At 40.3% G+C, this 144,179-nt stretch overlaps 1 protein-coding gene across 1 annotated transcript; it reads left to right on the top strand.

The window, feature by feature from the left end:
- The first annotated feature begins 34,743 nt into the window (after nucleotides 1–34,743).
- nrg3b (neuregulin 3b) lies at nucleotides 34,744–136,793 on the top strand. The gene is made up of 8 exons (XM_080478915.1): nucleotides 34,744–34,873; nucleotides 103,804–103,877; nucleotides 111,462–111,488; nucleotides 115,164–115,266; nucleotides 118,410–118,536; nucleotides 124,426–124,535; nucleotides 132,073–132,255; nucleotides 135,597–136,793. The coding sequence occupies exons 3-8, from the start codon at nucleotides 111,485–111,487 to the stop codon at nucleotides 136,312–136,314; spliced, it is 1,245 nt and encodes a 414-aa protein (XP_080335041.1). The 5' UTR covers nucleotides 34,744–34,873; nucleotides 103,804–103,877; nucleotides 111,462–111,484; the 3' UTR covers nucleotides 136,315–136,793.
- The last annotated feature ends 7,386 nt before the right edge of the window (nucleotides 136,794–144,179 follow it).

Raw genomic sequence — 144,179 nt, 5'->3', positions numbered from 1 at the left:
CAATGGGCTTTGGCTCATGAGGGATCCACTCCATGTATTCTGGAAATCGTTGACCAATTCAGCACGACAATGCAGAATATGCATAATTTGCATTTTGGCACATGAAGAGAGGTAAAGAGACATCTTCTTTCCATATTTAATGTCACCCTATATATATAGTTTATATGACTAATGTCTTCTCTTTTCCAGAAGCCTGCTTCTTGTGTCTTTAAGATGGTTATCTTGCCCATTTGTTACAGGTAAAGCTCTCAGCATGTATGCGCACTCTCAGCAATAATGCACCCATTTCACACTGTCACAGTGTAAATAGATGCACATAATGGTATTGGACTCGTAATATGAAGCCCCATAACATAACTGTCAAGTCATATAGAGCAACTAATAATCATCTATCATCAAGGATTAGTTTCATGAAAGGTAAAAGACCAAAGGGAGCAGCATGGAATAAATCCATCGGTGAGATTCCTGCAGTTTTATTGTCTTATTTATATACAAATATATGTATTTCATTTTGTGGAGCAGCTTCGAAAGTTGCTGCGCTCCCTCAGTGATCTTTTCATCTCACTCGATATGTAGGAGTCGGCGCTCTTGAAGAGGGCACACGAGATGATGCAAAAAAAAATAAACCGAGGTGTCGCGAACAGTGGGCAGGCGGTCGTGATGAAGAGAAAAGGATGTGTAGACTTCTCGAGTGCAGTTTCTGGATAGAGGAGGAGAGTGTCAAGTGCAACAGGGGCGATACTATAAGAGGGACCCAGAGCGTGTGTCTGTTTCTTTTAGATGCATTCAGGTGTTGAATATTCTGGACATTTGCTGAGACACAGGCCAGCATAGAGTAGAGTCTGCCTTTTGCAAATTTAGCTTGGAATTGTAATGGGAGCTATTTGCATAGTTTTCTTTGCTTATTTTTTTTACAAGTGAATGTAATTTACATGCATACTTGTTTTGAAAAGAAACTCTAACTTTATAATTCCATGTAAACAGTGGTCCAGTTTACAGGATGATCGTTTGGCATTTTTGTTTCAGAAAGGATCCACATTTAAATGGCAGCGTTTTGAAAACGACGTCTGTTTACAGGGAAATGGCAGAAACACTGAAAACTATGTAGTGACCCTCAACTATAAAACTATGAAAACTGGTGTTCACGTGCAGTAGCAGCTTTTCCGTCGTCTACATGGAGACAAAATCAGAACTGGAGCATTTTCGAAAAGTTCCACCTTATCATCCGTTTTCAAGAACTTGCATTTTCACACTGGTGTCATGTAAACAGTTTTCCGTTTTCATTTGAAAACCTTGTTGTGTAATTCATACAGCATAGCACTGGTAACTATTTCTGTATGAAATCATTGTATTTCATGGTACACATTGCAACAGACTGAACCTGCTGCTCCCATAGATTCACCACAAATCCAACTTCTATTTGACATGTGAATTTCATGTAGAATTTGAACACATTGCAGAGCAAACCTCTTGTTCACATCCCCAAAGTAAAGTTTCCTGCATTTGTTACGTGCTCAGTGAATTTGTTTGCTGCTGAGCCGCAGAATTGCATCCTATGAAAGGCAGATAATGAGAACACAGGGGAACACAAAGGAAATGTAAGCACCAAATTATGTGTTACCGATAGTTACGAAAGAGATAGTAATGGTCAAATAAGGTTGTGGAGATAGTGCACTAATTTGACTCGCGTGTGTTCCAAACTTTGAGCTGTTTCCATAAAAAATAAAAAATAAAAAGTGCAGCAAAAGCAAATCAGATGAAGAGAGAGAAAAAAAAAGAAAAACTAAAAACTTGACAATAGATGCTCAAAGCAGTCAAGTGACACTTCACCCTTCCAACAGCAAAGTCTGAAGAGGCTATTGGTAAGAGCGTGCTGGCTTGCTGGCTGGTGTGCTGTCAAATGTCTCCATGATGGTGCCAATAGATTTGTAGAATGAATAATGGAGATGACCGGAAAAGTCGAGATCTGACCGTTTTGCTGAAATAAGCAGACGCAGTGCTTCAGTGCATGTCCACGCTCGGCGCGGTGTTGTGTAGCAGTGGTCGTAGTGTCGGGTTTCCAAAAGTAATCTCTGCTTTGGTGTTGTGTTGGGGAGGTGTGGGCTCACTGTGGAGTGTGAATGATAGACGGGCTGCCAGAGTGGATGGATGAAGTGTGCTGGCAGTACTGACACTCCTCAGTGCCAGAAGCTCTGCACACATTGTTCATTCTTGGCCTCTAATCCATGTGATCTGTAGCAGAGGTGCTGACTCCAGTCAAAAAATCCGAGCACCGTCAGAAAAGAAAAAAGCTACCCCCTGCCCGCCGTCAGACGTCACGGTTTAAAAATAGCGCCGCCGTGAAAGAACACACTCCTTTCTCGTCTGTCCAAACGCATTTCGATTCCGGTCTGTGCTCTTCAAATTTGCCCCCCTTTTATTAGCTCACAGGATTATGATTACCCCTCCAATTTCCAACTCTAAGTTCCAACAGCTCCGATTGTTTTCCATCTGATCTTTGAGGCAGACACAAGTTTCTCCACAGTCCGTTGCTAAGACCAACAGAAATCCTATTCATAGTGTCTCGGTCTTTCTTCGAGACACATTTTCTTTTGAGTTTGGGTTTTTCCACCACAGTGAAATAAAACACAGCTGGAAAAAAAAATAAAAAAAACTGAGGCCCTGTGACAGCCATTATTTGAGCTACACCAGTGAGTACAATTCTCTCAGTTTAAATGGCCTTTCTTTGAATCGACATTATCAATCAGCCAATGAAGCCAACATAATAAAGTGTTGCACCTTTCATGCAAGGCTCAGGTGATTGACAAGGTCATAATAGGACACAGAAGTGCAGGCAAGAAAAAAAAACAAAAACCAGTGTTTTAATATTGAATTTAAGCGAGATAAAAATGGATTATAAGTACTGGGGAATAAAAGGTAATTCAGATGACAAATTCAAGTAACATTAAAGAACTAGGGGGAAACAACTGTAAACAAATTGAAAATAAAAAGACTAAAACAGGATCAAACAAATGTTTTAAAAAATATGACTAAAAATGAATGTGTATACGTTTTTTAACTTAAGACCTAACCTGAGCAGCTTTCCTATAAAAACTAGATTGAGCATTAACAAGATGACTGTATAGCCAATTCCAAGCCTCATGAAATGTCTTTTTTTAATCAGTGAAAAAAGGTTTTCTCTCATATTCTAAACTATTCTGAAGCTTAGTTTTGTTTTATCTCAAGGATATTCCTATTGTGCCTGCAGGTATCAACCTAGCCTTTGTTCTATCTCAGCCCTATTAGTTTAGATTAAATTTGAAATCTATTACTTTGGCCCATATAGATAAAATTAATTGAAATATGATGAGGAATGTATAATTTATTTGGTTCCCTCTCTTCTGGAGTGAGTTATCAACGGAGCATTTAATTTTATGTGTGCAAGTGCAAATGTGGAAATTAAAAATGCATTCCAACTAAGAGTCAATTTACTTTCTGTTAAATGCTGGCAAGTGGGAAGTATAAACAAGTACAGTTTCAATGACTATCGCCATGCAAACAATGGATATTCATGATAAACACAGCAGAGCTCTCTGTCGCCAAGGGATATGAATTCAGGTCATGACTCTGCATGTTCTGTCCACATGGCCCGGGGGAGGCGTCACATCGCATCATGCGGCCCGTAAGTGGACATGTTTGTTCTGACTAGTCCAGAGGATCATCAACCTTTCGCCCTCAGCCCCCACCTCCAGCCACGGATAGCCGACGCTTCATCTCCGTTTAAACAAATTCCAGTGACTGGCTGCTGCCGTCAATGTCATCACCTACCCGAGTGAGATCATGTCTCATCCACCCACCCTGCGAGCGGCCGTCTCACTTGAGACGAAGTGTGGGAGCGCCGGGGAGAAGGCGCGGCGATTTGAAGGGACAGAGACGGCGGCTCGCCTGCTGACCCAAGTGATGAGACGAGCTGCTGCAGATGCCGTCACACGGGAGAAATCAGACAAAACGCTGACGCCGATATGGAACCAGAGGAGGCGCCGTGTCTTCGTGACGTTTGGAGTCACAACGGAAGATTCACACCCTCTCCCAACGCCTTAGCCCAAACTCATTTCTATGCTCAATTACAGTTTATGTCAAATGAAAGATGCCACAATTAAGGTTTTATGACTGATTAGGTATTGAAGTGTGGATTATTGCTTCATGGGGCATTGAGCGTGATGTTTGTTTAAGGGCTGTAAAGACGAAGCATCGCCTTGCTTTTGTCATGCACTTTAATTGCCACTTGATTGTTTGATTGTGTTGTGAAGGACATTGTTGCACAGATTAAGGAGGAGTCGTGTGACCTGTGAGAAAATGTCAGAGTATGTGGCTGTTTGCGTAAGGCAGCCTGACCGTGAGTCCGTTGAAATTGTTATTTACACTTTGGCTGATGGATTTGAGGGTATTGGTGCCAAATTAATTAGCGAAATTCATCACCTGCCGATATACGTGTCATGCCTGAGCGTCAACGATAATGTTCTTTGTCCTTTGCGATACTCCAAAACGAACACCTCGTCTTGGAGACAGTTTTAACGTATGTCATATGCCGTTCACTTCAGCAAACCAATTAAGCCATTCTTGTCATTAATGCGGGTCCCGGGGGTGGCTGAAAAATTTATTTAACCCCTGTGTGTACCATGTCACAGTAGATTATCTGGCTCTCATCTCTCCTCCAAGCCCTGTCACTGGGTTTCTCTGTTCGTTCAAGGCAAATCACTCACAGTCACAATTTTTTATTTTATTATTTTTTTTTTTCTGAACTTCACTTTTTTTTTCTCTTGTAAATATTATTTCACATTTCAAGCATTCAATCAAACAACAAATTGAACCCAACACTCTAAGTACTGTAGTGACCTCGCCTTCCTGCGGACAATGGCACAGCTATGCTTTATAGAGTTTAGAAAAATATCTGCCATTAACGTGGCTCCTTTGATAGGTGCCGAAGCAAGGACGTGGGAAATATGTTCTCTCTTCTTCGGTCTGCCTTTTATGCTGCAGCTCAGTACTGGCGGTGCTGGCAGTCGTCTGGTGCTATGGAATAACTTTTCCAATCTTTTCTGCCACTTCACACTTAATCAAATCACCTTCATAGCTTATTTGCCTGCTCCTACTGAGACAGAGCCAGATCTCAGGAGGGGTTAATTGAGTGCACATAACTCCACGACCCAGAAGTCCACTCCTGACTCCCTAACTCGACCGGACACACACTATACCTTTTGTGTGGACTGTTGTGATGTTTGTGGAAGCTTGTGAATAGCTTCTATGTACACACACACACACACACACACACACACAAAATATTAAAGGAAAATACACCAAGCGTGAAAGAAAAAGATAATTTTGGGTTTGCTCGCTGTCCAGGTGTTTTATAGTGTGGATGGTATGAACAAACAGCAACCGCCAGTTTTCATTGAGAGAATGATATCCAAACCCATCTTAGGTTTATTGAATCTGTTACCAAAATAAACACTGTGTATTAAGTGACTGCACAACCTTAAGCGAAGCTCTCGAAATGCAATCTCCCGTCTTGGCAAGTTTGCCGTCCCTAAGCCTCACAATATCTTCTGCAAATATGTGCATCATCATGTGTTTATTCGCGTGAATCTGCTAATCATCATGTGTACATAAGATAGCTCGTCTCGACAGGTGCTCGTAAACCTCTCCCTTTCATTCACTTTTAAAAAATTATATTGTATTCATGCTTTTCATAAGTAAATATTTTATTCCGATCATAAAGTCTGTTAGTCGTTGTTTCAGTTCATTTTAGTCTTCAGTAGACTTTAATTTTTGCTGGTTAAAAATGACTTGGCTCGTGAAATACATCTCTTAGAAAATTGGCAGCTGGGAGTAAGGAAGCAATGTCACCGTAATGTTAACCTAATGTCAGGAATGAAATATGAGGAAATTAGACGGCAGTCTTTGCATATCCAAGACACATTTGTCTGTCTCTCCATTCAAAATAAAACCCATTTCCAAATCATTACCCGTATAGGATCTACAGTACATTCATTTCCATTATTTTTAGATATTCCTGCTTTGCATACAGCATGTTTATTCAGCACAGGAGGGACTAGATGTTCATTTACCTTCCTTCACAATCAGGTGTCTTGCTTACGAACCCTTATCTTTCATTTTCCCCACACAGCATTGGAAATAATGGGCTCAAGGGCAAGCAATCGTGGCAAAAGCTTCTGAAAATAGATTAAGAGTACCCAGAAGACCCCCCTCCCCATTACCTACACTCCCCACTTCATGGCGACTCATCTCCCCTTTCATTTCCCTGGCCACATCCCCACTACGTCAAATCTCAGTGTGTTCTGTCTCATCCATTCAGCAGGTCCAGCACTCTCCCTTAAGGGAATGCTCCAATCTACTCTATATAATTTTGCCAAGCAGTTACTAATGGGAGCATATGTGTAGTATTTTATGTATGCGCTACTGCTACTACTACATATTTCATTGCAAAAACAGCAGTGTCTGTTATTATTTATGTTTGTGGCATGTTTAGTATGAGACTATTAGGCGGCTGCGAACGCTCTTGTTGATATGGTAATTCTCGCAGTTATCATGGTGAAAGCAAAGAATGTTTCAGTACATCAGGTTCCACATTTCAAGCCACTGCAGAGTCTCTTAATCTGCCCCTCTCTCAGAAATACAACAAAGCAAGCGGTGTGCCTGTTCACCGTGCAGTTAAAACAAACTGGTTATTCAGGAAACCTGTTGACGACTCAATTCCTTGTTCAAGGAGCAGCAGTGCGTCCTACCAGCTGCCTTTACAAATACATCGTGGAGACTGTGGCTTCACCCTTTGAACTCTTCAAGTGGAAATGCAGTCGCTACACTTTGTGGACAATAAACGGCCGTTGGTTAAAAAGTACTCAGACCCACCTGGATTTGATGTAGGATAACGTGTTCGATGAATAGATTAAATGAAATTATTAGTAAACGTTTTCTTTTAGCATTTCTATGACATCCTCTTCCGTATTTGATGTCTGCTTCATTCAGACGCTCATTGCGGTGGGCTCAATTCCCCAGTCAATACAGGGCGAAATGGAAGACACAGTTTGGACATGCATCTGCATTAGAGACCTTTCAAGAGTAATCGGAGAAAACACAGAAAGAATATGAAACAGATTTTCTGATCGCGCTAATGTGAGGCAACCGTGTTACCTCCTTGACTATTTATTAGACACGTGACCATTTTTTTTAACTCTCACATTTCTTCTCTCTCTCTTTTTTTATTTTTTTTCATGAAATAGACATACAATTTCAGAATACGTGAGGAAACAGGCATGTTTAGACGTTTTACATGATGTTCCATTGCATTGTGGTTGTTCATTTACATAGCAATTTCTTAGCGAGTTTCTGAAAAAGACACTTTTTGAAAATGGCTTCATGAAAACGAGGACATGTGGAGTATTGCACCTCTACACTACAGTCTCAGTCGGGAGGTTTTTTTTTTTTTTTTTTTTTTTCTTTCCTGCAATATCAATGGCCTGTTCTAGAGCATATGTGCTTCTTACTCTTTTGAATTTACCAGCACTGCTCCAACAGTGTTCATTGGATCAGAGGAGGCGTATTTCTGACTTAGAGACATTGAGCCGGCTTAAATAATGAAGTGATCAACTAAAAGCATGTGAATGTTTACACCGTACTCCTCTGCGCACATGTATGTGTGCCAGAGTCTTGCATGGGTCCAGTTTTTGCAAACCCGCAACCATAACGCTCAACAGGACACCCAACCTATTACCCACAATTACCCTCACGTGAATCTGCATCCGCTCAAACCATAAATATTTTATATTTATCCACTTGTATTTTTTCACTTAACATTTCTAGAATAGATTCGGTATACCTTGTTGATGATGTGATGCAGTTGCACTTTAATTAGAAGACTTTGCTATAGGTTTGAGATAAAAAAAACAACCAACAACAACAAAAACACAAGTGAAGTTGTATGTAGTTACTTGATGTGCTTTGGGGTAAATGAATGGATGAATGGATGTACTCTGAGTTGGATAAAGCTGGTTTGATGGGTAGAATCACTTTCAATGTAATTGTGGTGTTGTGGTCAATGTATTGTGGTTAACACCTGATCAACTATACAATACAGACTTTTTCACCTCAATTTACTGATGATTTATTTCATTGATACCAGCAACAATAAATAATAATAAAAAAAAATTATTATAAGATATACATGTAACCTTAAAGCAGCCTATATAAACCCTCAGTGTTAGCACACAATCTCAAAGTTCTGGGATTTTCCACACATTTCTCTCAGAAACATTTGAAAGGAATTTCATAAATAAGAGAGTTTTTCAGGGGACATTTGTTGTTACGTCAGTGACATGCACATTCCAAGTAAAACACACTCGAGACTTATGCCTGTTCTCTCATTATGAAGATGTGAATTTTAAATATGCCAAGAACAGAGTTAACACACACAAGATGAAAGGGGGAACAATAGTATCCCTCGCAGAGTTTTCCCACGGTTTCCTCAAGCTAAATGCTGAGTTGGTGACACACACTCTGCGCTCATGTATTATTCAACAGCCTAGTTTCAGTTTTCCCAAAAAACTTTGGCTGGGGGTGATTATTATATCTACTGTCTTCGGGGTATATAAACACTTTTGCTGGTTCTTCTCTGCACCCATTGTATATTCCTTGGCATGAAGATGATGAATATATCAGCTGCAATATGAAGTAGCTGCAAGCTATGTTTACATACTGGGTGTGTGTGTTATTGGAGTAGTGTGAGGCTGGGGAAATGACCATGCAGCTTTGGGTGTTTTTTTCCTTGTTTGTTTTTTGGGAGGGGGGGGGGGGTCTTTCTGCTTGATCTTGGTGTGCTCAGTGTTTATCAGACTGGAACATATAGGGCCAGTTTACTATATTGAATAATTAGTGTTATCTTATTTGATATTATCCCAAGCATTATCTTTTTTTCTTCCCTCTGGCAAAACTTAAATCCTGCATTAAAGGCTTTAAGTAGCATCTTACAGTTCAAACCTTTACGACAGTATTTGACAGAGATGCTTTAGTTGAATTATTTACATATTCCACTCAAGTATTAGTTATTGTTTTCTTTTGTAATTATTGCCTTGAACCTAATAAATACAGGTAATGTGCTTTTTAATGTGTTGTAATTAATGGCTTCAAAGGACTTTCATGTTTTATTTGTTGCTTAGCATGTATGTGCATAAGTCAAGCCTCTAATTGGCATTTGATTGGTGGAAAATAAACACCGTGCCCTTGTATTTGCATTTTGCACAACTCTGAATCACACTCTTAAATTACAAAAGGGCGATAATTTTGGGATTCCAAATGTGCTGACAAGCCGACAGGGAAACACATTGCTGGTGAATAAGGCACTAGCGCATACAGTTGTAATTGGCATCCACTGCATAATGAGGTGGAGGTGCCGGTTTGGTAATGAGGCTTATGAAATATGAAGTTTTCAAAAGACTGGATGAATGCTTTTTAGAATGAAACGCAAACAAACCCAGGTTTAATTTTGCACATTTGTGTATTGTTTAATAAGCTGACAGCTAGTGAGATTTATAAGACTTACGCACAGAAAGTAACATGTAATTTAGCCAAATGACAATGGATTTAGATTCTATGCTTTAAGTTTGCTTCCCCATGCAGGCTGATAGTAAACCATTTATGCTAATATGCTTGGTCGGTTCATGAGTGGCCAGCTCTGATAAAGCACTGTGTCTAATTAACACGCTGACAGCAGCACTGTCTGGGCAATCACACTCTTCCAGTTTATTAAAGTGGTTAAGGAAGTCACTCTGGCCCTTGGGGGACTGGTACAGTAATTTTCCCCCTGAAAGCCAGATGATACGCCCAGAGATGAGGCAAACCAAGTGTGACTGTCTCTCCCTCATCCCCTCTCTTTTCTCTCCATTTTCTCGGCCTCCCTCCCCGTGTGTCTCTTGCACGTCAACGTCTCTTCTTCCCCTCCCTTTTTCATCCATCTCCTCCTTCACTCTTCATGCAAGTCAGAAATGTAATATCACATGCATTCCCCCCAACCCCACCCCCCCACCCCGCAATCGAGTCTAAAAATAACTCTCACAGCAGGAATTGCTGACTTTTCGCTTCCTACGCCACTTTAGTGTAAACAACAGGACACTTTGATTGGTCAAGACAGGCTTCTGATAGCAGCACGGGAGAGTTGAGCTTGATTGGTGTCTAGTCAGCAGCAGTAAACAGCAAAAAAGAGCACAACGCGAAACACTTTGAAGCCGCAAGCAGTAATTAGCATGAGAGATGAAGGGGATCTGGTTATTGTTTTAACAACTTGGCATGCTGAACTGGTAAATCTTCATATAAAGTCTTTCAAATGTGATTGAACTGATGCTTTGCGCCCGATAATTACTCTTGACCCTTTTGTTCTCTGCCTAAGTAACAGAGATCATAACGTCTCTTGTCATTTACCAATAGAACAAGCTATCCGGATCAAGAAAGCTTTTTCCAAAAAAACAAGTCACTGTTGATGACGGTGTAAAATAAATAAATAAAACTTTATTTCTTTGCTGTTATGTTATATTGCTTCCCAGCTTGCTGTTGCTATGCCTGCTTAAAGGAAAGCTGATATCCTTTGTAGATGCCCAGTTATTTATCACATTTCTACAAATGGTCGAGTGTGTGATAGTCTGACCTTCTCCTGAATGTGTGATTTGTGATCACTGAAGGCATCTGCTCCACGCAAGATGTTTCCAGTGCTTTGTTCAGCAGACGGTACAAGTCAGGTTTGTCCTATAACCACCACCACGATGACTGGCTGAATGCTCAGTGGCACCTGCCCACAAGATGCTTGGGACAGATTGTAAACACAATATAAATAGACATTTCACTAACGGCTGGATTACATTCAATATCGCCGCCATATTGGATGAGGACCCGCTTCGCCACGTGTGCGTTCAGCTCTATTGATGCATCTCTGCTGTGAAGAAAAATGTCTGCTAATGATCTGTGTTGTAACCTGTGTAGTTGCTATAATTACTGCTAGTATCTTAGTAAAGTATTTTAGCATGAAAGGTCACATTTTAATTTGATAAAAGCGGCATACATATCAGATACCTGTCTTTTGGAACAAAACAAACTGCATGGAACGGCATAGGCCTGTGTTTTGGTCATGACATATGACTAACGCCACTACTATGGGTAATAATACACATGTAATCGATTACTATTAACTTCGTCACACAGTTACAAATGCTGAGGTTTTATTAAGATTGTTATTTTCCAGTTGTGTCATTTTTGTACTTTCAGTTTAAGCTAAAGAGAAGTGGCTCATTGATATTCACATGAACTTAAAAATGTCAAACTTTGATTGTATTGAGTGTATTTAGATTTTTTTTCTGGAATGTAAGAAGCCCTATATAAACATTAGGTTACTGTTTTAAGATTTATGTTACTGTGTTGGTAGTTTACCGTGGCTGTTGTGAAGGTGCTGCTTCCTGTTGTCACCACCTCATTATTCTCTTCCCACCACCATCAGGATTAAAGGTTAGGGCATTTCCCTGAAACAAGTTGTAACATAAGCTGAACTAATGAACACCTGACCCACGCAGGGCTGACAGCTCCAGATCCAGAAATATATCTATGTGCACGTCATAACGACAGGCCGCATTAAAAGAGACTGTCATTCTCTTTTGAAACGATCTTGTCGTGTTTTCTTTCTGTAACTAAAATAGGCACTCCATTTACGCAAGGTATGACTAATAATGGCAAGGAATTATTCGTTTTTCGTTCATTTATTCTATTGATTCGACAGAAAAATAAAAATAAATCTCCGCTGTTGTCACCAGTTGCGACAAGGTGGTTTATTTTGTCATTCAAAAATTCACAGCAGCTCAAAGGCATAAAGAGGAACATTTTCGGTTGAGATTACAGCGGTTCCCTCAGTCGGTTTTCGGCACTACCTCTGAAGATTTGGCATTAGGCTCATGTTCTGCTTCGCGTCAGAGCACTACTGTATGTTGACAAAGCTTGTTAATGTTTTTACAGGCGAGGGGACGTCTTGCTGGGATAGTTAAAGGCTGTTGTCGTCGTCTTTTTCCTCCCCTGGCTTTGAGATATACCCCTGAGAGACCTCTGGGCAGTTTTTAGCACTCCTCTAACTGATCAAAGGTCAACACTTGGCACTGAAGTGACACTGACCTTAGGCCTGTGTGTTGTGTGAGGTGGCGAAGTCTAAGGCCTTCTGACATGAGCCATAGTGACTCAGTCAGGCTTTAACCCTCAGCACACGCTGACTAAACAGTGTCGCAGACCTTCTCCTTACCTAGCATTCGAAATATTCACATCACTGCGCCGCTGATGGGCCCTTCTTTTTTTTTTTTCCTTTTTTTTTTTTTTAAATAACCTTCACTTGTGAAATCAGTGGGATGAGGTTCAGAGAAAATAATTATTTCAAACAACCTAAAGATGAAAATCTCTGGAAGCTATTGGCAGTATGAAGTCACCGGGAGGATGTATTCACTGTGCTTCTATTGCCCCTTTAAACTGGGATTGTAGATGCAGTTGAATAAAAATGCCAATTATATAATAAAAGGTTGTTTATAAATATAAAATAATAAAAAAAAAAGACTCAATAAATGTTACTTTATGTGTTACTGTTGGCAGTAAGTTTTATCACTCCTCACAAATGTGAAGAAAAAACTAAATGCTTTAGCTTGAAAGTTAATGGAGGAGCGTGACGAAATACATACTCAATACTTCTAACTAATAAATATGTTATATTTACTTGTTTCAAAGCAATTTAGCTTTTTTAGCGTACGTATTTCAGCAAATTTGAGGGAAATTTAAAAGGAGTGACAAAGAACCACGCCATCACCATAGTAAATCACCAGCAACCAAACAGGAATGAAATGAAGCTCAGCAGATCAGTAATATTTCCACACTACATCTCAAGACTTTTTTAGTACTGACATTGTTCATGGTTAATCTTTAACGCTGCTAAAGTTGGTATGAGCTGGCTACTAGCCAGCAACAACTGATTCACTATTTTCACCAAAACTGCAGGTGTGTCACTGTAACCTTTAGATAACATCATTCTGAAATACATGTCATGAATATACACAAATTTGTCTGTTTAAAGTAAAATTTGAGAAAATTATCAAAAAGGCTTTGGAATTTTTGAGTTTGACTATTATTATATTGACTTGAGTGAAAACGCACATCAGAAAAGTTTCACGTTTACACAGTAACGTTTTGAACACAATGTCAGTTTACACGGAAATGACAGAAATGCTGAAAATATTGTGGTTTTCATGTGGGACCACTAGTGGGTGCTGTTGGTTGTTTTTGTGTTAAAACCACACACACATATGCACATAAAACAATGTCCTATAAATATCAACAATAGCAAGTATGTGAACATTTGTTGTTATTGTCTGTCTACTCCTGTACTCATACTCGAGGTTACATTCATGGAATTTAACAATTCAAGAACAATCGTTGATTTTATAGTCGGCCTACCATTTAATTTATTTTTCATCAGTTTCATTTCAGTTTTTTTAAACTAATTTAGCTGCTGCTTTTGTTATTTTGGCTGTTTGACGTTGTTTTTAACTATTTTAGCCCTTTCAGTGGTTTCTTATGTCATTCTCATCATTTCAGTCATTTTAACATCTTTGAAGGCGCAGCCCACTAATGTGGAATGGCGGGTTGCAGACATTATGGGGGGACCCCATGCTGTCCATACTGAAACTGCACACTGTATGGATTTGGTCCACCTCAGAGATGGAGCAACTACAATATAATGAATAACAGTAAACATATAATTCTAGGTAATCCTAGACTTTGTAGCTCTTAACCTTGATTCTTCATATCCACCTGTACCGTCCATATTTCCTAATGCGTCACACAAATCAACCCACACAGTGACGGCCAAAAATAAACACTCCGTTTTGAAATAATTTACTTTTTAAAAGTGGCGTTGCAATATTGCCCTGCTGTGCCAGGAGATATATAATTAAGCTCGTCTTTTCCCACCTGCCTCTAAAGGTTAGACTTATCAAAACAGTAATGATAATTAGAAGGAGGCTAAATTACCATCATGTTTTCATATACTTGGGGATGTGCCCCCCCTCCCCTTTTCCCCACTGCGCCTCCAAAATCAGGAGCTCAGCCTGAGACAGTTCATAAAGGAAGCAACAACCAGTAAACTCCCCATTGAGCTTGTTATGCTTATATGTTTGTGCATTTCCCTGGAGCAATACTAAGTCCTCACCTGTATGATATGGATAATGTCCCTGGTGTTAGAAGTTTAGTGTTGAACTTTAGACTTCCCCCAAGGAACCACACTTAATTAAAAAAAAAAGAAGGAAGAATTATAAAGTGGGGCATCATCTTATGTTGCGCGTTTGACTACAATGCATTTGGAATTATGTTCTTTCTTATTTGCTCATATTTCTGCTGGTAATCTTTGATTGAGCGCTGTTTGGCTTTCAAGACGAAGGTGTCGGATTTCTTTCTCCTTGAAACGGATATGCCTTGGTGTCTTTTGTCCGCTCAGGATCACACTGCTATTATCGTGCACTGCTACAAGTAAATATGTGTAAGAATGGGATTCGGGCTGATTCAACCTATTTCCCTCTCACCCAGTGGTAATCAGTCAATGCACAAAGCAAGTCATTGTGAATATAACGGCGCTCAAACCTTGGTATCGCGGCGTTGTGTACAACGTGCCCTCTTGACACCTTATCCCAGAAGTCTCTTTCAATCCGGGGAGATCCAATTTGACTGCAGGAGATGCAAATGCATTCTTATGAGTTAACATGCGGGCTAAGGATGGGAGGCCCACGCTGTCAAGTGTCGCTTCAGTCAACAGCCATAACCAGACCGAGCAGAGCACAAAAAAACGTAGAATGATGTTACAGCCTGCTATATTTTTTTATTAAATTTTTTTTCTACACCGGATCCCTTTTCCACTCACCCTTGAGGCTGCAGCTTTCTCTCTTTTTTTCCCTGGAGTGGTGGTAACAGTGAACGAAGAGGCATGACTACCTCGACAAAACACAGGAGAGGGAAGCCTCCTTCATGCCTCATTGACTTTGTTTTCTCTGGCTAATTTTTCCCCTTTCTCCTCGCTGCCCGCCCCTTGTTTCCCGCTAAACACACACACACACACACACACACACACACACACACACACACACACACACACACATGCACATACAAGCATACATCTCCCCACCCGCCGTTTTCCACGCCTCACCGTTTTGATGGTGATTTTGACACACAGGCTGTCATGCAGCAGTTCTCTTGGAGGTGGCGATTAGTTGTCAACAGAGTTGTCGCCATATGGAGTGAGATCAGCCGTCAAAACCCACCATAATTGGCCCAGAGAGGAAAAATACTTACGTAATCGGGCTGAGGAAAAGGGAGTGGGGGAGGGGAGTTTTGAGGGTGGACACTTTGCGTCCCTGCAAACAACCAATATTAAACGCCCATTAAAACACTTGCAAGTGATTCATTAGTCATGAGAAAACTAAATGCATCATAAAACCCAAAGGAAGTCAGGACACATCCAGCATGCTGCATCGCGGGGGAAGCGAATAATTCCCCTGTCGCCCCCAAAAGAGGAACTAGTGTAACAGAACCGAAACATTAGCCAGTTGGGCGTTGCGATAAGCCACATAGCGGGATAAGAAAGACACATTTATCAAATGAACACAGGAAAAATTCACATTTGATAAAGCCATTGTCATGTCTGCACCTAATATTGAAATGGACTTGAAGTCTGAGCCAGGGGTTTACATTGCTGACGGCCTAATTATATGGATTGGCTGCAGTAGAGCGTAGCCTATCAGCTCTAGGGAGAAATTAATTCTGGTACAGGGGAAGAGAGAGCGAGGCGCAGGCTGCAGTCTGCCTCGGTGCTGTGAATTGATGGCTGCAGAGGGCTGGGCTGCTCTGTGTGTGTGTGTGTGTGTGTGTGTGTGTGTGTGTGTGTGTGTGTGTGTGTGTGTGTGTGTGTGTGTGTGTGTGTGTGTGTGTGTGTGTGTGTGTGTGTGTGTGTGTGTGTGTGTGTGTGTGTGTGTGTGTGTGTGTGTGTGTGTGTGTGTGTGCAAAGGGTTGTGGTTCTTTTAAAGCTACACACAGCTTTACTGTAGGGTGTAGTCTTTGTGATTTAGAAACTATGTCTAGCCCTGACAGATATGTCTTGAATTACAACAACAGCCATAAGCAAGATGTAAATGACATTGTGTTGATTCACCGCCGCGTCCCTGCACATTTCTGTGGGCAGCGTGATTTTTCGAGCTGAACAGTGTACATACATTAGCCCTGTTTATTTTGAAACCAGCTGGTGGTCAAAGTAATGCATATCATCTGAAAGCTTGCTGTGAATGTCGCCTCACAAAGGCGCTTTCAGGCAGAATGAACAGACTTTAAGCTTGTTAATCTTGAATTTCGTTTCTGTAGCAACTAACTTGGTGCATAAAAGACTGATTAACAAAACAAACAAACAAAATACTGGGTTAAAATCAAATAAGTCTAACGGTGCCATTTTATTCGTTATCACAGCAACAATCTGAACAGTGCAGGAAGTATTTGCGTACCATTTCTGTTTTTCTCTGAAATATATTTATGAGCAGCACAAGCAGATAATACAGTTTTGCCTGCAGAACCTTTCCTGCTGAAACTGCAGACATGTCCTGCTGTTATGTCCTGCTTTTACTTTAGATTTTTCTGTGAATCAGCCTCACTGAGACCACAACACATGTCTACTAAAGGTTATTTATGTCTGCGTAATTGCTTAATTCTACTGTGAGAATAATGCAGGGACGTCAACGCACAGTGGCATCTTTGTTGTCAGTGATTGCCCTGTTTTCTAAGTCTAATATGACATGTCAGTGGCAGAATCTGCTGCAGGGCTTGTCATGTTGTTGTTGTTTTTTTTAGTGCACACTAACATGGACCAAACAGTATGAGTTGCAGCTGCTCAGTGCAAATACCTTCAACTATAAGCAAGAAGTGATGGCTGCATGTTTTGGATCTTTTTTAATCATGTGATGAATAGCAAAACGATGCATACGGAATCTTTATGCATGCTTTTCCACAACAATTGCCATGCAGGCCGAGGGTAACAATCCTGAATAGTTCCCCAGTCAAAGCGTCCTGCATGCCCTGTTAATTGCCTTTGTTTGGGTTGGAACTACACAGTCTGATTGCTGTCAACAATGAACACCTCCTCATATGCTTTGTATCTTAAGAGGAATCGTTTCCATCCTGTTGACACATACAGTAGCTTGATTTTCTCCTAAAAAAAAGAAAAAAGCTTGTTTATGCACAACCCGTCTTTTCCGGTTCAGTTATCCAACCTGAGAGATGTTCGACCCACTTTTTCCAGTTTGGCAAACATTCCCTTGGCCTCTAATTTCATGCAGCATCCCAACTACATGACTTGGAGGGCATAGGCTGCCGGTGATTGACAGACTCGAGCGTTGTGTACACACTGGAAGTTCCCCGAGCCTCCCGAGCAGAACCTTCTTCTCTGCCCTCTGTCTCATAACGCTCCAGTGTTATCAGTCCCGGTCAGACCAACCACTTTGTTATTTGTGTGTACTATCAACTCTTTTCCCATGCTCTGTGTTGATATGTGTCAGTGGCTTTGTTAGAAATCCTCCACCGACTCCTCTGTCTTTCTTATGCTTCGCTGTGGATGACTGTCATAGTTGGCAGCATTTGTTGGCAGTGTGTCTTTCAGAGTGACACTGACGCTTTCCAAAATCTTTTTTTTACGTATTTCTAAAGCTAACGATGTCACGGTAGAATGTATGTTAAATATCCTAAATAGCCCGTGTGTGTTTTGGCATTCTATATCTAAAATTAAAATATGGAAAGTGACTGAGTTTTCAATCTGTCAATGTGCATTCAATACAAGATATTTGGATGTCTCACAATTTTAATTATAACACAGTTATGATATAACACAATCTTAGTAATTTGATTAGAATACTTTGATTAATTTCATTCTGTGTAAAAAAAATTAAAATAAAATCATTGTGTCTTGTGGTTCTCAACTGAATTCCTCAAGATTGCATGCCGAAGCAGTGAAACAGCAGACAATTGTGTTCTCAAAATCAGACACTAATTCCTTGCCTGCCCACTAAATAGTCACTCTGCTACAAATGCAAACTTTTTCTGATGCAGCTCAGAACCGCCCAATCAAGACTTGATGCGTGAAGTGTGAGAATGTGAGAAAAGACTACAATCAGCACTTGTTTGTTCGCTCATGGAGAAGCCATAGTGTTTAAATGTGTCGGTGGTGCTTCGTGTTTACTTTGCCTCGAAATAAATCTCTATATTTTCACAAATTAGAGGATTGCCCCACTATGTTTTTTTCCCACTCCTACAGTATGATGCATCTCTAATTGTGTGGGTGATGCCAACTACAGTCAGGTTGTGTTTTATGGTTGTTTTTATATTCTATCCTCCGTCGCCAGTAGTGATCTAGTAAATAAAACATCAGTGGCATATTTGAAAGCTATTGCAGATTGCTGGTTCCAGACGGGGCATAACCATACCCATTATGTGAACACGGCACAATCGTACTTGACCTTTCCTTTGACTGGAATGAAAATAGTCAACATGGCAAGCGGAGGTTTCTGGCAGAAGTTCCCAATTTTGTTGCGAGAACACCCACCCGTCTGACAAGGATAAAGACTGCAGGCTGGTCGGGGTGTCGCAGCCGAGCAGCCATACTGTCTGAAAGGCCACACTAACTATTAACTAAAATCAGTATCACATTTGACATTTATTTATTTATTTATTTTGAACGGGCCTTTTTGCAGTGAACGTGGTTGTATTTGGTTTGGAGGCACAGCGGAGGGCTCATTGAGCCGTTACTTTACATGGCAGGGAGGGCGGTAATGTCAGCTGCTGTTGTGGTGTAACTGGATTAAGGTATGCTGCACAATTTGTCATCTCTTAAGCTGCGTTGCCCTCCTATTTGTCACCGGCGACACTGAGAGATTCGACAGCAGCATTCACTTCAGCTTTGACAACATGATCGTCAGGTATTACATTAAAAACAACGATTGACCCTTTATAGGGAAAGCGATGCTATTTAATAACTCCCCGCCTCTTCTGCGATACACTCATTCTGTAGTATTGCTTGAATCTGTTAAAAACAATGACCATCTATTACACTTCCGCTTCTTACGACTCACAATAACAGCCTCTCTTCCTTACCTAATTTATGTCTCTATCTGAGGAAGAGGGGACGAAATATGGCGAGCATATGTGATCATATGCACCATAAACATAATCACACGAGTAGAGTGTCAGTTTCCAAATGTTCATAGAGTGCATTTAATAAATTAGATTAGGTTAGATAATCCTTTATTGGTCCCACAGCGGGGAGTTTCCAGATGTTGAGGCAGTAAAAAAGGGATGACACCACACAAAGAGCAAAGAGGAAAAGAAGTTTGAAGAAATATATGCATATGAGATAAGTAGGCTACACAATAAAGAATATATATTTTGTAGTATAAGACGATAGTGTACATAGCCATTATGAGACATACGTACTCATTGAAGATAGAACAGTATTATGTAAATATACAAAGAATATCAATCTAAATAACATATTCACAGTATGAGATAGCAGTTATCTGAAGTATGTAAGACACAGATGTTGTATAAGCAGTATAAACAAAGAATGATAATGGATATTGTAGAATTGTCGCACTCAAATATTTATATAAATTACGAGAGACGCTTTGACGTATGGACAGGCCGAGATGGGGGCGGGAGCCAGCGCGCTTTCAATTCAAAGATGAGCCACTCTGGAAAGAGTGACTAATATACATATCCTACGAGTAGAAAGCTCCCATTTCTCATTATTTCAATGACATTAAACGACAATCATCAAACAATTTTATCATATCATAATTTTTGGCGGTTTTGCGGGCCAGATTGGAGCGTCTTGTGGGCCTGTTTTGGCCCACGGGCCTTATGTTAGAGGCTCCCAGTGTAAACTGTGAATTCGTGGACGCGACAGGAAGTGCAGCTTGAGTTTACCCGTTTCTACATTAATGTAACATTCCTTGATTTTTCTATCCTAACTCTGTCTTCATTACAATAATAGAAAAATCTGCACATTCATCCAGTTACTCCAATCTACTGAATCTCATATTGTAACTATAAAACAGTTGCTGCAGCATAATTATGATTGTGTAGTCGTGCACTTAAATCATGCTGTGCAGTGTCACTTCTGTTAATGGCATCTTCCCCTTTTTTTCTTGTGTGAATGCAAATGCTGTGCAATAGTATAAGAAACATAAATTATAGCAGTATATTAGAGCATTAATTGGAGGATTTTCGTTCACATGGTCTAAGTTTAAGGTGACTGTGAATGTCACGAGCAATTGCTGACATAACTGTCAGTCGTGTTCTACAGTGATTCATCCCAAGCCACTCTCTCCACTAAAGCTCTGTTTGTTTGCTGTTCAAAGTATTTTTATCTTGCGCTTCAGCCTGGGAGTTTTCTGTCCTCAGCTTTCAGCAACCTGCACTGTGTCCCACTCCTAATGTGCCAGATTTAACGGTGACACAAAAACAAAACAAAAAAAAAAAATTAAAAGCTGAAAAGTGACTGAAATTTTACACGTCGTCCATGAAGCCAGAACTCTCCGCCTTTCCTCAAGAGAAAGTCATTCCTAGTAATTTGACGACAAACATCCGAGTTGTTAAATATATATTTGCCTGTGGCCTTCATTGAGTGTGACACATCAAGCGGAGGGAACATTGTTGTGCGGAGGAGCGGTGGGGCTGTTTGTATTTATCCCCAAATGGCTCCAAGCGAAACTTCTTTGATTAATATGTCTGTTAGGGAATGCTATGCACCGAAGAGAACCACTTCCCGAAAACACCACCATCATTCACACACAACATTTTTGTCCGTCAGGTTTAATGTTTTCACACGTCCTTTGATGGAGGCCATACAGGAGAGCGGGGGAGAATATTTTTTTGGGAGGGGAAGCAATATGTTTTACAAGGGGCTTTAACAGCTCCTATGCCACAGGTGAAGTCATCACCATTCATCACTGCGTACAGTCATTGCTGCATGACTTCAATTAAAATCAAATGAATAAATCCCTGCGTCGGCCGTGTTGAAGGCAGCCAATTAAGAGCCTATATTGTCTTTACATGTGTGTGTTTGTATGTCTCCCGCGGGCGTGTGCTGCCTCACCGAATGAGGTCACCCCTGTGGTTAGACTATATAATAAAAAAAAATTTCTTGCACTGAAAACGTACACAGACACGCCGTTACTGCCCTGCCCTCAAACACAGTCACACACACATATAAAAACGTAGCAGGTGGCGACGTGTTAAACAGGCCATGAGTTGGCTTGAATTAGATGGCAGACACTCCCAAAAGGCCAGGGGAGGGGGGGACTAAACAGGATTTCTAACGCCAGGGCCACTGCTGCCAGTCCCAGTGCATACCCAGTTCAGTCTCAGTGCCAGTCTGGCATCTCTATGCAACTGGAGATGCCACACAGTATGTGTTTGGCAGTTTCGCTCCAGGGTAATGCCTGTAGCTACATATGAGCTAATGAAACTTGAAACTTTACTTTCAATCCCGCAGTCACGCCGCCTGTCCAACAAAAGCTTCTTTTTGCTTTCTTTTTTGGCTGAATATATGGTTTTGTTACCAGCGCTTATGCCGTGTCGCCTTGTAAGTGTCATCATGATTAGATCTCGTAGCATCTTTTTGGTGCGAGTAAGGTTTGTGCATGTGAAGGAGTTTCTGTGTTAAAACTAAAAATTTTAATTTTTTTATTTTTATTTAATTCAAATAGTTGATATGGAATGTGGTTTTTTTCTGTGCTGATGAGAACATCAATCTGATTGTACTATGGAAACATCTGCAGACTGACATCGTAACTCGAAATTCTGGAAAATCTAAGTCGTAGCATTCCAGTTTCAAGTTGTAAAACAATTTGGGCCAGGATAGTGGTTTTTCTGCTTTTTGATTATACAACATATTGCATTTTGTTGATATGAACATTGTAAATTCAGAATCAAAGACATCATTGTTGTAAAACCGTCAGGACAGACCATTGAATAATTATTTAAAAAAAAAAAACATAAGTGCTTTAAAAAAAAGAAAAAAGAACAGTTTTTGCTTGCATGTCAAATGGCAAAGAACTGGGTTGAAATCTAAACTTGGAATTTTGAACCCTCTCAAATATTTTTCATGACTTTTTTCTAATTCCAACTGGAATGCACCAAAAGGTCGGATTAAGGTTACAATAAGACAATGGGAAGTGAAAATCAGTAATGTAAGTCAGTGCAGTGTACCCACAAGGCATGGATCCACAGCGTCTGTGTACCTGTGAGAGAAAAGTGCGAAAGGCTTCCTCTTCAATGATTTGAATAGACAAGAGACAGGGGTGACAGGGGAAAACTCCCTCGTTTAAAAGGAGGCAGAACTCACCAGGGCGTTGCTTTGTCCACGAGACGCACAGTTTGAGGGATTTATAATTGGGATTAACTGTTGTTTCCTGGTGAGGTTGTCATGCGAGTTATCATTAACGTAATCCAATTAGTAGACTACATTCATTGTGTTTACAGATTTGTCTCTGAATGACTCATTGCAGGTATACTTTAAAGTACACTCAATTATCAACCTGAACAGATTCACTTGATAAATTTAATTCCACGCGCAAGACGGATTAGTGTGCTAATCATTTATTTAAGTTTTTTTTCCTTCGTCTTCTTTTTCCAACCTGCAATAAACTGTACATCGTCAAAAACGCTTTTCATTTTTCTTTGAATGTATTGCCATTTAAACTGTTATCACAAGTTTAAAGTATGTTATTTGTCCTTGGCCTCCAAAGTGATAAAAAAGTATTTTCTGATTTATTTCTGCCCTTTAAGAGGATGGTATTGTTTGTACATCTTTATCTTAAAGAAAACAATATTTTGAGCACTGCAACACCTTAGTTATTGCATGATTATTATAATGTTAGTCTTGCACTTCCACACCTACATAAATACCTGAACCCATCATTTAAAAGCCTTTGAATAAAAAAAAATATACATATGTTTAGGGGTATTTTCTGTAACTCCTGTCATTTGTCTTGAGAGACATTTTAAGTAATACAAGAGTTTACAGGGTTATTTTGCAAGCTTACTAAGCACATTAACTTTAGTGGATAGGGCAGGATTAATCCTGCTTTTACGAAGTACATCACTCATATTAGGATTTGCAGATGGAAAAAAAAAACTTTTTTCTTTTAAAACATGAATAAAAAAGGTGTTTTGTCAGCTCAAAGAAAGACTTTTCGCTCGGCTGGCGAGCTGCTATTGAACAGACGGGGTTTGAGTCGGGGCTCTCCACTGTAATAAAGCCTTTCCTAGATTAGAATATATATTTACACGACATTCTGCATTCTGAACTTAATTACACCTTTAACTTTGAGGTTATACTCAAAGCTGTCAGACATCATCATTTTTAAAAATGTAATTCATGCTAAATGTAAGTTGAGTCAAAAAAAAAGGCTCAAAAAATGAACACCCACGAGTTTACAAAATATTCAAAACTGAATAGGTAGAAGACTCATTATATATCACAACCCCTTTCTTTTTTCTTTTTAAAGAAATGATAAGACTAATTATAATTATATAATGAATTCTTGCCACTGAATTTTGTACAATGAGCAGCAGAAATCAAAGAAATCTCAACAATACAGATAATTTAACTTCCAATCAGTGTCTATATGAGGACATTGCTGGTGATGTAATAAAAAATGCAGCAGGACATGGGTGTGCCGGTCCTCGTGTCCAGCCGACCTGCAGGCAGGCGGCAGTTGGCACAAATGTGAGCAAACTTGACATCGAAATTACAGCGCAGTGCTGGATTGCCAGCGACGCGGCCCCCCACTGCACCTCTCCTCCCACTGGAGTGCACATCAAATCACCAAAATAACAAACATGCCCCTGGAAAGAGGAAAATATACTTGCTGAAAAATACCACTTTTGCAGTGTGCCTACACAAACATAGAACCCTGTGAATCTGATTTTATACAGCTGCCTGAAATACTTACACAGCTAAACCTTCTCAATTCGCAGTTTATGTGTCAAATACAGAGCAAGGCAGCTGTGTCTGAGCTTATATTTCTCTTCTTGAATATCCACAGCAGGACTGCGCCTGCTTTTTTTCATATCAATGGAATCACCAGTTGAGATGGCACGGGGGCTAATCACATCTCCCTTCAAGTAAGCCTAAGTCCCAAACCGCATCTCAGTCAATTTTTACACCGGCTTCCCTAATCCTCCTCCCTTTTGATCTTTCCTGCTGTTTGTATAAAATCGATGCAAAACACTGAGGAAATATGCCCTCCTCTACCTTCATCTCGGCTACTTTGAACACACCAAAGCCACCCAAAAAAAAAAAAAAAAAAAGGACCTAGTGGCCATGCTGCTGATCTCCCGAGGCACAAAAAGAGAAACTTGTATCAATGGGTGCTAAGACCAGCCTCCACTGTTATGCTCATGTATGCCCTCAGTAGCTCCATATGCCAAGAGAGCTGCCAAAGCAGTGGACAGGCAAGCTCAGTGACTGCCAGTCTGCAGATGCAGGAGCTATCCGCTCATGCATATTAAACCCACACCACCTGCTAGTCGTACATCACACCCAGCGTTCTTAGTCCCAGGAATTTTAATCAACCGCACTGACAGGAAGCCACTCTCTGGTCTACGTAGGTGAATCATTCAGCACCCCTCGTACTCTCCCCTTCCTGCTGAGATGAGGATGCATGTTTATGTTGCGTTTCTTCAACACCGGAGGCTTCCCTCGAGGGGGTTGAGTGGCAGGGAAAGAGTGTAATGTGGCAACGAGAGCAAGGAGCCATTGGGAAGGGGAAAAAAAAGAAAGGAAGAAAAGACAGCTGTGCCTCTGAAATACTGAGGTTTCCAATCGTTGTTGTTCTTAGATTTTCATGCTTCTGCACACAGCCCCTCCTTGTCCGTTGTCCACACAGGTGCAAATAATCGCTTGCATGTTGTTGGATTATCCAGAGAGAAAGAAAGTGAGAGAAGCTGCGTTTATAGCTTGAGATGTAAATTACTGCAAAATCTGTATCAGTTAGCATAGTCGGAGAAAATCAGGATTCAAGCTTGCTTTTTTTATAATCTCCCTCCTCCCTGTCATTGCTGTTTGATCTGTTTGCATGTTGAAACCCACATCTAGAGACGTGTGCTACATAAAACAGTATTTTGAATCATTTCCAATTCAAATATGTTTGTTGGGTGTAAATAGGGAGCACAGTCACAAGTTTTTTTTCTTAGAGAGAGGTATTTTAAATACAACTCTGTGGTGATTATAACAGCGATAACAAGGCATCCCAACTCATCAACATGAAATACATCTGCATGTATTTGTTTCGGTGGCCATGTCACTAAAGATGTTGAAGAAAGCAGATGAAGACACAATTAGGTACTCGTCCTACTGCACCTCTCAGTCTCTCCGCCAGTTTCTGCTGGCAAGGCATAAACCCCCAGGATTAAATTTTTATGCTATCTTTTTTTAAATATAGTCTTTAAAAGAAAAGGCAGATGGAGACAGGCACTGCCAAGACAGGACGGAGTGTGGTATCAGCAGTGTGGTAACGGTGAGCCGCACATTAGCATTCAAGCCAAATATACTCCATTTGATAGATGGTTTGTTCGCTTTGTTAATAAATTGTAATAAAGAGTTTTCATGGAGATGGAAAAAAAAGCGTGTTGATGGACACAGTGTCACATTGCGTATCAGTTGTGTTTTGACATACTTGAGTGAGGTTTACGTTTTCAGAAGAAAGTAGGCTTTATCCTGGACATGTTACCAGAACAACATTCACAACCATTTACATCCGCAGGCATTGAAGAGTCATCAAATAATAAAGTATTTGAACTGTGGAATCCATGCACACACACAGAACATGCAAAACAGAATCGAACCTGTGTCAACTGATCTTGCTAACCACTACACCGCCATTTGCCCTCCTGTGAACAGCATATATATAGTTTCAGACTTTATTCTTTTGTTTCTGAGTTGTTTTTTTTTTCTAATTATTTATTTTTTGGGTCATCCACACTGCCTTATTGTGTGAAAATGTTCTGCCGTCCCCTCTGTGAATAAAAATAAATGATTAACTGCTTAGTTCTTCCTCAAGCAGCACCACAGGTTTGGGTTTTTCAGCAGAACGACAGCAAGCTTTACATTTTTTGGTCTTGTGACTCATCCCGGAACCCCAATCTGGTTATATTGTCATTGCTGTCTCCCAAAAACAAAAACAAAAAAAACAACGAAGTGACCCTTCTTATTAAATATACATTTGATAGACTCAGATTTATTTCTCTAGTCAGGTTATATTCCAATATTTGTGCTGTAAGTAATCCAGATAATGGCATTCAGGTTCGTTGCCTATCATTAATTATAAGGTAAAGGCACTCATCCCATCCTTAACGTCTTTTATGAGTTTCCCCCGGAGTGACTGGATGAACTTTCATGGCCGTGCTGGCGTCGACATTCGAGAAGTTGTACTTAAGCGATGTGAGGGACTTTTTCATTTCTAATGAGAGCCACCCCAAAAACATACATGTCTCTTTCTCAGTTATGCCAAAAAGAAGACAACTCATCAACAAACACTGCATCAGAAACATGACAACAAATTGAGTGTTTGTATTATCTTGCAATATCATAAGCGGTAACATCATTCTGTCCCTCCTGGTGGTACATTATGATAATTACGCCACAAATTACAATCAATGAATCAGGATAAATTATCTGTCTACCTCAATGTTAGTGTCTATTGGTTGTGAAGACAAATTGGCGCAGGAGAAATTGCTTCTAATGATATTGTTCTGTGTTTGAGCGTTCTTATAAACATCATTAGTAGCTTTGGTCTTTACGGGGAGTCAGTAACATTTGGCAGATCGCATTTCACAAACTGCTACAGGAGGATCTTCAGGCCAAAAACACTGGAGTCATCGCTGTCTGTGTTGTGGCTTCTTACCCAGCACTGAGTCAGGGAAGTGTGCAACTGAGCTGGCAAATTATCTTTGAAACCCATTAAAGCCAAGGACAAGAGGCGAGACCGAGCTGTTTCTATGATAACCTGTTGGTTTCAGAGAATTTTGAAAAATGTTCCTCGCATTGTAGTCCCCTCTATTTCCCCCCCCATACTTATGAAATACTTTGTTTGTGAAGTGTACAGCTGTAGGTCCAAGGTCTTCGCACAATAAGATGAGCAATAAATCATGTTCACAAATACATTGTGTTCCTGTGTAACTTGAATGTTTGAAAAGCTCTCTGATCTTTTCTCTCTCCTGAAAAAATCTGGCAGACTCAATTTATGTGCTGTTCTTGAGGGAAAAAAAAAAAAGAGTCTACCTCCTTCAAATATATCCTCCCTCCTCTAATGTTTGCATAACCTTTCCAGCAGTGCAGCTCCAGCACAGCCATTGTGCGCCTGAGAAAACAAGCGAGCCGGGCTTTCTGATGGAGCCCAGGACAGGCAATTTGGACTTACGGTGCAGTCTCCTGGCTGCAAAGCACTTGTGCTTATTTCTGCGTGGGTTGCTGAGAGAAAACTCATGGTCACTTTATGAGCTCTTCAGAGCCGGTTTGGGAGCAGCGGGAACTGACTTGTTGTGTGTATGTTGGTCATTGGAACTTTAATCAAGATTCATCTGACACAGGATCAGGAGATAATGTAGATAATTAAAGCTTTTCATTAGGGGGTGAATTGTTCCCACAAGGTTTAATGCCAGGGCGATGCCTTCTGGTGTCGGCTATATTAACCTGCTGCATTGGGCACTGCCGCTGTGTGAGCACTGTGCACACTTTCAAAACCTTTTCCCACTTTATCCAGTAATGATGTTATTAGATAATGCTCAAACTCAAATGTGTTATCTGTGGCTCAAAAGAAAAATGCCACTTTAATCCCAAGAAAGCATCTATGATGAAAACTTTAATCAAAGCGGAATCTTCTATTTATTCAGGCAAACATTCAAAATCAATCCCTGAAGGTGAAACAATGTCCAGAGCTCCGGGAGGGAGGACCACCTCCAGCAGGACTGGATTGAACGACAGCCCGGGGACCGGTGACAAATGTCTCACCAAGTGCCTATCATTAGGCTGTCATGGTAACCAAGGCCACGTGTTCTTTAGCACCGCTTACAGGCGCCGACCACCACCTTCAACCAAACGTCCCACGGGTCAGCTCCTATTTGTTTGTGTTATGTCAGGGACACAAGGTCTCTCAAGGCTTGTCGTCTTGATGATCATGCAAGACACACAGTGCTGTGCAATCAGAATAAGCATGTGTTTGTATGTGCAGGTATTTCTTACTCTTGTGGGGACCTAAATCTGCCTACACAGTTGCAACATAGGGACTTGGGTTCTTTGTGGAGCCAGAAACCAAGCTATCAAGGGGAGACTATTAGTAAGATTAGATTATGGTGTAAAGAAATGATTCTGGAAGAGGTTAGAGTGAAATTATTTTAAATAATGAAAAAAATTGTCCCTGGGTGTGTGCCCTTGTTTTTGTCTCTTTGGAGGCTACAGGACTTTTTGCAGTATAGGTTACAGTCAGGTTAAGTTATGATCTGTGCACTAAATTGGTGTTTAGTAAAGAGAATATGGCGAAGGTGAGTTCTGAAGGGTCACAGTCCTGTTTTCTGAATGTAATGAATGTGTCATCATGGAGCTCTGCAGAAAGATGCTCATTACAGCGTGTGCGTGTGTGTGTGTGTGTGTGTGTGTGTGTGTGTGTGTGTGTGTGTGTGTGTGTGTGTGTGTGTGTGTGTGTGTGTGTGTGTGTGTGTGTGTGTGTGTGTGTGTGTGTGTGTGTGTGTGTGTGTGTGTGTGTGTGTGTGTGTGTGTGTGTGTGTGTGTGTGTGTGTGTGTGTGAGCACAAGGTTGTGCTCCATCTTTCCACTTGAATCACAGGTTTATACATATTGACCAGGGCTTTGTGTAAGTATTGGTTTTTCAAGGCCCGTGCAAGTATTGGCAGTTAGTGCTTTTCCTTCCTGTCTTGTATATGCTGCCCACAGCTTTTATATTTCAATGTCCTTCTTTTTTCCTCACTGGCTCAGTCTCTCCTTTTTTTCATTAAAAATTCATGTATGCTGTTCACACCACGGTTAGCTTTTGTAAAGTTTATGTAACAAACACATTTCATGTTTTTACAAGTGCATTAGTTGGAAAAGGTTACTTTCAGATGACTTCGTCTGCTGGAGCTAACACAGCACATGGAACTAAATTGTTATTTGATAATATTTCATTTTACATGCATTCGCCACATTTACATGGGTTTCATTAAGCACATGCTTTCATCCACATTGGTGCACATCTGAGAGCTTGTCCCGCATAAGCAAACATCTAGTGGGAAGATACCAACCTAAGTGAAAGCTAATATTACATAACATACACAACATAGATTTCTGAAAAGAAAATCTTTAAAAAAGGGCTAAAAGTTGCAGTATTCCCCTGGGTTGGGCATTACTTGCTATTATGGAACTAGTCATGGATCAACTATACTGATTTCGAAATCTTCCATAAGAACCAATCGCCTAATTCCAATCTATGTAAGAGCTGGTAAACATAAGACCCATGGGCCAAAACCAGCCAAGAGGCTCCAATCTGGTCAACCAAACAACCAAGGAAATTGTAAAAAAAATAAATTCAAATCAAACATTTGATTGTTTACCAGATTTCTTCAGAATAGCAGAAACAGGCTGCACTGTCAGGTGCACTGTGTTGTCCAACAGCCACGGCACTGCATATTTCTCTGAATGTGGTTCTGTCCAAAAGGCAGCGGTGCATGATGGGTAAGCAATCAGCAGCCCCTCTTAGGACTTTCCCTTTACGTTGTAAGGCCTTCTTTGATGTGAGCTGCAGTAAACACAGCCGGTTCTCTCCCGACCACAGTCTCCTGAGGGATAAAGCTCAGTACAAGAACACTAATGAGCACATTAGAAGGAAGCCATAGAAGGAAAATGCTACAGTTGTAAATGGAATTGTCTCATGTGTTGTCTATAGCAAGGATGCTCTGTATACAGTAAGACTATGTGCATGCATTTAGGCATTCCACGTCATTCCAATGCATGCACAAGCAGACTTTAGTTGTCTGCTGTTGTACAATCATATGAAAAGCTTTCTTGGAACGGTTCTTGTCTAACTTCATAAAAGCATTATGTGAGATTTTGAAATTGGATTTGAATCCAAGCGGCCAAAATTGCAATATAACAACCGCTTTCAGCCATGCCGTGATTAACGGGTTGAAAGTAATCAAGCATTGGTATTAAGAAGTGAAAGCGGGACTGTAAAACTCCGGTGACATAAGCCACTGACAATAACAATAGCAAAGCATTACAAATGGAGCATTCGCCATTTATCCCATTTAAGATAATCATGGGGCATAGAGAAGTTATGCATAACAATTCTACCTGCCTGAGGAAACGTCACCCCATCCCATTTTTCATGGCTTGCCCAAATGTCAAGGTGTCTCTGTGTTGGTTACAAGCAAGGCTTATTTTATAGCCTTCTTTCTTGTCGAAGGGATTTTTTGCTTTTGTCGCAATCAAATGATCGGGGAAGAGTCAGAAGTCCTTGCATGCCGCAATAATAGGTGACACTGCCCCAATTTTAGTGCAGTTTGAGTGATTGCAGGTGAATGCAATTATAGAGCCTGTTCAGTAGTAACGTCTTCTCTGTTTTTATTACATGAAGACATGATGTGGTGGATTCCCATGTGTCTTCCACAGTCTTAATTATCACTTCCGGTAGTGTCAAAATGAATTCAGCAAAAGTATGTTTTTATTCACAAGTTGTAACTCATGAGACTTTTCTATTTGTTATGGAATTATTATAACCCTCAGGTTATTGTACCCTTTATTTTTCTTTGATTCTTGATGTTCTACCAGTAAAAAAAAGGGGATGAAATAGTCTTTTCAAGTTTAAGTCATTGGAATTGTGGAAGGTATCGATTAACAGTGATTCAAAACTAGTGACTGTGAAAAAGTACTCACCCTTGTATTCCTCTTAGATAAGTCCGATCTCCCAAGCCTCATCTGAATCTGTTATCCCCAGCCAGTAGATTCCTTGAAAGTCACCAAGGGAATCGGCAATCTGGATTGCTTTTGTGCAACGGGGAGACCGAGAGACGTGAAAATGATTTCAAAGAGTCGAGGATGAATCACACTCCCTCTGCAGCTGCCATTTATTAGCAGATTTTCCACCATGGTTTTTTACAACTACCTAACAGACTCGGGTTTCAGAGACTTTCCTTCAGGCGTGCATTGCAAGGGTTTGGATTTCGTGGAAAGGCTTCATTAAAACTGTTGATGAATGAAGCTTAAAGCGAGTTGTATGTTTGTCATAATTAGTAATGGCACTACGTCTTCATGAAAGCTAAAAGCATGGGACACATCATTTATCCGCTGTTACCACTATAATGAAGATGAAGACGGATTTGAAAAGTAGTGTGATATGCTTTCACCGATGATTAATTTTTTTATTTATTTTTTTTAAAGGATTAAATAAAATGCTTTAATCGATTTGACTGCTTGGGTATAGACTTGTTCAGGGTCAGCCCCTTGATAAGACAACACAGAGATCGGGACATCAAAAATTAATCCTATTATCATTTCCCTCTTCTGAAACGATCAAAAAACAGTCTAATTGCTTTATTCACCTGCCTCTGTTTCCTGACAGGAGAATATTTAAAGATTGCAGCTTCTTGAGCAGGACTCCTGTTTGACAGGTGCTCATTCAAGAGTGTTCGTGTTGTGCTTGCTGTGCTGCAGTTTCTTTCTTTACACCGCTTCTCTCCTGTCACAGTGATGAAATGGAAACCCATAAGAAATTGGCAGCCCATATTGCTCAAGGGCAAACACATCTGAAGATGACTTGTTCCCTGATGTGACCCAACTGGGCTAAAAGAGTGGGCGTAATGCTTTCATGCTTAAGGTGGATTTTTTTTTTTGCAGATTTTTAAGAGGTAATCAGTACATGCTGTTTGTTCAAAGATGTTTGGCCTCATTGGGAAAGGCAGGAAGTTTAATCTGTGTTGAGGTGGCTGTTTTCAAAATGTGTTAGTTAGCCAAGAGGGAACTATTATGTTAGGTTTTTTTATTTTTTTATTTCTAGAAAGAAATACCAATGTATCTAAATGCATGACCAGTCATCTATACACTATAGACTATAGTCCAATCAGAAAACCCGTGCACGCACAAAACATGCAAACTCCACACAAAATGGCCCCGACCAGTATTTGAACCCGGGGGAGCTGCCCCCTCCCACACTTTGCAAACCCCTGATTCAAGGAGAGAGCTTAATGAAATGACTGCTTTTACCTTCATGTGTTTTGCAGGTCTGGTGAGATATTGGCTCTGGCTCGGATTACAGAAGCCATTCTAGAAATCCTGTGCACATTTACTATGCTTCTGTGAGCATCTAACCCCCCCCCCCCCCCCCCCCCCCCCCCCCCCCCCCCCCCACACACACACACACACACACACACACACACACTCTCAGGCACACTCTCTGCCTGCAGAGACAGGACCAATACACAAGAAGGTGCTGCTATAATGTGCCTTGGCGGTTTCATGGAGCTTTCTCCCCGCTGAGAAAAAAAAAAAAAAAGTACATGGAGACGTCGTACATCATCATCGATTCCCGAAGTGCTGTGTCATTGGTGCCACAGTGACCTTGTGATGTTCACATCCTACTCCTTTGCTCTGTCAACAACATATGACAAATGAGATCATGCTGTACTTGAACCACTTTCCATACAGGAAGTAACAGCAGATCAGGCAGGACTTTTTTTTTGGCGGGGGGGCTCACATAAAGTGAAAATGACAAGTTCTAACAAAGTTTTTTCTTCTTTTTTTTTTTTGCAAGCTTTCAGCCCTGATAAGATTACTTGTGATGCAAGTGCTAAAAGGGTGTTGGATATCTGCATGACCTTGGCTTTTCTAATGTAAATAATTCAAGGTTTAGACTTACAAGCACAAAATCAATTCTTGGTTTTGTCAGAACCGCTCTGGCTCCTGAACCGTTGACCCACTGCTGCGCTGCGTTTGTTTTTGACTTCCAGTTGTGGTATTTCTTCCACATGTAGTCGCTGCCGCTGCCTGAATAAAAGATACGCTGGACTTTAAAGGCCTGACAATTATTGCAAGTGATGTGCGCACCACATAGGGGACATTGTGTTCTATTTTCTAATAATAAAGTTGCATCTTGGATTAGATAACCTTTTTGAACATTGCTCTGAGGGAATTTGTGGAATTAATAATACATATAGCATATAATCTAGTGTCTTCAAAGAACAAGTGAAAGAGTCAGCTTGGGTTTAAGGCCTACTTGTGTATGTTGAGGGGTTGATATAGAAATAGGTTCAGAAGTTCTTATAAACAGCAATCAAAAAGATGTGTAACTAATCCTACAATACGCACCAGAACCACTTTTCTTCACTTTAAAATTCCACCATTGTTTTTGTGCCATCATCTGAGCCACTACAGCAACTGCTTTAAAAGATACCTTCCAAAGTTTTTACTCTGACAGAGCGGCGCCACTGCAGGCCCCAGGAGCAACACATATCTCTTTTTGTGTTCTCTGTGATCTCTCATCATCTCTTGGGTCTTACATCGAGAGCCCCAGATTTATCGATCAATAGCCATAAACAAAACATAGATTGAACTGGACACTGGGGCACAACAAACGGATCATCCTGTTTTTTTGTTGTTTTTTTTTGCTCTGAGTACGATTGGTCACTGGAGCCAAAGTGTGCCACATGTAGCAGATCAGGCGAAGAAGAAGGAAAAAAAAACAGCAATTTCACAGGAAAGAGGACAGTGTGTGAGTGAATTGTGTTTGTGCATATAGAAGTTGTGTGTGCGTGCACAGTGTAAATGGATGAAAGCAGAATCAGATGTGTAATCCAATTGTATTGCAAGGTATTGGGCATAATACCAGTCAATCCAATTTTCAACGCTCAACTCCACGATGCAATGAGACAGCTTCTGAGTGATCATTTCTGTGTCACTGCATCCATGTGAGCACTTGTGCATGGGTGATTTCAGCAGAATGTCTGCACACATTAGCGGGTGGCTGCTCATGCCAGCACACAATGTTTATATGTTACTGTGATAACATGTGTGACAGCTGTGCATATTTCACAGGGTGGAGAACCCTGCATTGCAGTGCTCGTACATGGCACCCACGGTCTTTATGTGAAAGCAGCTCAGGGTCAGGCCGGAAGAAGAGAATTAAAGCCACATCACCAAGCACATTGCTCTCTCTCTTCTATCACGTTGTGCCTGAGTACAGACATGTCTAGCTTTCTTACCTTAAAAATGCATTGTTGTTTTTGTTCCATCTTTTCATAAAAGAGACTTAATTATATTTAAATATATATCCGTTCCCAGGGCGCCTCAGCCTTCAGCCCACTGAGAGTTACAATTCTATGGAGGATGAATCTGAGGGAAGTGGTCATTTCTGTACTAAAAGCAGTAGTTACTATAAATGAAAAGATGGCGTTTCATGTGCGGCTCAAAGAAAAATCGGTTCCAGTTCCAATTAGATGTGATTTAAGAGGGAACAGAAAAGGGGGAAAATCTATACAGTATATATATATGTTATACGTGCAAAAGTAAGTGAATTGGTTTCCTTTTGTTTCCCTTCTCCAGCCTTGGCTCCGACACTTCCCAGTCTACGTTCAGAGGTCTTCAAACCATGTGTGGAAGACAAGGACCTCGCTTTTTGCCTGAATGAGGGAGAATGTTCCATCATTGAAACCGTGGCCGGGGTTCACAGACACTGCAGGTGAGTGTGTGTGTGGGTGAATGAGTGAGCGAGGCATTGTTTATTTCCTCGCCCTGACATTTCCTCTCGCTGCCCTTCTCAGCCAATCACTAACCTTGGGTCATTTTCATTCAAACTTGCTTTTCTCCTCCCCGCCTGACAGACTCTTCTCAGAGTGATGAAACACTTGAAACAAGGAAATTGTTGTGCAAATGTACCTAAATGGCATCGAAGATCTATAATCACCCAAACCACTGACCAAGCAGTCAAAAAAGCTCATGCTGATTTAGTATTGCAGGCACCATTCTTTTTATTTTTTCTTTTAGGTGCAAATCAATCATGAATGTCACTTCTCAATAGAACAAACATAAGTAACTTGAGTAAAAACACGTTTTCCATCGGTGCGATGCAACGTGGCACGGGTAACTAAAATTACTAACATTTCATTTATTTTCTTTTGGATTTCCTGGGAGCCACAAGAGGATACTACAAAGAATGATTCAGGATTATGTTCCACCCACCCATCTTCTATACCCCTGCATCCAACACACAGTATTTGGGGGCTGGAGCTGATCTCAGCAGATTTTGGGTGAAATGAGGGCGCACTCGAAAGAGGTTGTCAGTCCATAACCGTGTAAACACAAAGAGACAAAGACTCAAACAGACTTTCATATTTACACCTGTAGGCAATTTGGAGTGACCAATTAATTTCAGTTTTCTCACTGCACAGGGAAAATCTTATTTTTGGGATATTCTCAGTGTGATGCGAGCGCCCTGCACCAGCTTACAGAAATAAACTAGGTTATCTTTGCAGAAGATTCCAGAGCAATGATCATATCCAAAGGAGTTGCTTATGCATTCTTCCATTTAATTGTATCTCTCATTTAAGTAACTTTTGTTCAAATAGCATTGAGAACATAAGTTCTTTGCAGGCTGGAGATACTGGTATAAAAAATAAATAGAGCTAAGTCAAACAACACTGATCAAACTCATTAGATTGCTTGAACTTGATATTCACTGACAGCCCGCTGTGTTGGTTCTTTTTGTGCAGCAGCCATCAAAAAGACATGAAGCAGTGTTACCTGGACTGCCGGATTACATGTGCATTGCATATTTATCCACATGCAACTTATTCTAACTTTTAATGTTGCAGCATGTCTGTTTTGCCCGCGTGACCTCGTACAATATCCACTTCACATCGATATACCGCTTTAAAAATGCACCACTTTGATTATATAGTATAGGATTTAGCTCTGCTGGTGAATAAATAAAAATAAAAACCTCATTAGTGCACTTACCTGTAATTCAAATGCCAACAATCGCCATCTGGAAGAAAATAAAACAAATGCAATATATTCCACCCATCAGCATGAATCCCTTTCTTCAGACTGGCAAATATTAAGCATAGAAAAGTCCACACGTACATAAATTATGTCTAAATTTATATCAAGAAAAATAAAAAAATTCTTAGTTTGATGGAAAATGCAGCACACCAAAGGAAATAACGTCTAAGAGGCTGACATGAAGTAGTATAGATTGTACTTTGCATTGTCCAGGGTCTGTTTATGTGATTCACTAAGAGTGGAAATAATACACTGAGAGTCGAGATAATACGGTGTGTCACATTATAACAGCGGGCACACCAATTTCAAATGTGTCACCTTTGTGACAGCATATATATAGAAATAAATAAATTTAAAAAAAAAAGTTCACCAAGATTTGCAGCAGCTTCACTCTGGGCTATAATTAGCGACAGCTGAATGACTGCATATACAGTGAGACTAGGGAAAAGACTGGAGGGCCTCACCCGGAGACACCGTCTGCTCGTCTCTCCACAGCTGAGTGCCTGTTGTGTGAGAGAATGATTACGGGCTTGTGAGTACTTTTATTGAAAGGTTGTTTCCTTTTCCAGCAAGACATCTTGATGGTAAGTCGGGAAAATGGAATTGTTTCACTCACAAATGATGTGGATACCGTTTAATGACGTTACTCCTCCGGGTTCACCTTATGTCGCAGGTCAGTAATGTATGAAGTTATGCAGTCGGTACAAACCTCGTAGTCAAAGCTAAATACAGCAAAAAGCTCTGTATTTGGGTTTTGCTTGGGGATGGGGGTCTTATCGTGTGAGGTTTGCATGTTCCTATACCTGCGTGGGTTTATCACTGGCTCATCTGCATTCAATGAGTGGCTGTCTGCTCTCTGCATTCAATATATCATATTGTGATTGATCATGATAATCTACCTCATTTAACAAGATCTTGCTGATTGTGTGTGTGTGTCAGACAACAGAAACTACCACAAAATAAACAGCTGCTGTTTGCTATGATGAGTCTATTTTAGAAAAACGCTTTTTTGTGATTTTCTTCTTAAAACAATGCTTTGTAAATTTCTTTAAAAAGTTTTTTTAAAAGTGATGCTTCGAGATCGCATTACTCCAGATCAGTGCCTCTAGCTTCCATTGAGACAGATTCAAATGATCATTTTATAACATCTTCTTCAGTGCTTTTGAAAAAAACAAGAAAAATAAATTCTGCCAGACAAATAGTTATCTTGACTTGTGAACATGTGGACATGTGGATAGAATGCCCACTCCTATCTCTGCAAAGAAACAAGTAAAAATAAATACATGGAAAAACCAAAAGAAGGCATAATGGCTGTGAAGATGGAGCCACAGATCATTCAGGCTTCGTGGCGAGCACAGATCAATCGTCTTGATCTAAGAACTACTGACCCTTTTGCTAAAGCTTAGAGATGAAATGCTTTAACGATCGCTGTCTTCGTTGACGTCATCGCCTCCTCCAGGCCTTTCCAGCTTAATTGACAGTTGGACTATTTCCAACATGACAAGTAAAGATGTCAAAATAATCTTTAAAAACTTGAATCATCAGCTTAGAACATAGTTCTCAACTTTATTTTATGTTATAAAACAGTTTCCTTCGCACTTCTCTCTACCGCCCCACTACCACCACCACCACCACCAGCCCCCTTCTGCCGGATGTTCATGTTTGCCAATGCTAATAAGGCTCCCAAAATAAACATGCAAATGTAAGTTTAAGACCTACTTCCACATCAGTGCTGTGGCTTTAGTACAATAAATATACAAGAATTCAAAGGTCTCGCGCTCAACGCAATGACGGCTCAGTCACATACAGGGATTATGACTCAGTAGATAACAGGAAATTAAAGCACACTGTTGAGGAATCTCAAGTCATTACTTCAGTAGGAGGTCCACTTTCAACCATCCAAAAGGTTTTCACTCTCTGATCAGTGTAAATGACTTACAAAAAAAAAAAAATCAAACCATATCCGGCATTTACATCAGTTTTAGTACAATGTTTTGGTTTTTTTTTCCCAAAGATAGCCAGAAATGAGTTATTCCATATGCAAATACGAAATACCCCAGTCATAGCCACATATTTGTGGACTGTGTAAAGACAATATTTCTAAACCACTTCAAAATTAGCATTAGAATTGTCAAACATAATTAAACTTTTTTTGCAATAAAGATGCTTTGAGAAAACCACAGATCATGTACTGTAGCTCCATCCATCTTTTATGCTGTTTTATCCAGCTATGATGAGGCATTGCAGCCAGTCTCAAACAATCACAAGTCAACAGCAAATAAATAGATAAATATCAAATGTGATTAAAAAAGGACAAGAGATGCAAATGGTATTCACATTGAATGCTATATATTCAGTCTGTAGAGCAGCCCTCATACCTTCCACCAGTAGAACATCAGACTCCATTGCTTTCAACATATGAGCAAAGTGGAGCGAGATGGTAGATTACAACAGTTCAAGGCCCCGTTTACACAACGTTTCAAGTGAAAATGCATCGTTTTTGCCTCTTATTTTTGTTTCCAAAAGTTGCAAAAACCATGTCCATTTACACGGAAATGGCAGTAAAGCTGGAAAACGATGTAGTTTGCGGCCAGAACTTGAGTGCGTGCTGTTTGTTGTTTTTGTAATGAAAACGCAGATTTGTGTGTTGCGCGCAGAGAACAATGCACTATAAACAGTATCAATGGGGAACACACAGACATTCATAGCAAAGTTGGATTGTTATTACAGGTTGCAGTGTTTCCACCTTCTACATAAAAACAGAGTGTTTTCAAAAAGTAGAAATTTGTTTTTCCCCCTTTTACAATTTAAAAAAACTTTAAAAAGTTGCATTTTCAGTTAACTCATAGCACCGGTGTGTAAACAGACACACAAAAGCGCAACAGAAGTTTCTTATTTTCATCTGAAAATGTTGTTGTGTATCTGGGGCCTAAGAATCCGAAACGACCAGCCCTATGCACGATATTATTTGCACCTCCATTAAAAGAAAAAAACAAAGTCTGTCTAACATCTGTTAGGGGCCAAGTTGTGATCCATAATCCATTTTTGGGAGCCATGTGAATACAATAGTCCATAGTTGCACCATGTCGGGAAAAACCTGAACATATGTGCCAGATGCCCTTCATCTTACCGACACACTGAGAAGCAAGTTTCGGAAAATAAGTGTTAAATTCCAGGGATTATTTACTAAGATAATAAGTAACGGTTCCTTTGCAAGTTAAATGAACTCATTATTGACTTCTGCGTCACCTTTGTGTCCTCAGTTGATCCTGTCTTAATATGGTGCATGCATAGGTGTAATTTTGTGGTTTCGAAGGACTCATTAGCTGAGTTCTCTACTCTGTGTGGGTCATCCGGGTTAATGACTGATTCTCTCGTTAGGTTTGGCTTCATTTACAGTTGGTTGGAAGAAGGTGCTCGAACACATGAATCGTGAAAGAATTAGTGATGTTGAGAGCAACAGAAAGCTTGTATAATGGTTAGTTGACTTGTATTGAACGTTGCTGTGTGTACACACTAATGTCAGTGTTAAAATGGCCGTTTCAATTTCCAAGTGTAAACTCATCGTTTTTGCATGTATGCTTCAGAAAAATGTCACCGTTATATACATCATTCTGAAAACGAAGTCCGTCTACCCAGCTATGTCATGAACGCTGAAAACGATGTAGTTTGCATGTTGGGCCACTAGTGGGTGACAACGTTTGTTTTTGTAACGAAACCGCACACGCACAGAGAACAATATGCTAAAAACATTAACATTGGCAGGTAAACGGGCAACAAAATTGAATTGTTATTACAGTGACTCTTAAATATATAACTACCAAGTCCCAGGAGAATATGGACTGGGAGTCATGACACTCTGGAGGAAACATTGTTGTTATTGTCCATCTATTCATGCTCATCCTGCAGGAGTTTGGTGAAATACAAACCATGAGGTCAACAGCCATAGCCAATGCAGACGTTTGGCGAGCGAGATGAGCCACCGGGGGCTTCACATCATGTAATTATTTACGAGCACATTACTGCATTTGATTGTTAATGCTCTCACCTAACTGTGAGATTGTTACCAGTTAATGTCCAATTAGAAAAAAGCAGCAGTGTTACAGTAACAAATTACTTTATTATTTCCTATCCAAAACACTAACAGTGACAAATAATCAAGATGGTATTATGTGGTGTAATATAATTTTTTGAGTAATCCTGTCAATGCTTAAATTACAGTCAGATTATTTTTTTTTTATCCAAATACTGATATATATATATATATACCATATCGATATAAATCCCAACAAAAGTGGAGTCATTTGAAATATCAGACATGAAAACGCACACGTTGCAAATTATTATGAAACCATAGTTATCCTTTGTTTCCAGTGTGGATGCAAAATCCCATCAATTCTGCCTTCAGGAGGAGGAGAAACATGATTTCGATGTGTGCTTTTGATAGCAGAGTGATGCCACATTTTTCTTTGGCCCTGAGACGTCAGCCTCGCTAAGCGCACGAAGGCAAAAAGCATATATTCTCTAAGAGTATTAAAAAAAAAACAACGGTGGGGGAATACATTATGGAGAGGTGTAGTGGAGCGGGCCGTCACAGCAAATCATGTCACCTGTTTTCACTATTCTCACATTCAGCAGCGCCGCTCCCAGACGGTCCACCGCGGCGAGTAGGGGAGGAAACCGCCACTGAAGTACGGCGTCGGAGGTGGAGGACGGCCACGAGCGAATATACCTTAGATTAAATGAACACTGAAAAGGATAATAGACGTTGCCATGAACCTACGAGGGCTGTGGCACGGGGAAAAAAAGTCAAATGAAACCTTCAGCAGAGTGGACCTGCTGGCGCTGATAGTATAACCCCCCCCCATACACACCTGTCACTCCTTGAATAATGGTGCACACACAATACACACACAGTCACAAGTGTATTTAGTTATGACTAAAATGGTCTGAAAGTATTCTCTCTCTCTCTCTCTCTCTCTCTCTCTCTCTCTCTCTCTCTGTTTGTGTGGCGCTTGTTTGTTTGGAGGGCATTGTGGAATATATTAGTTGCAGTGAAGGTGCACTGCAGCTCTCTGGCCACCACCTGCAGCATTGCGTTGTGTTTTGGTGGCAAACAGCAACCGGAGTCACATTCAGGGGCTCAGGAGCTGCCGGCAGCATGCAAACACGTATGTCCACCTGCATAATGCTAATTTCCCCTCCTCAGAATGTCCTTCTGAAATCAATTTACTTTGCAGCATATATTTTTTTTTCCTGCCTTACAAGGAGGGTTCATTTAAGGAAATTAGCAGTAAAAGAAAAAGAAGGAAAAGGAGTCTCTGTTCACTGAAACGGATACAGAATGTTTCCTATCTTGTATCAACAACACACTACTACACAGAAACGAGCCCGTGTTGCAAGGATGATGCAAAACTGCTGCAAGTTGACTTTATGGTGAGAACAGCTTTCTGTTGCCACCTCGCCAAAAACATGAAGAGGAAATACATAAAACGGACTTTGAATTGTGCGTATTGTTACAGTTTTGTGTTGCAGTTCTTTTGAAAATTGTTTTGTTTTTTTTGCATTCTGATTGAAATGCAAATCCATAATGATAACATAAAAAGGAAATATTACAACGTCTGACCTAAGTTGAGAGTACGGAATTAAACAGAATGCATTTTGCATTTTAATGGGGGAATTTAACAGACGGTTTACTGTTTCAATCTGTATTAATAGGATGAACGCGTAGTTTAATGTGATGAAAGTGGCGTGCAACAGATTATACCTGAGAAACAAGATAAAACATGCAGAAATCACATAAATGTTCATATTGATCCTGTAGTAGCAGCTCTCTTTTCCCCAATAGGCGCAAATTTACCTTTATAATTTTAATTAAAGCCAAAGCAAATAAAAATGTGTGCGGTTGGCTCTGAATCGCCGGAGAGATATAATCAAAAAGAAATAATGCAAAATCGCTCCAGTCTGTATGTGTCACCACGCCTGGATATCAGCGTGTGTTTCATGGTTTCCCTTTTATTTTCCTCGGCTTTGGACAATGAAGTCAGTGTCGCGTGTGTGTGTGTGTGTGTGTGTGTGTGTGTGTGTGTGTGTGTGTGTGTGTGTGTGTGTGTGTGTGTGTGTGTGTGTGTGTGTGTGTGTGTGTGTGTGTGTGTGTGTGTGTGTGTGTGTGTGTGTGTGTGTGTGTGTGTGTGTGTGTGTGTGTGTGTGTGTGTGTGTGTGTGTGTGCGTGCGCGCATTAAAAGCCTGGCGAGGAAAGGTAGCTCGTGTCTACTATTACCATGGTAACTTCTTCCCTCATTACCACGAAGCCTCTCGCTGTAAAAAAAGAAAACTAGTTGTTGACTCACTTATATTAAGACTACTATGGCTGCTACTGTGAACTGCTCTGCAGTTCCTGCATTGATTGTGATTGATCCCACATTAAAATAATTGCCACCTAATGGTATGAATGATTACTGTTGTGAATAATTCATGGCACACTTCTGCACATTTGATTTCCTCATGCAAAGCTCTGCTGACACAAGACATTAGAACATATTTATTGTTGATTTTTTGATTTATTTATTTTTTCCCTGCATGTCCGACACCCTCCAACACCACCTGAAAATCTTGTGTACAGCTGGATAATGAGAAAAAGTCATATTTCATAGGAAAAATGCTGAGTCCTTGTGTGTTCACCCAAATGCTTTTGGGGACGTGGCCATTCATCCTCATGAGAAAGAACATGAAATCTCATGAAAGGGAGGGGAAAAAAGCCTGCAGTCCTCAGGTCCCTGTGAGGAAAAATAGCTATTTCTGTTGGTAGTTTGCTCGGGGATTAAGCTTAGGGATAGGCTGAGAGTGCTTCTGTGTTTGTCACTCTCCATGAGCCTGTTTATGGTTTTGTTCTTCTTCTTTTTTTCTTTTTTTTTCGTTATTCCCAGGACCCGGGAGATATCGGCAGCAGTATTAACAGAATCTGATATGACAAAATAAATCATATAAATGAAGACCACAGCCTCTTAACTTTCCCATCCTGCTTCTCTTTTTTCTTCTCTCTCTCTCTCTCTCTTTCTCTCTCTCTCTCTTCCGCTTCTCATCTTTCCTTTTCTATGGGGAGCCAGGGTAGCGATTAAATTGTCACTGCACCGTCAGACCTTGACAGGCTGCACTAATCCACGATGCTGTCGCTCCTCAGCTGATCCATCCTGCAAGGGAGGACGTTCTCCAGGCTTAAAGCCAATGGGCCATGTCCCCCACTTTCCCACCCAGCAGCTGTGTGAAAGCGACACCGCTGTAAACGCGGGAGCAGACCTACCTGTCGATAATGCGCGCTGACAGACCCACCATACGGCCCCGCTCACGAATGAAAGTTTCTGATTCGTCAAAGCGAACCATCAATGAAACCTCGTCTGTTTTTCCATTCGCCAACCCCAAAGTATTGACACTTGAGTGAAAGATTACTGCCACAATTCATCCATCCGTCTTCTATCCATCTTTAGGGTCACAGTGTGCGGGAACAGATCCCAGCTGAATATTGTTGAAGGCAGGAGCAACCTGAACATATCCACCGACAATTTACAGCCTCAAATGCACATTTTCAGACTTTATGAGGAAATATCACAATAACAATAAACTGCATTAAAACTATTATGAAAAGAAAATCAGAAGCAAGAACTATGATCTTCACTAGTTCGTCAAAACCAAGACATATATACAGTATGTAATATTTATAACCAATGTTTATCTAAACCGCAATCTAAAATTAGTGTACTATGCCTTTAAGAAAGAGATCAAATGAAATAATTTGATTAAGTTGATACTGACGTGTGTGTGTGTGTGTGTGTGTGTGTGTGTGTGTGTGTGTGTGTGTGTGTGTGTGTGTGTGTGTGTGTGTGTGTGTGTGTGTGTGTGTGTGTGGCATGATTTAACATAATAATAATGACAAACAATAATGATAAAGTTCTGTTACAGTATCTCAGAAAAAGAATAATAGTGTAAAATGTCCCAAAAGTCAAGTGAAATTTATGAAATAATTAAGAAAATAATCAACATTTTACTTGGCAAAAGGAGAGTTTGAGGCTTCATAAATTTTACAAATATTACGAGTGTTTGGTTAATTTCAGAAGATGATAAATGCACGATAACCCCAAAGTGTTGCTTATGTCACATGTGTGCATTAAAAGGCTTAATTTGTGTTTCAATTAGGAAAATGTGATGAATTTTAAAAGGTTTTGTATCCAAGAAATGATTCTGGGAACAATTTAAAGGAAAAAAAAGAACGACTTCCTAACTTTCAATCGTTGAAATGCTTCACGATTATATGAACAAAAATTACTTACTGAAGCGTAAACCCTACTACATGAGAGTTTCTCATAGTTTACCATATCCAAGGTTTCTTTCTCCACATATTTTAAATGGCATCTGTCATTGTAAGTGTTGAACTTATTAAAAATGTTGCCTTGGTAGGTGTTCTCACCTCATTCTGTCAAAAAGAGGAACTTGGATCACCTGGAGGAGCATCAGTAATGATGCACATGACTTTTAGAAATGAAAACTAAAAATGAATGACAAACATCCCTGAACAAGGCTGCGCTGTGCGGTCCACATTTCATCCCTCCTCCTTTTATACGCGAGTGATCTGAAACAACACGGCTCCTTTGTGCAGCTACGTGTCAGCCCTCCGTCCGTACGCAGTATCTCCACTTACTAATACATAAACATGACTAATGTCCCAGCCATCCCTCCATGATGACTCTCCCAGCATTTCTCTCTTTTTTCTATCTCACGCTCCGCAGATGAAAGACTCATATGTCCATATTCGACAAACTCAGGTTTGTTTTTCAAGCTGCAGGAGTTAATGAGCATGGGACAGACGTGTTGTCAGGAAAATTCACCGTCCCTGCAGACACTCCAAGCTTTCACAAGGTGTTAAATCTATGATTTGCACTTTCTCATCCTCAATTGTGGTACTACTGAAAATGCCACAACTGGGGTTTTTATTCTGAATGTTGCATTATACGTTTACTCGTACCCAGGTATTTGAAGAAACTGATATTTCTCTAAGTTTGGGCCACGCATTTAAACGTAAAGCAGCTAAGACTCACCACAAACGATGATTCCTGAGAACTCCAGCCACAGTGGCGATCCGGATAAACTCAGTGTCTCCAGTTGCATCTAAAGTGATCACAATTCATGACCTGGTGTTTCTTCCAAGATTCCGATTGGCTATCACGGCTTCATGCTTTTTGCTGCACTGCCCCCTACAGGTTTGGCTGCTCATAGCAGCTGTGAGCCAGGTATATATGATTTTTTGGGAAACGTAGAGGGGAATTATCATTTTTTTGTAAACGTGGCCTAAGAACTGCACAGCACCCGAAATATGGTGGTTTGGTTGTTTTAGAGAATTTTGCAATACATCGTGTCATTAACAGTTTGAATAGTTCACCTGTACACACCCAACTTTTAAAGATTTTGTGGTATGATAAATGAAAACTATACATTGTTACATGATTACTCTCTTATATTGTAAAATGCAATTTCTTACAACAAGGAAAGACATGTAAAATAATAATGAAAAAAATAATCAATCCACAGCTAGTAAGAATCCAGCTTAGAGAACCAAGCAACACACCAGGTCATTTGTCTGACAGCTGCATTTGAAGAGGGTTGCCTGTTTGGTAGTCTTTGGCGTGCGACCTACATTTTGGTATGTATGTGAAGTATGTGAAGCTGCTGCTGGCATCGGCTCAGGTGGAGTATTTGGGTTTGTGTGTTTTTGTGTTACTAAACAGCATCGGCAGCGTGGCATCCCGCTATTTGTAAACCCCAGGGAGGAAGCATGCAACACAATGAGAATCCATAAGACAGCTGGCTCTTGATTTGATAACGTGTATGAACAGAACAGGCAGGGTGGGAGACTGACATAGCGTAGTTAATTAGTGGTTATGTTGGTAGGGACATCGGACGTTACGTTATAGAGCCGAGCTTGCGTCTGGAGGTTTGCAGGTTCGAATCCCAACGTGGACAGGTGACCACTCTGGCTCCTACATGGGTACAGCGCCAACTAACTGCGTGTAAGATGGGTTCAGTGCAGAGATGTTATTTCCCCACAAATATAAATAAGAGATGTATCTGAATGTCTGTTTTGAAATGTTTCACTGACGATAACGTCTGATAACAGCTTAACACAAATTTAACATAAAACCAAGTAAATTTACACTTGATTTTTTTCCCCGTCCTCCATTATCTAAAAACTTTAATATCCTATATGTTTCGTTTTTTAAAACCGCATTTCCAGAGAAAAGTTCCTTCCACGTCGTTTGCAAAGCCTTGAGAAGATCACACGATAACCAGCAGCAGACACATCCGTCTTTCCAACATCAAATGACACCGCGAGAGTTTTGATAAAGTAATTGCGGATCATTTGATTGTGCGCGCTGCGGCGAGGCCGCGTTGGATTGGAAGGCGGCGGCACCGTCCCAGTTAGTCGCCCACAGCACTTTTACTTGTTATTTCATTGTGGGCTCAGCTGGCGAAATCTAACAGCTGCTTCTCATTACTGACATTTAGACTAAATGATTTTCAACGGTGGACACGGCGTCAGTGTGGCAACATCGTGTTCAAGCACGGCAAACACTCTTGATAAGCAGACTTTTGAATCTTCTGTAGCCGCGACATGCAGATGGGCTCTCTGGATGTTCTTTCAAGGACCGCCTGCTGCGTGTGCTACTCTGTCATTAGGATGAAATGATATACACACAGAAGAGGCGATGTAGAGGGACACGTGCTTCTGTTGAGTGTGTGTGTGTGTGTGTGAGAGAGAGAGACATACTCACATGTGTAATGATTTCTGAAGGCAGTTGGGTTAGTGTGTAGTTTCGTCTCTTCTCGGGGGTAACAGATGGTTTTAATCTCGGAGACCTTGAAATTCACCCTTCAACTGTGGTTAGGATTGTCATCTGTACTCCACCAGAGGGAGCTCCATTGATTTCAATGTTACAGGTATAAGCTCCATGATAGAGAGAGGGGAATAAAAGGACATTAGATCTTCTGTTTCTTTGTGCTGTCATTGTGGAGTTTCACGTCTACTCATGGATGCCGAACGTTAAGTATATTTTCATGCAAACGTCGTCTGTTATGTCATTTGGTTCTCTTTCATGCATAAATAAATAAATATTTAAATAACTGGATAATGAGCTTCTGTTCTTCTATATCGCTGCCAAACTCCACCTCTATTTTTCTTACAGTGTCCCTTGTGTTTCTCTCTTCTTCTTTTTTTCAACTCCTCCACTCTGATGAAGAACAGCTCCATCTCCTCTCTGTCGAATCTTTACGGGCTTTAACTGAGCTGCAGCTTGTACATTTTGTCCTCAGAAGGGTGTCAAATAGGATAAACATGTCAGATGGTTTGGAAAGACGAGGCAGAAGGCTGAGCACGAAGAAAATAAGTAAATAAATAACCACTTCAGACCATTTGAACGCGTGAGAGGGAGAGTGTGAGGCAAAAAATAGAGAGCCGAGGTGATATTTCATCATCAAATGATCAGATGTAATTTTTTTATTTGTTTTTAAATCTTTCCTGATATATTCATTCCATGTTTTCGCAGGAGGATTTGCTGTGGTGTTGCACAGGCAGAACTGTCCATGTTTATTGATGGGCCACTCCTGACTTGAATTTGAATTTAATTAAGTGAAGTTGCAAATGAAGAAAGACTGCGAGAGAGAGAGAGAGTAAGAGAGAGAGAAAAAAATCCCATTGTTTCACCTCAATGTGTCTCTGGCTGAGATCAGTTATCAAGCAAGAGACTAGTTTAATCCATGTTCGCCGACAAACAACAAGCAAACTGGGGATAAATATTCGTTTGTCAATACAAATGGATGTTGACTCACGGGCTTAAGATAGAAAAGGAAGGAGATTCCCCCCCAGCTGCAAGAGCTAAACCTATTTTCAATTCTTTAAACAACAAACAACAGTGATGTCATATGGATTGTCTAATATTTACCTCAGAGGAAAAACAAGTAGTATTTCAGGTCATTTTAAATACAATTTTAAGGCACACTATTAGTCTAACGTCTTTCAACCAATTGCTCCATATTATAAATTGAAGATACGCAGTGTCCCTTAAGCCATTTTTCCTTACTTAATACATTCATTATGTGATTGAATAATACATGAAATGTAGTGAAACACTTTCTCAATTTGCAGGGGGTCACAAGGGTCTGCATGATGTAAATTTTCTCATTGGACCACTTATGTGCATTTTCTATGTGGAAACCCTCATAAATGCTGAAAAATCAAAATGAATCCAGCAGTAAAAGTTTAAATCAACCATCAAACATCGGATGTAACTCTGCAGATTTTGGTTGTGAAAAGTTTATCAGGTCATTAAATTCCTTAATTTTATATTTTTCTCCCCAAACTACCAGTAATGACATTAACAACCACTGAAGGCCTTATTAAGCAGTTGTACTATTGTTGCCAGTATAGTTTGTTGAGAATAGTTGAATATTTTCGAGATGTATCCCAAATTCTACTTTGGATTTCTCGTAATTGCACCAACACTGATGTGTTTTGCCCATTTGATTCTACATGGTACCTCTTACGTGCTTTAAAATATGGAAAAATGTTTAATACTATGTCAACATGTTTGATCACAAGCACTGTGATATAATAATATATCAAAGTCAGTGTATCATTATTTATTTTATTTTGCTTTTTGCAAATAATGCATCTAATCATTGGAGTTTTGTCATGTCTTCTTATATGCCCACTTAAAGAAATCAAACAAGCCATGCGATGCATAACATTTAAATAATTAGCTATACATTATGAAATAAGCTGATCTGAAAAAAAACTGATCTTTTTAAGAATGAATGGTCTCCAGTGACACTGTAGTTGAGTAAACCTTTACTGCAGTTCTGTATGGAGGGTTCATAATATTTGTGCGGCTTAAGAAGGGAATATTAGCAGGGCAAACTTATTTATTGTTATATTTCTCCTTGTAAAGCTTTTCTTCCAAGTCTCAAACATTATAGCATAAACAGGAGACACATTCAAATAACGTGTCCTTTGTTTTAGTCCGAAGAAGAATGAACACACTTCTCCTTTCAGCTGTCAATAGCTGGATTTTAGGAGCCGCCACTGGCGGATTCTGTCAAGTGAAGGTTATGAAAGCTATACCACCGGATCTGTACATTTAAATGAAATCCAGTCCATTCAGGTTCTGATAAAACTGGCTCACACAGTGCTGGCTGAGTCTTCAACCACCGAGAAGAACTGTCTCTACTTTAGACTTTTAAGGAGTATAAAACTCCATGTCTGGTGACACGTTCTCATGTTGTATAATGGAATTCAAGGTGAGCAGTGTAGCGATAACGACGGTTTGAACATGTTGAGGAGACATGGGTGGGGAAAGGATGTTGGGGATGGAGCTGCCAGGCTGGAGGACAAGAGGAAGAGTGAGGGAAGACGCAGCGATGGCTTTGGTGAAACTGCAGAGGGAGCGGACTGGGTGGGGTTTAGGTGGATGATCCAGCTGTAAAGACGGCTGACGGGAACGAGAAGAACATGACAAAGTTCTGTGCAAACACACTCGGAAAAACCTCCACAGGCTGAGCTGGCGAGATTCATCTGATTTGACATGCACCCAAACCTTTATTAGAATGAAATCTTTCAAGAAGCTTTTTCAGTTTTAACAAATCCTATCTGAGTGATTAAATCTTTTTTATTTAAAAATGAAATACATTTTGAGCCTTTTTCACACGAACAGTACAGTTGATTCAGAGACTGATTTTATTTGTAATTTGTACGTTGAGACAACACTGTTGCTGTCATTCTAAAACTTTGTTTGTACAACTTTAATGAGCATAAAGAGTTTTTAACCAAAACAAAAATTCTGCATCGCTGCTAGCAGCTTTTCTTAGATACTATTTACTGGAATTTTCTTTTTCTTCTTTTACTGCGGTGTTCCGGAGACTAGAAAATATTATACTGACAATATCCAAATTGCTGTAATTTTACTCCACTGTCAGTTACTTTCTTTGGCAGCTAATGAGTGCCAGGAATGTGTAATTGTACAGCGATAACCAAGCAGCTGCAGTGAATTTACATTGTGATTGAAATTGAAAATTAAAAAAAAAAAAAAAAACTTTGGCATGTTGGAAAACAAACTCAAGAACGGTTTGAAAACCCTGCAGGCTTCTGTAAGTAGGAGCGGTAATACACTGGCTGCGAGGACTGACATGTTGTTTGACATTATATTATTAACCGGGAATAGAGAAAACTCCCAGGATGGATCTTTGACTTTAAGTGCTATTTTATTTTAATTATACTTGCTGAAAGCAGAAAATAAGGAGCACGACTTCATCAATATAAAGACGTGGTGAATTAATTGTGTCTTACATGTTACGAATGATCCCTGATGAATCGGCATTGTGGCTAATGGGCCATGCTCTCGTTGACCTCTCCACGTAATGAACTGAGGGACTGCAAAGACATCCCCGAGATCTGCCCTGTACTGGTTTCCTGTCAGTACGTTTTTGGCATATATTGGTGATTGCGTTAAACAAGCTTAATTTAGTATGTACACTGAGCCGAGAGCTTGCTTGCATTGCCTGTGGAAAGACTGCAGCGTCTCTCCTCACAAATTTCATTGAGGACAGACATTAAACTCCTCGTCATGTCTTGTCAACACAAATCAGGACGTCTGGAACATTTTCAACCGACGTCTGAGAGAATTTGTGCATTTTCATTTGAGCCACGTTAGGACTTGGGAGCTGAATAATGAAAGCTGCAGAAGCTGATTGTATCGTGTTAGAATCAATAAAAAGAAAGGCTAAGCTCAATCTACACTGACACCATTTCTCTAGCATTGTAATACTCCTGAACTCAGAACTAACAACTCTGTTCTAGTCAAATTCAACGGTTAATTTTGCATTTTAAAAAGCAAAAGGTACATGCAATTTGTATAAAGTTGATTTTCGTTATCACGGAAAGTCTGTGATTGATAAAGTCCTCATTTGCTCTCAGCATAAAGTTGTTCTCCAATCTTTCTCAACTTGTGCCAACTGAGCAACTCAGTAGAAAAATGAGCATTTTGTGGGAACGCGCCACAGTGATTACATGTTTCGAAAGGCCTCTGGGTTTTGTTGTCGATGGAGATGAAGCGTTGTTGATGTTTTTCGTGAGCGTGTCAGTCTGCCGCCTGTCACTGCCGCTTCTATTTAATCTCAGATAAATCTCAGTGTAACTCGGTTTATGAAAGGCTCTGCCACTTCTAATTGGATGTTATGTCATCAAGATAAAAAAATTAATAAATCCATGGTCAAAGTGTCTCCTGAAGACAGGTGTCCACTCTTCAGAGAGACATCTCATGAAGACAAATTTTAGGACCAGTTGATATTGAATGAACCATTTGGCAAGTTACCCAACCTGCACAGCATTGATCATACAGATCATTTCCCAGTGTAAGGTTAATGGCCAGTGATCTTGGAAGCAGTAAAACACCCTGTCAGTACAATGCATTTCCACATAATCCAACAAAGTTATCATGGTATCAAGTCAAATTAGCCCCATTATGCATGACAATCTGAGCGGGAGAATCTACAGTTGTCTCCTTGATACTGTATTGTGTCGCCGAAATGAATATTCTGAACAACAATGTACTGTAATCGGATTCGACACGTTTCGTAATCTTCGTTTTTGTGCGCAAAAACAAAAAAATCGATCGCCTCCTGCATGCCGTCTTCAGTTCTACTTTCTATCCAAAACTACAGGTTAAACTACTTTTTTTGTGTTTTGACACGACTTACTAAACTGTGTAGACATCACACACAGACTATCCTGCTACAAAGCTCATCTGCAGACATAAGCAAGCCTAAGTAATGTATTTCTGTATTATTACTATACTTATGGCTGGCCAAGAGAGCGCCCCCCCCCCCCCCCCCCCAGGACCCAGAAAACCAGAAAACTAAAATAAATAAATTAAAAAACTGTAGTTATGTCCAATGTTTGCTAATTGATCAACAATATGACTGACTGGCATACAATCAAACCAATCAGCGTTTTTCATATCGCCCGTCGCCAGACCTGCTCTGTGATTGGTTTAAAGTCAGTCCTGGTTTGTTTACGCGTGTTTCTACGAGATGTCAAGATGTGGCGATAGACACAGCGAGCAGTGCGTCCCTGATTATTAACTCTGTTACATCTCTTCTAATTTACCCATTTGAAAGGAGAAAAACCGTCTGAAAAGCTCCAGTTCAGGTACAACTTTCTCCATTATTTCTAAATGTACAAACATACAGAAATGTGTTCAGAATTTTGCAAATGTGAACAGGTTTGTTGATGGTTTATAAATGTATGCATTTTAATTAAGGACTGAAAATCTAAGAAAAGCCCACAGTTTATTTTTGCACGTTTCTGAAAAGCTTTCAGCTTTGGATTAATGTTTTGGTCAAAATATACTTGAGGTTGACTTTAGTTTTTAAGCAAACCGGCCCCAAACACATTAATTTTCTAAAAGGGATTAATTAAGCATCTGCTTGTATTTGTTTATGAGTGTGTTAATAAAAGAGTCATCTTAATAAGTGTTCTCTGTTCACTGTTTAAAACTACAATAATTTTCATCACTAGGGGCCTCTCACAATCTAAAAAAGGCAAAATTGTTGTAATGTGGTTTATAAGCGCACTGTATTTAAATCAACACAAGCTGAAATTGGAAAATAATGAAGAGCCTCACCTAAGAAATTCACCACCAGCCGCCACTGACTGCACTGTATCTTTTTTTTTTTTTCATACCAAATTTAATTTAAAACTCCAATCATGTTACGATAAACTAATAAAGTCCAGCAACAAATTGAGTTTTTAGTCACCTCTGCTTGCTGCAAACAAAAACATGAATTGTTATTCAGACGATCCGCCCCCCCCCCAAGTTTTGTGCGGCACAAGAAGTCAACTCAAAATCCACTCACCACAAAGACGCGTACGTCAGTTTGTCAATACCCACGGAAAGTGTCATAAGTCTCAGCAGAAGGTTAAACTTTCTAATTGATGTCCTGAGCTCCTTAATCACTGCTTGTGTGTGTATATATATATATATATATATATATATGTGTGTGTGTGTGTGTGTTAGAGAGAGAGAGAGAGAGAGAGAGAGAGAGAGAGAGAGAGAGAGAGAGAGAGAGAGAGAGAGAGAGAGAGAGAGAGAGAGAGAGAGAGAGAGAGAGAGAGAGAGAGAGAGAGAGAGAGAGAGAGAGAGAGAGAGATTAGAGTGTCTTGACAAGGAAAGCCTTTCAAGTTTGTAGGTTTGAAGTGCTAATGACATGCAAATGTGTGCAAATGAGTGTGCACCCACCCCCTAAAAACTCGAGCTGAATACTTGGAGCTGAGTGAAATTCTGGGCTGGTGTTTTGTCTATAAATAGTGAAGTTCGGGCAAGTTTGAGTGTTTTCTTTCTTTTTTTTTTTTTTTTTACCACAATTACCGATCGTCCAAATCAGCGGGAACCAAATGAGACCGTGCAGAACTCGCAGCATGCGTCTGGCCTGACTCAACAAATGTGTCTCACTTCCTAGTGTTTTCTTCTCATGCGACGAGGATGTTAAGACGTCTATATGATTTTTCTAGAGGTGAGCATGAGCTTGAATTTAATCATACAAAACACACATTCTGCAAAAAGGACAATTTTCCAACATGTAGAACGACAAATAAAGGGATGAATGAACAGATCAATGATCCAATTACCTTTGTTGACACAGTAATCCATAGACAGTCTGAGGATAGATGGCAAACTAATCCATTTTGCTGCAGTTAACAACTTTAATAAAAAATAATTTAAAAAAATGCTTGTAAAACAAAACAATTAGCAACTGTGTGGCAAAACGAGTGATAAGTAGAATAATTGCTCCATGCTGAAAGAGCGAGCTCACAGGCACGGGGGAGAGACGGCATAATTTCATGGTAGGCTGAGAAAAACAGATGTTTTTTTTCTAAAAGCGGAGCCACACGAGTACGATCTATTTTCAAAACGCATCGTTTTGTATCGTCTACAGATCAGATCCTCCCTTACGTGATGAGGAGAAGCGGTATCACACAGTCCTGGAGATGATCTTCATAGCTCCTCGTGTAATGCATCAAGACTTCTAATCTCACACCCTCCTCTGCAATCACATGTATACATCTGAGTGCATAATAATGTGGATTGTTATGCAGCGATAAAAGGAAAGCCGACGCAACACAATTTGGTGTTTCGCAGGTGGGGAAACGCAGCGATTTTTCACTCGCTCTTGTCCCCATCAGTTCTCATATTATCAGGGTGGCTCAGAAGAGTCCACAGGTCAATTAGGGTGATTAAGATGGATGGATAAATCTGTAATGCTTTCATTCCACCACATAATCTGCAGTAACTGTTCTGTCCCAAACAGTCCTCGGACAGCGATTTCCTTTTTGCTCGTTGTTAGATGTTGGCACGCGGAGGCTTTGGTTCACGTCTTGTTGAAATAATACGTTTCATTCAGAGGTTAAATTTGTCTCTCAGGTGTGAATATGTTTGGTTTCCTTTCATGTGATTGCTTGTCGGTGACACAGATAGTTTCATAATATGCTTTTTGCAAGCCAAAGTAATTATGTCAATATTTTGTTAACAGTGTGTGTTGTGTTCAATTTCACAGCATCTGTTGTCTTAATGACAACAGATGTATTCGCTGCCACCGAAAATAATTAAGTAGTTTTACCACAATATCATGACAAGGTTTCAAGACATCCAGTCTGGGATGTTCCATCAACTTGTGTAGTACAAAATAATTACTGCTTTTTTTCTTTCAAGAAAATGATGTATAATTTTCTCTAAATGAGGTCTATTGTTCAATATATTGCAGAAATAAATGTAAAATACTTACACTTATACAAGATTTAGTGATCATTTTATAACTCATGGTTTAAAAGCAGTCAAAAATGAGCTCATTAAATAATAATAAAAAAATATTCAACAGGTGGCAGCTTTTAATATGCTATTTTGTGATGCAGAATATATGTGAAGAAAATGTCTATATTTTCACAAACACAAACAATTACTACCGAAAATGTGAACAATCTCAGCATAAAGTCAATTTCAATGATTCCCTCTGGTGTAAAATACAGTGAAATGTCTAAAAGAAAACCTCCTATAGCTTTTGCATTATGCATCTTTTTACAAGCTCACCCTGACAGCATGACTTATTTTGATGGCTCTTCATGACAGCATCACTTGGATTTCAGCTTTGGTCTCAGTGTTGTGTTCGCTGCAAATTTTTTAATTAAAATTAAAATTTCTACGTTTATTTTTCAGACACAATTGATCATTTTGCTTGTTTTAAATTATTTGCTTATTTTTTTAGTCCTTAATTTTACAGTACAATCTCAAATCTAGATTTAAATGTACTAAGTTCACTTTGTTTTTTGCAGTGATGTATCTGCTACTCTTAAGCGACTTGTTGTGCAGTTGAGAAACCATAAAGAGATTCGAGTGTTAACTGCAGGATCTTGTACTATATATGTTGTTTGACCCAGAGCGAGTGTAAAAAAAAAAAAAAAAAAAGAGGTGTTTATTTAATGTGTTTTGTCTGGGTGATAATCCCTGTAACTTTCCTCTGAATTACATGGATTCAGTTTGAGTTTAACAATACCAGTGAGCGCTGCGTATGACAGTGAAGTGTTGTGTTAAGGCTGGGTGTGATCTGTGATAGTCCAGAACCAGATGAGTTGTAGAATCACCTCTGTGACTGAAATGAAAGTGTGAAGTGTGAAACGTGGCAAACAGGAGCTGCTTTTCATGTCTTCACGTTCTTGCAGTCTAAAAATCAATTCAAATTGTCTTTGATCTGTCCAACCTTGCTGTGACGAATACAGTCGTAACTCTCCAGAAAACATTTCTGTTCACACGGATTCAGTCAGATTAACTCTCTGTGAGTTAGTAATCTTCTGGCTTTGGTAATTTTCACCGCTCTTAAAACTGATATGTCGTTAGTAGCTTTTTTTTTTGTTGTTGTTGTCTTTCTTTGGGTGCTCCCAAAAGAAACTTAAACCACAAAAGTGTACCATCCTCAACTTTTTCAAACTTGATGAGTAACTGAAACTCGGAAAGAGTGAAGAAATAATGATGGCTTAACAGAGAGAGAGAGAGAGAGAGAGAGAGAGAGAGAGAGCTAGTAAATATAACGAAGCACGCTGGTCTGTTTATACCTTTACAAATTTTTTAATGCCACCAGGTGTTACATATTTTTCACTGCAGTAAGTATGAACGCTGAGAGGCAGGTTGCTGTATTTTAATGCAGCGTAGGTGTGAAACTATTAAAGAGCCTGAACAGAGAATTGGAGGGAGTGAACTTGGTAAAACGACGCTGGTTGCAGGCAAATCCGATCATTTACTGGTTCACGCGGCCTCACATGCACCAGGATTAAAGACTTAATGGGATTGGGTCTTGGTAGCATTTGATTAGATGGGGCACCTCTTTTATCACTTTGCCTATTCTGAACGAATTTTCAAAATCTTGATTAAGGATAAAGAAAAACGTCAAGGCAGCTCTATTTGTTGTGTGACAATGTGATGGTGCCGGAATGGAGCGCGGCAAAATGATAGACGGCACACGTCGGCAAAGTTCAGCTTCTTCGCCCGTTTGCTTTTCGTGGTTGTAAATAGAACTTTCAGGCCTAATTCCATTTTCAGCCAATTGCAGCAGCAATCCATAGACAAAAGGGAAATGAGGGGACAGGGAATGGGAGGGAGGAAGAGAGAGCTGCAAACATCTGCTGCCCTGCGCCTCCCCCCTGCAGATTCCCAGCGATTATTGAGAATACTGATTATTATGCCAGCAAAGCCTGTGCCCTGAAATAACTGCCAGAAAATAATAATTCTCCCAATTATTGCCTTTTTTTTAATTAATTTTTTTATTGTGTACGTCAGGTTTATGAAGCTGGTGTCAGTCATAAATACCTCACGTGGTTTAAATGTCGATTATGAGAATTAGTATCGGCAGCGAGATTGAAATCATATCATTTCTGTTGTCTGTCATGAGTCGATGACACAAAGCAGAGACACTCTAAATTTGTCTGATGGTGACATATAGATCCTTTGTATAACTGTTTCAATGGCCCTAAAATGCGAGGATGATTTAATTTTTCTTTCATATAAATGGGAGTGATTGATTTGAATTAGCCACATGTTCCTGTCATCATCCAATAATAATCTGATATGTGCAAATCCCCTATAATGTAAAGTATTTGACATCCGCTCATTTCAACTATGCAATGTATAATATGTACTCAGTTCATTAGAGTGCCATGGTGATATTTAATGTGATATATTAATGCAATCTGTCTGTTTACACAATCACACACTACTGTTTGTGCTTCAGAGACACACTAGGGATGCGCATTTCATCTGCTTCACAATCTTAGGGGAGGGGCTTTCAATCAAACGGGATTAACATTTTTATTTATTTATTTTTTTACATAATTTGGATCAGATTGAGGCATAAATGGAGACAAGATATAAACCGATCTGCTCAGTTTTTGTCTCCCCAACAAAAAAAAAATCATAAATGTTCAGATGATTATTTTATTATTTTTTTTTTTTTTGGTTGTTGTTCAAAATACTTGTTTTTGAGTCATAGTTAAAAAATAAAAAAAAACTCATCAGGAAAGCCACAGTCTAAAAAATGACAAACCTATTTCCAATCTTGAGTCCACTTGCTCGCTCTGCGTCTATCGCCTCCATGAATCTGCCTCGGACTGCGGTAATGAAAGTAACAAATGACCCACAATGTTGACCGGAGCTCTCCATTAGTCCTTGTTTTCTGTGACTCGAGTGCAGCCCTTTGATGCTGCCGGACTCGACAACCTTCAGCTTGTTGGCGTCTGCCGTCTCGTCCGCTGGTCTTTCGTTAAATCCTGATGAAGACATGACTTTTCTATATGGTCCGCAGAATAAAACTCTGATTACATGTACCACCCTGAAAGGTTACGTCTATTTTGTTATCTGGGAAATTTCCCTCGAGTTAAGCTTTATTCACTGGGTACAACATGTGATCACAGTGTTCCCGTCTCACTTTAATGGTGCTTTACAACGTAACATTGAAGGTGACAAATTCAGCTCTCATAACAAAGTTACCCTTAAGGGGTGACTGCATGCCAGCTGCACCCAAGTATCATCCAACAAAGTCTATTTACATCTTAAGTAATCTTTCACTTTAGAAGCTCAATCCAAGAGTTATTAACTGCTGCAACGCCGAACCACAGACAAACTAATCAGCCTGCACATAACCATTATGGCCTCGCAGGATTACTCATTCCTGCAGTCAACAGAGAGAACAACATCTTGAGAACAATAGCAAATTCCTGTATGCAGATGAGTTTCCCACTGGTCTGAGGGAACCAGACACTGTCTAAGAATTTAGGTCGACTCCATTTATGCACCACAGCATGCAGCCCACCTAAACTCCCACCTTGTCAGGGAGTCCCTTTTATCCACTGCCTTCCAGTGTATCTTTCAGTTGCCTGTGCAGATGGTCCCAGAGCTACAGACTGCAGGGCACACATACAGCTCTCATGGTTACATGCACACGTACTTTCTTTTCCTTTAAGCTTGTGTGAACAGATTCACAAGTAGAAAATAGCATATTGCACACATTAGATTTATCACAAATAGTTTAGCATCCAGCAAATATGCTAAATCACCACTGCTATGAGAAAGCAATGAACTTCAATATCTTAAATTTGACATGAGAAACAATATCTTGAGGTAAGATGATAAAAACCCACTTCAAAAAGCATTTCACTCTAAAGAAATACAAGCTGCGGAAATTGATCGGCACTCAGATTCAGTTTAAGTCAGGCGAACATTATTGGAACATATGTGACAAAAGCAACGTTCATGAAAAGTGTCCCACGTCCATCGTAGCTGCAAGGGTATTTGATAATGAGCATGATTTGCATGCATGCCTGAACATGTGTAGGCTATAGGCAGCATGCTCCATACCTATAAATGGTCTCCTGTCAGATTACCGTATTCTTGCCTAATGAATGTGCTTATGTACTTTAATTTGTTTATTTATTTCTGTCAGACGCTTGAATACAGTGTGGGTGAACGGGAACATTAATGTACGACAAACTGGCACCAGTTGCTCCTGGTGTTGGCTGCTAGGGCTGGTTAGTTATGGTTTGGGGACTGTAGGCTACTGACATTCCCGGTAGACTTCTGCTTGAATGGGTGTATGATTTGCTTACCCTGACTTATATAAGCTGTGTTTCTTTCCCTCTCTAAGGCAGTGTACTACTGAAATCGTTGTTTATGTTTGAGAAAGCCTGATGGGAACATTCTGCCTCAATCCACCTTCAGTGGGATCTTTTCAGATATTCTTCAAGACGGTTCATGAAACCACATCAATTCATGTGTACCGTTGCCCTCTGGGAGATTGGGTAAATAGTTAAATTTCTTTATATACATTTTATCCTTTGTTATGACAGACAGCAGCACAAAAGGCAGTAATGACATTTTTGAAATTCGAAAATCATTTCAGCATTTGCATTTGAGTCAAACTGATTATTTCACAGCGGGGGGGCCATGACATGGAAGCGCTCAGGGGTTACACAGAAGAACATACACTTTGTGTAACGCAATGCAACGTAACATCAATGCAATGAATACCACCTCAAAGGCTGAGGATCCTTTCCAGAGTCTCCTACTCTCGGCTGATATCTGAGACTGCTGTGTGAAGTGATGCTGAGAATTATCCTATACAGTGTACCACCTGGGAAAATGTTGAGCTCTCCGTGAACCTGAATGTTTACCCCACCGGCTATCCAGAGTTCACAAAGGAGCCACTATGTAGAAAGCAGCAATATACCAGACATCTAAACTCCTCCTAACAAGGTGCAGCAAATGAGAGCATTAGAAGATATTTCCTTTTTATTCAAATTTTTGGAAAATTGTTCTATACTTTTTTTTAAACAACTACAAGGAGACATGCGTTGATATTGTGTTCTTTCAATAAAAGGACTTTTCAGGTATAGAGTGAATGTAATTCTGTATGTTAGTCTGCACTGTTGTTGCTAAATCAGGCTCCTTCCTGGCGAACTCTAAAGTACTCAATGGTATGTGGTGCATGTGTTTTCCTCAATAAAAACACATTTAAAAGGCAAAACGATGAGATAAATGACATACCCTTCACGTCTGAGTCATTCAGGATGTCCTTAGTGATGATGTGTGTTCCATATTATGTTATAGTAAGTGTCATATTATTTATTTTGATTAACTTTTTTAAAGCTCTGTAAAGTTCCATTACTTTGAAGTGTTCCCACAGCAGCACTTCACCTGACTTGAAGGCAGATTGTAATCGGTGCTCCGTCAGAGAGGTGCTGATGATAGCAATCAGGAAAAGTGGCAAGACTGTAGATCAGTTTCGGGACCTCATCTGTGGAGAGAGGAGATAGATAATTTACACAGAAGTCAGTGAGGTCAGCAGAGGAAGTAGAGAGGGAATTGAGGATAGGGGCCGGTGGGTAGTTAAAAGAAGGAGTCTCGAATATTGTCAAACTTCCTGTGAAGGGGAGGTGACACAGCCCTCAGGATTATGAGAGTAGGGGAAGGGGTGGAGGGGAGATATGCAGGGAATTATTTGCAGAGGTTAGAAGCGCAGGATTTCAGTTAGACGACGGGAGTTGAGGTAGGGGTTGAAATAAATGTTGATAAGAAGTTGAGGAGCCGCTGAAAGTGAGACAGGTCATCAGACAAGCCAGTATCTTCCAACCAACTCGAACTTGTGCACACTCAATTTGCAAGACTTCCGACACCAAACAGGCAGGCGGATTGACAGGGAAATGGAGAAGAAAATGAACAGGGAAGGTCAAACGAGGTGCGGTGGTGGATATGGAGTTAGTGTAGTCACTTCACAGGAACAGTGTCAAGTGGAGGAAGTGAGAATAAGATGGACATGAAGTAAGAGGGCTGGGAGGAGGCTACTGGCGTCTGAGAAGGGGTGATAGTGTGAGGTTTGATGTATATTGAACCTGAGCAACTCGGAAGTTAAATGGGGCATCGTGTTGAATGCCACGATGCTGTGAGAACAGTTTAGACGAAGAATGAAATTCACTACTTTATCTTAATAGAAATCTTTATCAGTCATCTATTTAACGGCGCCTAAAGCCCACGAATAGTAGGAACTATCAGTAACATCCTTCAATCGAATTATAAGTTATTTCTAAGAAGGCACTTGGAATGGAGTGCTTACGGTTGTCACTTGACAGCAAGACAGCTAAATTTGATTTGGACTTTTTTGCCGGGAATTTGCATTTTCTCCGGGTGCAAGAGAGGAATTTGTTATTTAATTTTTTTTTTTTTTGTATGTATGTACTGCTGAGTGTTTTTCTGTGTTGTACCAAGTGCACCATGCCTTTCCCTCTGTATTAGAAGGAAAAGACTTGGATCAACAGGATTTCTAACGCATGTCTTTGTTGCATTGTGTCGCACATGAACCACTTGTGCTTGAACCAACCTACCTCCCGTGCCTTCCCCTTGTTGAGTGATTACATCAACAGTATTAGACGAAACAAGCAAAGAAACACATGAAATTCACTGAACAGTGACTTATCAAAACCATGTAACATGTTGATAATTACATGTTAACAAGACATGCAATGATATTCTGCAGAAGTGACATGCTGGTATATGGATAATGAATGAATGGATCTTTCTTTTATATTTCCATTGGTAAAACCCAAACTGACACCAAGTTCGTTTGTTTGTTTTTTGAATGAGCATGACATGCAGTGTTGCCATGTATTGAAATGAAGTCACTGGGATACTGAGGGGGGATGAAGATGTCAAGCTGCCTGTGTGATAAAAAGGTTTATTCCATTTATCAAATGGCTGCCCAGCGATAAACAAAATTCTGTTTATTGCAAAATCTGGCGAATCAATGTTGGGGTTAATTGGATCGCAAGTGAATGGAGCAGCTTTGCTCAGTATTTTGCATATAAATTGATTTAATGGTGTTCGTGTCTTTTTCACTCCAGCGCTCCATTGACAGGCTCACTGTACACAGTCATAGAGTATTTATTTCGAACATGTGTACTATGCGTAGCGAACATATGTTTCAGTCAGATGTTGTCTTTTCACTGTGGGCTGAGGCAGATGTACGGGACTTGTATCTAAGTTCGCCGGCATCCAGTGTAACTCCTTCCGGCCGGTGACAGCAGTAACACTCACTCATCTGTCACCCAACCTGATGAAACGCTTGTTGCACATGGCCCTTCCCGTTAAGGAGTGCACTTCAAGGACCCCCATTCATTTCTGCTATATGAAGGGCTGTAACCTTTGTACGATCGGAGGTAGCCCTTTACAAATTAGAGCTCTTGTAAAATAAAATTCTTCTCTTCACAAGGCTGAAAAGCTGCTTATAAATTGTGTAATTGCCCAAAGGATTCATAGCTTCTTGTTTATTTCGGTGTTTTACTGGTTGCATAACGTCTCCGGTGCCTTTACTCATTGTTTCCTCTTCAGTCTTTAATTATTAATATACTCTCATTGCCAACATATCGGTAATAGCCAGAGCTTCCTTCACCTAATTCGCACAACGAAATCTAACATTTTGCATATAACAAACACATTACACCTGAAGTGATACATGAAGATTATCCATCCCATAATACAAAGTACACATAAAGGCAAATGTACATGTCACAAGGAATACTTGCTAGTCTTTGCAATTGCTAACACGTTTCATCTTTACCCCCAAACGCAGCTTGGCAATGTTTGCAAAATGTAACTCAATATGTTTCATTTGTAAGGATAGGATTTCGTAATTGTTGATTTATTAATTAGAATCAATCAAGATGCTTCGTGTAGCATCAAATGTTCACGGATCTAAGCCCATACAACGGAGCCAAACGTCCATGCCTCAAGTTTGGACTTATATCTTAATCTGTGTAGTGTCAGACCTGCAGCTCCAGGAGATGCGTGTATTATTTTCTTTTACATGGTTCTCATATAAACCGTGAATATGTCGTCCTGTTTGTATTGGATTGGCGCTTGCAGCTCAGAGAGAAGATCGCTCCGCTGGACGTGACGCATCCTTGAACAAGTCAATCCTCGCAGCAAGAGAATAGATTTAAAATGCAACGTCTTTTGTGGCAATCAATAATAATTACGCCGCTATTTTGGTGGTGGCATATTTGATGGGTGGTGGTAGCTCAGCCCTTAGAGCTACACTGTGTAGAGCCACAGAAGCCTTTCTGATTGCAGTGTTTTTTAACTGTTCGCTACTGCAGGGTACATGTAGCACATGTGGCTGTAGGTTTACTCCAAAGGGAATAGATTACTAGGAAATCTAATAGGAAAATCACATATCCTTTGGCACACAGTGTAATTGCAAGAAGTAACATCCATTCAAATGTGAAAGGTTAGGAATAACAAAAAAGGCAATTAGCTTTTTTAAGCCATTTTAGAGGAATTCCCTAGAGTCACGGTAAACAAACAAAAAGGCCAACTATTTTCTCCACACCAGGATCTCAGTGCATGCATATTTCAGACTGGAGTGGAAAGTAACCACTACATTGAGTTCTCTGTCAACAGAGATCATAAAAGACCCCAAATTGTTCGCTTTACAGTTGTTGCTCTCGGCGGTAAAATGTTTTCTTATTGTCATCCTCACAAAGATTTCATAAAAGGCCGCTTTGTGTTCAAGGGAGGGGGTGGGTGATTTAAAACAAATATCCAAATCGTATTTGTTTAGTCTCCATGCCTCTGCTGCTCCTGTGTGCTACTATCAGTGCTTCCAGTGATGCACTGGCAAGTTGCAGCAGGTTTATAGTTACTTTATCACCCTCCATTAGCAGCAGTGTCCCGCATTACAGCCATGTCAGTGACAGATCAATACAATGCAGGGGCGTTTGAATTGGCCACGAAGAGCTCCTCGATTCCTGCTATAAAATTTGTGTGACGTGAAGAGGCTGACATGGTTCACTGCAGCCTCTGAAACCACTGAATAATATTTCCACCCATGAAATAGGCAACAAAACAGTAAATTCACTGGACCTTCTGTTGACCTTTGGAGCTTACAATGCATGCAAACAAAAATTACGGTATTTTCCTGGCTGTTATACTTGAGTTATGTGATTTTTGGATGACTAACTCTGGGGAAAAATAGATTTAGGACTCATTATATATGATTTCCACAACTGACTGTCTACCTCTATTACCTTTGTCTGCTTTTCCTCGTGGTGTCTCAGCATAAATCAAACCGGCATGTAAATTGTTGCTGGGTTGAAGCAGACAATACTGAATTCTAATCACAAAGTGCCAGCTTGGTGTCATTCATTATTGATATTGACAGTGCAGTAAAACTGCAAGCAAAATCCAATTTTTATGTATCTAGATTTGTCAGTGGCTGTATCCTGGCATGACTGAACGAGAGGAGTCGTATTGAAAAGAACCACAGGATACTCAGAGCATTGTGAAAACACTCCTAGTCACCCAAATTATCCTCGTCCTTTTTGAGGTTGTTCAGTAGGCTTTTCCCTCTGTGTGCTTGAAAGTCTGAAAGTGAGGTTTGGCTTTGCAAAGTCTGACACGGGTCACACACATTGAAAATTCAGTGGCGGTTTGCTTAAGCGAGACATATCACAGGCCTTCCTCCTCTCTCTTGTTAGAATCAGGGGCACTGTAGGGGTTGTCATTTCATTGAATTTGGGACACGAATGAAGATGCTTATCTTAATCTGCTCTGAGGAAATCTTAAAGTAGAGCAGAATTTCCAACGGCATTGAAAATTGACCCAAAAATCTATAAATTCAAAGTCACATTTGTGACAGGATCCCTTTGTAGTGCAACGGAGCAGAATTACTCTCTGGCACGCAGCTGCAACGGTGACGCTCGGCTTGTTTCCTTTGACAGGTTAGGATGTGATCATAAGCACTAAGACGCAAAAGTCTTGCAGGAGGATGATCTTACTGAAGGGAGGAGAATAGAAAAAAAAAGCATCTTCTTCACGTGCGGGGGAGAATATATTCATCCAGGGCACGACTCATCGCATGTCGTTCTTGCCAGAGTTCATCCTCTATTCTTATGTAATCTGGCAGGAGCCTACCTCCTGGAGCCCACTTACCCTCGTCTCGTAGTCGGCCTCTTTTAGTCCGGGCCCGGGAATGGGACTGACAGGACACTTTGCTGTTAATGTAGCATGGAGTTCAAACTGCAGTCGGTGGAATCGTGTTACCTGAAAGATTTGTTGAGTTCTGGGAAGGAGTCCTGTTTTCCTTTTTTGAGCAATACTCATTAAAAGGTATGATCACATAATAATGGTGGTAATAAATTCATCCACAATAATTCAATGAAGAATGGTTTCTGTGGTTTCCTTTATTCAGTCAGATCATCCTCCACATGTTCCCTTGACCCACTTTCTGTAGAAACTATAGTTGTCACATTTTCAAAATGACACAAGGAAGCAGTGCTTCTAATTATATTTACCCCTCCTTTCAGCTAACAGCTTGCAGGAGTTCTCTATGACCACTAAAACATGTTTTTGAACCATCTAGTGGAAAGCAGATGGTCATCTTTGCACTCTACAACCTAGTGTTTACGCGTGAGATGGATTTGGTCCGCTGTGTTGTCGTTTTCATCCCACAATGCTTTTGCAATACAGCCACTGCCGTCTGCAGGGACGCACATCAATCAACAACAACAAACTCTCATCAAACCATGTGCTGGTTATGAAAAGCTCCACAGAGGTTGCGTCTTATTGATTGGTGCATCTGTTGAAGGTTCGGTAAACGTGAACAAATATAGGGAACCAGTGTGGAGGGATTAGCAGAGTTAGATCATATTTTTTCACAGGGAGAAAGACACCAACAGGAAACGCTCGCCTGCTTTGCTGCATTTAAAATGGGAAAATGTAATCAAATAAACACCCTTCAGCTGACCTTTCAGAGACTTCCAGCATTTGGGTGAATGTAGCACTGTTGTTTGAGCAATCACTGATAGATGAAAAGATGTTTTTGAAATAATTATGCAAATTTTGTTATTTAATTTTGGAGGCTTTTAAAGCTTTCTGCTGCGCTATAGATAACGGCTGTGCTAACTTAATATTAGGGACAGAAAATAAAAATCAACTGGAATCATGATCACCCCAGTGAGACAGATTAATAGACCATTGCACTGACATGATAATTGTTACTTCAAGCTTCGGATTCAAGTCATTTTTTTAATGGCTTTCTTTTTTCAGGGTAACTCTAAATAGTGGGTTCGGGGCCATAATGAGTTTTACATTCATGATGTAGCAGTCAGACATGAATACACTTATTGAATAAAGTCATTTCTCCAAAAACTAATCAGCTAAGTACAGATTTATTTTTTTTATTTTTAATTTTTTTACTTTTACAAATTGCAGTTCTTTTTACATTCTGCCCTCCTATATTGTGATCCTCACTGAATGTTTTGCAGTTAGGACTGATTTCAGTTGGTCTTTTTTGTGCTTCTTTTGCAAAAAACACCCCAACAAAAAAGGCCAAATATAAATGAACACCCACAAATCAGCAAAAAAACAAACAAACGGAAATTGGATTACTTTTGGGGTTTTGAGTCTCTTCATCTTAAATAGTAGGTACTGTATTCACACACCAGGTTGCACTGACAAGTTTGTGCAAAAGGCTTTTATCCCTCTGTAGCTTTTCCATTTGAATCATCTTTGCTTCTGAGTGAAAGGACCTGACCTGATGGGCTTAATGCTCATTCTTGACCTCACTTTACCAGCGAGAACAAAGACCGCCTGCGAGAAACAAAGTGCTCTCCTTTTTCCCTTCCATATACCAAGGCTGTATTACTCTGCTTGTGCAGAGGCTAGATTGCGTCAAATTTATAGTCACTTCAGTACATTCAGTTCTGAGATCATTAGACACACATCGTGGACAATGCCGGCATGCACATGCACCAAGCGAGTGATTTTGTACTATAGAGGAAAAAGTTGCTATTTATTACAGTTGGCTGCAGCAAAAAATCAAAGCCAGAAAAATTTGATCAGGATGCTCTGTTGATACATTTTTCCTGCTCAGCCCACATTGAATAGATGGCAATGAAAGGAGTTTGTTTTCACAGTCAGGTTGAATTACTTTTTATTTTGTGGCCTGGATAGGGCATTTCCTCATTATCACTGCAAGAATTTATGAAACTGTTTAGGTACTGTACTCAATCCGTGGAAAAGTATGATTTATATATATATATATATATATATATATATCAGCAGACGAATACTATGGATACTATGTAAACATAGTTTAGTATTCGTCTGCCAATCACTTTACTTTACAAAAATAAATCCTGTTTTGATGGGCCCAACCCACATGTTCTTAATTCCTACAAAGTTAGCACCATTTAAAAGAGCTTTCCCAAAGGGTACTATGTGTTTTTTTAAGAGGCATTGTTACATGAGAGAAATAAACATTTTTGAGTTATATAGGTAGGGATACAAGTGAATTATGCACGTCATCATATTCACATCATCAGAGGCAGCAAGTGTCTTTAAAATGTAACTTCATTTCCTGATGAATTTTTACTATTAATCCTTTTATTTGACCACATCTATCAGTCTTTTCTCTCACTCACTTTCTTCAAACTGGCCAGTTGCTTTTTTCAAGCAATATGACAAGGATTTGATGTTACAGTAAAACTAATCAGTCGTCAATGCTTAAAGTGCAGAAGTCGTCAAATTTTGATTTAGAGACAAATCTTGTGATACAAACTCTGTTTGACTGTGGAACTACTCGTCCAATCAGGTTAAAACCGTGAAACCTTGCGAGCATGAGCACAACTAAAAAAGCATATCGTATTAATTAAAAGTACAAATTACCTTTGAACTCGAGTACATTTCAGAACTGTGCTTTCTTAATGAGGTTGAAATGGTTCAGTTCCCGTTTTTAGTATCCTAATTGTACTTTACCTTTTCTGCTACTTTATTGATACTGTTTCACTATTACTGTTACTATTACACAAACACATATATTATCTCTTTTATCTCAGACATACTTATACACACAATGAAGTCATTGCTCTTTAAAGGTACTTATTAGTAGCCGTATGGAGGAGATACTAGTCAGCAGCAAGCAGCAGGCAACTGAAAAATCCAATTAAAAAGGTTCTAGTTAAATTTAAAGAATATGTGTGCAATTGAGAAATTTTCCTATCATAACAATTCTTGTATGAGTAATACCTCCTACAAGAGGAAGACTCACTAGATCATTCCAGATTTCTTGACATGATGTGAAATGGGGGGGGGGGGGGAGAGCGGTAGTTATATATCTTCCTTTTTTTTTTTTACCAGACTGGAAAATGATAGGTATGGCAGAATCAGACAAACAGTCACATGTGGGCAGTACTGCCCTGCAGCCATTTCTACTCCACCAATAAACGTTGATTCGTGGGGTTAAGAGTGTTTCGGTGTCAAGTATTCCCTAAGAGCTTTTCCATGAACGCTCTTAAGCAGGGTTAGGGTTACAGTTACTGAGAAAATAACTGCCTGCCGGAATAGAAATGGAGAAAAAAAAGTGGAATCACTGTCGAAACATCAAGGGTGGCAGCGTTTCATGGAAAAGACAAATCACATGTGAGGCACAGATAGAAAACGCTCATTTAACTGATGCACTAATGAAGAAATAATACATGTTTAGAATAAATAAATAGATAGATAGATAGATATATAAAGGCATTCTATTCATCTTCACATCAAAGTAATGAGGAGTCATTTCTATACTAGCTGTGCTGTACATCACTGCAGTGGTAGTGTTTTCACATGTAGGAGAGGAGTAGGTGGAGGAGGAGAGCAGGAGATATATAGTCGATGTAAATCTGACAGAAACAACCTGACAGCAGGTTGTTGTTGTTTTTTCAGGGCATCAAAGTGTGCCTTTCGTCTCCTTGTTTTGATTTTTTATTTTTTTTTGCCAAACGGGATGACGTTTTTTTTTTTTCTTATGTAAGAAACTGCAGCATCCTCGCTAATATTGCTCCAAAAACATTATTTACAGGTGGCATCAGAGATCATTTTGGCAATTTTTAAGGTGAAATCAACACGACACTACAAACAATGAGCGTTTTAAATATAAACAGGCGGCTCTTGTTCTTCTGCTATAGGCAGGCTTTTCCAGTGTGCTCCTCTGTGTGTGTGTGTGGGTAGAAAGCACTTGTTCATTTGAAAGAGACACACTGAAAATCCAAGAAGATGCACAAGGATTTTCTACTGATTAAGACATGTTACTTCATACCCAGCAGCCTGACTTAATTGGACAAGATATGAAATGAGAAATACTATGCAATGACTTTTTATTATTATTATTTTTTTTAAGGGTTTACAGATGCTAGTGGAAAAATGCAGGGGTAGCATAAAATGATGCCAGCGTTTGTGTTTGGCAGCGCCGTGAGAGCTCTAACAACTATTGTCGACGGTTATACCGCTTCTCTGCTGACAAACAAACCACTGACTTTTATGCTTCCTTTGTTCGGTCAGCTGAAACACGCATTTTCAAATCAAACATTGGAATCGTATGAAATTTTTAAAGGCACTCTACCTCAACAGACACAATGCATGGTGTGAAAAATATAAGCAGTCAAGACTATATCAGCGTCTGATGGAAAAAACATCGGGGAAGACGTTTGATTTCTCATTTCATCTCTGAATTTCATTCGATGTTGACATAAATACCCTGCTCAGTGCGGCGCAGAGATAAAAGTTTCACGGACCTGCACAGTATGGACATGCACAGCGGATCCTTGTGTGCAGAAGCTTACAGGGAAGAGTGCCAAACCATGCAGATACGCTGCCAACAATGCTAAGAGGTGGCTTAATATTCACCCGCCCACCCACCCGCCCCTCCCCTCGCCTCTAAGATGACAGCAGCCTGGCATTTCGCGCTGAAACGCAAAGCTTCTCTCTCACTCACTCGTATCAGTCGGGGAAAAGGTATCAACAAATGATTCCTCACACTAAATCAAAGGCTCTTTTCTTTTCTGCTGAATTTGCATGAGGCCTCGTGCTGTCGCTTCAACCTTCTGATGGCAGTTTTGGGCACAAATTAATGACACCAGCGAGGCCCCTCCAGAAGCCACCGGGGTTCAGTGGCTCGTCTTTAAACATTCATGTGTTCCCGAAACAATTTTCTCTGTCTAATCTGAGGACGTTAGCAGCGGCGTAAATTATTCATTAGCAGGTTGTCTGCCAGTGAAAGGGAGGTTGTGAAAAAGGAAGAGATCAGTCAGGATGAGCCGGGGCACATCAGCACATGGTAATAAACAAGCACAAAGTTACTTGTGTACAATTTAAGCCAAGCAGAAGGAAGATAGAAGATAGCTCTGAAGATAGAATGCGGCGCTGCATTTTTACATTGCAGAACGTTATTTCTTTTTTTTTCTTTTTGGGGCGGAAATGTTTTCTTGATCTCACATGATCTGCATAGGGTGCGGTTTGGTTCACATGTGGGGGTGAATGAATTATAAATCTGTCAGTCAATGCTGCGTAATCATGTGTAATTATTTCACTTTTTTTTTTTTTTTTTTGCTTCTTGAGCTATTAATAAATAATTAGCTTGATGCAATTTATCTTAATTATCCCCCTCGTGTTGACATGATTTATTCATTTTGATTACATAACACCGGGGCTTAAACAATCGGTGTTTTACCTTTGCTGTGTCAGCAAATCAAAGCAGAAGTGTTTTATCTTTGTCTTCTTATCGATCCCACAGAGCGTCGAAAGAAGTAAAAAAAAAAGAAATCCTAGGAGATAGCTGGCGATTTTCACAAACTGTTGTCTTAAGAGAAATGGAGGTAATGAGGCATTTGCTCAGGACTGTTTTGTGCTGTGGGTGGCACAGTGGTTCAGTGGTTAGCAGTCTCACCTCACAGAGGAAAAGGGTCAGCTTCAAATCAGAGCCTGGGTCTGGAGTGGACTGTCCCTGGTAACATAAGCTTCTTAGCCAAACCGGTGACTCTCAATTGACTGTGGGTACAAAATGTGTGGGAACTTGTGGATTTACAGAGAATACTCTACCTTTCCTCCATCATAACTTGGATAAAACAAACATTTTCTAATAAGTTATAGATATATGAAGAGTTCTGTTCAACTAATAATGTAACAATGGCCAATAGTCTAATAAATTTCGTCATTTCACATTTTGTGTGACCATGATAAAGAGAATGTTGTAGAGTATGTATTCCCAATGAATGAATATGACGACTATACTATCCACTATGACTATTTTTTAAAAAAACAAACTGCAGTAAACCTTCAAAAACTGCTTTAATGTCCAACAAATGCAGCCCTGTTTAGGGATTTTCACATCATCGCTTGCAGTTATTTTTATGTAAATTAAGTAAGTAATGTTAATTTATGGAGCACTTTTCAAAGATAAAAATCACAAGCTGCTTGACGGTAAGACAATTAAACAGGTTACTTCATAAGGAGACATAATGCTATTTCAAGCAATCTTTTTTTACGATAATTGATGTCTGATTACATTTTGGGATTTATGACATTGAAAAGGGAAAAAATTCATTACATTATGGGCAGGTAGTATGTTAGTGGTCTTTATTACATTATTGGTTGTTACGAGGTTTCAAACTGTGGGAGATCAGATCTTCCTCGTTGCACCAGAACTGTCCCACAAGAAGCTCCAATCCGGCCTGACAAACCACCAAGGAAATAGTCCAACACGACACTGAGACCAGAGCTGATGTATCAGTGATGCTGCCATGAAAAACAGCCCTGTCATTGGGCGCAAACTGGCCTCAAATCCATGCTGTTGACGTGAGTTTGGTAAAACATGCATAATGCAACAGCTATAGAAGTTTAATGGACATTTCACTGTATTTTGCACCAGAATGTATCATTGAAATTGGCTTTATGTTGAAATTGGAATGATTTTGGGTGGTCATTGTTTGGATTTCAGAAAAAATGTATATTTCAATCCCATTATAATCTGCACCACAACAAAGAATAAAGTTTTAATTTAAAGGTTATTATGGCACTATTTGACTGATACGCCCCACTCAGGATGAAATCGGCTTGTATGTGGCCCCTGAACTACAATATGTTGACACCCCTGCTTTAGATACTAAAACTCAATGCATTATACAGCAGGCATGATTGAGTTAGCAATCATGATGACTGGAGTTATTTCCCCTGTTGCTGCATGCATTCCCAAAAGTTCTCCGGCACCCCTCAGAGTGTGAAGTGACTCACCCATCCATAGTTTATTTTTGCTTCATCCAGTTCAGCTATCGAGGCAGAGTACACTCCTGACAGGTCAGCAGTTCAACACAGAGCAACCACAGAGAACACACGCACTCACATTCACACGTACGCTCAATTTGGAGTCACCGGTTTAATTTACGTCATGATTTTAGGCAGCCAGCCGTCCAGCCGTCATTTGGACGATCAATTTTCGGAAAAGAGGGCCGGAAAAATAGCGGACGTGTTGCTTAAAGCTGTCTAAAATATGTGTAAAATGACCATCACTACTTGTCGTCGTCTATTTTTGTCAAAATCCTTCTTTTTTTGCCAAAATATAGCGAATTATCAACTTGCAACTGACTTCCGTTTTTCCATTATGCCCAGTAACGAGCAACGTGATTGGTCAATTGATACCATGTGGTCTATACCTTTTGAAACGCGGCCTCTGATTGGTTCGTGACGGAGGAAATTAGGACGGATTTTCTTCGCAAAATGCTGAGGAATTGTATCTGCAGAATCCACACAGGTGGGACCTATGATCGATCTAACTTTTCATTTCAAAAATGTTGACACCCGTTTGGATAACTGCACATCATTCATGCTTTTCATTGAGGAATAAATTATTCTTTGCCGTGAAAATGCTGATTTTGATATAAGTATTGACAATGATGCTTGTTCCATCATCAATTGAATTATGTGTGACTGTGACATTCTAAGATCTTGGACTGAGCTATAGGAGGCCTGCAGATAACAAAAAAGTACCTACTATTCAATTAAAAACTAATAGGAGGATGGGAAAAACTTTTTCAGATTCAGATTCTACAGATGCACACTTTAGGGGTGCAGATAGAAGCAATGTGTCAACTACAGGGGGCATAAACAAGTAGTGAAGTCACCTAGAATTTTTGCATGGACACTCAAAACACCAATTTCTAATTTCTAATTTCTAAAACCATGCCTTACATACATGATTTTAGAGGAAAAGAAGGAATCGGAGTAACCGAGAACATAGAAACAACACACAGTAATCCACAACATTTTCATTGTCCCCACTTCAAATTTACTCCTTTAGCTGAGCTCCAAAAGAATCATCAGTGCAACATTTGATAAACGGTACAGTTTTTTGCGTGAACATGTGGAATATTATCATAAGAAATTGGTTCTTCAGTGGTTAAAATAACAAAATGAATGTGGCCTATTGCTTGCCATTAATCAGCCAGCTGGACTTGTGATTGTTCTACCGCCCTCCGCCTGTTGGTTTAATCTCTTGGCTGAACGCTCCTCAGGTCGCCTCCTCACACTTTGGGCAGCGTGCCACACATCGTGAGGGGACCAAGGGGGCTTGCATCTATAGTGGAGTCTGGCAAGAGGATGTGTTAGGGTGCTGATAAGAGCTACCTGGGACACCCTCTGCTCATCCAGTTGATGGAGGGGGTATTTGTGTCGCCTGCTGGACAAGAGGAGTTATCTTGGGGCTTGCTTGTGTTCACAGTGAGGCCAAATTAGCAGAATAAATCAGCTGTGCTGAAATATGGACATCACATCAATGCTATCATTCTGTCAGGATGAAACTAAACATTTGCAAGCTTTGACCCGGCGACATGGAACAAATATTTTTGCCGAGATACCGCACACTCCTCCGACACCCTCCACTTGCTTTGTACTTAATAAGGTTCCCGCTTATCTCATTAATTCCCCTTCACATCCTCCGTCCTATGTGGAGGGAGTCCTGATTGTAGTTCCATGCTTTCATTTTCACAGCTTTCTTCACCCCGCCTGTCACGACCGACTCTGCTCAATTTATTTGGCTTTTTTTTTGTGTGTGTTTCAAAATTTCCCCCCACTGAAGCTATTTCTGCTTCCATGTTATTTTCCAGACCATTTTCTGAGCACCTGCTCTCACAAATGACTTCATAGACAAGATTTTTTTCTTCTTCACTGGTCCATCAAGGCCAGAATGCCGTTCGCTTGACTTAGCGAGCTGCATAGGAAATTAGTTTTGTGTTAAATATGCAGCAGTGCATTTACATAATGACTTCAGTGGATATCACCTGTGCTGCGCCTCTGAATAAAGGCACCTGATGTGGATGGTAGACTTGCTGCGGATCACTTGTAATTATCTGGTCACAGGTTTTTGAAGATCCCACTATAGCTGTGCTTCACAATTCTTCCCCCATTGCCTTTGAAATAATAAGTGTGCATAAACCAGGAGAAAACCACCTCTTGAAAATTGTTTGAAATTGTAGCACTGACTTTCAGAGCTATGCATTTTCATAATTAACAAGAAAAATACGTTTTTTTGTAAGGTTTTTAGAGCTATATTGTAGGTATGGTTTTACATGTTACTTTACCTTAATTCATAACTTTGCAAAAAGTCTGTTTTATAAACCAGGATTCACCGTGAATAGGTCGCCAATATATTACAATAGAAACACATAACATCCGACAGTCCAACACATTCACAGCTATAGGCGACAAGTCACCGATTCACCTCAAATGACTATTTAGGACTCATCAAAATCAAAGTGCATTTCTTAGCACATAAAACGCAGCAAGCCACAGTAGCCAGCCTCTTGAGCTCGGTCTTTCTGCTTCCTTAAATCTTCTTTTTGTGCATTTTTCTCGCACTAAACGTTATCCCACCAAAAGCATGCACTCAAGTTGATCTGACCAATATTAAGAGACTGTTTATACATCTAACAAACATTACCAGTTAATAAAAAAAAAAAGTTGTATTCCGGTGACCCTGCATCTAAGTTAATTTTTTGTTACATTTTTTCCTTGTGGCTTTTTTTGATCCCACTTGCTTCTTCAACTACAAAGAAAAACATTTGGCTGCTGAGCCGGCGGCTTCTTTACTCACAGGCTTCTTGTTGATTTGCCTGCCGTTTGGTGTTGGGCAGGTAGCGTTTGCGGGATTTTTACCAGCGCCGTCTCATTAAAACAGCTGCCTGCTGCGGCCTGAACGGGGCCTTGATGAGAGCCCAGAGAAAACGGCAGCGCTAATGTTTGCAGTGCGGAGCCGTTAAAAAACCCAAACAATGAGTTAAGAGATGCTCACCGTCTCTGCGGGGCTGAGGCGAATTGCTACTAATTCCTTGTGGGTTTGGCACTATTACACATTATTAAACACGTCTTCACTTAATTTCCATCCATTGTTCATTTGTAAGTTCCGATAAGTGCAAGCTTTAACCAAATGTCTACGATTACATTGGAAGTCCAGGTAAACACAGCTGTCTCATCTTCAATCAGTCTCGCCCAACATAATCAGTATAAGTCAGCAGTCGTCTGACGAATAATCCTTTTATTCATGTCACATTATTGTATATTGCTTATCCGTCTAGATTGATGGTATATTTTAAACGCGTGGTAGGATATCAGCACAGTAGTAAGCCGGTATTTCATTCCAGTTTTAAAAGAGTCTCAAGGTAAAGTAGCTGTAATTTTATTACCAAGTGTGTATCATTCTGATACGCGCAATAAAATGTTTTAGTGTCGGTTATATCTTATTTTCCCATTTTTTATTTTAATTTACTTCATCTCAATGTTTGTTTGTTGTTGTTTTTTTTCATATAGCATTAACCCAGTTTGTTCGAACTTTTACACTCTCGGTGGGCGAAGAATATTTTGGGTCATCTGAATTAGCTGAAAGTATACGTTTTTATTTGCTTGTATTAAATTAAGCTAAGTTAACCCATAAATAATCACCTCGATGCAGGAAATGAGGTCTGCTCTGTTTTTATGCCACCTCTCTCTGGGTTTGAAACCACGCTGTAGGGATATCTTGGTTTGAATCTATTGGCTTCATCATTAGCAGCCCAGCAAACACGTTTTAGGAAAAAAGCTAATTTACATCGACGGACATGTGATCTTGATTAGTCATTCTTTAGTATAACTAACCTGCTCGTAATCCCTGATGACTTTATCATAAAGCGCTGATGTGTTTATTGCATTTGAAGGCTTCATTAGGTGAGAAGACAGTTGAAAAGAGGTGCTGCTTGTTTATGTGCTTTTTTTGGAATTTGTATAATTAATGTCACAGCGTGACGCCTCTTCTTTAAACTTCTCATTTATTGACTTGAGCACTGTTGTGTTTTGACCCTTTGACTTGGAAAAGCACCTCATACTCAAGTAACCGGATTGATGTTTTTATTCTGTAAATCTGATGAACTATGAAACCTCTCTTAAGTGGCACATATTGCTATGAAAGTTTTTTGTGTGTCTTAATAAATTCAGGTTGAAAATGTTTCAGTTTTATGTATAGTAAATGCCCTTCAAAGGTTTAATTTACCATTCAGCATCTCGATGTGCATTAGTGACATAGTTCATTTGCAAGATAATTAATAACTTTATGTATATGTATCATCATTTAATTATTTTTTTGAACAATAACAAGTTCACTGAAAGCCACCACAGCAAAAATGTTTACAATTTCCAATCCACCCACCACCATCACACAACTAGTTAAAAATGCCTACCTAATATTCAAATTCAATGCACGGGATGGCCCCACCGCCCTGGGGGATTTTTTCAAAAAAAGAAATAACCTTACTAATATCAGGTCAACCACTAGGAGTGATTGTGAAATGAAATTTAGAAAGTTCTCTTTCGCCCAGAATGCCTTATCTGTCAAAGGTTGCACAAACTGGAATACTGTATCTCCAGTTATCCGAGAAAGCTCCACCTTTGTCGGTTTTAAACAACAGTACAGAATATGGCTGATCAACAACCAAACTTGTGATCATTAGGACGATCGTGTACTTTAAAATATATTAATAATATAAACTGGCAGTTTACCTACAGTATGTCAGACTACCGAGTCAGCACTGTAATATTCGCACTTCATTGTAGGTTTTTAGGAAGAATTATTCTATCATCTTTGTCTTTGTTTTACAGTATTGTTTTTTATGTGTTTATATGGTTTTATGTGGCACAACGGAGGGAAATTAGCCAAATTAGCTAAATCTGGCATATTAACAGTAGAGTCATGAAGAGATGGCTTGTTCAATAATGTGCACTGTCCCGTCCAAATAAACAAATACGGTAAATATAATGACATGAGCCGTTTTCTTTTGACAAAATGTCTTTCAAATCAGATATCAGGTTTGTCTGCATTGCCATGGTTGTTTCTCCTCCTTTGTTAATCCCTGCTGATGATAGTTCCATGTAGTAGACGTCCAAAAAGCGTTTTGAGATATCACGTGAAGGTTTTCTTTGGCTGCATTTATTTCTGCCAACCAGGTTTTTCGTTCCCTTTCCGTGAAGGAAAGATAAGACTAGTCATTTAGGAGATGCACCACAGGATCAAGTCGGTGTCCTTCCAATTAGACCTGAAAGGGTATAAACTCCAGGGCATTTCCCATACAACATGAATACTCCAAGGAAGCAAAAAGAACAATCTGTTTCAGGGACCAGTCCAATTTGATGTCTGCATAACAAATTTTTTTTTAACATTTTGTGCCACTGCAAGCTTGTTAATGTGCAAGTACAAGTTAATCATTCTGAAATTCATTCTTTATCTCAAATAGACTTGAAATGAACCACCAGGTAGTTATCACGAACTCATTCCTAGACTGTCCTCTTGCCATCATTAATCCGCTGCTCTATATATAATTCATTGGCACAGTCATAGCAGAGAAGGGCACCTGCCTCCATTACTCGACGCGGGTCTATTTTCGTCGACTGACCAATTAGGCTTCAAAACAGCATCCCTTTAACAGTGGATGCAGGTTTAGGAGCCTTAGGGATTGATGGATTAACTGTGCAAACAGTGTCCTTGGCTATCTGTTAGCAGCACAGCAGTGTTAATGATGTGTGTGACATGTGTGTTTGTCCGCAAATTGTCAGCGACTTTGTTGATTCCTACCAAAGCAGCATGCTCTGATACGTCAATTCTCGGCTTTATCAATTGTTTCATTAATTTTCTGCTGTCGCGGTGAGTGAGGAAAGTGCGTGCAGTAGACATTGTGGTTACGTGGTACGTGGTATATAGTGTTTCAGCTGAAGCTATTTCTCTTCTTAAACAGTTTCCTGACCTCTTGGCTGGAAACACAACAATTAGAGAGAGCTATTCACACTATCAGGCTGCCGGCTCGGCTATAAATGTTGGAAATGTTCTGGAGGTGGAAGAGGCCGATCTGTAAGATTTCTTTTGTCCCTCAAAAACTGTGAGCAAAGCTTTTATCCCCGTCTGCTGCAGTCACTGCAAGGTCTTCAGGATTATCACTTTGTTATTGTGGTTGTGCTGTTTGCTTATATATTTATTTGTATTTCTGCTTAAATGCAGATCAAAACTGTTTTACATCAGAACATATTGCTTTCCATTCATGTCTGCGCCACTTTTTTGGTTTCATTAAACCTAAAATATAAACCGCACTTGGTGAGAAGGTAACACATATATAGATAGAGAAACCAACCAAAGCTTCTATAATAAATGAAAAGCTTGTTTTTCAATGTTTCAAAGTTTGTTTAGCGGTTTGAATGGAAAATGAATGACTTGTTGAAAAGACCCAAACCACCAGAAACCATCCCAAATGTGATGCCTTCAATCTTCCTAACAGCCGTACTCAAATAAGTCTCGATGAATATAATCCTGCAGCAGCCTCTGAGTTTTGATGCTCCAATCACGACTTATTTCCCAGAGCTTTTAGTGCACAGTCGCATTCTAATGCTGTGATTTCCTACACATCTTCAATTGTAGCAAGAATAAATGGCGCAAGGCGTCTCATCTTAACCATGAACACTAAATTTGTTTCCAACAAACAGACCTTTCACATTTCAAAGTCTTCATCGTTCAGTCATTTCTTCAGACCTGGCTGAAGACACAACTTCATTAGGGCAGTTACTTTGAGTAATACCACTGTGTAAAATCAATTTGGATGACAGGGCAAGCCAAATTAGCCTTTCATTTTTATTTTTTGGCTAATCCTTTAAAGAAATACTCTCGACACTTTTTTTCCAACTGAGCTAAAAGCACATGACAGATTTGGGAAGTTTTCCTGTGCTCTTGCATTTATTTTTGTTTTTGCTTCTCTTTGCCATGCCTCACAATATCATGAATTTCCTTTTTGTGAATATTTACACCGACACAATTTTGATATCACTCTTCTGAAGCTTTGTCTACGACCAAACACAGACCCTCAAGTGGTAAACTCAATGATCTGTCTTATACCTAAACAATGCTGTTTCCTATTGAAGACTGATGAGAACTTTGCAGGATTCCAGTAGTATTCCTCACATCAGTTCACCTGCACTCAGCCCTGGATACTCTGTATATTTCATTTCCTGCATGGAGGTTTGGTTATATCGACGGGAAAGGAGATAGAAAATCACAATCTCGCTCACTGAATCACTAAAATGCAGCCAGTGTTCATACATTTCTGACAAGGCTTTATGGCACACCAAGGAGCTGTGAAAACCACAATTTCGATTTATTTATTTATAAAAAAAAAAAAACGTCTTTCCCCGGTTGTTGTTGGCCATGAGTTTCAGTCATGCTGCGAGTGCGGCTCTGGGGATTCTGTCCTCCCATTCGCTTCAGACGGGGAGATCTCAATAACCACTTTAAAATTTGACAGGGACGCCCCACAGGATGAATTGCGATAAACTTTGATAATGTCTCAGGGTCAAAACTTGCAGCACAGCTTATGGAATTCTGTTTAGCTGAACTCAGAAGGTCAGAATCCTAAACATGTTCATACTAGCATTCAGCTCAAATGTGTTGGGCTCCTATTTTAACTTCCACTGGCTCCTGGCCTCGTTATTAAAAAAGCCTCATTGTAATGTGCTTTTAGTGTCCGTGGGGAAAACTCAAGGGCAGAGAATGTACACATGCTGATATGTTTTAAACACATTTAATATTAATGCACCTTTACAAATCTCCCACAATCCGCTCATTAAAGCTGTGTTCTCTTGACAATTACATAATCACACTTTTAGCAGATTATGAGGGAGGGGGAAAAAAAAAAAGATGCTTTATATTTAGGCCACCTTTTCCCCTGAGCGGGAACACTGCACAATGAAAAGGAAAAAGGCCTGAACCTCAGCGATGTCAGCGCCTCTCTGCGTAATCGCCACGTATATATATAAACAGTATATATATCCGCTGGAGTGGTGCTTGACAACAGCTCTGGTGCATTGACTGAGCTGAGTGCTCAATTTCTCAATTCTGAATATTAATCCGATGAAGTAGGAAAGAATCAGTTTAACGTAAGGGAAGTGGGGATGCGAAGAGACTCTGAGTGAATTTCACCACAAATTAACTTCTGGAAAGCACTGAATGCAAATGGCTGATGCTGATAGACTATCGCTCATTTGTGCGAGTAGTCTTTTATTAATTAGCATCTATAATCCAGCTAATTAGCTTGTAGTATCTGAGCCCCTCCAAGCGTTTTTTTGCTCCTCGGGGCCTGACCTTTCTGTGGTGACAGTTTGAAGCAGCGATATTGTGTCAAGTAGAATAATGAAACTTTATCACCGCCGGCCCCAATATGTTAAGGACCCACACAAACAGGAAAAGAAAAAAAAAAAAGAAAAGGCCACAATTACACTGCATTGCCATGGTTGCTGCATTTCTAACAATATATACTGTACATAACACACTATATTATTACGTTGGAAACCGCGTTTGATGGATTTATAAGGCTGCCACCTTTATGTGCACAATGTATTCATCAGGATCACTTGTGTTGTAAGAAAGCTTATTCATGATTCAAGAAATAAACTTCCTGCCAAAAGACTTGATTGCAGGATAAATTTCAAATGTGTTCTCAGTAAAAGTAGTGTAATTAAAGTCATAAAGGTAAAAGTTACAAAATAAGCTGATGTCTATGGTTCTCAGTTTTTAAATAAATGGATTGACCTTCGTTTTCAGGAAATATTGTTTCTGTGTGATGTAAATTAGCGCTTCATGCTTTGGGAATCTCAACAGAAATAGGTTTCACACTGAGATAAAAAATTGCAGATCTGTGCACGTGTGGCATGAGAGGGTTGCCTTTACTAATAGATAGAACTAACTAAAACTAATCAGACTTTATTAATGTCCTTTGTCTACATTTCACACTCTTGATCGGGGTCAAGGGTCTTGCTCAGGGAATCAAACCTATGTGCTCCTGATCACAAATCTTTCTCATCTAAAACTAGTCCTACAGCACAACTTTTTATAGACAACTCAACGTCATATCTCCTCAAACTTGTATCTCAGTGCAACAAGTGATTCTCAGTTTTATGCCAAAGTGACAAATATGTGAAAATATGGAGGAGGGCAGAGGACAAAATAGTGTGGGCTGCATGGACAACACCTTCACATACCAGACAAAGACAGACAAACGTAACACAACACAATAAGGATGCCAGTGGAGAACTGCAATTACATGTTGACTAGCGACACAATGTGAGGAGGAAATGGACGGACAGGGCACGACAAACATAATCGGAGCAACAGGGAGGCAGAAACAGGAAATCCGGGGGCACCACTGAAAAAGAAAAACCTGCACGAACCATGAGTCACCATGGGCTGCACTTAAATCACAGCATGGCATATGAATACTACAGACTCCTGGACTCGCACATGTCGATCCAGTTATATACGGGGCAAAAGGGAAGGTTTTAAAAGATAAGGACGCCCAGAGAGACCGCGTGTTTACTGAAGTGAAGTCACTTCAAAAACTACATGAATCCTCCACACCTGGGCACAGGAAAAACTGTGGAATATAACCTGATTATATCAGATATACACCAAACCCCCACATGAAAATAGAGCTGGTTGAAACAAATCAACTGTGAGAGAATGCATGTTTATGTAATCTCTGCACACCGACGCACGGCTAAAGTTATATTGCAACTACTCCCCTGTGTTTGTGCCGTGCACAAGTTGAAAAGGGCATTTATTCTTTTCACCTTTTTAGAAATTATCATCACACATTTAAGATACAGTATTCTAAATAGCTCCTATACTTAAGAAAAAAGCATTAAAGGTTGTAACCACCAGAGGATGTAGTATCCATGACCTGTAGCCGATTCCCCCCACCACCACCCCACCCCACCAAGTGTTACTCAAAGTGCGCGTTTGCTCTTTTCCCTCAGTTTGACGAGAACAGCAGTCATGATAGCAGCGCTGAATGTCAACGAGCAGGGAAAACCGTGTTCTTTAGTTCCTGAGCAGAGGGCGCCATCGGGGTACAGATCAGCCACGTGACAAGGTGCTGTGACTCATTTCCAGCTCACTGGCATTAACGAGCAGTGCCCTTTCTGCTGGCAAGCGCGGTGTGGGAGCAGGCAAGCTGGCTTGACAGTGTGATAAGGAGGAGGGAGTGAGAAGGCTCCTGCTGCTTTCATCAAAGAAGAAGTCAAGAGTGGAATACATTCACCAGCGTGGTTCTGTTCAGATAATTGCCTTGATAAAACTCATTCTTTGTTATTATGCTTACCTGTTTAAGGGACGTTGTCATGCAAGTGATAACATGGCTGGATACACTCAGAGATAATCATGCTTTTCAGCGGTTTGTTTTTTTTGTTGTTTTTTTTTAAAATATGTTTTAGTCTGTCCTTGTTTTAAATACTTTCCGAATCTTTTGTTCGCTCCCCTTGAGGCTCCAGGCCCTCTTTAGCAGTACAAAAACATATTTTACATGATTTAATTCTGCACAGAGCGTCATAATCCCTCCTAATTTTTATCAGATTTGCTTTTAAAACATGAAGGGATGGAATTTCTCTCACTTAGAATAACAACGACACATTAACTGACTAAAGTACTCATAGGGCAAACCCAGAGAAAATAACAAATACAGTTAAGAGCCATCAAATAACTGAAAATCATATTTTTTGGGGACTTTTGGAGGAATGCATGCAAAATCCTGAGATTGAACTTGGGATCTTATTGATGTAAGTCAACAGAGCAAACCACTACTTCACCATGAGACCCACTAAATCACTTTCAGAATAATTAGAACTAAGATTGGATATACTGTATGTGTACTGAAAATGGCGCAGCTAATTTTAAAATACAAGGTGAATGAATAAAAAGTAATGAGTTACATCAGGTATTGAACTCATTGTACTTGTATTTAATATCTACATTCAAGGCACACATTTGAAAACAAGGTAAACAAATGTAAATATAAAGCAGGCTTTTTTTTCTAAATAGAAAAATAAAAATAGCCACAAAAATGCAAATTAATTTATTTAAATATTGAACCACACCACAAAAAACAACTGATGTGCAATATATTGTATAAGGGACCAGTGCAATGGAATGTAGTCTTGCAGTAGTAACTTTTTGCAGCTGGTAGATTGCATACAGTTCACATATATAAGTCTGAGTGAATTTAAAATACATGCTTTAGAATAACTCTGAAAGAAAAGCACAAACTGTCACCATTTGTAATTAAATATTCTACCTCTGTGTATAAGTGAATGACTTAATGATGTACCAGTGTGTACTCATTATTTCATCCAAAGGGAGAAAGGCAGGCCACTAACTGAGGATATCTGTTAACGCCTTTCACAAGCGATGGCAAAGTCATCACCTGGGTGCCAACTGGGTGAAAGAGAAGCTATGGAAGCAAAAAGTAGAAAGCAGGCTTGAGCGTCATGAAGTTTCACAGCAGCTGGTCCCCTTAAACCGTCACAGATCTAAAATTAAGCTTCCGTATCGAAGTTTGGTAAAGTTTTGTGAAGTGATTTTTAATTTTTTTTTCTTTTGTCAGGAATGCAGAAGTTGTAATAGCGAATACTGTGCCAGTCATCAAACACACGGAGACAGTCTGCTTGAAACGTGAGCATTTAGGGCAAACGGAACGACGGCAAACACTCAGTTCTGGGTGAAAGAGTCAGAGCCGCATGCGTGGATGAACAGGTGGATCAGTGGAGATAAACCACTGAAGGTTATCCTTGATCGCTCCATGATGTAATCTCATTGCCGCCACTTCAAAGTGACAAGACGAGGTGGGGGAGAGGCGGGAACTGAAAGCCACCTTGTGCTAATTCAGCAGGTGCGCGATTGGTCGTCCCCGGATCGCACGTGCTCGTGCATCAAGGCTGGCTGGCTCCTTGACTGAAAATAAACACGGATTATTTTTTTATTTTTGTTGTTTTTTTCTCCATGCTCGTGTGTGAAATGGTTATTCGCTGGCTGCAATCAAATTGATTTTTGCAGGCATGTCGTTATTCTGTGAGAACAGAAGTGATTAGGGTCCTTGCATAAGTATACAGAGTGTATCTCCCTCGCACACACAAACACACACAGACACACACACACACACACACACACACACACACACACACACACACACACACACACACACACATACACTAGGATATTTGGGCTTCAGGCAAAGCTAATCTGCAGTGCATGAGAAAGTAATTAGTTGCTAAACTGGCACCTCAAATGTGAGATGAACCAGTTTGACATGGAAATGCATGATATTGACAGTTACAGGTGAGAATTAACAATCTTTTGCTTTCAGGATAAGTGCCATCACTCTATCACACGTTAGAGTATTCACTTTACTTCCACAATGTCTTCTTCTCTTGGCTGATTTTGAATTTCATCATTCACAACGTTTTATTTTTATTTGTTCTCATTAATAGAGCTAGAAAGAACAAGCCAAGTAACTGCTGCGTACTGCCGCATCTTGGAATCCAAGAGAAAGTTCAGTTCATGCCAAGAAGAACCACAACTGAAGATTTCTTTTTTCTTTTTTTGTTACCCCGCCACAATGCGCTGCTTGTGATTGGCTGGAAGAGAGGCTGTAGGCAAGAGCATGTAGAGCATCCATCTGACAGATTATTGAAGGCTTTGGAGCTTGTTTTAAATGATTTCCTTCAAAACCTTAAAAAAAAAAAAAAACACTGCCTGCAACATCAAGGTCAAACAAGGGTGTGATTCATGCAGAGATTAATAATTTAGTACAAATAGCAGGCGGATTGATGGATGGATTTTATAGCATTTTGATCTGCACGCGTGTAATCAATAGTTTATTCTTTTATCAGAAAAGCCTTGCTTTATTTCTGCTGTTGTTTATTTTCATTGTGTAAAATCTATATGGTTTGTAGCAGTTTGTCAGATGAAATGTAATCTGGATGTTGGAGAAGTAAATTCAATCAAATGGCTTCAATTAGGAATAGAATAGAATAGAATAGAAAGCTGCTCCTCTCACAGTGCAAATTAACAAAGACAATAGTGCAATATGAAAAGAAAATAGGACAATATAAGAAAGAATCATTTAAAAAGGTTATAGGTTCCCAACAATGCAAGAATCATTTTACTCTTTTTCAATACATAGATGTATATATATTTTCTTTCACAATACACACCACAGGCGCACACATAAATGACATTCCATTGCAAATGGCTCAGATAGCAGCTCTTAAGGTGCAAGTACTTTAAAATAAGTGTCTAAAAAAAAACAAGCTACAAATAGTGAAAAAGTAATAAAGTGCATAAGAATAGTAGCGCAAGATATTGTACAAATAATATTACATTCACTTGTAACAGAGTACAATTTGGGAAATGTGATAGTAGTTGTATCTGAGTACAAGTTTTCTTTCTGACCGTTACAAAGATCCAGAGATGCACACAGACACAAAGACAAGCACAGGTGGTCACAGTCTGAAGAAAAATAATCTAATTGGCAAATTAATAGTTTTGTCGGTTAATCCTAAACTCTTGCAAATATCCTCCTTTTTTATTTCAATTTCTATAATAAGTTCGAATAACAAACATTTTCTGATATTTTTTATATATATTCTTGATTTTTGTAAATTATAAGGTAGAATTAAATAGAATTAAACACAAAAGATTAGAAATCTTTCAGTTCGTATCTAAATTCTGTTAAAATTGATCTTCTAAGATACACATTCAATACAGAACATTCAATAGCTTCAGATAGTAGTTTTAGATGTTTGTCTGTGATATTCAGAGCCCGTTCATCCCTTCATTTCTAATCATAGATTTTTGTTGTTGTTTTGTTTTTTTTTTACTCCACAGAACCTGTCAGGGTATGTAACCACAACATGCATCTATAATATCAGCGCTAATCCTCCACTCCAAACATGTTTGCAGGCCGTGCAGCTGACTCTGTTGACAATGCTATCAGTACATGTCAGCTGGCTATTGAGTTGCAAAATGTTTTGCCCTATCAGCATGATTTGTTGAGCATAGGAAAATCTAATTAGCCACCATCATTGGGGATGGAGCTTGACTGACATTGATGCACTCCACATTGACGGTTTCCCCTCTTATAATTCCCAGAGTCACCCACCCTTCATTTTCATTTCTTTTGCCCATCACTTTCATGTTCATCCTTTTAGCCATGATTCTAAACTGTGACAGAGATAGATATAGTGAATTTAACCAAGGGCTAAACCTGGAAGCGTATCCAGTCAGAACTGCATCGCTGGCGCTCTGCCTCGCCTCAGACAGACGCTCGTTTTGGGTTTAGTCTGCTCGCACGTTTTGGACAGTAAAACAAACCGAGAAGAGAGTCGTTTGGATCTGCTCTGCCATATCTTTTGCCCTCCTCTAAAACGTTTGAAAAGATCCGCTAAATATCACCACTTCTCTCTCCTTATTACTAATTCATGTATTAAAAATGTTGTTTTTTTTAAAAGTCCAGCAAGACAGAAAGGGCACACTGACCACACAGCATGGGATCAAGGGTAAATAAAGCAATAGAGGTCATCTATTTCCGTGTTGGAGCTACATTTGCCTGCACAGGCAGTACATCTCGGCTTCTGCCGGCGATAACAGCCAAACCAGAGGAATTGAATTAGAATTTAATCAATACCAATTCATAGCTGTCCACTGGTTAAAAAATTGCTTTTACTCCCACAAAAACTCACGAATAGGTAAATCATAAAATATCGGTGTATTTAGGGTGCATAGTAAATATAGATCACTGTCCACACGGGAAAATCCATATGGTTGACATCTGCAGTGCGACTGTGGGGCTTTTTTCTCCTGCTGAATTCTCTTTCAATTAGCTCTGCAGCCATAATTTTACTCCACTGCCTCATTTTTCATTTCTAAATGTGAGTGAAATCCATTTCTTAAATCTTTTAGGGGGATTTTGTTTTCTCACCGCCTGAGGACTGTATTTGTTGTGCGTTCCAGCTGGATCTGGAGGCTCAGATTTGTGCTGTGCCAAAGCATTGGCCTCCTTATTGTGTGGTTAATTTTAACAGCACCAGCGAAGTAAACTATTTATCAGGGATGTTCAGTTTCAGATAGGATATCAGGATGCTAAATGAATGCATAACACTGTGTTAAAAGGTTTGGGAGTGGAGGTGAAAAAGTAGATTAAGGCGGCAGCAGAAACATTTGTTATTTTAAAAGCGGCGCTTGAATCTGCGTTGACTGGACTGTTTCTCACAGTTATGTGCAGATTGGAGCTTTAACACTGCCGGTATATTTAGATTGATATGCAGGGTTTATGAATACAGAGTGTGTATGCAGGGCACTCATACGGGCAACTTCATTTCTGTGTTTCAGTATATTTGATCTTCAAGAATGCTTACATAGAATAATAAAGAAGTCAATAAGACTCATTGTTTTTTTAGAGCGAGGTATACATGAACAGGCTTTACTTTGACGTCCTTTTTCTTTGGCTTTGCATGTTGAAGGTTTTTTGTTCTTTCTGTCTGTACATTTTGTACAACGTGCTGTACCTATTAAGGTATTGATGTGATTTAATTGGCGGTTCATACCAGCATGAAATTAAATATGTTGCAATTTTTTATGCAATCAATGTGTGTGCAAAAGTGTTAGTGGGGGGTTTGGAAAGTCAGCAATAAGCAGAGGATATTACTCAGTGATGTGTACATTGACTAAAGTAAACTCATTAGGATTTGATTGAACTGTTACATTTTAGAGCAGTGGTGCATCGCGTCCACATAATGTCAATATTCACAATTTGGGTGTTTTATTGTGGAAAATAGCCAAGAATGTGTAGCTTGTTAATTTCAGAAAAGGTATCGTTTCATCTGTGTGTTGATTTTTGTTTGACTTACCCAACTGTTCCCAGCACATGGAAATAACCACTTGTTGTTTTCCTAAACCCAAAAATCAACGTATAAGTCAACCTATTTTCAAGCCATAGCAAGGTATGAGTGCTATTCTCGTACCTATGGCTCCTACAGCGTGTGTGCTTGCGCATAAAGAGGTCTCACTTTGTGATGACTGTAATTCTCCCAGTGCAATTGCAGCAATCAATTAATGGAGTTTGACACTGTTGAAGGTATCGAAGAGAAACTCAAGCCTTCGGAGCTGTGTTATTTCACTTATTCACGCTGATGACTTGGAGCCATTTAAGACGTATTCACGCAGTCCACTGCAGTGGGACGTTGTGAAGATTTCATTATAAAGACACAAGTTACCATTAGAGTGTGATGACGGATTGCGGGCAGGGTTAAGAAGTCATCCATTGTGTCTGAGCGTGCATTGCGTCTGCTCGCAGACTGAAGAAATGTGACCATCTATTCAGGGCTGGTTGGCTGAAGCAGTCAGATTGATCACATTGGGAGCAATCTCTTCTTTTTTTTTTTTCCCCAGACACTTGTTTGGCTTCTGTTAGGAGGCAGTGTAAGCTGTTCCAGTTCTCTATCGGAGCACACGCCCCTAAACCTCTCGCACTTGTCGGCCGCTTGAAGAGGCAAACATACAACATTTGATGCACTAGAGCAACAGTGGCAGTAGCAGCCACTTTAAGCTCCGCGCACACACACAAGTTCACCTTATTACACTGCGCCTCAGTGTGTGAGTGGTTATAGAGGACCCTAATCCATCTTTTACAGCTGATACTGTAGCTGAGCCAGAGGGTTTGGCTTCGAGACGGTTCATCTCCAGACAAAGCTTTTCCTTGAATGTCTTGTACTCTCTTTGTGCGTGGATAGATATCCATAATTGTGTTTGTGTGTATTTATACGCATGTCCCTTTTGGAGTCCATTAGCATTTGGAATGATGTGAACTCAATCATGCTGAATGTAGCCGACAGGATTAGAGTTGTACAGGCAGATGTCAGCCGCATCCAAAATATCAGACACAAAAGGCTGCAGTGTCCTCTTTTTTTTTTTTCTCTCACACAAAAAAAGAAAAAATGCTTAAAAAATACTGCGTCGTCTCTGCTGGGAAATACAAGTGGGGAAAAAAAAAAAAAAAAAGACCGGCTCTGCTATCAGTAGACAAAAACTCAACCCCCATCTCTTTGATGAGCTCTTGATATGAATGCAGGACGGTGTTAACACCTGCAGCTACTTGGCGTTGTGGTTTTTGCTCTCTGTTATGCATCACAGAGCAGAATGATCCCCTATAAAGTAAAAAAAAAAAAAAAAGATCCTCACTATGTAGGGCAAGACGAGAAAGGGGAAAATGGGCATAACTAATTTCATTGATGTTCATGGACAAAACCCCAGTCTAATCCTGCACGCATGCTAGTAGTATTCACTCACAGCACTCGAGGGCATTCACGGTGTCAAAGCTCCTCACCAATTTTTGATGTAAAAATTATGCTGCATAATACTGTCCCATTATACTTCCGTCTGACTTGTACAGGGAATGTAAATAATGTAAACAGTGAATATAATATATACTAAACCATGCCTTATGGTAGACTTTTTAACTGTGATTTATCTGTTCAAAATTCAAAGAAATGTAAATACCTGCATTCAAACCCTGAGCGCCTCCCACACAGGGTCACATGCACATGATTATTCAGAGAAGCTTCAGTAGGAAGTATGTAAAGCACATATGTCAGTGGGCCGTGACATCTCGTGATTAGTTGGGGACTCAAAATACAAGAAAGCATTAGCAACAATTTTCATTGGGAATATGACCGAAAGATTTGGGTTAAGATTTTCCCTGGACTTTGCTTGCATGTGGCACAAAACTTGCATATCAATTTATGCATTTTTGTCATAGTAAATGCAACGGATGCACGCATGCCGTGCAGCAGTCGCAGGAGGGAAGTTGGCTATATGAAATGCAGGGTCTGTCATCTTGGCTGCAGTCTTTCTGTCCTCTGATGTGAGACAGAATGGAGCTCAGAAAGGAAGTGCTATAAGCTTCTGGATGAAGACCCCACTGACATGCTGAAGGATCTTTTCTTTTTTTTTGTCACACTTTCTAACTCACTCAATCGAAATGTCTTCCGAACATCAACATATGTGAGGCTCTGTAACTCAGGCAAGGAGCTCGTGAACTTCTTGTAATAGAAACTCCTTCATAATAGACTCCAGTAATTGTAAGTTAACGACACTATGTCAGCAGTGAAAATACCCTTGTTCTTATTGTCATGGTGGCTTTAGTTCAGCCTCAAGCTAATTATTTACATTATTGCTGTTGATTTTATCCTTGATTAGCTGACTTAGGTTTTAATCTGGAGAAATTGCTTTTCCACAAATAATATGTCACTTGCATCGTAAATTTCTCTCGATGTTGTGCATTTTCAACACTGTAACAGGAACTCCACTGGGGGCAACTTCAGCATTACGGCCAAAGACGAGATCTTTTACACACAAATTATCTGTGTGAGGAGGGAAAAGCTGGCAAGCTTTTCTTTTATTGTTTGTCTTTGTATTCCATATAAAGAAAATGTGAACTCAAACATCAGATGCTTTTCCAGGGGTTAATGTTTTGTCTCTCGGGGACGCAGATAACGACAGTGTTGAAGAAATCTTGTCACTTTGTGGCAAGTGTTAGTCAAGTGCTTCGAACAACAGAACTGTTTCCTCCCTGCTCTCGCTCATCCTATAATCACAGTATAATCATGTTTTAATGGCAATGCCTTTGCCTTTAAGACTAAATTGCTGGTGTGCAGAAAAACATCCCTATCACCCTGTGATATCCAAAAGATGCCATCATATTTATTTACACACTGAATCCGTCGCCTCGATGAAAGCAATTTCTTCACAGTCCACAGCACTGTTATTGTTTTTGTTAAAGGGAAATGGAGGTAGTGAAAGATTAAAACTGACGCTTTCCGAGTAAATAAAAAGACACGTTGTATTTCTTTATAAAGGGTGCTATTTAGGCATGCAGAAATGGTGTCCATACTCACAGAATCATGATTATTACCCCATATATAGTTGAAAGCGTGTTGAGTAAATGCCTGGCGACGTGTACCTAAGTTCTCCCTTGTGTCCATAAGAAGCTCCACATCTTGAATTTGAGATTTAAAAGCACCAAAGTCATGTTTCTTTCATGTAACATGCAAGTGATCTCCTGCGAAGATCGCCACCTCAAAGACAAAAGCTCCCCATTAAACATAATGTGTCCAGACAAGGCTATGATGTTGCATACATCTTCACCTCACCATTACCGAAGGGGGGGGGTTAAATTATTCAGGTTCCTCTCGCTCCTGCTGTGCCGATGCTGCTCCAACTCTTGGCACCTTTAGCACACTTGACTCACACAGAAAAATTAAATTCATACTTACTCATCCTCAAGCATTGAGTCGTGTTAGCTCCATTTTTTATTTTTTTTTAAATCCATTGTTTAGATTTTAAACAACGGTTAAGACTTAATTACTTTCTCAGTGACTCCGCTCCTCCGGGGCTACGTAAATGATATCGAAGGGGATTAGCTTCTGCACACCTCGTTGACTAGCAGCAAGGTCTTTTCTCTTCCTCTTGTGTCGTCTTTCTTTATTACTGTTTAATAATCACGTTATGTCCTAAGAAGGCTAAAGCTGTAATATGCTGCTGGCCAGGTAACTGTGCCACGGCCGTCTGGCCGTATGATAACAAATAAAAGGATGGTTGAGTACAATATTGTTTTGATGATTCAAATAAACTCATTGGCATCTTTAAGAACAGGAGGGTGAGTCAATCAGTCTAACACTTCCCTTGTAGGTTGGTATAATTCAAAGTGGTTCACAGGAAGACTGATATATAGTGACAAGTCCAGACAAGGAAACAAAAGTACAAGATATCTACAAGTGATTATTAAAATTGAGATTATGTAGTGGGTTAAAATAGCCTTTAAGAAGACAAATGAATGAATTGATATAAAAGGACAAAAACAAGGCGAAACTGATTAAAAACAGCATAAATAAGCTTTAACGTATAACATATGCAAATTAAATATGAATAGGACAATGTATTAGTAAAACTGGAATTAAGACATGGAAGACATACAAATGGCCCTAATTAAGGTTAAAGAGAATGAAATAAGCTTGAAGGAATTCTCAAAACCATATAATAGTTTTCAAACTCCATAATTATTTTCTTATATTTGTCTATCAAAGCACAGAGAATGCTTGTTGGTTCTTCTGTTTGCCGATTCCATATAACTGTACCTTCGTTATCAAGCATTCACTCAGATTGACAAAAATAAACAAAAAAATACAAAATCCAGTTTAGTTGAGACAAATATTTAATTTGTATCCACATATTGTCACCATGTTGCTGACGTGACTTGATGCAAAGCTCCCGGATTAGATCACATATTGGGTAAATTTGTCTTGTGAGTGTTCTTGTATAAGTAGTTCCTGATTTGATGGTGTGTTCAGGAGTAAGTAGAAAGTGGGAAAGTACATCTCAAAGCTGTGCAACTTGTAGCGCCATGGGAAAGTAGGAAAAACTGGAGAGCTCCAAGAGGAATGAATATATCTTTATGATGCACTTGGTAATAAACCAAACGTCTGTCCATACATGCATCCATACCAAATAACCTTAAAATGATGTTTTTGGTTCTCAGTGTGCTGACTTGTATCTTGTCTTTCAAAGTGGGAATTTCCTAATTGATCCTTTTCCAAATTCCCAGCTGCATGACAGTGTAAGAGTAAGGCATAAAAGCTGTAAAATTCAGGCAAGGTTTCACATGATGTTGGCAAAGTAAACAACAAAACCAAAGGTAAGAACCCACACAATAGAAACAGTTTCATGCATCTAAAAATAGGCACTCCTCAGCGAGTGTTTGCTTTTAGTCTCGTATGCAAGTAAAACATTTTCCCAGTAAACTTCTGAATTATGAATCAGCGAAGTGACAGAAATAATCAAATGTGCCTGTAGAGGGTGAGGGGTTAACGGTACATGATGTAGACATCTGGTATTATGCAGGGTTAGAAGTGCAAATCTCATGAATATTTAACCTTTATGGAGTACAGTTACAAGTCATCCTTCTTCTTCAAGGGAGAGGTTTAAAGTATCATTCTCTTCAAAACAGAAGTTCCTATTGTGCTTTTCTTTTAATGCACTTGCATATGTTCAGATAGAGAAAGCGAAGAGAAATCTCAGAAGATGAATACATCCCCTTCAGGACCTATCCCCCCCCCCCCCCCCCCCTTCCACCTGCCTCTCTCTTTCTCTAGTCCGTCTCCCCTCACCCTTTTTTTTTTCTTTCTCTCCGTTATCTCCAGTCTTTTGAAACAGCACCTGTTAGAGGCTCGCTGCCTGGGAGCCCCGTGATGATGTAGTGCACACTCCCGCATGATACAGTGCCAGCTCTCAGCTTCTGCCCCGCTGATGTGCGAGGCAAACAGGCCGGGACGTCTTCATCCTCCAGGAGTTTAATGAGTTCTTGGAGGAGCAAAGATAGTACAGACCCTACCAGAACACAGTGTGCCGTGTCTCTCTTTGTGCCATGTGTGCCATGTGCCCACTAAAATATTTCACTCAGCTGGTTATATCAGATGACATTTGATGGCGAGGTTGCGTGTTTTATTTTTTTGTTGTTGTTCTTGATGAATGAAACGACTGCAGCAGCCTTGTTTACTGTCTTTAGCTGATGAAAATGTAATGATCCCTTCAGCGAAGTTGGGACATCGCAGAAGCAATTACACAAGGGTGCAGCTCAACAAAATGCATTATGCTGTAATCATTATTTACCAGGGAAAAATGTATTCAGAATGAGATCTAAAGAAGGGGAACGATCACCTTATTTAACTCCTCTCACTGTGTATTTACTGTAACAGTCAGCCAGCTCATTAAAAACAGCTCTAATGAAGCTTCCTCTTTACTGTAGTGGCGTTTGTATATGTAATATGCCAAGCTATATATATATATATATATATATATATCGAGAGAGATATAGATATAGATATAATCGCAGCATTGTAGCAGTTTATATACACATGATTCTGTTGTGTCCCCAGCCAATGAATCAGCTTTCTAATGACATGCTTTGTCATTAAGGTAATTAAGTTCCCTTAAAGGTATAATGTCAATTATTCCACCGCTATGATAACTTTATGTTAACAGCCGCATATTTTTTCTATTTTATGAGAAAGGAAAGTTCCTCTGTGACAGCTATTTACCTAGCTTTACCTCGTACAGCATTAAAGTTTCAAACAGAGACACAATTCTGGCAGCTGTATATCACTCCTCTATGTGTGCACTTGCTTGTGTATAAGCAGCTCTCACGCAGTAATAGACATCCATCAAATTCACTCAAGGTATAAATCTCATCCACAACGCCTTCCCAGCTGCACCGCTGAGGAAGACAGATAGGAATATGTATAGGTGATCCGATAAAGGCAGAAGACAGTCTTTATAGGAAGTGTTTTGGCCTTGTATTGTGGGTTTATTTTGTTCTTACTTTTGTACTATCTGGGCAGATTGCTGCCAACTCTTACCTATTCATTACTCCCAGCCCATCAATAACAATGAGAGAGGTGTCAGACATTGATTAGACTTTGATATTGAAAGTGAAGCAGGGATCTTTGTACATGGGTTACAGAGAAGGATGTACTTTTTGTAAATTAAATTAGATCACTGGATGTCTGTTTAGTCTTTTTTCCCGTTCATATTAAATGGGTTTTAGTCAGTCATGCTGACCTTCCCAGTGGTGAAAATGAGGCTTCGGCGGAAAGCAAATGCAGCTTAAATCAGCTGCGTGCCCTCAGCCCCCCCCCATGCTGTATTTATAATCTTGAAGGAGTGCATCATGGACTGCAGCAGGTGCTGTATCTCAAAAAATGAGCACATTAAAATACCACCACATTCACCGACTGGGCAGAGTGAATGGAATTTAAATAATTTATTTTTGATATTTAGCAATTAACATAATGCCATATTGCATCTGTGCTTCAATGCATATGCAAATCTTGATGATATTATGCATGACGAGTAGGTCAAGTTATGGAAATCAGGGGGAACGCCCAATTCAGTAATACTTAACAACATCCACAGCACCAGTTGGTTTTGCCATATGAGACGTGGCAGTGAGTCAAAAGACTGAATGTGTCCTCCGAATGTGGGAAGAACCCCTGCTGCCAAATAATGATTGGCTTTGATAGTGTGACTCAAGAAAGTCACATCCAGGGAGTCATTTAATTAAACCAAAAAATGCTTTTGCCCAACATGATTTCAAATATCTACTCACACGTCAGGTTAACTTCCCAGGTACCAAGTCTTAGCAGAATGCAGTGTTTCTATTCAAGTGCATTAACATGTGACGCATCACTTAACCGTGTCCTGCAGCAATCAGGTAGGAACTAGTTCTCTCGGCCGTAAAGCACTTATTTAAAATAATAACTGTGACATTTGATCTCATCATCCAACTTGTAGAATCTGCAACAGCAGCGGCTCCTTGTCCTTTGAGCTGTGTAGCTATGAGACGACCGCTAAATGTCAAAGGCGGCCAGTATTTTGCACATGCATTGCATCTTCGCTCACTTGACAGTGTGAGCACACCCGTGCACTCATGTGGGGGTGCAAATGCACGACTGGAGATGTGACAAGCACCACCCACAGTGAACACACGGATTCAGTCAAAAAAGAAAAGTATGTTGAAAGGCCTTTGGTTTGTGCTGCAGTGAGAGGTCAACCGAACTTCAATCAAGGCACAAAAAATATAAGCTTTGCCAGAAGTGGTCCAAGACCTGCTTTATAATAGCCTCTATTTTGCCCTCACAAGTGGACCACACAGTATTAGGCCAAAAAAAAACAACAACAACAAAAAACATTGGCATTCATGTGTTATCATAAATGGTTTCATTTTGCCAATCCAACTGCTAAAAACTGGTCAAGTTGTGTAATTTGGGGTGGATTACATTTGATCAAATACTTTCTCTTTGTGACTGAGCCTATGAGCATGTGAAAACACTGGTGTTTAAAACAATACAACAGATTGTAATGATGTCATCAATTGACTAATTTCATCAGGTTAGCGGCACCCCTTGTTAGTATGAATAACATTAAAGTTGTCCTTTCCTGCTCTTGAAGATTCTGTTTCTCATTTTAAAACGGTAGAAATATGCTTTTCAGCTCACAATATATCAGAATACATTAGACTCCAACCTTAAATAATGAATTACTGATGAGCAGCTTGTGATGCTATGTAGATGTGCATAAATTGATGTAGAGTAAATATTCATGAGGATCAGTTCATTTCTTTGTCTTGTGTGCGTTAAGTTAGAAACTCGGACCAATGCACAGGCATTATGCGTTTAATTTTAGATATGCAATAAAAAGTCAAAGAAATGAATCAATTTAATTTTAATCGTTGCTCATTCTTTTGTTGTTAATATCAGTTTCTGGTAGGATTGCTGATAATTGATGAGCTAGATTACTCAACTGAGAAAACAATTTCACCACAAGGCCCATTCACTATCTGTTCTGAAACAGCATGTGCAGTTTGCCCCTTCGCCACCGATTATAGATGTAATTTTCATTTTTTAGTGAGCAGTTTCTCTAGTTACGAATGAACCAAATCAGCTTCTGAGCTAGAATAAAAGAGGCATTCTGAAAGGACCCGTTTATTCTGTTAGATCAGAGTTTAGCCAGGGTATAGGGAACAAATTTCGTGATTATGTTCAAATTATTGTGAGGAAGCTGTATACTAATTTTATACGTCTGGACAGTCTGTACAATGTAATCTACTCTAATCTACTTTTATGTCACTATTGAGTACACACACCTATTTGTAATTAATATTCAAACACTTTATGGCATTTTTTGAGCCTGTAAGTTAATTATTTTATTATTATTTTATAGACTCCAAAGCCCTTTTTGAAAAGAAAAATACAAAAAACTGGATATGTATCTAAAATCCTTTTCCTCACACGTACATATTCATTCATCCATTGATTCAGCTTTGATGCCACTTAATCCAATGCAATCGTGCAGGAGCCGATTGCATCTGACTGAGGGATAAATGCAGGGTGCACCCCGACATGTCACCGATCTGTCACAGAGCAAACCCGGAGAGAGACAGGCGCTCGCACATATACTCTTTCAAACTGACAGGCAATTTCAGTGTCAGCGATTATCCTCAACTCCATCATTGTAAACTGTGCCGTGAAGCCACAGTACATGGTTAGAAGCCCATGCACACACAGGGAGAACATGTATCAATAAGTCAAACCAAAAATATTCAACGCAGATAAAAATAACTAGCATAATTCTTTAGAAATAGTACTTTTCCTTGGAATTATCTTCAGTAGCCTTTCCACCTCCCAAGTTCAGATAGTTGTGTCTTTACATTACATGTAATAGAAAGCTTAAAGATCAGAGCGGCAGTGCATTTCTGCGTCTCGGTAAAAAAAAAAACACCTCTTTGTTGCTTTTAAGGTCATGAATGTATCTTCAACTCAAATCCTCCAACTTTAGCTTCACTTGAAGCCCACATGCTGAGCAGTAAAATTGCCTGTGTGATTTGAAGCGGCTGTCAACATGTGCTGTTAAATGTGAGAAACTAACTTACTCCCTTAAAGATTTTGTTTCACAATTAATCTTGTGAGAGAGAGGGGAAAAAAAAATGTCATTCACAGGCAGAAACAGTTCTGCCAAAAATAAGTTGAAAGCTTTGAGTTAATCTACTCAATAATTGCTCAACACCTCCCATGTTGCATCACCAGTAATAGCATATGGGGTTATTTTATAGAACATGTGGAAGATAAAATGCACGGGTGTCAGAAGGTAAACGAAAGCTCAGTTGACATGATTGCACTCCCTTCCCTTATCTCCTCCTTGAACCTCTTTTCCCTCCCGTCGCACTCAAACCGTCCTCCATTTTTCTTCACGCTAATTAACAGGCGGCATGGTGATTAGTTATGAGGCAGAGCTCCCCACCCCTCCGTCATCCTCCAGACTCAGAGGTGTGCTTTCCCTGTGACTGGAACATGTGTTAAAAGCAGCTGGGAAGTCATAGACAGCTCTGAAGCAGGGGGGGGCGGAGAAAGCATGCTCTCGAGTCTTATAGCTGCTGCCTGTGTGTGCACTTACTACAGGATATAGAAACATATACTCGGGGAAAAAAAAAAAATTATATGTAACTCAAACACACATCAGAGTTCATATTGAGAAATCCCTCTCCCTCCCACCCATCCTTATTTAAACACCAGTGCGCGCGCGCGCGCACACACACACACACGCACACACACACAGAAGCAAAAGCTCTTATTCTCCTGTTTCCCCTTTGGAGATAGAGACCCAAACGCACACTCCAAGCACGTCATTATCTCTTATTGTTTATCATCCATTTAGACATTCAACGCCATGTTCGCACAAACACATTTACAAAGCATTGTTTGCATCTCATTGAGGGGTGGCTGAGCTTATTTCACAGTACTACAAAGATGCTAGGAGGGGAGAGATGGAGACGTAGACAAACAGAAAGCAAGCCCAGACGTAAACAGATAGCCAGACAGGCATTCTGCCTTTGGGTTTGCGATTCAGAATACTAACAAGACATGTCGGCTCACGCCCAGGGATGGAAGGTGTGATCTCGGGCCGTGCCGAGCGATGGGAGGGGAGGGACCATGTACCCTTGAAATGTGACTGGCCATCTTGGGTGCCACCCCGGACTTCAGGGTAGATTATTGGCTGTTTGTGTAACATTCTCCTGCCGATGTCTGAGTTTATGGTTGAATTATGAACAAAGGCATGCCTGGAATTCAACAGTAAAGCTGAAGCAGACTTTTCCCATGCGAGTCCGATACTTTCTTTTTTTGGGGGGGGGGGGGCAAAAAAACATCACTGCCACTAACATGCATTGTGAGATTAAGTTTTGCATTGCAGCACTCTTTATTCCAAAGCCCTCTCCCACTGGAGCTCTGACTTCCTGTCTCCCACACAAAGCAGTGCTAATTCGGTCACTAATCTGATATCTTTGCATTAGTCATTTGGACTGCTGCTTAACGCATCATATGGCATGTTCTTTTGCATATTCCATTTCACAGCAAAACGTTCAATCACGTTTAATGGTCTATCTCCGTGCTGATTAACGATGCTTTTTCAGATGGATATGCTGTTTTACGTTATTACTCAAGACTTCTATTTCATATCAGTTAAATTGTATTTGCTGCTTCTTCTTTTTTTTTTTTTTTGTCTACTATAAAATGCATCGTGAACAATGATCATACGAATCTAGTCAATGGTCTTCAGAGCAGGAATCGCTGCTGAAAGTGCGTGATGCAATAATTAATTAAACCAGTTCTGGCTACAAAACCAATCATCATTAGGTTTTGTGAGCTTGCACACAATGAATATCTCGCTTTGTCTGGTCATGGTATTTATAGTCTCCCTAACTCTATAATTTTGGACTAAACTTTTTTTTTTTTTTTTTATCCCCAACGCTTAGCCCAAATAAAAATCTACTGGAAACTGTGTGTTTTGACATAAAGCGACATAATCTTGTGTATGCGTGTGTACGCGCATGAAAGGAAGATTTGGGAGAGAGTTTAGAGAAAAGCGGGAATTTGCATTAGTCATTTTTTAGGCTGATTAAGTGGCAGAAGTCTGGCTGTGGGAGAGACAATGACGAGAGAATCAACTTCTTTATCCCTCTTTCGTTGCCTGAGCAGGGAACTATGGGTGTTTTGTGTGTTTTGCTTATTACTTTGGAAATGAAATGACACAAAGAGTTTGAGGTTTAAGATTTAGCGGGTTTAATTCGAGGGTGTTTTTCACACATCATTGGAACTGTAATGAGTCCCACTATTTGAAGTTGCCGTAAGAGAGAGATTTTTACTGCCACATAACGCAACATGGCTGTTTGAACGATCGCAGCCTGCAGCCTGTCAGGGGCGCTGTTCACCATGAGGGGCACTCGCATTTCACTTGTTTTTCCCACCCTCCTTTTAAGAAACCTATAATTTTACACCATCCAGCCTCATTAAATAATAAGTATAATAATTGCAATGCATGCACAGTGCAGAATGATCCCTGACTCAAAGCTGCCGGCTTCGTTTCCCGTGCAGAGTTTGCATGTTTTTCCTGTGCATGAGTGGGGTTTGTGTGGCTGCCTCCTGCAATCCAAAGACAAGCTTGCTACGTTAATTGGTGACTCTAAATTGCCCGGAGCTGTGTGTGCAATCGTCTCTCTCCCTTTGTTAACCTTGTGATGGACTTTCACCATGTGTTTGCTGTAATTAGCTGCAGCCCCCCTGCGACCTGAGCAGTGCTGAAGCGAGTAGAGAAGAGTGAATGAAAATAAACTTCAAATTCGGCACAAAATTGATGATGATGATAATAATAATAATGATGATAATAATACCAGCCAGTATTCCATAGACATGCCTCTAAATCCATGGTAATTAATGGTAATGTTTGTTTCCCATACATTTTTTTTTAAGATTTTTATCTATGGTTAACCAGTATTTGTCTCTTACTTTGGAATTATAAAAAACACCTTTTAAGGTATTTTCATACTCAGTCCAAATATTAAACAATTTTGAGAATTCAAAGGTCAACCTTGTACGATTTGTTTCAGACAGACATAGAGCAATTATTCGAATAAAAGTGCAACGGAGAACAAGTGGGATACTCCCGTATTGCACACCATTAAAAGCGTTTTCGTAATTTATGTGTAACAACAGACATAATAAGGAATTTACCATTATAAAAACTTACCTGGAGGTTTTGTCCAAAGGGAACTTTGTGATAAAAAAAAAATAGAATAAGTGGAGGATACCTCTGATATATCTGATCTAGAGGCAGCTGAGGCTCAGTAGGTAGAGTGGGCGTCTTTCAGTTGGACATTTGGACGTTAGATTGCACATGTCAAAGTGTCCATGAGCAAGACATTTTTCCCTCAAACTGCTCCCATGTTGATGGATAGTATGGTAGCCTACTGCTCCTGGTGATAGCATGGATCAAATGCTGAGAATTAAAGAAAATCCCTCTAGGATTAATGAGGTTTCTATTCTATTCTATTCTATTCTAAAATATGCTTTTTAAACCATTTATAATTTTGAAACGTTTGAAACTATCAAGTACAGTGTATAGTAAGAAAATTATTTTTCTCAGAACCACACATGAGCAAAGATTTTTCTCCGTCAACAGAGCCCAATCACTCTTAACAATATTGTCCGTTATTCTAAAGTCAGCATGTAATTATTGAATTAAAGTAATTACTGAGATGAAGGCATGTGTGGCGTATACCTGCATAAATCTGCGGTGGTGTCACTGTCTTTACATTAAGGGCAAGTAAATGAATATACTCCACTTGTATAAGGTTTCACTTCCTCGATAACAGTAGCACGGTTTATTGTGACAGAATTGCAAGGTTCAATCTGCCAATCACTCGTTTTCCTCAAGTGTTTCCAGCTGTGCTCTGCAGTGATTGGTTGATGAGGGACAAAGGAACAGAGCTCAGCAATCGAAAATGACTCATGTAAAATGTTGTTTATTTTTCCAGCATGATTTCAAGCATGTTGATCAAGTCTTTCATTCTCTTTTACAATCATAACTTCATCTATCACTTGTATGTATTAATGACATAATATTTATTTTTTGTGGGTCCGAATTTGATCAGCATCACTTAATCTGCAAGTACCCGCCGCCACCACCACCGCCACCACCCAGCAGCAGCAGGTTCCTCTGGAGCCATGGCAGCACCAAACAGGTGCAAATTAGGAAAATGTGCACCAATGGACGTCTAAATACAGCTGAATTTACATAGCAATCAGCTCCGAGCCGCTCGTGAAGTGAGAGATGAGAAACTGCACATATTGAGCCGGGACGCTCGGAACAAATGAAGCTGAAACTGCAGCTTGAGTTGTAAATACACAGACTTATGACAGGCTTATCACAGTTTTCACTTAGATCCCAGCCACAACTTGTGATCTCCACTGCTGCTCGGTTTGTTTTACATAACTCCCTTGTTGTTGTTGTTGGTTGTTTTTTTGCTGTTTTTTTTTCATTTCTTTTCAAGCTATCAGGTCAAGCCGAGCCACTGAACAGCCCACTTGTGCTTGTCACTCATCCAATACATTACAGTGAATGTGCGATCTGTGGCACCGGTTGGAAGAGCATTTGACAGATATTGATGGCTAAATGTGTTAAGCCAATGCGGTTTACCAAACAATGCATCATCGACTGATGGGGACAGTATAGACAACCCTAACATATCGCTCAGTCATGTACAAGTTAATGTCGGAACGGACACATCAAAGTAAATCCCCCAATTGTCTCCGGTTAAGCCTTAAAAGAGTAGAGGGATGGATCATCCCACTGACTGTGTGCACATTATGGCCAAAAATGCTTAAGTCTCCTCAGGACTGAAAATACTGAGGATTTCACCAAGCAGATTGGTGTAGTGGCCTTTACATACTTTATATGTTTTGTTTCAGGGTATATTCATGGATTTATAGCCGGTTTATAACATGATGCAGGAGTTGATCAGAATAACATATACTGATTAGTCTAAGTATATTCTCTTCTTAGATTAGTCTGGTATAGTCATATTTATTCACATATTATGTTGATTTAAAAATAACAGGTTGGCTGAAGTGCAAGTTGATTAAATACTGACTTAAGTGATGTTTTATTTCGTCAAGGCTGATCTGAGCTAATGCACACACATATACACACACACACACACACATGCATGCACTGACACACGCCTACAGTCATCTTTTCATAAATCATAGAACCAGACATCAAATGTCATAATTTCAGCAACTATATCTATGACAGTTGCTGAGGGATCTGCAGGCATCGACAGTGCAAGCATATTTATTTGACGATGAAGGCAACTACTTGGACAGTGCCAGGACTTTGTTTATGTGAGCATTCCAACCACGTCAGCTTCACTTCTGCGGTAGATCTTCTGCATCGCGCCAAATACTCTCCATCCTGGCACCCCTGTTTCTTCCACTGGGATCTGGCATTCCTGTCAGTCATGTGCTATCAGTGAGGCTGCAGACGCCGCTCAGGCCTGCCCAGACTACCTTCCTCCCGCCTCTCTCTCTTCTTCCCCCTAACACTTACCGTGTATCTCTCTCCTCTACCTCGGCGAGCACTCAACTTTTCACCGTCCATTCATCCCTCCGTCTAGGTTTCCTGTTCGCCACTTTCCCTTATCTGAAAGACTCTCCAGCTGATTGTTGGACTTTGGTACTCTCTGCTTGGTTTGTCTTACTTCTAATCTCAAATCTTGTTCTCTCCCTCTCTCTCTCTCTCTCTCTCTCTCTCTCTCTCTCGCTCTCTCGCTCTCTCTCTCAGGTGTAAGGAGGGCTACCACGGACTTCGCTGTGACCAGTTTGTGCCCAAGACAGATGCTATCTTGTCAGACCCAAGTATGCTCTCTGTTCTTTTTTTCTTTTTTACTCTCAATCTTGATTTATCGATTTCTAGCGTGAAAGCAAATTCAGAACAAGTACACGCTACATGACTCAGAGCATATCGCATCAGTCAAGATAGATACAAAACGAATACTTATAAGAACTCCTAAAGACCATGATTGTATAAGTCTGTTCGAACTGTAACTCCAAAGAACGTACGTCTGTGAGATTGTCAGAGTGGTATTTTTTTCGATTCAGAAAGAATTGTATGGTGAATTCTCTCATTCTTCGTACACAATGAAAAGCAGGATGAAAAATCCCGTAGCTCAATCAGTCTCGCATGGCTCAAGGAGCTCTATAAAATAATGGAACTGGTTACCAAACAAGGATAGAATGATACAGTTTTTTGTTGTTCTTTTGTATATTCTTCCATTCTTCATGTAGGCCAGGGATGAACACTCTTGTCCAGTCACGAACGCTCATGAATCCCATCATGAATATCTACAGAACGCCAATGATTACATTCCTGCTAAAGTAAGAAAAAAGTCGATAACATGCAGACCAGGTGTGTCCACTTCAATCCACTGAGGGTCACAATGAGCCGAAGTTTCTCGTTCTCGACATCAAACCACAGTTGGGCTGAACAGAACTCCAGGCTTTGGTTACGTAAGGAGACATGTTCTTCCATCTTCAAGACCAGTGATTCCCGACATTTTCTTCTGTGGGACCCAAATTTTTATCATTGTAAACTCAGACGACACCCAATTTTCACCCCGATGTACTCAGGTCTAATTTTGTCCATTGCTTCTGGGACGCAACAGTCTATGTATCTCTCTTAGTGCACTCTTTTTTTCTTCTTGACTAATTCACCTTTTTCTTAAAGGACCTGCTGCCATTTTATCTCCCACTGCTTACGTTGCAAGCGCAGCCTCGTGTATACTGCAGACAGCATGTTCACGTTCAACATGGCCATGTCCTCGCAGTATTTTTAAATAGTTATTAAATTAGTTTTTTTTATCAATAAATGTTACACTTTTAATATAAATGTTTAAACTTAGAAGTTTTCGATTTTTAAAATGCCACTTAAAATCAAGAGGGCTTCATGAATCCCCATGAATGAATCTTCGGTGCTCCTCTGATTATGAATCACCATTGTAGACCACTTAACCACTAAGGGTTAGGTCTAGAGATGCTAATTCACCTCAAATGCATGTTTTTTGCAGGTGAACAGTGAGAACATCCAACCGCCACACAGAAAGAACCACAAGTTAACCACTGCACTGTGCAGCCCAAGAGGATGAATAAAATCCAATGCATTCAAAAGCATAGCAGGCTTATCGTATCTGATTGTGTCTCAGTGTGTTGTCGTACTTAATTCATTGGGCCACAGTTGCTTTCAGCTGCTATAGTAGCTACTTCAGACATACAAAGTTAATTACACTATCAGACTGTCAAAATATGAAGGTTTTTCTTTAAATGCCAATGTAAGTAATTATCAAACCAATAAAAACCATAATTCAGTTTTGAGACAAAGAAGGCATCACAAGAGTGGATTTCTTTATTGGCCAACCTAGATGCCGTCATATAGGTACGAGAGAGAAACCATGTGATTTAAACCATCTGTATTTTCTATTATACCCTTCAATCTTCACAGTAGTCTAGTTAAAAGAAAAGGAAAGTGTTCGGTTTCCTATTGTTCAAGAAAAACTGTTCCCCTGGAGTCTTTGAAATCCCCATGACAGCATGGTGTAGTTAAAAAATAAAGCAAAAAGTCAGAGGTACATGGGAGAGGAATTGGAGGCCTCGAGCCTCTCCCACGAGACTGCGGCTTTACAAATTCACATCGTTTCACGGCGTGACTTTAGCTCCTCTGCGTCAGGAGTCAGAGCGAGAAACTTAACTTCTATCGCCTTCTTTTTGAATCCAACAGACCCTCTGAGTGTCTGTTAATGGGGTCGCAAGTCAGTGTCACCAGGCATGTTTTATGCACTCACATGGCGCACAATCTTCACAGCAGGATTTATTTCATCTCCTATGGACAGACATCAATTTCTCCTTACATCCAGCTCAGCAGATCATATTCTTTCTTTGAAATTGAGCTGCACCTTCTGTTAATGTTTCGCATAAAGAAGGACCCTTGGAGTAGCGAATCGATTACAACACATTTATAGAGTATGTGGATTTATCCAAACTATATGAGACGATAAGCGTCAGAGGCGGGAAATATAAAAGAAAACTTGACGGTTTTACGCTCTACCATTCAGAAGACAAAAAATCGAGTTTCAAAGACCAACATCTTTTACGCGTAGGCCCATAAATCAGTTTGATCAGTATGGTGGAAGTGCAACACTTCACAGCAAGAATCTCCCAAACAAAAACAGCAATCCTTGAAGCTACAAGGCTGTTTGCTCAGTTGCTGCGATTAGCGTAGGAATAACATTGTGTTCCAGCTGGATTATAATCCATTTTCATTGTGTACGTCATTAAACAAAGGTAATAGCCATTAGCAGGTAATAAACCATATACACATACATATATTTCCTCCCGACAGTAAATTGCCCTTTTTCTTTCGAGAGGAAGATGTTTTTTTTCCTCTATATTTGTTTACAAAGTTTTTTTTTTGAAGATTTATTTATCTGAAGAAAGTAAAGGAAATGAAAAACAACTGAATATAAGCCCTGTCTCCACTTCCACAATCAATGCATTCACCTGAGAGATTTATTCTTTTCTGAGTGATTCTTTCTTCTTCTCTGCTATTTGGATGCAGATGGTTGGATTATTTTTTTTTTTTTTCAGACCTGAGGTCCTCAAACTAGAGCCCGGGACCCCTTTATGGGCCCCCAGTAATCACAGTGGCCATCCAAGGATTTGCACAAGCAGATTTGCACATCTCAAATAAAACCATAAAGACACATTTTGTGAAGTCGAGAGGAGACTTCAGAAACTCTGGTTATATTTTGAGTGGCCGTGTCCATCAGTGGCGGCTCTGTGTCGGTCGGTCGAGTGCTCGTCTCTCAATTGGCCTTTCTTTGCTGAAGTTTTGCTAAACTTTTAACATAAATTGCTCAGATTTAGTTGTAGTTTTTTTCATTCATCTAACTGAAGGATTTAGGAGCTTCAAGGCCAAACACTGAACTTGTTTACATATCTGCTTTGGGCTTTTTCTTAGTGTTGAAAGTTCATTTTCTTCTTCTTCTTTTTTTCATTTAGTTAATTTGCATCGGTTTGTTTTTGCAACACTACTTTCCTTTAGTCTATGTTGTATTCAAATCTGAATATTGCAATCGTAGCTCAACTGAAAAACAGTGATCCATCAATGAAAATGGTTATTAAAAGAAGTTATAGGTGTATTCATCAATAGATGAATGAGTAATCAACATACAATCCACAACCAATAGAAATGGTAATGCAGCAGCACCTCCACAGAAGGCCTGGCTACTAAACAATTGACTAGTGTTCAATTTTTTCATCAAATAGCTGTAACTGATTACATCTGAGGATTTCAAGGAGGCAATGAAGCCTATTTTGATCTCTGCTGATACCGACTGATCTATAATTTCCCAAGATTTCAGAGGGTTTTGTGGATTATCCTCCTTTCAAGTGCCAAATCATGTGATAACTAACACATCTGCTAACTAACAAAGTTTTCCCTGCTTTTACCTTTTATATTCTAAAATCAATTTCTGTGCACCACCACTGTCAAATGTCAATATTGACTGGCAAAAAAAGAAAGAAAACCTATTTGTACTGTCATTCGCATATCCTTACTGAAGTACAAAGTGAGGCAGAGACTGTCCTGCACATCACATAGGCACCAGAGACAAAAGGGAAAAAAGAGACTCCCCGTCGCATCCTCCGGTTCCACTGCTGTGAACTCAGCCTGGGAAACGAGACGGAGAAAAGGTACCGGCTCTAACGTATTGATGCACAGTGGGGAGTCGGGGGTTCTTTAATTGGAGGCTTTGTGATGTAGGAAGATTGCAGTTAAGAGAATTCACTAGTGCAGAATTAGAAGTTGAAGACAGTTAGTAGTAAACGCTTCTAAAAGCAAAGGAGTTACTTTACCTATTTGTGTAATTACAGATTTCCTGTTTACATGGTGAAATAACTCTGTAAGAATGACTTATCAATGTAAATAGAGCTCAGTTACCGTCTCAGTAATCCAATAATAATGCAGCAGTCAGCCTTGTGCGGGTCAGCATATCAACTGATAAAATTATTTACTCATTAAGTCTAGTAATAAACTGGAGGAAGATGTTCGAGAACAAGCAGCAATATATCCTGCAGGAGAGACGGAGACGTCTTATATAAAGATGAGCAAGTTGCATCTGTATCACAGCCATTGTGGATACAGATTAAAGTTAGTTACTTAGTCAGATATCTTTGTTGCTTTCAGGAGGACTGAGGTCCCATTATTTGACAAAGATCGACTGAAAATATAATGTTTTTTGCGTTTTTGTTTCAGAAAAGTTTCATGCTTAGACAGCAATGTTTTGAAAGCGATTGCTGTACACGTAGAAACAACATGGCAGTTGCTGTTGCCGTGTTTATGTAATAAAACCACCCATATTTTTCTTCGTCGTACTGCTTTAATGCGAGTAAGTGTAACCAGTAACAAGCTCAATAAAGCCTAACTAAGGCTCCGTTTACACAGTTTCATGCGTTTTTGTTTCAAAAACATTTGTGCATATGCGCAGTAGCAGCATTTCGGAAAGGTTGCATTTTCCCCTGCTTTCAGGGAGATGGATCATTTTCAAAAAGTTGCTTTTCAGTGGCTCCAACCACCATTGTCATTATTACCTTCAGCAATGAAAGTTAAAACCCAAAAAACTGCGTAAAAACGTCTCATACAAAATGGATGGGAGAGGCACCTCATGGAGGCGATCAAAGGAGATCAGTGTCTGTTGCCTTGGAGACGCTCCCTGCTCAGCGTTTCACACAGTGATGTAGCGACCTGAGCTACCGAGTTAACATCGATATGAGCTAGCGGCTAACATGCTAGCGATGCTGACTCATAACCGCAAACAAATGTGGCGTTTGCGAGTGCCCGTTCCAGTTATTATATCATCATCATCATCATCATCATCATCATCATCATCATTATGGTTATTGTTTTGTGTTTTATAATCACGTTTCATCACATGATATACGTAACATTTCCTGCAGCTAGTGGTCATCAGGGGGGCTCGCACAGCCGAGGGTACGGGGGGAATGCTCAGTGAATTATTGGCGAGAAGAGAGAGGTGAGACGGTTCCCAGTTTTGCCCGGCAGCTGATTGAAAGAGAGAAAGAAGGAAATCCTCTAATTTGAACTATTTATCTCCTGTGGATATTAGGCCTGGGGTAAGTACCTACACAGGATATTGAGCTCAATACTACACCCACACACACACACACACACACACACACACACACACACACACACACACACACACACACACACACACACACACACACACACACACACACACGCACTGGCTCCTCGGTTTCCTGCTCACCCAAGTGAAGGAGGGGATTAAGGATTTGATTCACTCCTGCCATTGTCTCTTCCACCTGCCAGATTCCTGCCTCTTAATCGGGCCAAAAGCATCTGACACGATGCACAGGTATTCTCCAAGCTTGCTCAAGGCTCCCACAAGGCGCCGTAAATGATTCCCTGAGGTGCTTTGAGTTGCCAGTGCGAAGGATTGGGAGGCTGCACATATTATGATTGGTGAATGTGTGCAGACAAGGCGATGCCAGAAGAAGGGATGTGTATCAGAGTTGTAATGACATCATCTGCACAGCCTGTGACAGTCGGGGCGATTTAGAGTGGGAAAGTGTCGGCTCTTGCCACGGATAATCACAGGCAAAGGTTTGAATGGATAATACAGATCAGGCAACATCAGTGAGATGCCGCATTCATTTCTGTGGCTTTGCCAAGTGTTTGTGTGAGTCGGTGACAACAAAAGCCTGGTTTCAAAGGTGGAGGATGAATGGTGATCTTGAAGGTATAGCCGCCTCTTGGCAAAAAGGTATTTTGTCCACCAGTCAGATGCGATTGCCTCTAAATTGTTTGAATCATTAGTTTGCGAGTTGCAATAAGTGTGACTGTTATTCAGAAGGAACACATAAAATAAGCAGGCATGTTAAATAATCCTTCCGGCTGCAGGCTTGTATTCAAACACAATGAAACCTGCCTTTTGTCTTATTGCAGGAATTAATTTATTGTTTGATTCGAGGAATTTCAGACCAGCTTTGAGGCGGTTTTTTCTCTTCTCATCACTTTAATCACAAACTCAAAGCCCGTCTTGCAATTATAGGGTGAATGAAATTGAATATTTATTTTAACTTTTGCAAGTCTGAATGCATCCCATAAACTTCCTTAAATATAATTTAAGGAAGTTTGTTAACTGTGTGTCTCATTTTAATAATTCACATTATGAAGGGCCCTTTTCTCAAATCACACCGGTTAATAGAGTGGGATAACTCTGCAGTTATTATGATCCATTCATCAAATCATTAATTTGTCTTTGTACCATCAGGATCTCCCTCCTGTTCCTCAGCATGTTGTTATTCTAACACATATTTCCAAAAAAAACTAAAGCTGAAGCACTGATGGATTTCTCCTGCGCTCCAATCAAAATGACATTTTCCTGCTTTTATAGTTGTCCATTTTTTTTTTTTTTTAATCTGTCAGGGCTTGGCAAGTCGTATTCTATTCAAAACTCAGACCACCTCAGTCCGAAAAGCAATTACAAGTGAGGGTTTCATTTTAATTTAAATAAGATTACATTACAGTGGCATAAAAAGGGGGCACTGTCTGGATGGGAAGAACACGAGTGCTCCCTTTTATCTGTCCTCCCAGCACTGGGATTGTGGGCAAAGACTTAACTGTATGAAGAAAGACTCTTTGTGTGTGCACGCATGCACATGCGTTCATGGGCACGTGCGTGTGCAAAAGACAAAGGTTGTATAGACAAGGGTATACTCGATGGATGCACATTCACATTGCGCCTATGTCTGGAACGCAGCTGAAAGCGACCAGCTCGCGGAGTATGCCTTGCTTGGAGACAGGAGAACAATTACTGCAATGCCTCGGGCTCAAATCAATATAAAAGGCCCGTGCTAAGCGACGTCGGTGACATAAGGCTACATGATGTGTCATTTTCAACTTTCATTTTCTCATTTCTTATGTCGCGTTTGTTACTTCCATGATCCTCCCTCTAATCCTCTCAGCCCCCGTATGTTTGTTGTTTTCTTTCTTCGATCAAAGCCACGGCAAACTGTGGGAATTCAGAGTATCAGTGAAAAGCATCCCAAGTATTTGGGGCTGGCTGGCTCATTACCTGGTCCGCGATGGGACGCCATGTCTGAGAAAGCCGTCAAACCAACTTTACGGTCTAGTTACTGCATGCAGCTCTCCCAAAGGTGAATTTTTGACTGAGATAGAGGCGCATCATGTTATAACTGTTTTATATTTTCTCTCTCTCTCTCTCTCTCTCTCTCTCTCTCTCTCTCTCTCTCTCTCTCTCTCTCTCTCTCTCTCTCTCCCCTCCAACTTTCTATTTGCCCATTCTTTCCTTTTTCTTGCCATCCTTGAATGCTTGAATGGAACAGCGGACGAACTTGGGATCGAGTTCATGGGTAAGACAACTTTCCATTGACTGCACTGAGTGCTCAATCATTTATGTGCCTTACATCTGTGAAATGCCGCATACAAAACACACAATCCAGCACAACAAGGCCACTCACCTTGGAAAATTAATGTGGGCCAGTCGCCATGGAAACACTGTGGCGGTGAATTAGGTGTATTCTGTCTGCATGAGGAACAGCACTGTTACAGAGGAGTGATGTAATGAGTGCGGGGCAAAGACAGACAGCAGCGATTCAAGCACTGTATTCTGCTGTCTTCTTTAAGTATGCAGCAGCATTATATTTGTTTTCTGCTATGTGCCATCAATTAATCTTGATTTCTGAAAGTCTGGTTGATTTTTAGTGAACCGAAGATATCTCATCTTTAAAAACCAAACTCTCTCTTTAATAATGATACACTGTTCTCTGTCCAGAGAGAACACACACTCTTCCCCCTCTACACACACACACACACACACAAACACCTGCATACATTCATCACCCTCCCTCCCTGACTGCACTCTGTTTTCCATTTCCTTCATCTTCTCCTTGCTCTCTGCCAGCGTTTGTGCATACATAACAGAAAACCAACACGGCGTGCTATGAAGTTTCCCATTTACATGACTTTGTACGCCGCTATCACGTCACACGTGTGGAGGAGCAGCCTGGCCGGCAAAGCAGCATTCCTCAGTTCACTGATTTTAATCTGGGGACTAAATTAGTTCAGAAAGCTGCCGCAGGTGGGCGGATGCATTAGAGAAAATGAGAACGGAATTGATCGATTGATAGCTGGACAGCTGACAGGCCAAAAGCTAAGGTAGTTTTCTTTTTCATGTTGACCTGAGCATGCTCATCTGCTTATTGTGACTTTCTCTCCTGTTTTATCCTAGAGGTTTATTTGATAGTAAGTCCAACATAAGATAGTCTGAGACAGGTAGTAAGAGTACAGCACAGCCTTGACTATTTCTTTTAAAAAATAGAATCTTGTCTTTTGATTTTCAAACCCAGCAGCTGAAGCTTTCTGTGTTTCACTAGTTTACTCTGATTTATTTCACTGAAAACCTTGTTTTGTCCCGGGGACTATTGCTTGATCTTCATTACAGTCTTTTATTCTAATCCAGCAGACGGTTATTACTGTGGCATAATTGTGCATATGTGATCATCTTGTGCTGGTTCAGTGCGACATAGTTTAAGTATGAACAGAGAATGTTCACTTTGTTCTGTTTCATCCAGCATCTAATTTCAAGAACGCCTGGTAGGCATCAGGCATAAAAGGCCTGTAATGGCTTTATGTACGCACTGCATGTCGGGTTTTTCCTCGCAGCCATTCAGCACAGCTTTGGAGGCTGCTGTTTTTAAGTTCAGATTTTGGAAAAGCCAGCTTCATCTATCAAAAAAGGCAGAGGCTTGTCTCAGGTGATGCGCCACATGACCACTGATGATATAGCAGCGGGGAAAGATATTCCTTTGTATTTCAAATCTGCAACTATTGAGAGGTCAATTCACTGAGAGAGAAGCTAAGGGAGTTTAGAAACACACACACACACACACACACACACACACACACACACACACACACATGCACGTACAGTTCATGTGAAATATTAATCAGCAGCAACTTCTATTGTACATTTAATAGCAACTGAAAATATATTTCTGAAAATGTGCTTGTATAACTTGGCGAAAGATCTGCAAGGTCAGAACATGTAATTTCCAACAACCAAAAGTAGTTACAACACCTTTTGTTGGGATATTTTACATACCCACTAGAGCCTAACAGCCATATGTGAAATATACTGCCACTTATAGTTTTATTTTATCGGGGGGGGGGGGTTCTTGCCTTGCTAAATTCAAAGTACTCAAATGAGGATTTCAGTAGGAGTTTGACAAAGACAAACTCTTGGCCACTACATTAATACACGAGAGTGGGCAAAATGTATAAAGAAATGGAATAAAATGCAGTCGAACGCGACGTCACGGCAAACTGCAACTTCAAAAGGCGGCATGGAAGTAAATCAAAACTCCTCTGATAAGATTAATTTCACACAAGGTTTCATTGTACTGAAACACATTTGTTTGTAACAGTGGCCAATGAGTATAGACCAGTGCATTTTATTTGTTGTTAACTATCTTTGAACATTGGTTGTGTCCAAATCACATATTCAGTGCCAAATATGAAATCGTTTCTGAGTTGTTCGTTTTCTTGCAGAAATTGCCACAAATCCATTCTACCTTCCACAGTAGATTTGGATGCCCTTCCTATCATAACCAGGATTCAAATCCAGGTTGCCCTATGCTCTTAAGGGCAAGACTTAACCTAAATGATTTCTTAATTTGCTTTGATTTAAATGAGATTATCAAATGCAAAAAGCATTTTTGCGAGAAATCACCCACATATAAATCTGTCAGTTTATTAAATATTAACAATAGTTGATACAGTGTGTGTTAATCCTATGCTTATGTGAGCTATATGTATGCATTAAAAACTTCCTTTTTTTTTTTTTTTTTTGCCTCATGGATTTGTTCGGATGTCATCTTTTTCTATTGCCAGAGGCTTTCTTACATTTAAGATGTTTTCCCCCAGTTTGAACTCGGCAGTTACAGCACGCCGCCCCCTAAATGTGTTGATGCAGCACTAATGTAAAGCAAAGGAAGAAAGGGATAAGTGCTTGGTTGCACTCTAGCGTTATCTTTGACCAAAGGAAGCTCTCCGACAGGGACGGTTGGAGTCTCAGCCCTTAAAACAAGAGTTGGAGGAAGTTGATAAACCTGAGCAGACAAGCACAGAAGAAGACCTCCCGGGACAGTTCTCTGTTGACAACATCAAAAGCCACAGACAAGCCTTCAAAGGTCATGAACAGGATGCAGCGTTGTTTTCAGCACTTTTTCTTCAGTTGTCAAAGTGGTGAGATCAGACACAAGGGAGTTCATTGTTTTTGAGTGATTGAGTGATTGAGTGACACCACCTGAGGTTGTGTCAGGTCACGAACAACAGTTGGACAGAAAAGTTCCTCTGCTATAGGCTACATGCCTAGAAGGATGCAGGTGCTCATTTCGGTCGCACGCAAGATTTGGCAGGAGGCTTTTTGATAGTTCAGCACATGCAGAATGCACCACCCCGCACCATGCAGCGTGGCAAGTAGTGCAGCGCCACAATCCAGCTGCTCACACAGACAGATATCTGCTTGGATCAACTGCTACTTGTCCCAGCTGCTTGTGACCTTAAGCCTCTGCTGCTGATGTGCACGGGTCTGACAAGAAGCTCCGGGAGCATTCATTTGCTGCTAATTCCCCTGTCGCCATCAGTCTCTGAATGCTGACACACACACACACACACGCATGCACGCACGCACACACACTCAGTGTGGCCCCTGCTGTGCAGGCAGTCCACTGGTGTTGCCTGCTGGGTTTGTCTGAACGAAATGATTATCACACTTCAGTTAGCACATGTCACTGAGCCCTGCCTGTGTCTGCCATGTCCCTATCCCATGCTCAAACACTGACATTTACTGACAGCGGCATTGGTCGCGTTATGCTAATGCCGATTGTGCACGTCTGTGTGCGGTCCTGTGTGTCGCCATCCGGTTCATGCGTGTTTGGTGTGTTAATTCATTGCACGATCACGGCCCATAATGTTTGTGTCACAGTGGAAATTCTATGGCCTGAACTGTTTTCTGTCCTCTGCAGAGAGTGGTGACACCTACCAGAGGCAGGTGCTGTCCATCTTCAGCATCGCCTCCGGGATCTGTCTTCTAGGAGTGGCATGTATGGCTCTCTACCGCCGCAACAAGTGAGTGATGCCAGCCAGAGCCACATTAGTGGAAGATGCCCCCGGCTGTGCAGAAAGAGCACTTTACTATCATGGCATGAAGCCCAATGAAATCTTAAGTGTGAGTCAGCTAGAGGATGTTTTAGCAAGGGATCAAATCGAAATTGTGTAGGGTGCATTTGGGACAGGTTCTCATGTAAGATTTATTTGTAAAGTGGTTTTAACAAGCAGGTGTGTCGCAAAACGCAGCACATAAAAACAACACATGCAGACATGCCAAGAGCAAGGGTGAGTTCAGAAACATTAAACCCCGAAAGTGTGTTTATGTGCATGCATGTGTACATGAGGGAGGGCAGTAAGACATGGCACAAATAGAAGCTGCCAAGTCAATAACTCAAAGACAAAGAAAAGAAATGCAGATAAATTAAAAGTTAAAAAATTAAAAAGAAAAAAAAAGGATGACACAGTAAAAAGGAGAGTATGCCCATTAAAGTGAATACTCAATAAAATGGCAGTCAGTTGCTCCCTCAGCAAAACAATGAATGTACCAAACCCACACATCTTGTTATTTCACAAAGACTTTTTTACTATTTTTATTATGCAGATAATATAAATCAAAGCATTTTTTTAAATGTGTGTTTGCACAGTTTAGTAGCTACACAAGAAAAGAAACAAGATACCAAGTATCACAGTCAGGCTGATGTCTCTCAAAATGCCATCATCAATTGTTGATTATCAGAGGAATTTTATTTGGTAATAACGATCATGGTTTGCAATACAAAATCAGAAGGATGGATGTAGATCAGCGTGGGGTGGGCCTTCCCTGAGGGGTGTAGCAGCAGGATAAATGTTTGGCTCAGGGGGAGGCCTTTTTCAAGAATTATCTTTTTTTTCTTCTTCTTAATTCTTGTGAAGAAATCGTGATAATGAGTCAAATCAACAGGAAAAACCCTTGCGGATGAATCTTAAGTGTAGAAGAGATATGAAAACGTACTAGATATTTGATTTGTATGTAAAAGAACAGAAAACTACTACTTTGCGTGAGATTAGGGATAAGCATGCATGAGAGTGGTTAAAGCTATGTGGAGGGCAAGGGCTCATCCTCCCACACTTTAAACTCTTAAATGCATCTATACAGGCTGCTATCGTGGCTGCTATTACTTTTTCATGTCACAGCATCCCTCCGAGCCATCACTTATTTCCAGTTTCATTTCTTGTTCTTCAAACCAGTTTAGTCATTTGCTTTTTTCCCCAACGTCTTGGGGGGGGGGGTCCTTTTCTCAGGAATCATTTAATAGGCCTTGGCTGCAGTGGGAGTTTAGCAACCGAGTACTTAAAAATGAACATTTAATGGTGAATTAACATTTAATCCAAAAGTCCTGAGCAACAATTAATTTTTAATCCAATCAAAGTTTAATCCAGAATGAAAGAACACTATCATCTTTTTTTATTTAGCATAGCTAATGCACATAGCAAGCGTAGCTGAAGCCCTCTCCTGGACTTTGGCCTTGTCATGGCAGAAGGGCTTGTGTGGTCCGGTGATCTTCAGAGCTATGCCATCTGAAGCACATGCTCCTGGTAGGACCACACAAGGCGAATAGATCTGGAGTGAAGGCCCTGGTAAACACGTCCAAACCGCTTGTGGTCCCCCCAGGAGAGCTGGAGGAAGTTGCAGGGGACAGAGATGTCCAGGCCTCTTTGTTCACTATACTGCCACTGCGACTCCACATGAACTAGGAAGATGGGTGGATGGATAGATGGATGGATGGCTAAAGCAAAGCATTTCACGTCTTGGTCTTACATTTTGTTTGCTCATGAAAGCTTCTTTTTTTTTTTATTTCAGTAGCAGTTACACTGGGTGTGTGAAAAACAAATAAAGCAGGAAAAGTGTAACTGAAGCCAGGAGACTGGAACATCTGCCAAAGGAGACTTCCTCTGTCTCAGATTATCATGGTTCAAACATATAGGAGTGAGAAATTAACACCAACTCTGCTTATCCTCATTCTGGAAAGTCTCTCGTTTTCCCAGACAATATTTGCACAAAGTCATGTAATGTACATTTCATGGTACATTGCCTTGATTACATTTTCACTTGTGCAAACCATGTCTCCCCCGACGCTCCCTTTGTAGCTTTTTTGTTGTTGTTTTTCACCGCCGTCAATCCTTCAGCCAAAGCTCTTTGACCTTTAAAGCACACACACAATGACAGTAGATGATGAAGGCTTTGGATTAGGTGTTGCCAGAGAAAACCTGTGATCAATAAAATCGCATATGTCCATTAGATATAAGATCATACAGGCCTATAAAGAAAGGTAAAACATGTACATTTATTTGAATAGCATATTTTAGCAAGAGACAATGAGAGTGCTTTACATTAACCTTTAAATGGGTTTATTAGGCTGTGTTCTGGACCTTTTCTTTGGAAAAGTCTTTCTTACTGTCAGCCAGTGCACCTTGGTGAGGCTTTATATTACTACATCTGATACTATATTTGATTATAAACAATAAAGCTGACGTTGAAGGCACTGATTTTCAAATGGGCACCTAATGCATGTAAAAGTACTCCAGTACTGACTCAATAATGTGCAGGATGTGACACTGAAAGACCTTCAACAAGAATCAACTCAAAAATGTTATGCTGCTTAACAGATGTTTTTTTAGCACTAAATTGTGAAGAATAAGCCATTTTATTTCTTAAAATATCCAACAACGCTGGATTATCAGAACTCTATAAATGGTTAAAATGAAAGTGAATGGATTGGTCTCTGTATAAGGCCATATACACACTGTATCTCCAGACTTGTGGCTTGAGTGCTTCAGAAATAAAGGGCAGTCAATAAATATGATCACCTTGCTGTACGGTGTTTGTAAAGGTCTGACTAAATGAATCCAGGAAATCAATAACTGTATTAATAACCGTTATCAGTGTGTGTTATCATTACAGAGAAAATCACAACACATATTGCCAGACGTTATCTTGTCAGCACCGTCACCGTGGTCATCTGTCCGCTTTAATTGCTTTTTCTTTTTTTTTTACTGCTTGATGGATATCCCCCCTGTTAACTGGCGGTCCTCAAACAGCTCTTGATTGTCTCCTTAGTCCGGCTCTTATTTTGCAGTCGTCATCCCTTTCTTCTTTGTCGTGCTTCCCCCCCCTCCCGCAGGAGACACCGGGAAAAACTCCAGGCTCATTTCTCCGATAGCCGCAGCCTGAGAGACTGCAGTGTCAACGCCTCTGGTCTCATGTCCAAATCCGCTCCCAGGCTTCAGTACAGCCTTCAGCTCCAAAAGGTCAGTTCACACCTATTATAGATTTATTTCCACTCACATCTGAATCATCATAATAGTACAGCAATTTATAAATAGAGGACAGAGTTTCGAGCGCTGGACGGACGGACGCTTGATGTGTGTCTTTTGTTCGCACTCGCGTCTGACATGGGTTGAGAGGCAGGTGGAGTAATTATGGAAAGAATAAACGCTTTGTGCATTTTTCTCAAAATGTGATTGTCAGACTCGTGTGAGATACTATAGATGTGACAAAGATCCTGAAGCCGCCATGCAAGCGCGGAAACGACACCAAGAGAGAATAATGAGCAAGTGTTTCCAAACTGCATTCACTCTGTGAATCTGGGTGAGAGCTACACTTTCTGTCAAAGGATCAAGAGGTTTGAACAAAATGTAATGCTGAACCAGCTTCGATGCGTGCAGGCAAAAAAAACATAGAGAAAACACTGTTACGCAAGGCATTTATTGATTGATGAAGCAATGCGATAACAGGACAGATTAGTGACAAAGAACAAAAGTCATAAAGGGGAAAATGTTATTTGTGAAGCTGTTTTTCTCAATAAAATTTTTTTTAAAAATCACAAAGACATTGACTCGGCAAAGTCGAAACAAATGCAAGTTGTAAGCCCAGAATAAATAGTAGCTTTATAAGAATCCTGAGTCTGCAGAAGCAAACAGCAGATTCAAGAATCGACTCACACATCTATAGCAAAGCAGGTGAATGATGTAGATGGCACTGATAGGGAAAATGTCTCCACAGAAAGGTAATTGCACCCTAATGCACACTTGTGAGAGTCTCATCAAAAGAGTGTAATTGCTCACCATAATGCATTAGCACTTTCATGAATGCACCCTCTGTGTTTGGCGTCAGAAAAATGGGCACATACAGTATTTTTACTTAATTATTTTCCACTGTGATTTTCTTGAATAAGGTGCTAAGATCTGTACTCCCCCCCCACACACACACCTTCACAGCTCTCTTTTGTTGTTTGCAGAAATTAAATGTATTACTATGTTTCCATCAATTACTCAATAAAACGTGCACATCATCTATAATGCTCCACACATTTCTGCAGTATTTACATTTAATTCTGTACATAATGTAAGAAGGTTCTGAGCATGCTCGATGCTGATTGCAAAACAAGATGACATTATAATCTATCTTCTGGGCATTCGTGCCGATAACATGATTAACTGTCTTCTCCCATACGGAGATGCATTTGTTTTTGTTCGAAATATCTCATTCAGACTCAGCCTTGTTGTGTTATCTCCGGGTTTAGCCTTTTCTGAGGCTTCTTAATAATGCAACAGTGTCTAGTGTCACTGGACCAAACACCCCTCCAGCGAGCCCCACCCACACGGAACTGCAGTTGGCACAATGTAAAAGCTTTTCAAGGGTGTCGACGGAAATTATGGCTTTGAGCAGTTGACAGCTCAGTCGCGGTATGTTTGATGGAAACGTTAAGAGAACTGGTAAGTACTCAGATTCAAGTAAAGAAAAATAACATGATTCCCAAACACATTGGTGTTGAGACTCCAAAACAGTCTGAGCACACCAGAGCCCAGTCTGATGTTTTTTCAGAGAGTTGCCCTTAGCAAGCCATTGAATTAACACCATGACCGTGAGATTGTGATGACAGGAATGTATGAGGGCTCAGCATGGAGTGAAGCCCTATATCGAGCCACAAAATGCTTTCCGCGCTGGACACAGGAAGAAAGCAGGCAGGAAGGATGAAAATAAAAGGCAGTAATAACACAACACCGAAACAGAAGCTATAATAGAACAGTGTGAGGGAAGCTTAAGGTGGGATGTGAAAGATCTGTGGCTGTAAGTACCCAGGAGGGGGCATGAGCTGAAAAGACCAAAGAAAGATTAACAAGTGAAACCTATTTTTCCACAGATTTGACATAGCGACCCCCAGACCACTGCTTCTCCTCCTCCCACTCCTTCGGCTTGCAACCATCCAGAGAGAGGACGTGCTGTGGGTGGTGCGGTCCCACAAGTTCTCCGTTCTCTTTAAAGTTGAACTGGCAAAATGAAAATGCTCTACACGGAAGAACAGAGCACAGTGTTCTTAAAGAGGCTCAAAACATTTGCTGTAAAGATGCATAACTCAGCATCAGGGTGCGTGTGCGTGTGTTCAAGGCGGTAGGGTGGACGAGTGCAGTGAGCCAGAAACAAAAGGCTGGCTCTGTCGGGGCAGGTGCAGAGAGGAGAATAAAGCTCAAGTCCATTTTGGTCATTGTCTTCCACACCGACTGTATGATAAAGTGGTGCATTGCCCCATTGTATTTAACCCCCTCAAAAATATGTTGGCCCCTTGAACTGTGGTGTAGACCGAGGCATTTTCCCCTCACGGTGTGCTGCACAGAAATGCAAAGACGTACTCTGTATGCTGACATGAGTATAACAGAGTGATTTCTCAGGCTGTGTCCAAAGTCTGAGACAGAGGCTACTAAACCCGGTGTGCTATACTTAAAATAGACACCTGAGCACCTGCACTGCCTTTACACTGGATGTACTCTACGGCCGTCAACTCTCATACCTGACTTGTCCCTGCACCTGTCTTGAAAAGCATTTATAGATATTTTTGTCTGTTCCATCTGTAATTGTAAATGCATGTACATATTTGCACATCTGGAACATTTCTATACATATGTTCCCTCCATCTGTAAATTCTGAGCAGGACGAGCTATGCAAATTGCACACCCTCCTGTACACGACTAATTCACACTCCCAAGAAATGTGTGGGAATGTACGAGTCCCTTTGAAATACTTCGAAGAAAACTCACTAGATATAAACAAATGGAAAAGGTATTACAATGTTAAACACTTCCTGTCTCTAAAGAGATTAAAATCAACACTTCTGTGGTGGTGAAATTGTGTCTGAAATTAAAAGAGATGGAGTATGCACTCATCAGACACACTGCACTGAAGCAGACATACACCAACTTGAAGGAATAGGGACACTGGCTATATGCACAAGCCAAAGAAACTCTCTTTCCATCAAGTGGTAGCTGGAGTGGTGCTAACTAACCAGACTTGCCTTATTCTAAGAGACTGAGTCGCCCTCAGGAGTGAGCATACTGTATGAATACTTTATGGAGACAGAGAATGGTAAGGGCCCCAGAACAGAGCCTTGTGTTCCAAAGTTCTGTGAAATGTGACCTCAGAATATTTTGCTGAAAGCTCTGGTGTGTTGCAAAGCCAGGCTCCCTTGCACCAAAGTAAATTTCACAATACTCTGAAGTTGCATGTTGTCAAAGACTCAGTGGCTGGCTGTCAACAAGATTTCACATTGAGAAAAAACATCAATTCTTGATCATGAAACTATTTTCGAACACAAGACCATTCCTTTTTTAACCGTGTGGTTCTCATCAAATCAATTTGAGCGCCTCTTCTTGATGCTTGAAATGTAAACATTCGGGACCCCAAGTGAACATTTAAATGAGCAGCAGCAAATCAATGAATTGGCTGCCTGCTCTCCTCTTAACCATGCTAAAATGAGGAGATAGTTTGTCAAGTGTCTGACAAACTCAAGTTGATATGCCTTAGAGATTGATCCAGTGTGCCAGGAAATGAATAATGAATATTAGCCAGTGGTTTAGAAAGACTGTTGTATCAACTGAAGAGGTGATATAAAAGCTTCATGATTATTAAAAGGACAGGCAGTGGAAGCCAAATGCAAACGTGGGTTGAACAAAAAAAACAATCTTTAATAGATGAAGAAACATCTACTAGAACAAAAACCAAATGAGAGAACGCACCCTGAATAGAAAATACAAGTAAACAAGGGAAAGTCAATATGGATCTGGGAAACATAGCAGGTACACAGACATGAGCTTAATGGCACATTGGTAATGTATGAATGGAAACAACAACAACAAAAAAAGCACTGGGCAAATGTTGCTGTCTTACACGATGATGCAGTGTCCTGTGCTGCATACAACCCATGTTAGATTACTTGTGTGGACTTTTTACAATATAATTGCCAAACAGTGCAATAAATGTGTTGTAACAGTCAAAACAGTGACGGGAATTCCTCCTCTCTGCACATAAATTTCAACAGCGAGGATAAGGAGCATAATGTCCTCTTTAGACGATCATCAAACTGGATGTTTGCAAGTGGACTGAGACCTGCCTTTCAGGAGGGCTCGGCCCACTTGTTTGGAGTGCACCAGGCAGCAGATGGAAGCATAAATGAAATGCACTAACACAGCAACTTTATTAGGGTGTTAAATGTGAACAACGCATACGGAGGCAGGTAACACAGAGTGACTGACAACGACTCTAGGACAGACACAGAATAGTAATACACAAGATTAATTAAGGCGATAAGACCACAAACACACCTCACGTAAAAGGAATGAGGAACAGGTGGGACAGGAGATCAGAAAAGTAGAAGTTAAGACATAAGAAGAACAGCTCAAGTAGACACTGACAACCAAATGCATAAAAACAAGGTTTCACACTACAGCTGTGAGACTCATGCAGCTTGAATTCTAATAATGCAGTCGACATGCTAGTGTGTCATAATACCATTACAATTTTGGGGGGGAAATAGTAAAGGTTAAAAAATGTGTTTGCTTCTAGCAGTGGTCACACTTTACACCCGCCCAGTTTTAACAGTAAACTACACAGAGCTGTGTTTTGTGCTGCCAGCCCAAGCACTGTCCTTGTTAAAGAATGGTCAAATATCCCATTATACACAGTTCAGGACCTGTGATTTGGTAGTAATCCAAGACGGATTATGGTGCTGCTCTGAATGCATAGGTTTCCCTTGCTCTTCATTATGTAGGTTATAGTCAACATATTGATAGATTTCTCTGTTACTCTCTCACGCGGTTGTGTGTGTCCCCCCCCAATAAAAATCCACGTTGCGTCGTGTTTATCCAAGGCTTTCACAAGTGGCGTAAAACAAGGCATAAGTGAGATAGGAAGGTAAAAACTGTAATGGGTTACGCCACACAGGTCTGCCATTGCCTGCCACAAGCCATTTATTTTATCCTCTGACATACACATCATCCTCCAGGAAAGTTTACCATGGCAATTGTTTTGGAAAGTCAGGTGTTCTTCGCCCGCAGGGCATATGAGAGGGTGGCCAAAATGATTCTATTTTCTTGCACAACTGGTGAACAGCGGTAACAGCCCCCTCTGGGATTCAGGGGTGTAAGGGAGAAAAAGAGGCTTATTGGGCACGGGAACCCTGGGCCAGCTCTAAGTCACATGCAATTGCTTTAATGATGTACAATCAGAAAGAGAGAGAGGGCAATGCGGGAAGTACTGTAGCTGGAATAACAGAATTATCTGAGGATTTAGTGTTTCAGAGGGTGGGGGGGGGGGGGGGGCACTTAGGGCATTCATGGTCACAGTGCCACAGCTCTGACTGGAGCCTGTTGTAAGATAATGGTGTTAATTTTGATAAGAATAAAAGAAGAAGAATCGAGTGTGGGAATTCTTTAGGAAACCATTAATGTAATCTTGCGAAGGATTAATTCTTGAGTGAAGCTGGAGTCCTGTGCGGCTCAATGTGGAGTTTATTCACAGAGTGTTCCCCTTCTAATCTGCAGTTTAAAGTGTAAAATGCAATTAAAGGCACGCTGCCCGACTAAGGGAGGATACATCAGCAAGAGAACATCCTCAACCTGGCTGGGGATTGCTGTTAAGCCACACACAGAATTATCAGCGTTACGTATTATATCCAGAGTTTGTTCTTTGCGTTTACTTCCTTATCGGCTTACACTCCTGACATGGTTTTGATTGCGATCATTACAACAAAGAAATGTAACAGGACTTCATGTCGGACAAGGTTAATAGTACAGATTAACCCTGAGCCCATTACAGTTGTGTTTTGTCACTGACTGTATGTACGACGTTTCTTCATTTTTCCGCAGAGCTGCACTGCTCACGGATCTTCTGTTAAAGGCGTCACGGTGGCACCAGGCACATCATCGGTGGCGCCGCCCATTCTCAGCAAGGCGCTGTCGAAAGGAAAACGCTTCAGGTGAATATACGGTGTATTCTTATTTCCAGCGCTGTTTCATATCCTTCACCCCGTCAGCCTGTAGCAAGATATAAGAGGTAGCCAAGTGTGAAATTTAATCATTGCCGTATAATGCTGGATATAGACTTCCAAATAATAAACAGAGGGATTTATGATGATTATAAAGGGGAGTAACTATGTTAATATATATCATGGATACCATCCCAGTACCGTAAGCCGAATGTCTGTGTGCACATCCTCATCTAACCTCGGGCATTTTTCAGAAGGGGATTATTGGTTTATGTACTTTGATAGAATCAGAATTACAGGCTGTCAAAGTAGTTGGGCATGTAGACGTCTTTATTTAAGTGGCATTCGAGTAAACTGTGGAGTGATTAAATGTTTACCCGGGCAGACTCTAAAACAACTGGTTGCACCAAGAGAAGAGGAGACGTCCTCAGTGGGTGAGGCGGGTTTTTTTTTATTTTTAATGTGCAGAGTTAAACATTGACTCAACCAAGTTCTTTTCATGCCACCCTTCAAGTTTCAACAAAAATAAACAAAAAATTGTTGCTACAAGGGGATCTTAGACGCAGCTATGCTTTGTGATCACAGCCGTCAGTATCAAACAGTGCCATTTCAAATCTGCGGAGGAACACAGGGATGTGGGCATGCTACAATGGCCCGATCCCAGGATGTTTTCAGAGAGGCTTGATTTGCTTTGATGATATGGGTGCAGGCACACTTTGACAGTTAATGACGTTCAGCCACTCAACTTGCAGGAACTCCTGTGACCAAAATGTATTTCCCCCAACACTCATTACAATAGTTAAAGGCAAATTAAAAAAAAAAAAAAAAAAAAAACAACCCTCATTGCTAATGATGTCGGCCTTTAATTCATTCTCATTGAGCGGAGCAGCAGGCAGAGTCACCGCCAGGTAACGACAGAGAACAGGTTGTGTATACGTTTCCACACGTTTATTTAAACTCTCATTACGATGCCTTATGCATTACCCACGTTCTCAGCTTTATGAAGCGATAACACAGTTTATATGATGTACAGTAATTAAAGCAAGCTGAGATAATTCAGAAGTTGATCGTACGCAGACAGAGATTGTGCATGTGCGTGTATAGACAGAGGGAGTTTTTATACGCCTGTGACATCTTGACTGAAAACTCCACCGTGGAGCAGTTGTTCTGTTTTAATGGACCTGTGCTGTGTCACAGAGGAAAGTTTTTGTTTTGTTTTTTTCTTTGAAAAGGTTGTCACATATGGCTGCAGGGACAGTACCGAGTCCTCCTGGCTTTTTACTCTCCACGCTGTCATGCAGGTGCCTCACGGAGGGCGGCTGACAGTCAATCATCTGTTCAGCTTGTTCTCAGAGTCGGAGGAGGCAGGGGAGAACGAGACATTGATGGATGATGTTGAGATGCCTTCAGCCATTGACCTGAAACCTGGACCCTATCAGGAGCTATCAGGAGAAATGCCCCATAAAAGCATATCAATAGGGGCCATCAATATTGCTGCAAATGGTTACCTGTGCATATTCTGACTCATCATTTGAATGCGAGAGTGAGGGAACCACACACATAATAGGATAAAACAATTCACCTCCCGTCACAGCTGCATTAGTGACGTTTTTAAGCCGCAAACTAGATAAAGCTAAACGCTAAAATTGGCATAATGACTATGCTGGTGTTTGGATGCTCCAAATGTTTACTGCAATTGTTTTGGCCGTGCCACGATCCACCATGTTGATTATGCTCATAGTCCTTCACCTGCACTGTCTGTGCCGACACTCATCGAGGAAGGACAGATAATTTAGTTTTCTGCCTGCTGCAAACTGAATGGCTAGCGTTGCATTGCAGCCATTGATTTATCAAACCGGCTCGGTGAGTTGATGGACGCTGCGGAGGCTCTGCCCTCTATTATCATAGCAGTCTATTCTTGTTATCAATCTCACTGCTAAGCCAATAAGAATCCCGCCTCGGGTTTTTCAACTGTTCTGGAAAGAAACTGTGTTTGAATAGCAAAATATAAGAAGGTCTAAATCATTACAATTGCATGTCGGATTTATAATATTTTTAAGTTCTGAGTTGCTGTGGCAAAAAGAAGGCCGTATGCAGTCAAGTGTGGGTCAGGAAGCTAATACACCGCGCATATGCCTCTATAAAGACAACACAGTGGGTTTTTGGGGCTTGCCCTGGAGCCACATGTGCCTCTTCAGACTTTTTTTTTGCGACTCCCTGAAGCTTTTACAAAATTATACCTGAATAAAAATCTTAGCTTATTTTCATTATACTGACACAACAGAGTAATTTTTAAAAGGACTCTCAACCTTTGGCTAAAAATGGCTGTTAAAAAAGGTGACAAAAACGGCTCTTTGATATCCACCTTTAAAATCAAATAAAGTAAATCCTGTCACTTTGTCATGAATTAAATGTGCAAATCTGTGAAGGAAAAACACTCCTATAGTCTATTGTTTATTCAGTGATGCCTTATTTCAGTACTTTCATTATATTACATCATATATAAATATGCCTTATCTATGTGGGTAGGAGATTCAATTCAAACAAAATAACCTTTGTCTATAACCAAAGACCAATTCAGATCTGTTTTAACATGTCTAAAAACAAAATAAATCTCTCTTTGACATTCAGTGGTACAAATAGGACAAATTATAAATTAGGAAATAATGTTCTGGATAAGTATTTACTTTTGAAAAAAAATCAGCTTTAAACATTATCTTGCTGAATCCTTTTTTAATAGAGTAAGAGAAACAACAAAGCAGTAGCCCCACAAAGACATTAGTTTAACGAACTAAAAATAAATGTACTTTGCTTAATGGCTCCATGTGAGCTCTGGGGTCTTTTTTAGACAACAGGCACATATGCGTCAGTTTGCACACACTCCACCTCGCATTTGTACTGACTGAGATGTTAAATTGGGTATTGTTTTTCTTTAGTTTCTCTGAAACGCAGCGCTTTCATTTTTCCATGCAGGCTATTTGAGCTTTGATTCCATATTGTTACATACTGAACCTGCTTCCGTCTCCTTCCTGTTTGTGGATTGTAATAGAGCCGCCCACAAGGCAGTCGACATACTGTGCAAAGTGCCAATCAAGAAATCATGTCTGCATAATAAACATACAGGCAGACCTTATATTAGCACATATCAGCTAAATACACATATATTGCTTAAATGTTAAGTTAATTTGGGGTTTTACTGACTCAAATACAATGTTTGCATGTCTGCAGGCTTGCTATCGGTAATCACAAAGTGCACCTTCGACGGGTGAGAAAAGTGGTTTCACAAGAAATTGGTCACGATCAACAAATAAAATGTTCTCGCTCACGGAGTACCTCCAAAGATATTATGATTCATTCTTTCTCTGTGCAAAATGCCACTTCAACTCACTGTTGTCAAGACATTTCATTATGAACCACAAATGTCATCTGCACAGTGGCACTAGAGGAAAAGTGACAGGATCACATTAGCATCAGTGGGATTCATCCTCTGGGGAAACCAGGTGTCTTTACAAAATGCTGTTTCATTTCATCCAGCAGCTTTGATCCAGACATTTTTTCACTGGGAACTAAAAGAGCTGGTCCACCTGAAGACTGACATCAAGTGTCATATGAAGAGGCCTGGCTAACAAGAAATGTGTTCATGAATTTACATTTGAAGTACTCAGACCAAGACGGTCATTGCAAAGGCCGGTGCGAGAAAAATGAACAAATCAATCACTTTCACCTTAATCATTTCCATTTGATATTTTCTGAATGAAGTAACAGGCGGCGGCTCTCTCTGTTCCGTCTGTCCTTGGGCATATTTTTGCATCTCTCATAGAAATAGCATCACACTGCAAGAAGTCAATCATTGTTTTCATTTGTGCTGCTGTGGATTAAATCAATCACTGCCTTTGTCTCGACTGGATGGGGGAAATTGTAAGTACGTAAGCTAATCAATATCCTCATATGGAGTAGGTGATTTTTTTTAAAAAAAATTTCCACCTGCTGAGAGGGAAACAGGCTCAGTATCCATAGTGAACATTATGGATGATATGTGGGTGTAGCCTGCTGTTTCTGTGAAGAAGGATGTCGATTCTGCGCATGTCCCATCCTGTTTATAACTCAGCTCAGGTCCTTTGTCACATGCCATTTTCCCACTGTCTCTCAGTGTTTCTCGTTCCTCCCCGATATGTCCAGGAGAGGCGACGAACAGCCAGCAACTGGTTAAAATGTGTGCTGGATTACTCTCCCAGCCAGGCTTAGTCATCCACATCCTGAGGCTGTAGAGTTTTGGTGAATTGTGGAGATAAGCAGCTGCAGTCCCGTTTTAAACATTTAACACTAATAATCACAACAGACAAAAACATTTTACAATTTTCCGGCTTGCAGTTAATTCTAATTTAAAATAAAATTTAATCAGCATGCACCATACCAGGTAACAAAACTGCCTTAATTCAGCTTTATTCATATCAACTTTTACAACATCTGTCGATAGGAAAGCTAATTAAAGCAAAAGCTCGAGCCAATATCATGCTCATAATTTCACAGCAATGAACATCGCGAAAGTAATAAAGCTGAGCATTATTTATAGTCTTCAGTCAGCTGTCAAATCATACCAGAATTGTTTTACAGTACATTTTCAAGGAATTAAGTGAATTAAAATTTTTAATTATAGGTACAATATATCATATTTAGTGGTTTAAACCTTGAAAATTTAATCAAATCAAATAACATTCCGTCTACATATGCAGTTGGACTGAAGACAAATTTGAGTGCAGAGACTCACTACTGCCACCTAGCTAATGTACAAAAGTACCATTACTAAAACGTTGTATACTGTATTCTGAAGCCTTTATACCATATTTGGGAACTTCTGCATATTCTGAGTCGCTTTATTGTAATACTGTAATAACAATCTATAGCTACGCTAAACAGATGCATCTTTTCCTTTTTATCATTTCGGCTGATTTATGATTTGAACAATGAAAAACCACAAAAAAACGTGAACAAGTCTTTGAATATTTGCCTCCAACGTATTAGGTATGTCATATATATGACAAAATATTAAATATATTATGAAACAGTCGTGTTCAATTACATGTATTGTTCTACTTTTATAGAAATCCAGAAAGAAACGTGTCAAAATCAGAGACTTTTCAAGCTATATTTCATTAAATATGTGTGCGACTGGTCAGTGAGATGCTTTTCGACATATTTCAGCCTGTTGAAAAAGCTAGGCACTACTTTAAAAAATAGTTTGCAAATGTTGACAATTTGGTACTGTGTCAGTTTCACAGTTCCCAAATTATTCAACAGCCAAAACCAAGCTTAAAGAATGATTGTCACTGATTTGTTTCGCACTTCAATACAAATAAGTTGTTTACCCGACACTAATAATAAGCCTCAAATCTTTTCTGGTGGTTAGATTCAACACAATCAAGTGACCCCAAGGAGCAAGTAACAATCAGGGGACCCTCGGTCCCAAAATATGTATTCAGATAAGATGGAAACTGGATTCCATCTGGATTTTATAGTGACAGATGTGCCGTGAGAGCGTCTTGTTCTTGTGAGATACACCAACACATCAGCTTGCAGTGTACAGCCGTATGACTCTGATTCATACTTGATGGCATTGTTCTACCGCTGCAGACGTGCAGGGATCGGCTTTGAAGTCGTGTGTGTCGTGTGTGCCCGAGCAAGAGGCACAGTTTCCAAGGACTGCTGCCTCCACCTCCAATCCCAGCGGGGGATCAGTACGTGCCGGTCATTTTCATGCTCCGGCATACAATTGAGTACTGCATTTTAAACCTGTCACAGAAAAACACTGTTTTTTTTATATATATTCCATAAGTGCCTTTGCTGTCTTCTTATATTATACTGTAGTTTGATTTAGCTGTTGCTTGATCGGTCTGGAAAACACTTTAGCTCTGGCTGAAATATCGCTCAAACTCGTTCAGGCTCAGATGAACCCCAGAAGTGTCCTCTTATAGGGTTGTCCAAGTCTTGGCGAGCTGCTGTCCAGTCGGACTCTCTTCTCTCATTTACCTGATTCAAATGAATCAGTTTTTTGTTATTGATTTTTTTATTAGGCTCCTGCGAATCTTGAGGAATGTCATTGTTTTGAATGAGGTCTGTGGAAGTAAGAGACATCTGAACATGTCCTCGGGGACCAGGACTGCGAAACACTGGCATTCACCTAGAATTCACAGCTGGAACTTTTTTTTTATTTTATTGTTTTTTTAGGAATATGTGCAAAAAAAAAAAATGTTGATATAAAAATGCATGCTTGTTTTGTTTCACTAGTTCTGTACAAATGCACTAATGGTCACGCACTACACATCTAATAATGTATATATATATGTACGAATAAATATTAGAGACAGGTGGGAAAATGTGCATATTTCAATAAAATATATTCTATTTAGGTTGGTTGTTTTTTGCTGGGTTTTTTCTATGTGTAGCAAAAGAAAACAAACATAACATTAAAAAACTACATGCACCCATAACAGCAGCATGAAGAGGCTTCTGCCAACTGCTCCTGCTCCCCAGTCCCCTACAGTGGGTCAGAGAATATGCTAATGTGCAAAATCTCTGTCTATTTGAACATCCATAAAGGTCATCCTTGCCACGCAGAAACACTGACTATTCTTGCAAACACGATAATCGTATACCATTTACATGCAAGGAAGATGGCGTCAACATAGGTCTCCGCTAGCAGAGGCGCTACGCGGCTCTCTCCAGAAATAGGCTGTTTTCACAGCAGGTGTTGTGTCTTGTAATTGCTCGGAATGCACACGCATAATGTAAAACGTGGAGAGCCATTACTCTATCGCATACAAATCGGCCAGTGTTAACTTCCTGGTGTTGGGATTGCCGGTGTTTTGGCGGGATTTTTGTTTTTTGCCTGTAATTAGAGTAGAAATGTCGGACCTGAAATGAGTGGATGTTCAGCTGCTGCTGTTTGTCTCCAACAGTAAAGACGGAACCATTGAAAACACAGAGAAGGCATATTTATCTCGAATAAAAATTTGCAATACACTGAACAAACAAGAAAATTAAATATTTTTTTAAGCTTTGATATCGTGAAACACAATAATAAGCTGTCAGCTACATTACCATTTTGCTTTAAGCACAAACAAGACGACCTGAGCATTGATGCTAATTTAGTTTGCTTCCACCAAATTCATTTTCTTCTCGCTTTGATTTATTTATTATGAATTATTTATTTGCTTATGTGAAGAGCATTGTATTGCTCACTGAAATTCCTATTCCCCTCACATTGGTGCGGTAGAGAAATCCCATGTTTAGACTGCAGTATAGTCAGGTCATTTGTGCAAAGAGTCAATTAAATGTATAAAAAAATGTGTTTTTTTATCATCTCAGAAAGGTCAATCGATTCTGTTTCACATCAACATCAGAAAGACGAGATAAATGTGATGCGATAAATGAATTGAATGAGAGCGGCATGACTTGACGAAGCTTCGGTGAAACGACGTGTTCATTTGGAGAGTTTCGACCGCACTAATTTGTTTGCCTTCGTTTGCAGGAGCAGCTCCCTCTCGCTCAGTCCTGCTCAACAACGGCGAGAGACTAATTACTTCAGGACCCCGCCCGTTTCCAGAGGGAAACACAAAATATCGACCAACCTTATTGACGGCTCCAGAGTGGCAGGGCACGCCTACAAACACTTGCAGGAGGACGACTCAACAGACGTGGAGTCCATAAGAAGGTGGATTTATCTTTGTCCTCTTCTGTCATGACTGTTTGCTCCTCGAAGGGGAGATTTTCTGTGCCTCCCGTTACGTTCGAGGTCAAGTGCTCGGTTCAGTGATACGGACCTCCGGATTAACCGAGGTTAAGTTGGAGTGGCAGAGGGATAATTTCGGGAGAAATTAGTTTATGACCGAAAATACTCAGAGTTCAAATCCGCGAAGTAGCCTATGAAATCTGATCCAGGGAAATAAATGAGATCTGCAGTGCCCTTCTTCTGCTGAGACTGTCACAATTAATTTGGAGAACGCACTTGATCCCGGCCCGCTCTACAGTATCGTGGTGCCGGGGAAGATACGAGCCTGTGTGTAATCCGGCCTGCACTTGCCACTGAGCTGCTGCTGTGAATGGAAATGTGTTTTATCTCCATGTTTGAACGGGGTTAAAAATTACAACTGTTCCAAAGCTAATTACCAGATGATGCACAATTTCACATGGATTTCAAGCTGTCCAGAATGGTTCGATCCTGGCTTATGCTCAATGAGCATTATAGGGACATTTATTGGTCTGCACACCGGCTCAATCACTTAACTTAATGTCGTTTCACTGTCAGGATCTAGGGCCATATGAGCTACCAACAACTGACTAAAACAAGGCTACACATAGCAAAGTTTTCATCTTTCGAACCCAGGCCCATCTCGAATCCTCCTCAAGCTCACCCCGATGTCGAGTGAGGACAGCAAGTTGCTCTATTTTGACGGCCACCATAAGTGAAGCACAGCCACTGGCGCCGTTTCAGGAGGCGTTAAAAGCAAGGAGGAGTTTTGGCAGGGCCAGCTCTTGCCAGTTGGCTATCGGGGGGGGCTTAAAACACATTTTTAAAGTACAGTCTGATCATCCTCACTGGCTCGCATTCAAATAAAAGTAGCCTGTCGTGAAATCCTCCCTGACACATTTGTTATCAAAGAGGAAATGCTTGTCCACTGTCCTCGAGGAGGGAGATCATTTATGGATGAGGCAAAGTTGCGTGTTACTCCACATGACTTCAAACTTCCCTTTTGCATTAAGGATATTCAAATCATAAGAAAATTAATTATTGCATAAAAGCTGGCACAGCCAAACTATATTCATCCCATATTGGCCACTGAAGTGCTTGCTCGTCTAGATCCATGCATAATGTCAAGCAGCTCCACTGGCATTTCCCCTGTAATAAAACAACACTGAAAACATTGAATTATTTTAGGTTTTTTTATTTACAGATGCAGACAGCAGTATCTTAGGCCTGAATAAGGCAGGCCTGTTTTGCATATGACTCAGAAACAGCCTAATTTGCCGTCAGTGTGTGCAACTTGAGCGATGGCACTGTTAACAGAAACGTCTGTCATTAAAGCAGCAGTGTCCCCCGTGCATTTCCCCACACTTAAAAGTGCCTTGCAATGTTCCTATTAGCATGCCAACCTGATTAAGCGTTACAGTGACTTGTAAGATACACTGCGAGCTGCCAAACTCTTTATGTGACCTATTTCCATAATTTACATTTTTAAACAAAGCTCCATGGAGCTCAGCAGTTCTTTCAAATGGTTGTGCGGAGAGATCCTCCAGGAGCAGTTTCCCTTTCCAACGCCATCTTGCGCGCGCACACACACACACACACACACACACACACACACACACACACACACACACACACACACACACACACACACACACACACATGCTCGCCCAGGAAAACAAACAAACTAATAAAGAAAGTAATGAGGATTTTCTTTGTTAAAGCACAAAGGCAAAAAATCTGCACGCTACGGGCAATTAAATCTGATGCTGCTTCTTCAAGTATTTAGGAGAAGAGCTGAAATAAGAAGGCTTGTGTTCTTCTCAGGGATAACACTGCGTTTTTGCAGTTAAACAATTCAGATCTCATTAGCCATTGAGGATTTCTTTATAGATCCTTCACTTGAATATGCTTCTTTTTTTTATTTTTTGCCGGCCTTCACAAGGCTGAAATGACCCATTTCTCGACTTACAAGCCACACAACGCCAAGCTAGTGAGCTCACAGCCCCCTCCTTCTCCTCCTCCAGCCCCCACGTCTCCCCTGTTGCCATGGATACACCCTCTCATCTCTGGAAATGAGAAATGGGAGGTGGAAGGGAGAGTGAGAGAAGCAGAGAGGGGAAAGTGAAGAGAGGAGGAAGACAGTGCAGAGATGATGAGAGAGCAGAGAAGTAAAGATGGAGGCACGAGGAAGTGTTAAAGGGGAGGGAGAGAAAAAAAAAAAGGAGGAAAAGGAAACAGGGAAGAGGCGAGAACAACAAACAAACAGGAGAATGCTCCACCATGTTTTCCATTTTGTGACAACAAATCCCTGTAGAGTATTGTCAGTTTCATTATCCAGTGTCAAAACATATATTTACCCAATGCAGATCGGGACACAATCGAAGGCAAATTTGCGATGGCAGTTATTTTTAGATGTATTTCGATCTGTGGGGTTTACCTCCAGCTCGCATTCACCCTTCTAATACCGAGAGGGTGAGTGTGAAAGTAATTCAGTTATTTAAACCTGGTTATGCTACAAACAGTCTCTGAAGGCTGACAATAACACCGGCTGCCTCCTAAGGCTACGCCGGGGTGACGCTTAACGTGAATCGAGTCTTCAGTAACAACATTATCTCTTATGCACACTTACCAAATACATCAACTCTCCCACTTGACTTGGCTCCGCTGTATTATTCTGTGAGTGAGCCCGACGTCTTTCATGCCTCTCTGCAGTGTTTTTGTGACATTTTCACTCGCCGGAGCTCTCACACCTACGTATACACTGATTTTCACCCTAAATGTTATATCGCGCCTGTCAGGCTTGGCGTGTTCAGTGTGAGACGGTACATTGTTTATTGTTTCAAAAACCTAAAATTAGAAGACACATGAAGCGGATATAGAGTCAGTGTATATAGTTTCCATACAGCCGCAACAGGGTCAAGAAGCTCCATAAAGCCTTCAAATCTCTGATAAGACATCCACCAGAGAACAGATTTCTCTGTTAAACACTCCTACCTACAGCAAGAAAACGGGCTGTTCATGTTGAGGATTATAGATAATTGCAGAAAAGATTGTAAAAGAACAAAATCGAGTAATGATAATTTGGATGGTGCAAGCTGGGGTGTTTTCTTTTGTTTGTTTGTTTTATACAGAACCGAAGTAAAATAATAATAGCAGGACGGAGCCTTCTTATTTCTGTATTTTAAGTGCGTCCCTCTGCTATATATCTCTTAGGTGATGATTGTCGAGAACAAAGAAGGTCACGGTATAAATGACTTGGTCTCTCATTCTCACCTCTCCTTCTCTATTCTTTCTTCCGCCTAAAGGTGTGATTCTGCCAGCGGAAAGGTCGGCGCCCTCCTCAGCAGGACCTCACTCTCTCACTTCACAGCCAGAAAAGGATGGACCGAGGTCCCTTGCACCCGCCTAGATAAAGGAACAACCTTCCTCCCGACCTCCCTGCGCACCCGTTCTGTGCCAATCATCCCCTCACTCCAAGCATGCGACCTCGAGCCGGGGCATGTGGACCCAAGTGACCGGAAACAAGCAGGGCTGCTGAAGTGGCACCCTGTGCCGGCTGGTAAGACGGGGCTGCCCATTAGCGATACTCTCTCCCCACCTGAGCCTGTTGTGGCGGCGAATGGTGTTACTCCCAGCGGCGTCAACCCCGCTGCGGCCGCCGGCTCAGACAAGACCCCCGGCTCCACGCGCTCCGTCGAAATCACAGTGGAACTTTCACAGGATTTAAAACAGAAAAGCCTTTCCGACCCCGTGAAAACGTCCGAGGGCCTCCACGGCGGCACGAGCGCGCTCCGGGCTGCGACTGTGCGGGAGCCACATGCAAAAAGTGTCCAATATCCTGCCAGAGGTGTGCACACAAGCAGCGGGAGCAGGGTTCTGAAGGCAGCAGGCCAAAGAGAAGCCCAGGGACAGTGCCAAGGTCAGACATCTCTCGCGTGCGGAGGCGCAAACCGCTTCTTGGACACCAAAGGACCCAGCTGCAGAGGAACTGGAGATGCTTATGCCAAGCCCTGTGAAAGCTGATTGGATTAATTCTGTAAAGCTTCAAAGACACTGTTTCCTAATAACTGTATACCTTTGCTGGTGGCTCAGGATGGTTAGCAGGTGGGACCATCTGTGTGGCCACATGGACCAATAACAGATGGCCGTAGATTTTTGAAGGCACGCGGAACAGATTGAACTGCCGAGGAAGAAAAAAATATTGACACAAAAGACATCAGATTACAAAGAAAAAGAGACAAACACACATTGTGAATAAATGTGACTCAATAAGGAAAACAAAAACCGTGAGTCGAGTGGGAGCTTGACTTAAACAGTATATTGAAAAAAAAATGCCACTATTTAAAAGGAGCTTCTACTTAGAAACCAAAATAGTGTGTCATCTCTATGTTGTTTCTCTATTGTAAAGAAATGAAATTATATATGTCATATAATATATGTCATATAGACGTATATATATTTGACATACAATTGTGACAAAATAAAGACTAAGATAACAGTGTTAAGGGCTTTGTTCATCTCCATCCATTTACATGACAATGTGCTTGTGTTCACACATGGTTTATTACAGATGTCTGAGTGTGTGATTATAGTTTCCATTGTTTGATGAGAAATTGTGTTAAGAAATGCATGAATGGGAAAACAATGGCTCATTTTAATAAAACCGTTTTAGAATCTAGTTTTTTAAGGGTAAGAGAGATAATTATATTGTTAAAAACTTAATGAAAAACTGTTACAACCATTGCAACTGACTAAGAGCATTGAACTGGAATAGAAATATTCTTTATCAATTGCCCGTGGAACCCAATAGCCACAAATAATAATATCTTGTGACATGCATAACTTTAAGAAGTCCAGCAGTCAATTAAAAATTTGTACTTGATTTGAGACTAATCATCTGGTGGGGCGTCACAATGTGGCAGAAGCCCTGTGAAGTCGGCCTCCTTCTGCACCCCTAATTTCAGGTTGTTTATTTTTATCAAATAGCAGCAAGGTTTAGTTAAATTTTTTCATTCGGTTCTTATTTTTCAGTGTGGGTATTGACATCCACCTTGTAAGCTTGTCCCCATATGGCAAAAACTGTAAAAGCAGCAACACTGATTTCAAACAAACAAAAAAAGTACATTATTGTGCTTTCTGTGAATGATGCAAGTAGCGCTTCAAAGATATTCAATGAATGCAAAATTATGCTCTTTGTTCATTATTCCTAATGATAAACCTTACTCTGTATCCATAGGCCATATACACCAAGGAATGTACTTCATTCATTTTGAATTCTAACAACGGCCACGAGGTTTGCAAATGACAATGAAGCATACAAGCATACAAATGCCGTACAATTCTTTGTTTATGCCTCATTTACATTGAATTCACTATATCTGAGCTTCCTCCTTCCCCAGTTTGCTGTGTCTGCTGGCATGGTAGTTTGTACAGGACTCATAAATGAGTATTACCGAGATTTCTTCATCATTTCTCCGCAAAAGAAAAGTATCTTGAGTCTATAAGAAGGTTTTTGTGAAGATTAAAATGAACTTCATTGATCCCTGAGGGGAAATAGAGCCGAGGCAGCTGCAAAGGAAAGATAAAATTGCCATAAATAGCAAATATTTTACATTATAAATACATATAGTGACTGCTGGCTAGACCAAATTCACCACACTTTTCTCCGAATCTTCAGACGCTTACAAATTTGCATAGTCTTCTTGCAATGCAGCGATCAAAAACGAATAGGTGCGCAAACATTGTTGAATTATAGATAAAAACCTGAATAAATAAATACAGCACTTAATGAATGCAAAGACCTGTATGCAGCGTAGATTTGAGGAGTAAGGGGAATGTTTGTGTGGAGGTGAATATCACGGCACGCTCAACAACACCCAGGGCCATGAAATCCATCCTGGAGGCTCATGGGAGCCCAGCACCTTTCCAAGACCCACACCTCCACGCCCTGCTGTTCATTTACTGCTTGAGATGTATAATTTGTAGACACTTACATGAATCGCTGGCTAGGAAATCTTTGCAGGAAAGTTAGTGCGAGGGGAATGGGTGGCAGGGAAATCAGCGGCGCTGTTTAGGAGCAACAGCTACTTTGTATGCAACGTCATTGCGTTTTGGAGATAAAACGCAGATGCTTGGAAAACACGAGGAACACCTGTGGAATACAAATGGAGTCTGTGACCTGTGTGTTGGAATTTCTATTTCCAACATCCTACCAGCAGGAGGTCTTTGCCCCATCAATCAATCTGAATGGCGCCTTTTATGCGGGTTTGTACTATTCAAATCGATTGACATTTTGACAACCGACATCAGGCAAGCATTAATAATAAGAGTTAGGAGGTCCACTCGGAGTGAGAGCTGAGACTGAGTGAGATCAATGTAGATGAAGCTTCTACTTCAAGCAGAGAATTTCCCTGGTTCAAGTCCCCGTCCAATTTTAATGAAACGTTTTGGTCCAAAAATGTTCCCCCAAAAAGTTATCCTATAAGTGTTGTCTGATGGATGACAACATGGCTTTTCAACTTTCACGGCAACATGACTAATATTTGAGCTCAGAACTCAGTGTCACGTAGTGTCTGCTATGCTTAAGAAATTAGTTTGAAAAATAAAATCTGTTTCTTTTAATTTTTTACAATTTACTTAGTAGTTTGAAGGGCCAAGTTGGAGCCAAAGGGCCTTGAGTTTGCCTTGTTTGTTTGTCTTACTTAGTCTAAAAACATGTTTTGAGTTTGTGTGATTGTTTGTTTGCCTCTTTCTGTTTTCTGAGTGATAGACTTGTAACCTGTCCGATGACCCAAAATAATATTATGTTCAATATGAACAAAATATAATACATAAATGTCCTTAACCTTATATCTGGCATATGTAGGACAAAATTTACATTTTAATGGTGGGGCAGTGGTGGAATATTTCATGTACAGTTTGAATATCTTTACATCAGCACCAGAAAGTACCTAATTTAAAAAAAAAAAATGTTTTTGTTTGTTTTTTCATTTCAGTGCCAAACTAAAGGCCTTGTTTATTTTTTTTAAGGATTTTTGAATAAATATTTGAAAACTAGGTTTAGGTTCTCAGGCAAACTCTTCCAGAAGAACCCCTCTCCAAAGGTTTTAAAGACTTTTTCATGGGTTAGGATAACATGGATACTTAATTTGTCCCTCAGGTGAAATTGCATGGTTTCAGCAGCAAAACGCAAAAATAAACAAGCAAGTGGCACATAGGAAGAAGCACAAGACATCTATCTAAAACACGGAGAATTCATAACAAGTGCTAAGAAAATGCACTAAACCAAAGAATCTAAAATAAACAAAAGACAGCAAAATAAATAGTATTTTTAAGCATGAATGTGCAACTTTCCAACTTGCTACAAAATACCAAACACAGAACATAAACTACACTCCCAGTGTTTTTGTCGAAAATCACAGATTCCAAATAAATTAGGCTTCTTTGTGGGTGTTACTGTGTGGGTGTGAGCCTCTTATTCCTTGACCAATTAATCAATTAGTAGAAGTGGCTCTCTTCAACATGCTGTGGTACACTTTGTGGCCAACAAAGGATAACACGGCTCCGGCTAAACTACCAGTTGTGTTTCCATATTGTTTGACATATTCTTCATCCATCAGTGAATTCACACAATCGGCATGGAAGTAATGAAACCCTGACATATTAATCTGACGTATTAATTTCAAACTAGCTTAGCATTATTGTGAAATAAAGAGCTGGAAACGATGATACTATAATAGATTCCTGTCAGAGATGTCTCTTCGCAGTGTGGCACTAATTAGAGGTCGTGTGGATTCGAAAAAGAAGGGATCAGTCTTTGATCACAGCTCATACCGAATGCTGGAGACGCTGTTTGAACCGTCATTTGAAAGAGTCCCAATTTCAGTGTTTGCCGACTAGGTCTTCCCACCAAAAAAAAAAAGAGATGGAAACCAGGAAGGACCCCGAGTGAATAGACTATGCTTTTGTGACTGTCACTCGTCTTAAGCTACACTTCAGAAAAAGGCAAAAAAAAAAAAAAAGATGCTGTTCTTGGGTTCATTCGTGGACAAGATGACAGGATGCTGACTTTATGAGGGGACTGCAATCCACTCAAGTGAGGATTTTCACGATGTCGATGGGGGAAAAAGTAAGCGTTCTCATTACCTGAAATGAGTCAGGTTTGTTGGAGGAGGGCCGTGAAACTGTTCAAATAACCCTCGCTGGTGTTGACTCTTTTATGTTTCTGAGGAATATCGTGCGCACAGTGGTCTCTCTCGCTCGGCGTGAGAGGAATACTAATGAGCCAGGGGTGCGGAGGGACAGTGAAGTTCCCCACCAGATGGCAGGGAGATTATGAGGACAGCAGGCCAGCATGTGTAATGCAGAGCGACCAGTGTGGCTGTCTGCTAACATCTCTCAGCAGCTCCTCCTCGACGTGGGATATCAGGTGATATTTAACGGTGCCCGTGGCCGTGTTAGTACTGGAGGCAGTCGCTATCTTGAAGTGAAATATGTTTTGTTTGTTCCGAAGTGAGAGCGGCTGACATTGTGAGCGTAGCGCATTACAGTCGTTGAGGCACGATCCCCACTGCTCCACTGCCTCATAAAAAATGTTGAATCTATTCTAACTGTCTGTGTTATAACTTCTCACTCCAGAGATCCAGCTCACAAGCACGAGGACTCCCACCATCGAGTCGTGTTCGCATTCTCTTTTTTTGACCAAAAGCTTTTGGGACTTTCACATTCAAAATTGAATGATGCCTGCTGCAAGATAACAGCAAGTTTTATGATCTTTAAGGACTGACAGGTTCATTGACTTAAGGACAACGACCAAAAATTTCCATGTGTTTCCGGCTTTTATGATTCGTTCCATTGAGTTTCACCAATAAGAAATCAAGTCTTTAGATTTAGCCGGTCTTGTGACTGCGTTGTCAATTGCGGCCCTTGCCATTAACACAAGACACCTTCCAGTATAATTCAGCATATTTCAACAAAAGTGGAAAATGGCAGGAAGAAAGATGACAGCCCCTTTTTTAGTTTGAGCAACTGACAAGACTTGACATTTACCAATTTTATTTCTTTTTTTTCTGTTACTCAACTCTAATGGCGCTGCACTGAAAATATCTCACTTTGATTTCTAGCTACTGTCCAGATGAGTAAGAGTCTATTTTGCCATTAGGCATACTCGCAATGTATCACTGGGTATATATTTGGTCCAATGACATGTGGAGGAATTAGCCCAGCAATGTACAGCGGCAATAAGTGTGGTTAACGTCTCAGCAGAGCGGTGTCATTGGGATGCAACAGTATTTAACAACAATAGTCCATCTGCTTTCTCTTCCTCGGGGCTGCCCTGATAGCGTGGGCTGGAATAATCAATAAACAAATGTTTACCAACAACAAAGAGTATAAATTGATCACAGAGCTGCCAAAACAGCTTCTCCAGTGTGACACAGTTAAATAACTCAATGTTTCTGATCCCTTTTCAGACAAACACTGAGACACTAGTCTTATTAATGCTACCATCTAACAGAACAAAACGCATTAAGGCGGAAAACCTCTGGAGGATCTGAAAACATAGATGCCTTTTAGCATCGTACTTGGATTATTAGCATCCAGTGGAGACTCATACTTGATTTTAGCTCTGGAGTGTCTGAAAAAAAATAAAAATAAACAAAACTGCAGGCTTGTACTTTTTTTTTTTTGTAGCTTTTCCAAAGGCAAAGTGCAAAAGCCTTGTGCATCTTGAAACACTCAGGTCATTAAGCACGCCACTGGGAATCATATCTCTCTTTTTTTTTCTTTTTTTAACAAAGTCTGACATCGTGCTTGCCTAATGACACTTAGATGAGGGAGAACCAATTAGAACATACAAAAACACGCTGCAATATAATCTAGTTTGACAGTGTTATATGCAAGAGGTTGACAGTTAAAATTTTCCTTTTGACAAATCAGAACATACCGGCTGTGTTTGAGTCATTATAGCATATTGATCCATATCAAGTAAGATACCAGGAAGCTCATATTTCAGGTAGATCTTTTAGAAAATATTGGGCTCGTGAATTCAGTGAAGGTTATATGAAAGCTACAGGCATGGGTAGTGAAGTAGTGAAAAGGAAAGCCAAGACATGCAAAGAGGCAGCCTGTCCGTCAATTAGTTTGTCCTTTGGCTGGCTGGCTGGCTGGCTGGCTGGTTGGTTGGTTGGTTGGTTGGTTGGTTGGCTGGCTGGCTGGCTGGCTGGGTGGGTGGGTGGTTGGTTGGTTGGTTGGTTGGTTGGTTGGTTGGTTGGCTGGCTGGTCGGATGGGGGGTGGGTGATTTGGTTAGGACACAGAAACAGCACCACAGAACAAAGCAAATAACATCACAATATAATCATGATCCATACAGCAAATTCAACATCTTTTACCTAGAAAATCTAGAAATCATGTTGAACTTCTTGCATTGTATTTAACACCAAAGCCTTGATGAAGAATACTAACAGACAAAGAACAGAGCCGCGAGAGTTGTAAACCAACCTTGTTGAGGATGAAAATGATCAGATTATCTTCATACATTAAATAATTTAAGTCTGTCCTATCAAACGTCCTGCGCTTTAGTGTAATTTATCTTTTGTGTGAAATCATCTATGAGCTCAATCAGTGCAGAGAGGGCCAGGGTTATATTAACTCCATGAGCGTCACACGTTGATTTGGCACCACAGGAGACAGTTCAATAAAGAAAATGAGTAGAAAGATTTGACCGATAGTTGTTTAATACTGAAAATCCTCAATCAATACAATACAGTTTTTCCTAATTAGCATAGTTACATAGTTTGAGCCAGTGTAGTATTTTAATATGTCTGAGAATGAAAAGAGGCTTTTTCATCTCAGTATTGATTAAATTTTATTATTTTTATGTAATAATGTGCCAGTAGTTGTAGAATACTTGATTATCTTCACAGTGTCCCCGACAGTAGCGGTTTGGAAAAGAAATTGGTGAGTGAAATGCAGCCACGCTCCCGTTTGGAGTCAGTCAGATGAGTTTAGGCCACTTGTGCCAGCCACAAATAAACACATCTTATGAACCCACAAACAGCAGATTTTCTGCGGAGTGTGGCAAAAAACTGCACACTCAAACCCTTAAAGACTCCCAGGGAATCATCATTCCTCAAAGAACAATCCTCTAAACTCAGTTATACTGCTGACAAGCAGGAATAAAAGCGACACTACATGTTTTTTTAAGTATTCCTCATAACATAGTAAAACCCTCAGGGTGGTTATGATTGCTGTGCCATCCCCAGGCCGTATCCCCCTGATCTTCAGGGACTCCCATGTCATGCCTGCATGACAGATTGTGGCCATGACCTCAGACTCTCTCCCTCGGTCGCCACTATAATCAGGAGGCTCCCTATGCACGGGGTGTCAAAATGCACACTTCAGTATTATTGCTGGGTTGAAAGTGGAATATATTCACTTGACCATTGATAAAGACGAAATGGAAAAACATTTATATTTTTATTACGCTGTAAGATTGCTTGGTGATTATGTAAACATCATCGCTGCTTTAATATTGCTCAGGATCTTATTAAATAAATCCCACGACGACATTAGCTTGATACTCGAATGCACGTTAACTGAAACACTTTGTCGGTTAGTTTTTATTTGTACCCACAAAGCTTCAGCCAGGAGGCAAAATGCTATTAAAAATCTCCTCTCTGATGAATACCGTTCAGAAAAATGAGTCACTTAAACCTAATCCTGTCACTTTCGTTTCATGAACATTTAACATTTCATGTGTTAACAACTTGGGAAAGCTTGGCTATGATGTGCATATGCTGAAAAACAGATATGCACTTTAAAGGGCATACATGTCAACGCCTTTAAACTTCTATGCGACCATTGCATTGGAATAAGCACCAGAGGCTGT

This window comes from Lipophrys pholis (assembly GCF_963383615.2).
Source record: "Lipophrys pholis genome assembly, chromosome: 1".
Taxonomy (NCBI): Eukaryota; Metazoa; Chordata; class Actinopteri; order Blenniiformes; family Blenniidae; genus Lipophrys; species Lipophrys pholis.
This window is presented reverse-complemented; position numbering and strand designations above follow the sequence as displayed.

Excerpts from the sequence above, each read along its gene's own strand:
- nrg3b (XM_080478915.1), top strand. Across the intron at positions 124,536-132,072 it reads TCGAAAGGAAAACGCTTCAG|GAGCAGCTCCCTCTCGCTCA; the intron begins GTGAATATACGG and ends CTTCGTTTGCAG. Across the intron at positions 132,256-135,596 it reads GACGTGGAGTCCATAAGAAG|GTGTGATTCTGCCAGCGGAA; the intron begins GTGGATTTATCT and ends TTCCGCCTAAAG.